Raw genomic sequence first — 144,179 nt, 5'->3', positions numbered from 1 at the left:
ATAATAACGATACAACATTTAACTTTTAATATACAAATGAAGTTATTCATGATGATGGTTGATGAACAGTTGGTAATGAAGGGTGGTTCAAAAAGATTCGTCCGACAATGTTATATCTCCTACATGAATGAAGATTGATGAAAAATTTTTAACGTATAAGGGACAGTCAAATGAAAACGAAAGACTTGGGAAAAAGTTAGTGAACTCTTCATTAATTCAAAACTAATCACAACTACTCTTATCATCTGGTTTGCCTCTGAGATGCATTGAGTATCCTTTCTCAAGGTGCACGTCCGCCTGTACGGTCCAGGTGTATGTGAAGTAAACCGAAGGAAAGGGTTGGCCATAACACGTGCACTGTAGATGTGTGTCGTGATTAAGCATTAATAATTACTACGAAGTGATCTGGACAGTCAGCTCAGCTACTGTAACGAATCAAGGGCTATAAATCACGTAGATTATTTGTTTGTGAAATCAATGATTGCTCAGAACAATCAAGGATCAAATACTCATCACGGGGGACTGTTCTCGTAAGATGTACATAACGAACAAGAAATCGCGTTAACTGACTGCTAATTAGGAAATTGAACTGTAGGTGATGATTCCATCGGTAGGTTATGAATAAAGAGTAATAGAATCAAAAAAATGTTCAAATGTGTGTGAAATCTTATCGAACTTAACTGCTAAGGTCATCAGTCCCTATGCTTACACACTACTTAACCTAAATTATCCTAAGGACAAACACACACACCCATGCCCGAGGGAGGACTCGAGTTTCCTCCGTGACCAGCCGCACAGTCCATGACTGCAGCGCCTGATACCGTTCGGCTAATCCCGCGCGGCAATAGAATCCCAAAGATTAAAATCGTGGCTGAAAGACCATCTCACAGTGATGACTCATTAATCTGAACCAATGCAACTGTCATTCCGCACGAACTTCGTACGCCATTAGCTGCGACATTTACGCCATTTGCGTGAGGCGATGTGCGGTTAGATCGCAGGCGGGGACGGAAGCTATCATGGCGCGACCCTTCTGCTAGTGAATCCTAAGCCTCTCAACGCCCAAGGTCCTCTGCTCCTCTCCACGACGAAGTCTGTCTGTCTCCTATGGCTCCCGGCAAACAAATCTCCTGATGCTTTATTCTCCTGCTCCTTCATGGTAAGCCAACAAAACTGCCATTTTGGCCTATTGTGACCACGTACTTCATTTGTCCAATTCAAAATCTCCAAACAGTTTTGTGCAGGAAGGTTTAGTGTCTCTTTTTGGAATATTCCGAACGCGGAAACTTGTGATTGCAACCCTAAGGTCCATCGCCGTTTCCAAGGATTCCAAGTTCCGACCTATCAAAGGGCGTCACTCAAAACCTTTCCCTAACTTCGTCTTCTTAATGTCTACGCCCAGGCATCAGCAGCGCGTCGGCTCTAGACAAAGGACGTGCCTGTGGAGGCGCCCCATGGGTACCACACAACATTGCAATGTTATTGTACGGGACACGCCATTTGCCTGGGCCGTCCGTCCATTGGAGAAACCTTTGTATTCATATTCGCCAATTTGCGAGCACAGGACTACTTCACTGAACTCAGCATTCTTCCCTGAGCATTGCTAATGTTGTCAAAGATGCCTGCCGCGTTGAAGCGACAGCGAACGGCCGCTCGCAGCATTATGGTGGTCGACGCTACCCTTACCAGCGCTTTCCTTACCAGCGATGCGACCAGTATGAGAACATTGCCGCCCGTGGTGACCACGCAACCTGTTAAAAACCACGTCCAGTTGTTTTTAATGTCCAGGCGAGCATCATGAATCGCACTGACTTCAGTGTTCTTATTGTTCTTGAATAAAAGTGTCATCTTTGTTCGTCTCATTGCGTATTTCTTTCAGTTGCCTGCTGTGCTGTGATGGAGCAGTTCTTTCTATGTATGGTCCAAGTTTCATCGAGCTATGTTACTTGGCAGTGGCAGTTTGCACACCCCACAGAACCACAGAAATCGTCGGTTTTCGATTATGCTGCCTTTTCTTTTTTGTTTTATTTCCATCTGAAGTTTAACCCGACTGTTAAACCACTTAAAATAATCAGTTGCTGAAGTAAGCGAGTACTGTTTTTTTTTTTTTTGACATTATTTCCAACTTCGTAGACATCGCAAAAAGATGGAAATATCCTGTTTACCTCAGACTTTCCAAAACACGTAGTATGACAATATCAAATAAAACAGTTAAACAAAGAAACATTTAATCCATCCACCGTTCACTACTTTTCTCAAAAAGTGGTGAGGGGTTGAATACCAGAAAAAAATTCAACACTATCCTCCTACTAATTTTAAACTTTTAAGTCTTTGTTAACAACCGCATTGTAGTCGAGGATTGTCCCACTATTTCGGCACTCAAAATAGTCAGCGCTAAGGGTGAAAACTAAGGTTTAAGTACTCCATTTTTTGTATGAAGCTGTCAGTTCTAAGGGCTACAAGCAGACAGAGCCCATCTGGTGTAGACACAGGAAACAGATCAGTTAATTTCGGCTTTTATTACAAACTTTGTTAACTTTCTGATTTATTACTGTTTCGGTAACTTTCTTTCTCTTTTATCCGTTCGTAGAAATGACAGAAAAATTGTAAGTTTCTACGTAAAAATTGTACCCGTTCTCTTTCTTTAACTATTTCAAATGTGAAAGTTGTGTCGTAGTCAAATCCCTGTCTCTACTTTTTAGTTAAAATTGGAATACAAGTGTTTGCCGAAAACACCAATAATGCTCTTTCAAAAATTCAAGTGAACAATTTAGATAGTGGGCAAAAATGTAACACTGGCCAGGAACTGTTGAATGACGACCGTTAAAACTTGATGGATGAGTTAATTCATTGGCCGATATTTACTGTCCAATCCATTCGTAATACTAGTTCTGTAATATGTACATCTGTAAGCTGACTCGTCTCATCAGAAAAAAAGTGATTCAAAGACGATATCAGTCTTTCAGAAGTTACATAACGTCCTTCAAACTCCTTTTATTTTTAAAGAAATTTTATTTAAAACGAAAAATTTCAGCACCACTGCATGGTTAATTGATAAATCGGTTTTATACCCTGTTATCTGTAGAAATGGAAAATACTCGTTACAACCGAGACCAAACAAAGGCCAAAAATACCGGTTATTTAGAACTAAAATGCTGGTATCTGACTTGATGTTTCCTATTGCTACACAAGTATATTATCATACAGCCGCAGTTTCGGTCTCATACAGATGTCATAACACTTTATCGTGGATTTCGAATATCGCTCAACTTACAGAAATTATTGTCAACACCTGTGAATCATCTGAGGCGAAGAACTGTATATCGTCATGCTTTCCGCACAGTTTAATGGATAGTACATTTTTACTGAAGTTAGAACAATACAATAAATCTAGTCCTTTTTACTTTCATTGAAAGGTTTTGAATACCTCATTATTCAACTTCAGTGGAAATGAATTCTTTCCTCTTCAATGTTCAGCATTTGAATAAGATTCAGAAATTTATTTTTCTGTTACAAAGGAACTTCTATGGAAAAAAAAGGTCCCAAGTGGGTGTGGGACTCGCCGACTGAGGACTCTGCACAAAATTAATTTTGTATACAGACAGTTCATCCATTATGGGAATCGAGAATTACAATGATTTTTGCATGTCATCGACATTGATACTGGCAAGATATCAGTCCCAGGAATTCCAAGACTTTGGTGAATGTTTTAATATCAAGTTTGAAGTAGGATGACAAATGGCAAAAGAATACAGGTAAAAATTAACAATTTTCAGATTTTTCCCCCTTGCTTTTACTGTGAAACCCTTCTTCTGGCTAACTTTCATGATTCTATGTCAAAGGGAAGTGCCCTAAAGATTTAATGAGTGAGTTTGGAAGTATCAAAATGTGTGACATAAATAGCTGTAACTGTTGATTGTATTGACATACATGCTTCACTTTTTACGGTCCATAGTCCTTAATATGTGACATAAAATCCAACTTGTTAGGTCTACCCGTTCCTGGTAAGAAGGGCCTTAACAGACGGTCAGACAGACAGTCTGATAACAAATGACGAAAGTATTTTCATGTGATATAATTACAAGTGAACCATCTTTCGGATTTTTTTCCTCCAGTTGTATTGTGAAACCTTGCTTCTTGGAAAATTTCATGATTCTAGGTCAACAATAGATTTTGATGAGAGAGTTTGTTAGAATCAGAATGTGTGACATAAATTGCCGTATCTTTTGATTTCACTGACTAAGAAGCTTCACTTTTTTAGATCACCAACCCACAAGAGCCCGTAGATCTTAATGTGTGGCATAAATTTCAACTTGATATGTCTACTCGTTCCTTTGAAAAGACGAACAGACAGAGAGACACACTGACAGCAAAGTGATCCTTTAAGTGTTTTCATTTTTACCAATTGATGTAGGGCAATAAAAAAAAGGAAGAAGGAAATTCACGATCGCTACATTGAGATTTATTTTTAAAGGAGTTGCCAAGAGCCGAAGTAGTATGGTGGACACGGGAGAAAGGCGGGGGGGTGGGGTGGGGGGGGGGGGTAGAGGGATGAGGGGGGGGTGTGGGGGGTGGAGGGGGAAAACGATAAGTCGCTTGTGTAGAGAAACGTTCTCGAACCGACCGTCTACGTAGCTGCCTTCTTGATGAATCGTTTAGTTTTTGTTTCAGATTATTCGTCCCTTGTTTCGTCAGTGAATCCGTTAACTGGGAGACATCATACTGCCAGAATAGTATTGGTCCTTCAAGCAAAGACCTGATTGGAACCTGTGTCTGATCTTCCATTGTTCTCCCAGATGTGTCCGCTGGCAGACAAGAGGAAGTACGTTCGTGCAGAGGCTGCGGCAGACAGGCAAATGCGCAGCAGGGAGACAGGGCTGACGTCGCGATGAGTGAGCCCCCTGGCGGCCTGATTGTGGACTACCGGCGCGCCTCGCCTGATTGGCTGCGCAGCGGGCGCCCACGGCGGTCCTAACGAGAGAGCCGAACCGCCAACTGCCAGCAACGAGCAGCAGGCAGCCAGCAGGCGATCGGCGTTTCGAAGGGCGCCCGCCAACCCTCATCAGGCAGCGCCAGCGCCGCCGTAAACACGTCCCGCACCAAAAGAGAGCTCATTGCTCTTCTGCCCCGAGCTACTTTACTCTCTCGAACCCGTCCCGTCTCTGGAGATGGACTTTTTGGAACTGCGGAAGCAGCAGTGCGATACGTGATACTCGGTCGTAACGTTGTTAGCGCTGACGAATTGCCGCGGGTTTCTTCGTCTCTTGGGGCTGCTACGACGTTAGAGTACTGACCTTATTTCGAAGAGGTATTTTTTCGGTTACTTCTCGAGGGATAACTCGATAGTCACTTCAAAAAGAGCGTCAGACGTTTTATTTGTAAGCGAAGAAGTTGAGGAGATTTTATTTCTACCCCTGAGGACGCAATGACATAAATAGATAACAACAACTTCGCTTTCAGAATTACCTTTTTTGCTGCCTATCGCGATTTTCTTTCATTTATTTCTTGCACAGTGCACTTCAGGGAATGAATTCTGTTTCAAGAACATTTTCCATACATTACGTATTACCGTAAGTAAAAGTTTGTTTTCCAGATTCGCCATTAACTACGTAGAAAGATCCATCATTTATTTCTGAATTGCACGTGTTTGCATATTACAGTGAAGGGAACCGAACAATGTAGCACATAACACAACGAAAACAGCCGAAAAACGCACTTGAGAAGGTGATTATGTCCCTGAAACGCACCGTGTAAGAAATAAAGAAGAGAAAATCGTGACTGGCACCAGAAAACGTTATTTTGTTAACAAACCAATCTTCTTAGTACCAGGTTTCACCTGCCCTTTATAATGAATGAAATGAAAATAGTATACAGAGAACCATAAAGGCAAGCAAAATACACAATGAGAAATGTCTTAAAAATGCAAATATCAAATAATATACTGTGATATAATTTTGTGATGGTAAAAGAGAATTATTCAAATTTCGCTTTCTCTTGATGCTTTTCAAAGAGCATTGCAGAAATTATGTGACAGCTGACAATAGTTGTGATCCCTATTTATTACAGAAATTATGTAAACAAAGAACACATGCTTCTGAACCCATTACTTACTCCGCGATATAAACAAATCTATTTAAATAGCTATTGATTTTCATGCCAATATTTCTTACCTAATCGGCAACCTGCTTAAAAACATAATGTAACAGCAGACATTTGTAGAAAGAATAAAATCAATTACTTGTTCAGAATGTGCAAACAATAAGTAATGGATTAAATAAACCAGTATTTATTTAATTATCTGTGGAAGCTGTCCAGCCAGGTATACTGTCCAGACTGGAAGAGCATTTAAAGCTAGATTCTGTTAACACTTCTCAATAAAAAAAGGAGTTAATCTATATAAATCCATTTTCGCTCAGCACCTCATAGATGTCAAACATAGAGCTCCGGTTATTAATAGCTCATACATTTTACACTTTGTTAATAAAGGAGAAAAGCAGAACATCCTAGCCGAAATAGAAATATATGAACAACCCAAGCTACAAAAATGTCATTTATCATAACAACAAATATTTTTGAATGTTTATAGATTATGTATCTACACTCTTAGAAGTCTCTGCATTTATGGCGTTAAATTTCTAATGCTTACTGAAACTGTAACCTAATTTTTCCTGTCTGTAACTATTTCTCTTTTGAAACATTATGTGCAGACATCACTTGCATTACCATTACTATTACCCTTAATTATTTCCATAATTTCACCCACCCCCACCCAAATTCCCCCGCTTTCTCCCCATTCCCACGTGGTACAGTCTGCTCAAGCAGTTTTACTCATACTCCCAACTTCCCCCCCCCCCCCAATCCCCCTCAGCTTTTCTTCCCCTCCTTCCACCACCTGCCAAAGGTCTTTCAACTGTTCCACTACGATTACAGTGCATTATAATCTGTCGCAGATTTGTTATTATCTTCCCAAGGTAAAGATAATTATTTTTCAGCAGCTATTGACATTCATGTGTAGAATGTAGTCATTCTGTAGGCCACCATTAGTGCTACAATAATTTGACTGCAGTTACAATCAATAGGTTATACTGAGTATTTTGCAGTTATGATATTAGCTTCAATGGGTTGCGGAAAGTTGCTATAATCAAACAGCAACTAATTACCTTAACAGCTACACCTCATCAGGCATGAAAATCAAGCTGTTATAAGCCAATTTCTTTCACTTACTCCTATTATTCACTTCGCTTCCTTCTCTCCCTCCCATACCCACCACCATCCCACCAACTCCTCACCCCCCCCTTACAGTTTACCACATCATCACAGTTTCACTCCCATAACCGAATCCCCTGCTGCAACAACCATATTGTCCCATGGGTTGTGTTTTGCTCAAGTAGCTTAATCTATTATTACTTTGTCTTTTAAATTCCCACACAGAATGGCTATTGCAATTTGTTGTATGGTAATGCATAGTTATATTTACTGGTATTTTATCTGTGTGGTAATGTGAAGTTGAACTCGAAACAGTTAAGCTCGTATTTAAGTTCGTAAGAAATGTCGCAATTTTTTAAAAGTGATCAACAGTGAAAAAGTTAATCTGAAGTGTAACATTAAACTGTCTACTGCAACACTTCTGGTGAGAGTACAGTCTGCTCTGTTAAATTTAACATAACTGTCCTGTTAGCAATAATACAAACAATCTGACTGTGAGAAAAATATGAAATAGAAATAACTAGCAAAAGTGCCCTGTCTGAAACTATGTCACTGCTGAAATGTTAACTACACCACAAGTAAATTATACATGGTCCACCTGTTTACGCAATGAATAAGTGCTGTGCTGCTTCTATATCCAAACTACTGTTGCTGCTGCTTCTATGCTCGTTAAAAAATGAAAATTCAGACTACTAGCAGCATGATGTCTAATGTGTGCTGTAAACTATAGAGACGTCCACAAACCTACTGTGCCAGTAAATCTCTTTACTGCAGTGACCATTGTCAATTAAAGTTCTGTTAGTGAGAAACTCGGGATAGCAAAGAGATAAAAGCTGATTGGTGGAAAAGCAATTAAGTAGCTGTATTAACAAAACTTCACAGCACTAAGACCAAATATTTTAACACTTGAAATACTAAAAATTCACTTTATATTGATCGTGGAAGAAACTGAACAAATTCTCTTTACGCTCTTCCAAACATGTATGCTATCCATCTTTGAAAAAAAAGTTAGTAAATCACACATTGTTACGCTATCCTAAAAATCTACAGTTCTAAACCCTTGACCAATTTAATTACTGCACTTGGATGTCTCGGAAAATGCGCCATTGCATTACCTTTTGAAGTCTTATGGCTGAATTTACAAAATATCTCTCCATAAATGAAAATGAACGTAATAAACCTTCTGCTGGCACACAGTATGGCCTAAAGACATTTTACTCCACCACGAGATATAACTCTACTCCTCATCACTCACTCTCTCCAAGACTGCACTCCACTCACAGGCAAAAGTTCTCTTTGGCAGAGATGTTGCCCACTATTATCAAATGCTACTGAAACTTTACTTTTCTGCATGACATCCAAAATATTACCAAAATTACAATTACTGGTTTGTAATATGTACATATTTGAAGCTGTAATTTACTGATGCAGGAAGCAGTTCATGTAGTTACATATGAAATGAGTATTTGAAAACTTCTAGATGAGTATTACTCAGTCCTTTGGTAAGATATATCACTTGACTTATTCACTGTCTGTACAAGAATAATTTTGCTAACATTCCATGACAGTCATCACTGTAAATGTAGTTTGAAATTCGTTGAATAGAAAAGCAAAAGTTCTTAATGACAAAACGTTGAATAATGCATGACCTGCGGTATACTCCACTGAAAACGAAAGCTATCAAACAGTTCTCAGCAGCAAATCCTGTTTCTCACTGACATTGTTCCATGGAAAATGTGTAATTGAAGATGTTGAGGCAGGTTCAGGTGAGGGATCCTGTTCTTGGTGCATGCAATCGTAATCTCAACTGACAATCACTCAATAACAATTCACTGTAATGTTGGCAAATAGTACTACTGAAATTTGTCATGTATGTAGTCACTTGAGGCCTATTGTAGTTCAATCACAGAAAGTAAAAATAGTTGTACACGTCCTGATAAAGTCCTCATCACACTACATCACTATCTTACCACTATATTGCTCGATTATTAAAAATCCATTAATGACACAAGTATTGACTGCATCTCAGTGTTCCTACCCACAATACTGTTCAGTCATAGAGCTCACGTAAAGTCTGCATCTCAGTGCAAAAAAGTATGTGCCAAATAACCAGTATGAGAAAGAAATTATCGGTAGTTACATAGAGAAAAGTGTCACATATTATATCGGCATCCAGTGGCCATTTTCGGAAAATACACAATGAAAACCTTAAATCTAGACAAATGCGATAAAGAAATATTGCTTTACATGTATACCTCTTGCTAAAAGCATTTTATAGTAGTTCATGAAAAATTATGTAGTAATATAACTTTACAATAACCATCTTACATTTACACAAAACATAGAAAATACATGGTAATATATGAAATATGAATTGATACAAGAATGCACAAATGTTGACAGTAGTACAAGAAATGAAATTGCATGGTAAAACAAGTAATGGAAAACAAATATTGGCTGAATAAGAAAAAAAAATGGTACTGGATTAGGGAAGGGAATAAAGGATTGCAAAGGTGTAGTGTAAATCTTTGAGTAAATGTGTGTGTGTGTGTTGTCTCATGTGTAAGAGCAAAGATCTGTTGATCAACAGATTGCATGAAATCATCGTCCTTTGTAAAACAGCATTCTCGTATTTCAGTTACTTTACTGTTATGCGCTAAATTCTGTAATCCCTACTAGCATATGCTGTGATATGAACATACTCTCCACTCATAACTGTAATTCATTAATCACACATCTTTACTCTCATATTTTTAGCATTGAGAATACTATTTTTTATTTCTCTTAAAACTACAGTAATCTTGTTGAGCTCACCTATACTAACTTAGTCATAATTAAATTTCTACAAATGAAAAGGAAAAACAAAAATTTTGCTCATAAAATGTGTGCACAATGGTAAAAAAAGGTAAAATATACCAGCAAAAGGAATGTAATCATAAGCAAGAAAAAATTATACCTCAGCAATCATTAAGGTATAATGTGATGCAAAGCAGTGTATGTAATATAACATGTAGTAAACAATGTGTAGCAAAGTGCATCTTAACTAATAATCATCATGTATCACTCCAATGTAGTATAATAACAGCTATTCACTAAGAAAAAATAAGTGTACACAACATAACTATCATATGTAGGGCTCATAAAATTAACAAAGAAAACATAAAATTATTGTAAAATGTCAGTCATCAGTCAGTCAAAACACAATAATAGATAGAAATTGAAAAAAATTTACATCGTATGTGTAGAAAAATTAAAGGTACATGTCAGAAAAGTACCATATTATACATATACACAGATAGATATAATGAAAACTAATTTGTTTGCAACTGAATAAATAGTGTAAATAAACACCACCAGAACAAAATCACTTAAACAGCCATGTGTCACTGAACAAGACTGCAATGGTAGAATAATATTTGTTGCGAAGAGGGGTTAAATGAATAAAAACATGTATCAAGCTGTCAAAAACAGGAATCATGAATACTAAAGACAGAGAAAATTTACATATCACTCATGTTGTTGTTGTTGTGATCTTCAGTCCTGAGACTGGTTTGATGCAGCTCTCCATGCCACTCTACCATGTGCAAGCTTCTTCATCTCCGAGTACTTACTGCAACCTACGTCCTTCTGAATCTGCTTAGAGTATTCATCTCTTGGTCTCCCTCTATGATTTTTACCCTCCACAATGCCCTCCAATGCAAACTTTGTGATCCCTTGATGCTTCAGAACATGTCCTACCAACCGGTTCTTCTTCTTGTCAAGTTGTGCCACAAACTCCTCCCCAATCCTATTCAATACCTCCTCGTTAGTTATGTGATCTACCCATCTAATCTTCAGCAATCTTATGTAGCACCTCAATTCGAAAGCTTCTATTCTCTTCTTGTCCAAACTATTTATCGTCCATGTTTCACTTCCATACATGGCTACACTCCATACAAATACCTTCAGAAGCGACTTCCTGACACTTAAATATATAGTCGATGTTAACAAATTTCTCTTCTTCAGAAACGGTTTCCTTGCCATTGCCAGTCTACATTTTATATCCTCTCTAGTTCGACCATCATCAGTTATTTTGCTCCCCAAATAGCAGAACTCATTTACTACTTTAAGTGTCTCATTTCCTAATCTAATTCCCTCAGAATCACCCGACTTAATTCGACTAGATTCCATTATCCTCGTTTTGCTTTTGTTGATGTTCATCTTATATCCTCCTTTCAAGACACTGTCCATTCCATTCAACTGCTCTTCCAAGTCCTTTGCTGTCTCTGACAGAATTACAATGTCATCAGCGAACCTCAAAGTTTTTATTTCTTCTCAATGGATTTTAATACCAACTCCGAATTTTTCTTTTGTTTCCTTTACTGCTTGCTCAATATACGGATTGAATAACATCGGGGAGAGGCTACAACCCTGTCTCACTCCTTTTCCAACTGCTGCTTCCCTTTCATGTCCCTCGACTCTTATAACTGCCATCTGATTTCTGTACAAATTGTAAATATCCTTTCGCTCCCTGTATTTTCCCCCTGCCACCTTTAGAATTTGAATGAGAGTATTCCAGTCAACATTGTCAAAAGCTTTCTCTAAGTCTACAAATGCTAGGAACGTGGGTTTTGCCATATCACTCATAGGTAAAGAAAAATCTCATTTTAGAGAACAGTGTTGAAATAGCCTATCCTTCCACAAAAATCTACACCTGTTCTTTCTTTGCGTCAGATTACACCATTAAACCAAAATATTTCTGTTTGCATCTTATAAGCAAGAGAATCACAACTCCCTACAAAATCCCTAAAAGTTCATTCACATACTGAAAGCTCTCCCAAAATAATCTGTAAAATCCCCATAACCATCATGATGTCAACCTCGCAATTTAATTCTCATAAGCCCAATAATCATCTCAAAATAATCATAGCATTACTATTACAAGCATCATCACCTCAGAAAGCTCTATAATCATTCACTTATGTCGTATTTACTAAACATCTGAAAGAAAAACAAAAATCGTGTGACCATCTGGAGATAATCGTATAATGCATCGTCTTAGTTCACTTACTTACCTGAAAATAAAGACACTTTTACATCGTTTCCATTATACTTCTACACAAAATGGGCTAAAATCGACTGTAACTCATCATCAACGTAATCAAAAACCGCCTGTGGTCTATTCTTTTCTCTTTACAGTGTACAAAGGTGGTGCATATTATTCGTTTTCTTACATCCTAGTACATCGCTCTAGTCTGTTCATTCTGTATTATATTGCTGCATAGGAGAATCTACATTCAGTGGCTTATAAAAATGTATGTCAATCTGCAATGCTAAAGTGGTATCATGTGAGTGCAACCAATAATATAAAAGAAACATAGTTGGTCTTATTATTGAGAACATACTTTAATAAATGAGTTGTAAACTAATCGCTAATACATTAAGGCTGTAATATGAGAGAATAAAAAATAAATGACACACGACAGTGTGCTAAAAAAAGAGCGCAACCTAAACAAGTGGTAAAAGTTTTAATGCTAAACATGACAAGAAAGAGAAATGAATGTGTTGTTTATTGAAGAGTCACTAAATAACAACAAAAATCATTCAATGAAATGCTTGACATTTGTGACATGGTGAATCGAAAAGCTTTCTTTGTGCTCAAAGTTTCTATTTCAATCACATTAGAATGTGCGAAACGGCGAAAAGTGGTTGTTGGCAAAGTGATTGTAATGATTGTAATTCAGCCAGTTGTTACCAAGGCGTTGACCAAAACTGTAAAAAGAGTTTTGTTGTTCCCAATTATGGCTATCATATCTGTTTTTATTATCACATGAAGAAAAATGGTTTCGTTGTGAATTGCGCAAATCATCAAGTTCAGGAAGCGAAATGCGTTTGTTTCATCAGTAAAGGAGTGTATAAAGATCTCGGCAGTTTTGAAATACAGAGTTGTACGAGTATAAGCTTGGGTGGACTGTATGGATCTGTTAAGTTCTGGTTTTACTGTACAATGTATTCAAAAAATTGTGTGGCGGTTTCAAATTGTGAGTCATGAAAATGTAGTACACCAAGACGCTTATGTTTCACACCATGTTGTATTGTGTCTGACCAATATGCGTCTAGAAAAGCGTTTTGAAATTCTTCCAGAAAATAGCACTGACTCGCAATTACCTGCATTCTCATGGCTGGTTCACATTCCAAATGGCTGCATATTAATTCCAGGCTTTTGAGTTACCGGCTATTAAGGTGATAAAGAATGAGTAAGTTGATCGATCGAATTGTATGACTGTTATTCATTTGCACTATTTCGAAAAACTTTCACCTTACGAATTGAGAGGAAGTGTTTGAAGTCAAAGCTGTCATGTCTAGGCGAATTACCGAATTTTGATCTCTTAAAATCGGGATGCGAGAAGCCATTATCAAAAGAAAAGTCCCTCGCACGTCAGAGTGGGCCTAATTGTTAATGTTGCGGTGAGGCATGTTCATGTTCGATAAAATTTGGAGGCTGGTTGTAGCTATGTGAAATTAGTTAATATTTGCAATCTAAGTATTTATGTTGCATATCTCGTGCTTACATCTGTCATTCAAAATCGTCTGATTTTCGAAACTCGTTGGACAGATTGAATTTCTTCCGATTCCTCAAAATTTGCCGGTGTGTTGAATCGGAATTGTCTTCAGTATGTTGCTGAATTTGTGCAACATTATTGGCAAGATCCTCAATTTCAGGTTGTTCTGTGAGCAATTACTCTTTAACATTCAGCACTTCGGCTTGAATGTGTTTGATCTGCAGGGACTGCAATTGTGTCTTTTTGTGGACCTTGCTGAGCAAAACGTTTGAACTACCTTAATCTTCTTCTTAACCGTTGCTTGGGCCTTGGACACCATACGCGTTCTCTACATTCCTCTTACAGTATTCTCTGTTCTTGATTTTTGTAGTCCATTCTCCTTTACTAAGGCAAATTGCCACCGCGTCTTCGTCTATGTCATCCATCTGGTTCGTGATCTTCCTCGCTTCCTTCTGCCCCCTATGGATCGAGATAATGCTACTTTAGGTAGTCGTTCCTCCTCCATCCTAATTAGATTTCCGGCCCACATCAGTCTCCTCCTCTTCATCCTTTGACCAAAATCAGCCTGCTGATATAGCTCCTTCAGTTCCTGGTTTTTAAGTATTCTCCTGTGTTTCTGGGCCTCTCTTGCGTCCAGAACTTTTCCTTAATATTTTCCTTTCAGAAACTAATAAATTTTGTTCATCTGCTTTTCAAAATGTGAAACTTTCTGGCCCATATAGAGCTACTGGCAGAATTACACACTGATATAGTCTAAACTTGAAGCTTCTGGAAACAACTCTACTGGATAACACATCTCGTAGGTCAAAGTAAGCTTTATTAGCTGCTGCTATCATCGATTTAATTTCATTTTCCATTTTATCTGTTCACTGATGATGCTTCCCAAATCTTTGAAGGTGTCTATTCTTTTAAAAGTGAGATCAATAACTGTCAGTGGACAACCATCATTGGGTGACTTGCTCACGACCATGTACTCCGTTTCTTCTCATTGATTTCTAATCCTGCTTTCCTTACAATGTTCCTGTAGGAGCTTGTCATGAGTTGTAGTTCTTGTTTGTGTCTACTTATTAGGACAATATCGTCCGCGTAAGCAAGACGATGTATTTTATTCCTACCCATCTTTACTCCAACTGGGTTTGCTTTTTGGTGTTCTGTGTTGTTGTTGTTGTGGTCTTCAGTCCTGAGACTGGTTTGATGCAGCTCTCCATGCTACTCTATCCTGTGCAAGCTTCTTCATCTCCCAGTACGTACTGCAACCTACATCCTTCTGAATCTGCTTAGAGTATTCATCTCTTGGTCTCCCTCTACGATTTTTACCCTGCACGCTGCCCTCCAATGATAAATTTGTGATCCCTTGATGCCTCAAAACATGTCCTACCAACCAATCCCTTCTTCTAGTCAAGTTGTGCCACAAACTTCTCTTCTCCCCAATCCTATTCAATACCTCCTCATTAGTTACGTGATCTACTCACCTTATCTTCAGCATTCTTCTGTAGCACCACATTTCAAAAGCTTCTATTCTCTTCTTGTCCAAACTGGTTATCGTCCATGTTTCACTTCCATACATGGCTACACTCCATACAAATACTTTCAGAAACGACTTCCTGACACTTAAGTCTATACTCGATGTTAACAAATTTCTCTTCTTCAGAAACGATTTCCTTGCCATTGCCAGTCTACATTTTATATCCTCTCTACTTCGACCATCATCAGTTATTTTACTCCCTAAATAGCAAAACTCCTTTACTAATTTAAGTGTCTCATTTCCTAACCTAATCCCCTCAGCATCACCCGATTTAATTTGACTACATTCCATTATCCTCGTTTTGCTTTTGTTGATGTTCATCTTATATCCTCCTTTCAAGACACTGTCCATTCCGTTCAACTGCTCTTCCAAGTCCTTTGCTGTCTCTGACAGAATTACAATGTCATCGGCGAACCTCAAAGTTTTTATTTCTTCTCCATGGATTTTAATACCTACTCCGAATTTTTCTTTTGTTTCCTTTACTGCTTGCTCAATATACAGATGGAATAACATCGGGGAGAGGCTACAACCCTGTCTCACTCCTTCCCAACCACTGCTTCCCTTTCATGCCCCCCGACTCTTATAACTGCCATCTGGTTTCTGTACAAATTGTAAATAGCCTTTCGCTCCTTGTATTTCATCCCTGCCACCTTCAGAATTTGAAAGAGAGTATTCCAGTTAACGTTGTCAAAAGCTTTCTCTAAGTCTACAAATGCTAGAAATGTAGGTTTGCCTTTTCTTAATCTTTCTTCTAAGATAAGTCGTAAGGTTAGTATTGCCTCACGTGTTCCAACATTTCTACGGAATCCAAACTGATCTTCCCCGAGGTCCGCTTCTACCAGTTTTTCCATTCGTCTGCAAAGAATTCACGTCAGTATTTTGCATCTGTGACTTATTACACTGATAGTTCGGTAATTTTCCAATCTGTCAACACCTGCTTTCTTTGGGATTGGAATTATTATATTTTTCTTGAAGTCTGTGGGTATTTCGCCTGTCTCATACATCTTGCTCACCAGATGGTAGAGTTTTGTTATGACTGGCTCTCCCAAGGCCATCAGTAGTTCTAATGGAATGTTGTCTACTCCCGGGGTCTGGTTTCGACTCAGGTCTTTCAGTGCTCTGTCAAACTCTTCATGCAGTATCTTATCTCCCATTTCATCTTCATCTACATCCTCTTCCATTTCCATAATATAGTCCTCAAGTACATCGCCCTTGTATAAACCCTCTATATACTCCTTCCACCTTTCTGCCTTCCCTTCTTTGCTTAGAACTGGGTTTCCATCTGAGCTCTTGATATTCATACAAGTGGTTCTCTTCTCTCCAAAGGTCTCTTTAATTTTCCTGTTGGCAGTATCTATGTTACCCCTAGTGAGACAAGACTCTACATCCTTACATTTGTCCTCTAGCCATCCCTGCTTAGCCATTTTGCACTTCCTGTCGATCTCATTTTTGAGACGTTTGTATTCCTTTTTGCCTGCTTCATTTACTGCATTTTTATATTTTCTCCTTTCAGCAATTAAATTCAATATTTCTTCTGTTACCCAAGGATTTCTATTAGCCCTCGTCTTTTTACCTACTTGATCCTCTGCTGCCTTCACTACCTCATCCCTCAGAGCTACCCATTCTTCTTCTACTGTATTTCTTTCCCCCATTCCTGTCAATTGTTCCCTTATGCTCTCCCTGAAACTCTGTACAACCTCTGGTTCTTTCAGTTTATCCAAGTCCCATCTCCTTAAATTCCCACCTTTTTGCAGATTCTTCAGTTTCAATCTGCAGTTCATAACCAATAGATTGTGGTCAGAATCCACATCTGCCCCTGGAAATGTCTTACAATTTAAAACCTGGTTCCTAAATCTCTGTCTTATCATTATATAATCTATCTGATACCTTTTAGTATCTCCAGGATTCTTCCAGGTATACAACCTTTTTTTATGATTCTTGAACCAAGTGTTAGCTATGTATAAGTTACGCTCTGTGCAAAATTCTACAAGGCGGCTTCCTCTTTCATTTCTTCCCCCCAATCCATATTCACCTACTATGTTTCCTTCTCTCCCTTTTCCTACTGACGAATTACAGTCACCCATGACTATTAAATTTTCGTCTCCCTTCACTACCTGAATAATTTCTTTTATCTCGTCATACATTTCATCAATTTCTTCATCATCTGCAGAGCTAGTTGGCATATAAACTTGTACTACTGTAGTAGGCATGGGCTTTGTGTCTATCTTGGCCACAATAATTCGTTCACTATGCTGTTTGTAGTAGCTAACCCGCACTCCTATTTTTTTATTCATTATTAAACCTACTCCTGCATTACCCCTATTTGATTTTGTATTTATAACCCTGTAATCACCTGACCAAAAGTCTTGTTCCACCTGCCACCGAACTTCACTAATTCCCACCATATCTAACTTTAACCTATCCATTTCCCTTTTTAAATTTTCTAACCTACCTGCCCGATTAAGGGATCTGACATTCCACGCTCCGATCCGTAGAATGCCAGTTTTCTTTCTCCTGATAATGACGTCCTCTTGAGTAGTCCCCGCCCGGAGATCCGAATGGGGGACTATTTTACCTCCGGAATATTTTACCCAAGAGGACGCCATCATCATTTAATCATACAGTATAGCTGCATGTCCTCGGGAAAAATTACGGCTGTAGTTTCCCCTTGCTTTCAGCCGTTCGCAGTACCAGCACAGCAAGGCCGTTTTGGTCAATGTTACAAGGCCAGATCAGTCAATCATCCAGACTGTTGCCCCTGCAATTACTGAAAAGGCTGCTGCCCCTCTTCAGGAACCACATGTTTGTCTGGCCTCTCAACAGATACCCCTCCGTTGTGGTTGCACCTACGGTACGGCCATCTGTATCGCCGAGGCACGCAAGCCTCCACACCAACGGCAAGGTCCATGGTTCATGGGGAAGTGTTCTATATCTTTTCTAAAACCAGATCGAAAAGTATTGGAGATAAAGCATTTCCTGGTCTAAGGCCTGTTCTGACTTTCAACTCCTTTGAGAACCCTGGTTATTGTGCTCTTGTATGTGCTGTCATAAGCTTTTTTGAAGTCAACAAATACCATGTGGACTTCAGCGTTATATTCCCATGCTTTCTCAGTTATCCATCGGAGTCTAAAGATGTGATCACTAGTTGACCTGTCTCTCCTAAAAAATCACACTGATAGTCAACTATAATTTCTTCTGCTAGTGGTATCACTCTCTTGAGTAGACGCTGTGATAGGATCCCCACCACACGTGCGACCTTCGCCACACCCGTGTCCTGTTGCACGAGCTGGAGTCCCGGAAGGAGCTATGGCTACTTAATACCCACCATATCTTCACCCCCCGCGAGTGGGAGCATATCTACCAAGTCGCGGAAAAGCGGGTGAAGGAAGAGTGGCACTCCGGCAGGAGGAATCCTGCCATGTCAGTGAGAAGGGTGCAGAGGAACATGATATTAAGTTCAGTGGAGGCCTAGAGGACATCTCCAGGTGGGGCCCTGTTAGTGATAATGGGGCTCTGTCCTCTGGACATTAAAATTAGAGAGCAAGCAGATGGTTCTGTGCCTGGAAAGGGGACATTGGGAAAACAGCGGACATTTTGGTTCGGGTAGGGGACAAGGGTGCGATTAGGAGAAGAGGCGAGGAGCTGTGGCAGGAATCGTGGGAGGCTGAAGATACTGGACGCAGAACATTTCAACTTAGGAATGAAGTACGTTAAGCCAACTCGGGGATTGTTCCACTTTGTCACTGGTCATGGGCCCTATCCGACATATCTATGTCGGTTTTGGAAGGAGGGCTGCGCCTGCGTGTGACTGTGGCGCATCGGAGGGTACACCCTACCATGTGGTACCCCTTTTTCAATGATGTAGCAGTCGCGTTACGGCGTCAACTACCAAACAATGACACGTACTTCCTACTAAGACGTGAGGATACATTTCGAACTTTAAAAAACCTAGCAAACAAGGTATCACGGAAAGTTGTATCAGAATATCAGAGGGACAATCGTGAATACTAACAAATAACCAAATGTATCCCAGTACCCTGATCCAGTACCGCCTGTGCGTGGATAGGTCAACTTACAACACAGCTGGAATCCGCCACGTGCAGGACTAGGGGGAGTGGGGTACAACAGACCGAACTGACACATGCATCGGACTTGACGTAGGATAGAATTTTAATAAGTAGGACTTAGAAATAGGAAACAAAAATAGGAACCTGCAGCGATTCAAGTCATACTTGGCCTGCCCAGGGTCAGGGGCACGCTCATCGGTTTTAGCTCGGTGGGCAAGGCAGTACAGTACGTTTATACACTTCACTGACACCCCTGTGACGCTGCAGGCAGTAGAGGTTTAGTCATAAGCAGCCATTAGAATAAGTAGAGTACTAATACAGAAAATGAATTGCCCATTGTAACACACTGTACTGAACTGTAGCTCACCTGTAAACCCTGTAATTAGCTGCTAATAGTAATGATATTGTAACACTAAAGGACCCACTAATCATGTGAGGTGGAGGGTTGCATGTGTATAATATACAAAGATCAAGCAGCAGTAGCTTACTTCGGGGGAAAAAAATGGTTTGAGCGCTATGGGACTTTAACATCTGAGGTCATCAGTACCCTAGACTTAGAACTACTTAAGCCTAACTAACCTAAGGATATCACACACATCCATGTCCCAGCAGGATTCGAACCTGCGACCCTAGCAGCAGCGCGGGTCCGGACTGAAGCGCCTAGAACCGCTCGGCCACAACGACCAGCACTTCGAAAACCTAAGGCAGTAGCGAGATGCCAATTGCAACGAGAGGCCATCTAACCACCTGAGAGGTCGGCGGAGGAACAGCAGACATGCTGCTTACCCTCCAACACCACCAGACTCGAAGACAGTCCGTGAATTAGTGAGACCGTTGAGACTGTGATAGGATTTTGTAGGCTACGTTACGGAGTGAAATTCCTTTATCACAATCCAGGGGATCATTTATTTTTTTAAATGGGCCAGATTATGGCCGTTTCCCAGTCGTCAGGCATTTTCTCATATTCCCACACTTTCCTTATCAATTTCGCAATTCTTTTTACCAATTCTGGCCCTCCATTCTTTATTAGTTCACCCACAATTTTGTCTTCACCTGAAGGTTTACTATTTTTAAAATTTTAATTATTCCCTGTATTTAGTTACATAGACAACTGGAGAAATTTTTGATAAACGTAATTCCTTTCTTTAAGAAGGAGCAGCTTTCTGGCGTTGGGTATAAACTGGTAAGTAAAACGCAGCGCAAATACAGGCTTTAAATATTGACTGGATCCTATCTGAGTATGTATATACGAGATAAGTGGACGCTATATACAATACATATTTCTGCACATCTACTTGGATTACACTTTCATTACCACATGACTGTTTTCAAGACTAGACCACTCATTTCAAAACGTGTATCAGTGCCTCTACAAACTTTGTATTGACTACTTACTTGCAGAAATAATACAAATATAATATCTCTGTTTCTTTGCGTAATTAATGTGTTTAAAGTGCCTCCTCTCCAATACTTGAAGGTGTAAATGATTGACGATTACAGATCTACATTGTAGTTATGAGAATATGGAATATGCGATGATTCGCAATTGTAAATGAAGCATGTTGTCCTGAAACTCTTCATGCAGTAATAAAGGAATCTCGTCATCTGTGCGCTACCGTTTATAGACTTCATGAGTGTGATTTAAATGAAGTGTGTTCAAAAGCGACCGTAATCGATGTTCGACGAATTACATTACACACATAACTAGAGAAAATCCCACTACTTTTTACAAAAGATGTCAGGAATGTGAATTAAAATGAGTATTAACAACTGAAGTAAATAGGCTGTTTCTTAACTTTTATTACACACGTCGATGGCTTGCAGTTGGAAACGAGAAGGTATCGTTCGGAGTAGAGGATGTTGTCCACAGACGCTTAGTCTCTTTATTATAGAAACGAACGGGGTAACTAATGTATTTCACTGTCACGCATGTGCTGGGCGTAAGAGGAATAACTGTTTCTGTGAGTCTGGTAATAAATGTATGTATATATATATATATATATATATATATATATATATATATATATATATCAGTTGTATGAATGTGAAGCATTGATATTAAAACTCAAAGATGGATCGTGCATCCAAGTAACGGACGTGAGATTCTCACACACAGTAGAGGGCTTCTCAAAAAGGACTGTACACTCATATGCATCGATGATGTCATAGACTTGTTAGAGGACTATTTCATACGACCAAAAATAGATGAACATCTAGAAATCGGATCAAACGAGTGACGAGAACGGATGAAAGTAGTACCAAATAGCTATATTGCCGGCCCTCACAAAGGCATAGTGTGAGGCGTCATGGAAACAGTTCAACTCTATACCTGGACAGGCCTTCATATATCAAATTCTTGTTGTTGTTGACGATGGTGTGACCAGCGAAGTACACGGTGAAAATATCCAAAGCGAAGGCACACACGCTGCTTAGAGTACTTACTTGCCATGTTACACGCTCAGTACCCCTTCAGCCATTGGCGTTTCGAGTCGTTTTACATTCATTTACCCATTATTTTACTCACTCACTGCATTCCTTAGATCCTAGCGTGAAGTAAGAATCTCGAAACCCCTCGTCTATACAATAAAAAAGATGAGAGCAGTTAGTTAATTAAAAGAAACTACTGTTTTATTGGTAATAAAATGTTAGTGTTCATTAAGACTCAAATAAAAATGTTAAAATTAACAAGAAAGGCGTAGCTTTGAAAGAAGTCTGTTCCTTCGTCAGTTACATTCTCATTTTACTATTAGTTGCTGAAAAATTATTCTTTCCTCTTTTTTTTTTTGAGTCATCAGTTTTCTGAATGGTTTGATGCGTCCCGCCACAAATTCCTCTACTGTGCCCACCTCTTCATCTCAGATCTGCACTTGCAACCTACGTCCTCAATTATCTGCTTCACGTATATATTCTAGTCTCTGTCTTCCTCTACAGTTTTTGCTACCTACAGCTTCCTCTAGTATCATGGAAGTCATTCCCTGATGTCTTAACAGATGTCCTGTTATCCTGTCCCTTCTCCCTGTCAGTGTTTCCCGTACATTCGTTTCCTACCGGTCGGTGTGGCCGAAAGGTTCTAGGCGCTTCAGTCTGGCACCGCGTGACCGCTGCGGTCGCAGATTCGAATCCTGCCTCGGGCATGGATGTGTGTGATGTCTCTAGGTTAGTTAGGTTTAAGTAGTTCTAAGTTCTAGGGGACTGATGACCTCAGCAGTTAAGTCCCATAGTGCTCAGAGCCATTTGAACCATTTTTGAACTGAATGAACATGTTTCTGTAGCTCATTTACGGATATCAGTGTCTGAAGCGCTACAAGGGCCTTTGCATCTAAGTGTGTAATGAGAACTTTAGAGTATCCTGTACACCTGTAGCATGCGAAGACGCCAGGCAGTAACGATACCAATATTTATGGACTTTGTCTACCCTTTATGTGATACTTTAATAGCGGGAGAGGTGCATTACGTTCACCTTCTGTTGTATAGGGTTGGCGCTCTTGTTTGTTGCTATGGAGATTCATAAGGCTATGTTCACGACTTAATTGTTTTCTGCCATGGAAAGGTGGTTCATAAGTGAATACACCGAATGTACCAGTACGTAAAATACTCCATGTTTCAAGATGCAAAAATTAAGGAAGCGGGTACTCTCAATTGAGAGATGTCCAACTCACAGAACAGTCTTTAACCCGCAGGAATATCTATGGCATGTTTCGGATCAATACCTAATCTTTTACAGCCCTCGGCAAATGATGGCCGGACGTTCCTTACGGAAACCTTTCAGTCTACTGTGACGTTAAAGACTGCCATGGCTAACCGGGAACTACACAGAATGGGTTAATATGGTTATGCACTTTGGTAGAGTATATCTTTGGGATAACTTTAAATTGTGCACCATAGAGGCAGCGAGTAACCCGTTACAAAAAGCGTGTTTAACGGTTTTTAACTTAGCGGACGCTAAGGTCGTTACAGAGAGCGCAGTGCCTCATCTAAAAAAGAATGCGGAAAGATAACACATCCACATTACTGGTTTGAACGATGGATTCGGAACTAAAGATGCTGCTTTTCGAAGCGCTTTACTACTTGTCTGCACGAAGTTGAATGAACCCGTTCCAGTCTTATAAACAAGGAAAATTCCTTAACCATAGCGGGGACAGAACTCGCATTTCCGTGTGACTCTGCTTCAGCTACACATGTCGGCCAGTCAGTAAAAGGACACAACTACTTCTGACTCACAAAAGTCTCTCGATGACAAAAGTTCAGAACACTGAATGTTACCTGATTGTGTTTGCGATATTGATGCGGAAATATCTTGTGGTTTGTATATTAACTGTGCTGTAAGATAATCAGAAGAAAATAAAAACCTGTTCTCTGCGTGGTAAACATAATGTCGGTTTTCGATACATTGTATTTCTAATAGCAACGTTTTAAAATGACGATCGTGCTATCGTAATAATACAACATTGAGATTTGACCATTGCCCGGAAGCCAAGCGATGTTTCCATTCACGCTGTGTATCCGCATAGGAAATTATTTTTGTGACCGAATGCCAATAAACGATCGGCTGAGTCCCATATCACGGTGCAACACATCATGCGATTGTACACACGAAGACTGACATCCGCAGCTCGTGGTCGTGCGGTAGCGTTCTTGCTTCCCGCGCCCGGGTTCGATTGCCGGCGGGGTCAGGGATTTTCTCTGCCTCGTGATGACTGGGTGTTGTGTGATTCCTTAGGTTAGTTAAGTTAAGTAGTTCTAGGTTCTAGGGGACTGATGGCCATAGATGCTAAGTCCCATAGTGCTCAGAGGCTTTTGAGCCATTTTTTGAAGACTGACGACCAACAAAGCTATTTAAGCTGTGGAATTACTCGTCGTCAAAGGGATATCAGCTGAATGCTAGAATCTTTCCGCTGTATGGAGCATGCGAATATGTCACATAATCGATGAAATAACTTTTAAATTGTGTTACATACATTCCGAGTGGCCTGTTGCGAAGAATACAATGAGTACCATTTATCGATATCTCCCTCAAAGGTAACGGGAGAAATATTTGTGTGCTTCACATTCAGTCCGTAGAATTTCTGGGTTTTTTTCTAGTACTGTACTTCGTACTTTCAGAGTCTTAATTTTGGTTAAATCGGTTTAGACTGGTTATTTCAATAGTTTCTATGAAAAATGTGCCAAAATTCACCTTAATGATCAATTTATGAGAACTTATGTTAAATATTTGCACTCTCCGTTAACGAATAAGCAAATACTCCAACTTCAAGGTAAGGGGGAAAATGGTGTGTTAGTAAGTTCTAATACGCATGAATCTCAGTTACATGTAAATCCCGGCGTTTGTGCGCAATTGAATTCTCATGGTTTACAATTCCAGTAAGCCTAAGTTACTGAAGAAACAATGTAATAAATTTCCTTGAGATAGAAAAACATCTGTCCACAAATTAGTGGCGATTTGGAAAGTACCGCTATTGGGAGACTCAGATATCTATTCCTTACATGATATCCTGCGAACTATGGATGAAGAGTTACAGGTGGGTTCCATGTTCTCAGATTTCCGAAAAGCGTTTGACACGATGTTCCACTGCATAGTGTTAAGGAATATCCGAGCATACGGATTAGGTTCACAGGTATGTGAGTGTGTAATCCCACGATTTATTATCATCACAGCTTCCCGATCTCATTGATACGACCTATGACTTTTTCGCTCCTAAATCGTTTCTAGGTCAAATTCTAGTGACTTAATAGGTCTTGCACTCTCTTCCGCCGTAGCCGTTTTAGTGAACGATTGGAAAGAAAGGTGGTGTCTTATGACGTTATATTAAGTAAACTGAATTACACTAATACGAAAACTTACTTAATTCATTTGTATTATTTAATTTACTCCTTGTCCTCTTCTGACAATTTTCAATGTTTTTCAGCAAGTACACGTTGATGGTTGTCTTAATACGATGATGCAATCACTCGGCCACCATAGTCGCAGTCTTAAGTGCTCACAGCATGTTCCAGAAGACGAAACTGTCTTCACTCAGCTGCATGATAGTGAAGTCCGATACCGATTTATGAGCGATATTTTATTGCGAAGTTAATTATGATGAACCAAATTTCCACGGTCGCACATCATCGTGTTAAAGATAGCCCTACAACATAGTCTTCGCAGATTTTTATCTTTCATCTCATCATTACAATCGCCCTTTTTTCTCTTTTGCCTTTTGTATTGACTACAATTGATATTAACAAGTTACTAAACGTAATGAGCAATTACAAGTGGCTCGAAGACTTTTTATGTAATAGAGCCCAGTACATTATCATCGACGGTGAGAGTTCATTAGAAGCAAATGTATCGTCAGGAGTTGGTGGAGAGGGTGAGCAGCAATCTGCGGCCGTTCGCTGATGATGTTCTGGTGTACGGAAAGGTGTCTTCGATGAGTGGCTGTAGGAGTCGAATACAGCATTGATAGTGTGATTCTTGACAAATTCATGTCCGTTTGGGAGGTTCCTACCCCATTCTGTGACATCTAATAGTCAGGCCTACTAGATGAGTGGCTTGCCAAGCGAGTGCAATTATTATTCGTATCAGAACTATTTTCATGATTATCATACCCACTGCAACTATGCTTGAAATATGAGCCCTAGTGCCTTTCAGTTAAGCCATAATTTATTCTCGTCCTTACTTTTTAATGCAACGGAATGGATAACGCATCTGACTAAGAGCTGTTGCACATTTGTGATGGACTCACTCCACCCAGGCAAGGTCACATTTCCTTCCTGTCGTATATATTTTATCCAAAGCTTGGACAAACCAGCAAGAAAATGGAGGTTATGTTAAATACCTCAACAAAATGGCTATCCAAAACTCAATAATCAAGACAACTATTTGTCTCATATATCTCCTCTTTTATTACAATAAATTTTTTCATGCTAATGTTGCAAAATTTCTTGAATTACACTCAAACACAATAGTAAAACAAGTGATTCTCCAGCCAATGGGGATGATATAACATAAGCATTTTACTATTCTATGGTCTCCTAACGTTTCTGTCTATTGCTGCCCTGCACTTTCTGGATTGGTAAGGAATCTTTTGCTACTTCATTCTCTCCCACACTCTAGTAATCTCATTCATTAGTAACATAACGAATTTACTGACTTTCGTGCTGTACTGGGAAAAATCATGTTTGACCCACTAAATTCACTTCTGTCTCATGCAAATCACACAGATTAAATATACATAATAAATCACACTGACAGTATAAAACACATCTCTAAAAACAAAATGTTTGGTTTTCTACTCGTTCTGCTTTCCCACATCAAACAATAGTCACCCCAGATTCACACGTCACTGACCCACGTAATAATTTTCCTACCAGAAACTCTGGAGGATTTATGCACATCTTCCTGTGCAATGCGACCCTCATGGGGTTGCCGGGTAGATGGCTGACTCACCTTAATTAATTCTCAGAGTATCTGAATATCATGCTGGCGTCACCCGAATGTACCTCATAATGGAAGTTTTGGTATCTTATTTATTTCACACACGGATCCTCAACTGAACGCTAGGACAAGCACTTCTAATTCTTTTTACTGTCTCATAGTCTGGTTGAGACTCACACTGTACTCACTACGTGGAAGTGCTTGTCTCTAATTCAAGTTCTGCACACGGAAATCTTAATTATTTTCAATTTAGACTTACACACGCAAGTATTTCATCTTAATACTACCACACGCTAGTATTTCGTCTTATTATTACAACACGTGGTTTCTTTGTCACTTCCGAAGAATGCTGTGTTCTCCATGAATTTTATACCTGCCTATCTTTTTCAGAACAATTTACATCAGCCTCCCACCAAAAGTTTCTGAAAAGAGAAATTATTAGTTCATCTACTCCTAAATATTCTACATGCATACCATTTTCATTTAACTTTGTTTTTCTGGAGCACAAATAGAGCACGACTTCACACCTCAGGAACCAGTAACAGAGTGCTGAAACATGGCCATTCATCCGGTCATCCCGCGCTTCCGCAGAAGTGGGGGAGGACCTTGATACTGTATTGGTCAGGCACATTCCAAGCCCTCTAGTGCTCTGGTATACTTCCTCTCTTTGGTTCAGCCAAAGGTGACCAGAGAACTGTCTCAAAGGTGATTATATAATCTACCTTCACTATCTGTGGTCAGCAGACGACTAGCCATTCGTTCAGTTCACAAACATTACGAAACTGGATTCAGGGATCTATTTTAAGGAAGGGCACATCTGAATAATTAAACATGCAAATTGCCCTTCTTTCCTACATAGGTATCCGGCTTTGGAGGATTACATAAAATGGCGTTATTCTACAAAAACGCTGTTCTAACAAGAACAGCAAAGTATGTTGTTGTACATCTTTTCTATGTCGGGCAGTACTGTACCCTTTCACGTTAAATATCTAGGCATTACGTTACAAAGCGATTTGAAATGGAAAGAGTACGTAAGGACAGAAGCAGGGAAGTCCAATGGCCCACTTCGGTTTGTTGAGAGCGTTTTAGGAAAGTGCAACTCACCTATAAAAGAGACCGCATACAAAACACTAGTGCGACCCATTCTTGAGTACTGCTCAAGCGTTTGGAATTCTCACCAGGTAAGCTGAAAGGAAGACATCAGTTCAGAGGCAATTTGTTACCAATAGTTTCGACCAACACATGAGATGAAAGGGGAGTCCCTGGAGTGAAGACGACATTCTTTTAGCGAAACACTATTGAAAATATTTAGAGAACTGGTTGTATAAGTCGATTACAGAATGATTCTATTTCCGCCAACATAGAATTCACGTGAGGACCAAGCAGATAAGGTAGAGAAATTAGGGCTCGTACGGGCCATATAAACAGTCTGTTTCCTTCGTTCTACTTGTGAGCGTAATAGCAAAGGAAATGACTAGTAGTGATATTAGATACTCTCCACCACGTACAACACGGGGACCTGCGGAGTATGTATGTGGTCTAGCTGTAAGTGTAGACGTGTGATGTATTAGAACTAACATAAATGAGGTATTATTTAGCAAAAAGCCAAACCTTTGCTTCAAAAAATATAATAGCTTAACACAAGCACCTCTTACAGTCATATTTCCTAAAATAGAAGTTGCTGCTGTGTTGTATATTCTTCCCTTAATCGTCATCGAAGTACAAGTGTGAAGTTACATTGAAGTGGTTAAACCACAGTGGAATGGGGTAGTATGGGTACGCAACACGGAAGACACGTGGACATGCTACATATTTCCCGGTGTATTTGTCCGCAGTAAGCCAATATGAAAAGTCACAGTCATCACATTAACCAGATTTTTTCATGGACTGTTCGATTCAACTTTGGTAATAACTAGGGCAAGAACGCACGACACCACAGCATCTTATTATGGAAAGGGTATCATACCCTTAGAATAGGTCTAACCAATGTTTTGCAAGCCACTTCGCGATGAATTCCTGTTAGGCATCTGGTTTTCTGCACATTGTGTTCCGTGGTCATTGGACGTTGAGAGCCTCGTGATAAGTACACCTGGATGATTTACTCTGCTTGCGTCAAGTCTCACCATAAAACATGTCTACACGTTTTTCGATGTCATTGACAGAAGGAAAGAAAGTTAATCAAATAGATCAAATGGTATTTACAGACAAGTACAGGATAGACCCCATTGAAATTGCAGAATAGTAGTTTTGGAGCGCATTGATGGTGTAAAACCGATTTCAGACGTTCATGTGATCCTCTACTGTTGACGAAAGTCATGACAGTGAAGTGATGAGTATGGGGCAGTTATATGAAATCAACGAAGTATCATGGATCGACCTGAAGACATGATATGATAGGCGAAATGTGCTATCGTGTCTGGACGTTCCCTTGACGCGGTAGCAAAGAGATGTGGGGCCGACAGTGGTGGGAACTACGACTGCATTTGCAAAAGACTTGGCACTACCGTCTTTTCAAACCAGTCTCGGTTCATCGTACAGAATCTCAACTGACGTATCCGTGTTTGGAGGCTCCGAGGTAAACTAATACTGCCAAAATGTATTCGTCACCATAAGGGCCCAGCACTTGGGGCATGGTGTAGGGTGCCATTGGTAACACGCCACCATCATTTCCGGTTTGCATAGCCGGCAGCAGGTGTCACATTTCTGACGTTTTGTTGGTGTCTGCGCCCCATCCTCGATGTCTCTGTGACATCGTCCTTCAATAATATAATGCTAAACCACATGCTACCCATACCGTCCTGATGCAAGTTACAGAGGATATTCGACATTTGCCCTTGCCAGCACATCATCCAGATCGCTAAGCCACTGAAAAGTGACTGATCATGTGTTGGCAAGAGGCTGCAGCACTTGCCAGCTAATGAGTCTGGCACAGAGTTAAGAACGTTCCAAGAAGGTTCAAGCAGCATGTTACTTCCTCTCACATACATACAGCGAAGAAATCATCATGTGAAAATCAGAGATACTAGAGTTCAAAGGCACATTTACTGTATTTTCACTCTCCATTCACAAGTGGAACAGGAAATGGAGTAAAACGCAATGGCAACCGCCAAGAATATAGACGTTAACGTGTACGTACGATATATTTACATCAATATTCATACCAGATTCTCCGTGTGCGAACTGACAATTACTGCTAGCGATCAACGGTGGGCGAGCCCGTATCGTGGATTTCTGCCAACACCCGTACAAAAGATAGAAGGGAAAGTAATTACGCGTGTCAGAATCACAATGAGGCAGCCGTATTGTCGTTACAGCCCCAGTGACAGGTGACGGCTGCGGGCTAATTCCTTCTTTGCCCGATGGCTGCTGTGTTAATAGCTGTCATGTGGCAGAGGCGGTGAAGCGTGCTCTGCGACACTTTGACAGACAGCCCGCCCACCACGGCTCTGTTCGTCAAAGCTTGCTGTGACGCACCGCAGAGTGTGTGACGCCGACATTAAGGCAGTGGACACACACTCAGGAGGGCAGCTATCCTCCGTTGCCTCTTTCGTTATTCTCTAAATCGTCTTGGGTGACTGTCGGAATGGTTTCATAGTTGATACAATCTCCTCCATAGAGAGTTTCATTTATATCTACAAGTAGTTAAATTCAGAAAGTTTTTTCCTTAATGCACTCTGTCTTAGGTGTCCAAAAAATCTGATTGACATTATTGATTTGAGATCAACCATCCGGTTGAAAGTACATAAGACTTCTAAAAATACCAGGTAAAAGATGTTATTTAATGGTAAACTGTCTTTACTAACCTAATTAACATTGAAACCCTATAACTACAATTTTGACCGCTGTCCATTGACGTGAAAAACACAACCTGTATGGGATGCTTGCAAAAAGTTTTGCAGCAGATGCTATGGTGTGATACTCTTGTGATGCACTCTCAGCATGTCTTTTCACCTTTTCAACGACACAAGCCGTCCTTTGGAAATCGAGACAACCTGCGATTTGCAAAAAAATCGGCGATACTAAAAGTATGTATAACATAGAGGGAATGGAAATATTCATAACACAATTAATGGAAAGTGTAGCATCTAAAGCATAATCCGCTACTTTTCGCTTATATTAATGTCTTTTATTCAGTAATTAAACTTTGAAGCATTTAAGCTGCCAGAACTTTTAATATTAGACAGATGATTCAATGTCTTATACAATTTGCCTGTTGCCGATGTGCTAGATTTTACTCCTCTGTTGTCACTCCTTCCTTACAGCATTCGTAGGAGTAGGGCGTAATTTTCTACTGGTCCCGTTCGTTCCTCATTGAATGCATGGTAAAGAGTGTCTTAAAAGATATTTTGTACTTCATGTGTCAAAAGAAAACACATATTGAACTCTATCAGCAAAAAACTTTATTTATTATTGAAACACACACCGATGAGCCAAAAAATTATTATTATTATTATTATTATTATTATTTTTTTTTGTCATCAGTCTACTGACTGGTTTGATGCGGCCTGCCACGAATTCCTTTCCTGTGCTAACCTCTTCATCTCAGAGTAGCACTTGCAACCTACGTCCTCAATTATTTGCTTGACGTATTCCAATCTTTGTCTTCCTCTACAGTTTTTGCCCTCTACAGCTCCCTCTAGTACCATGGAAGTCATTCCCTCATGTCTTAGCAGATGTTCTATCATCCTGTCCCTTCTCCTTATCAGTGTTTTCCACATATTCCTTTCCTCTCCGATTCTGCGTAGAACCTCCTCATTCCTTACCTTATCAGTCCACCTAATTTTCAACATTCGTCTATAGCACCACATCTCAAATGCTTCGATTCTCTTCTGTTCCGGTTTTCCCACAGTCCATGTTTCACTACCATATAATGCTGTACGACAGACGTACATCCTCAGAAATTTCTTCCTCAAATTAAGGTCGGTATTTGATATTAGTAGACGTCTCTTGGCCAGAATTGCCTTTTTTGCTATAGCGAGTCTGCTTTTGAGGTCATCCTTGCTCCGTCCGTCATTGGTTATTTTACTGCGTAGGTAGCAGAATTCCTTAACTTCATTGACTTCTTGACCATCAATCCTGATGTTAAGTTTCTCGCTGTCCTCATTTCTACTACTTCTCATTACCTTCGTCTTCCTCCGATTTACTCTCAAACCGTAGTGTGTACTCATTAGACTGTTCATTCCGCTCAGCAGATCATTTAATTCTTCTTCACTTTCACTCAGGACAGCAATGTCATCAGCGAATCGTATCATTGATATCCTTTCACCTTGTATTTTAATTCCACTCCTGAACCTTCCTTTTATTTCCATCATTGCTTCCTCGATGTACGGATTGAAGAGTAGGGGAGAAAGGCTACAGCCTTGTCTTACACCCTTCTTAATACGAGCACTTCGTTCTTGATCGTCCACTCTTATTATTCCCTCTTGGTTGTTGTACATATTGTATATGACCCGTCTCTCCCTATAGCTTACCCCTACTTTTTTCAGACTCTCGAACAGCTTGCACCATTTTATATTGTCGAACGCTTTTTCCAGGTCGACAAATCCTATGAAAGTGTCCTGATTTTTCTTTAGCCTTGCTTCCATTATTAGCCGTAACGTCAGAATTGCCTCTCTCGACCCTTTACTTTTCCTAAAACCAAACTGATCATCACCTAGCGCATTCTCAATTTTCTTTTTCATTCTTCTGTATATTATTCTTGTAAGCATCTTCGATGCATGAGCTGTTAAGCTGACTGTGCGATAATTCTCACACTTGTCAGCTCTTGCCGTCTTCGGAATTGTGTGGATGATGCTTTTCCGAAAGTCAGATGGTATGTCGCCAGTCTCATATATTCTACACACCAACGTGAATAGTCGTTTTGTTGCCACTTTCCCCAATGAATTTAGAAATTCTGATGGAATGTTATCTATCCCTTCTGCCTTATTTGACCGTAAGTCCACCAAAGCTCTTTTAAATTCCGATTCTAATACTGGATCCCCTATCTCGTCAAAATCGACTCTTGTTTCTTCACCCTCATAGAGGCATTCAATGTATTCTTTCCACCTATCTGCTCTCTCCTCTGCAATTAACAGTGGAATTCCCGTTGCACTCTTAATGTTACCACCGTTGCTTTTAATGTCACCAAAGGTTGTTTTGACTTTCCTGTATACTGAGTCTGTCCTTCCGACAATCATATCTTTTTCGATGTCTTCACATTTTTCCTGCAGCAATTTCGTCTTAGCTTCCCTGCACTTCCTATTTATTTCATTCCTCAGCGACTTGTATTTCTGTATTCCTAATTTTCCCGGAACATGTTTCTAGTTCCTCTTTTCATCAATCAACTGAAGTATTTCTTCTGTTACCCATGGTTTCTTCGCAGCTACCTTCTTTGTACCTATGTTTTCCTTCCCAACTTCTGTGATCGCCCTTTTTAGAGATGTCCATTCCTCTTCAACCGTACTGCCTACTGCGCTATTCCTTATTGCTGTATCTATAGCGTTAGAAAACTTCAAACGTATCTCGTCATTCCTTAGTACTTCCGTATCCCACGTCTTTGCGTATTGATTCTTCCTGACTAATGTCTTGAACTTCAACCTACTCTTAATCACTACTATATTGTGATCTGAGTCTATATCTGCTCCTGGGTACACCTTACAATCCAGTATCTGATTTCGGGATCTCTGTCTGACCATGATGTAATATAATTGAAATCTTCCCGCATCTCCTGGCCTTTTCCAAGTATTCTTGTGATTCTTGAACAGGGTATTCGCTATTACTAGCTGAAACTTGTTACAGAACTCAATTAGTCTTTCTCCTCTTTCATTCCTTGTCCCAAGCCCATATTCTCCTGTAACCTTTTCTTCTACTCCTTCCCCTACAACTGCATTCCAGTCGCCCATGACTATTAGATTTTCGTCCCCCTTTACATACTGCATTACCCCTTCAATATCCTCATACCACCTGCTTAATAGCTTGTTTGTTCGACTTTGGTACGAAATATATCACTAATTGAGCGTGTCAGGAATCCGACAGTTTGTTGGTAGGGTTGTGGAGGGATGTGGCATTAGAAGGCTACGCACAGGTCATGTCACTCGCGTAAATAACGGGCCGCTGACTTGTGTACGCGGTGATGGTGTCCGAACGCTACGCAGATGGGTTTCGTATGTTTTACATCGGGTAAATCTGGTCGCCGAGACATCAAGGAGAGTTCACTATATTGCTCCTCAAACCACTGTAGCACGGTTCTGACTCCGAGACACGGATAATCACACTGCTGAAAGATGACAAAACCACGGGGGAAGACATGAAGCACGAAGTGATGCAGATGGTTTGCAACTGTCAGCGTGTCTTGGATTACTTGCACAGGTTCCTAGTAAGCGCAGGAGAATGCCTTCCATAGCAAAATACTGCTCCCATCAGCCTGTGTTCGTGGCGCGCTGCACGTTTGGAGCCACTGTTCATCTCGATGTCGGCGTTTGTAATGATGGCTATCAAACTAGTGTAGCAAAAATTTGATTTATTCGAAGATTCAGCACGTTTCTATTGAATGATGGTCGAATCTCGATGGTCCCGTGTCCACTGCAATAGCAACTGACGATGTCTTTGGGTCAACGCGTGATTACGTAGAGGTGGTCTGCTGCAGGGCTCCGATGAACGGTGTGCTCCGAAACACTTGTGCGTGCACCGACATTGTGCTCTTGCGGCAGAATTGCCACAGGTCACCATCTACCCTACTTTACCCGGCAGACAAGCCTCCGAACCCCACGTTCTGTGAAGAGTCGTGAACGTCCAACCACTTAGCTCCTTGTGGTAGTTTCACCGTCCTTGTACCTCTTTCAGTAGATGCTCACACGACAGTAGCACGTTAACCTTCGATCAGCTTCGCCGTTCTCATAGGCTACATGTAATTATATTCTTCCCTTTGTCAGAGTAGGTTATCTCGATGGAATCCCCATCTGCAGCGCATATCTTCGCTAAGATAAACTCTAGTTTCTGTGTGCTCCAATTACGTTCCTTCGTTTCCGCGTCATGTGCGCCCAACGGCACCAGGCGGCATCCAAAGTCACGGTGGGCATTGGTCGTAATGTTTTGGCTTATCATGTGCAGTTTAGGAATTTACTTCTTAAAAATAACGTCACTTAAATGTAATCCAGCGCGCCTTTGGCACTCATTTAACCGATGAAGAAAATTTTGCATGACAGCTCGGCATGTAGACACTGGTATGGCTCTCACTTCGCTACGGATATTTTTTATCATTTATTCCACCGAGCGGGGTGGCGCAGTGGTTAGACACTGGACTCGCATTCGGGAGGACGACGGTTCAATCCCGCGTCCGGCCATCCTGATTTAGGTTTTCCGTGATTTCCGTAAATCACTCCAGGCAAATGCCGGGATGGTTCCTCTGAAAGGGCACGGCCGACTTCCTTCCCTAATGCGATGAGACCGATGACCACGCTGTCTGGTCTCCTTCCCCAAAACAACCAACCAACCAATCATTTATTCCAGAGAAAGAGGATTATTTACATACATTTTAGAACTGTTATATCTCCATACAAAAAAATCCATGAGGCTGGAATCTGGAATGTGTGGGGGCCAGTTTATGTTACCGCTCCTGGAAAGCCATCTGCAAGGGAAAATTGCACGAACTCACAGCGTAGACGCATTGGAAGTGTGTGCTGTGGTTCCATCTTACTGAAACCATGTTCTCTGGTAATAACAGCGGAAGTTTTATAATTCAGACACCAAAAGGTTACTTAACATTATTACAAAATGTTCCGAATTCACTGTAACTGCACGATCGCTCTCATCCTCGAAATAGTACGGGCGAATTACTCATCGAGTCGACATCGCAGCCCTTTCTCATGCTTCTGTTTAGCATTCGTTGCACTGAAGTAGCGGCAAATTTGCTTATTGACGTGTCCGTTCAGGTGAAAATGAGTCTCGTCCGAAAAGAAGATGTTGTTAAATGAACGGCGCTCACTCAGATCGTTAACAAACTGCAGCCTATGCCTGACATTCTGACGCTTTAATTCTTGTACCAATTGGATTTTGTAAGAGTGCAGCTTAAGGTCTTTTGCAGATTTCGGTGCAGTAATGATCCATGCACAGTTAAAGAACTTGCACGCTTACGAATGGAGAGGCTAGGATGGTCGCAAACAAACCGATTTACACTGTCCGCCGATTCCCTCGTTCTTGGTGACATTGGTCGCCCGTATTTGTGTTTGGCCAGTGTTGATCACTGAAAAATTTCCTCTCTGCTACAATCGGCGAATATCCGTTTTTGTAAAATTTCTTACACGGAACGCGCGGTCCACTCCAGAGAATAGCTCCAGATCCACTGGCCAAGCAAACGAAGAAAGTACCCTCCCCGTCCCCCACTCTCCTCCGATTTGTTGGGCACGAGCAGACAGCTCTTCAAATATAAACATTTTTATGAAACGCCGGTTATTTTCTTAGTTTGTATATCGGAGTGTTGTTCGGCGCTTAGGGACGTACGGATTGATGCAGACTATGTGGACGGATTTTTAGAGTCATTAAAATTAAGATAAACCTATGCGCGTTTGTTATTTGTACCAAGTGATTCAAACGTATTCATTATTCAAAGATCTCTCTTTCTGTTGTAGTTACTGGGATGGTGCATAAGTTTTTAGAATTTTTCCATCAATTTAATAAACAGAACAGATACTCGAAACAGGAACTTACGTTATCAATAACATATTCTCCTTCACTATTCATAACAGTCTGCCAATGCTGCAGTAAGTTTTAGATTCAGCGACTGTAGAGATCACGTGGTTTTTAAGGGGGAAAAACTCGCCGATCTATGTTCGGGGCGCATTTTCATCCGGGAAGGAAGTTCCTTGAAAGCTGTTCGTTAGAAAGAGGACGAGGTGAAAATCTGAGGCCACAAGAAGAGGTGAATGTGGTACGTACGGAATGACTTCCAACCCTAACTCTCGTATAGTGCTTTTTGTCAATCTAGTAGAATTCGGGCGGGCGTTACCGTTGAGTAGAAGTACTTGACGCAGTCTTCCTTGTTCTTCGTGGATTGCATTTGGAAGACGTCTCAGTTGCTGACAGTTAATGTTAACAGTAATGGTTACACCTCGGGGAAGCAATTCGTAGTACAGCATACCGACGCTGTACCACCAGATACATAACATTATGTTTTAAGGATGCGCGTATGTCTTTATACGGGGAGTTGCTGCGTTGTTTGGGCTCAACCATTCCTTTCTTTTCCTTATATTAGTATAAACATACTATTTCTCGCCACGAGTAGCGATAGAATACAAGACGGTCAGTGTCGTTCTGAGCCAATTGATGACGAGCAAGCAGAGATGCACTTATGGCCATCCCCTGATCTGTGATTTTGACTTAGAGCATCCGATAGCCATACACCCGATTTTTGAATCTCTCCCACTGCATGCAAGTGTCGCAGTTGGTGGAATGATCTCAGTTCATCGCACCTGATAATTATCGAGTACACTGACGTGGACCATTTTTTTACTGGGTTTAAACGATCTTCAGCAAACCCGAAGGTCTTCCTGAAGGTGGAGAGTCACTAATGTCAGAACCATCCTCCTTAAAACGATGAAACCGTTTTTTGCTGTGCTCTGTTCAGTGCCATTATTCACATTCACGGCGCGAATGTTTGTGGCTTCCTCAACCTTCTGCTGAACTCACACACAAGAATGTTTCGGAAATGTTCGGTTTTTTTCCACTTGGGATTCAATTTTCTAGCGCCCACAGATCCAGTCACTCTCTCCAAATGACAAAATGACGATATGTAAACAGAAACAGCAACAGTGAACCACAAATAAAAAATTACACTCGATATATAAACACATAGCAACCGTAATACCAACATGCAAAACAAGAAAGCTACGAACTTATTGACCAACCTCATTCTGTTCTTAGCATTGCGGCGTTCTGCGATTTTGTGATCTAAGCAACAGCGAGAGAAAATCACCAAAAGTAAACTGATGCAATACTTAATACTGCATTGATTGGTCCACTGGTAAAAGTGCCTGCATCACGGTTTGAGCTTGGTTGTATTTGAAGCTCACCATTGTTTTCATTCACAATTATTCAGATGTTCATGAATTATCCATATATAAGTAAAGTTTTTTTTGCCAAGACAGGTAAGTACTTTTATTTCACGAATGATATAAGATGATGTTCGGAACTCCTTAGTTGCTCCAAACCAGTTCTAATGCGATAGATGAAATCCACAGCTTGAAATAAATGACTACCTAATATTTAGAAAGCAACTCTCTTCAAGAAAGGTGTGATAGTGGACATTATCCACATTGCAAAACTACCATAGTCTTTTAAGTCCGCAGTCTTTACTTTTATCAAAAAATAATTAATATATTTTATTATTAAACAACATATATGTATGTGTACGTGTCTGCATTTTTTATTATTATCATTGTTTTCGTTGTTGAGAGAAGTTCGCTCATACTGAACATTAATGTACAATGTTCATACAACTTTTATAAGTTTTAGGCTCTGCTATAACTTATTACAGTTTTCGTTCCCTCTACACACATTATGTGGTATTTTTTGCACCCTTGTTTGCACCGCACATATTTACACTCTTCAGTCGGTTTGTGAAATTTGTTGTTGGTGTATATTTTACGAGGAATCCTGTGTATTGCAAGCTTTGACTCTAGTTTCTACATTCGGTGGTCCAGCTGTAGTCCAGTGTGGCTAGGTTTATATCGTTCTTCCAGTCCAATATGTTAATCACTTCCTGATATGGTTCTGAGAAAGGCAACCATTGTTATCATCTGATGTCCTCTACCACATCTCTTCCCAGATTCACATGTATGTTGGGATTGCGCTGCTTGCCCCCTCCTAATATCCGTTTCGTGAACGTCGTCTTGACTTTTCTATTTTTGGCGTATCGATGATATTAAGTTTTTCCTATATGACTGCTAATCCGTGGGTTGTGAGTTGCGTCACGGCCCCTTTGAATAGTGTCATTGCTATTCTTGTTCATAGACTGATTCTGTTCGGGATATTGTATGAGGCTTTTATAGCTGCCAATGCTCTCTCACGAACTGCGTACCAAAAATGTTCTGTTGCCTGTAATGTAATTCCCGAGCATTTACATTTCTCTATTATTTGTAGTAGTTCATTGCATAGAGATATACCGTCCTTGGAAAATGTTTTTCCTGCCTTCATGTACGTCGTATTTTCAACTAACTTCTCTTGGTTTACTTTTATGTCATTCTCCTTTAGCCAGCCATGTTTGTAGTCTTTGTAGCGTCTTTCGTACGTCCTTTATAGCTGATGACGCTTCACCATGTCGTCTGGGTACAGAAATATTTCTGCTTTTGAGTCTTTTTCTATTATGTTTGGTACATCTACTGTATAGATGTTGGACAGCTTTAGTCTGGTAGGGTTTCCTTGGAGAACTCCATTCGTCTGTACAATTTTCTCTGATATTTCTAGACTCGTGCATTTGAATCACTGTAGTTTCCGCTGAAGATGTGCCTCAAAAGCTCACACTATCTGGTCCCCCTCTTTAGTAATGTCTTTCAATTTTTCCATTAGTTTTCCTCCATTTAATGAGTCGAACGCTTCCTTGAAATCTGCGAACACTGCTTAGTACTTCCCTTTTGGGTGTATTTGTACGTCTTACATTTGGTCTGTTACGTATTTCACGGCCTATACCTCGCTCCTGTCCTTCATTAAGCCTAACTCATATTTGAGATGTTTCAGTCGTTAGCGTCGAGTAGTCTCCTGTTGAGTATCTTTGTAAATACTTCGAGCGATTCGTTTTCTACCGCGACGTCTCTAAACAAATCCGGAGATTCTCCGCCTACCTCCCCATTTTGCAATAAACTGACTGTCGCTATTTTACAGCTTTCAGGAATTTTTCTTGTGTTTTCGTGCTTGATTATGCATGTCTATGTGCTTGCTTATGCCTTAGCACGAAGGGAATTACCATCAACTTCTCCCAAAAGGCGCTAAAGACTTAGCTCATTGTCGAGAGCTACATAAGGTGAGCGACTACGTAACTCGTGGTGAAAAACTGTCATCTACTGCTACCCATGAGAAACGAAATGCACACAGTCAGCGATGCAATTCTATAGGGTCTGTTGGAGAGCTCCAGGTTGAATGAGGTTCCTCGCTGAAGTTGCCTACACAGACAAAAGCAGAATACTGACGCTAAATTCAGGCAGCATCCAGTAGATGCTGCGTAACTGGTACACATTAGCTATACAACTAATATGTGCTGGATGTTGGAGGATTTGCGGCGACAGTCACACAGTATAGTGAAAATTGATTAATTCGTGGCCAATAGGCAATTAGAATAGAAGCTGCAAGTTGGGTATTAACTATATGCCGCCCATACTTCCGCGAATGCATCCGCGTGCCAGTACTTAGAAAATAAGGATGTAACCTCTGATGCCCTATTTGAGGATGTGGCTGGAAAGGCTGAGAAACTACGTTATGGGAATAAATAAATATTTAAAAAGTAAATGGTCGCAGTTATCTGTATTTGATTTGATGTATTATGGTGTCAGACTGGAATAACTGAACGCAAACAATTAATGATATTAACATAAGTTTGGTGCACATCGTAATCCTAACTTAGTTATAATAAACTAACACACTAACATTTAATCATAAGACGTAGTTGTACTTTACAATCACAACATAACATAGCTAGATAATATCCAGACTTCATTGAGCAGAATGCACGTACTATCAATAAAAAATTGTAATAGAAGTAACACTACCTGCTGCAATACCTAGGCAGTAGTTCATAAGTCAGTGCCAATAAGTAAATAAAAAAAGAAAAAACAGACCACCGATTTTCTGCATCTACATCTACATCTACATTTATACTCCGCAAGCCACCCAACGGTGTGTGGCGGAGGGCACTTGACGTGACACTGTCATTACCTACCTTTCCTGTTCCAGTCGCGTATGGTTCGCGGGAAGAACGACTGTCTGAAAGCCTCCGTGCGCGCTCTAATCTCTCTAATTTTACATTCGTGATCTCCTCGGAAGGTATAAGTAGGGGGAAGCAATATATTCGATACCTCATCCAGAAACGCACTCTCTCGAAACCTGGCGAGCAAGCTACACCGCGATGCAGAGCGCCTCTATTATTGCACCGCAAAGTGCTCTCCAGTGGTAAGAGACTAAAACACAATGATGTTGTTAGATAATGCATTATCGTCCAGCAGACAGGATGTGTTGTCCACCTGAAGAAAAAGAGTTACATCCTGAAAAGCTCCATATACAAATAATAATAACAGTAGCAGATGCTATATTTAGATCAACGTCTGTATGTGCCTGAAGATAAGCAAAACATGATCTAAATGCGTAATGTTAAGTTAAACGGAAAAGAAATATAAATGTAACTGGCAGCAGTAGAGCACAGATCATTATTTCTGACTCGGTATGTAACGTTATATATATTTCTGGTGCTTTACTCTACTACACACTTTGTCATTATAAGTAAACTGGAGGTGGAGCGGTGAGAAAGGAAAGGGAAGGGATTATTGACGCCAGCTGCATCTGGACTTCACGCGGAATGAGCGGCCACGAGTGAATATGTGTGCCAGACTGTGTATCGAGTCCGGGATCTCCTGGTTGCTAGGCAATTGCGTTAACCACTGCGCCCCCAGGACACAGCGTTTAGAGCAACTGCGCCGGACTGTCCCGGCACGCCTCTCGTCTGACGGACAATCCCACATAGCACCACCTATCCGCAGCCTTCAGTAGGGATGCGCGATTACGTCTGACCTGCTGCAGGAATCTCAGTACCGTATAGTGACCACGGAGGACAAGGACGGGGACTGCGAGTAGGTGGCGCAAGGTGGGATTGTGGGTCGGCCGAGAGGTGTGCTGGGATAGTCAGGGCAGTTGCTCTAACGTTGTGTGCGGGGGGCGCAGCGGTTAACGCGACTGCCTAGTAGGCAGGAGATCCCCGGCGCGAGTCCCAGTCTGGCACACATTTTCACTCGTGGCCGCTGATTCCGCGCCGATAATGCCCTTCATTTCTCCCCCTCCACCTTCAATTCAGATATAAAATATTACATTGCGGTGGTTCTTTTTACGTATATGTATTTGTATTGTTATATGAAGTTGGAGTTAGTATTATTCTGCCTGCTTCCCAACTGAAAAACTGTTTACGTCATTGACTCTGTTATGGTACTTCTCGCAGTTAGTTTGCCCGACATGCTCTTATTATAATAAAAGACTGTATTAATAATAGTTGGTTTTACTCTTGCAGAACTGCAATGCTGAGAAAGTTGCAGCAGTTCGCGTTAAGCAAACTAAAAGAACAAAAGAAAAACTTAATAGAATCGAAACAAGGAAATTTATTGAACTCGTATTACATAGCAATGCTGAGAAAGTTGTAGCAGTTCACGTTAAGCAAAAGGAAATTTATTGAAATCGTGTTACATGATTATGGTTCAATATTTCAAAAGAAAAACTGGTAATCAAGAGAAATCTCCTACATTTACATTTATTGATATTCTTTGTGAAAATTAGAATATATTGCAATATTTATTACGACGTGGGGCCGTTATCGTTAAGAACAATGGCGTTGACCTCTGCAACAATTTTCCCGTATAAAATTTGCATAAATTGTTTAAGTTACTGTCTTCTTAAGTATAGGATCTGTTGCAGTAAAACATCAGCGACACTTAAAGTACTATTTGATTATATTTAGACTAAATATTACGTGAAACATACACGTTTTCGTGCCTTGTCACAAAATGGCTTCTTACACTACCAAGAAACAAAAGGGAAGTCTGTGTGATCCTTTATCTAAAGGAACAGAGATTACAGTAACAGTCACAGATCATATTAGTTGATTACATAGTCTTTTCGATTTTTCTGCGATAATATTTATTTCGTTACGACGTCATTTTTGTTAAATTTGTAAAATTTTTCAATACTATTTTCTCACGTTATGTGGCGTACCGCCACAACAGATCCACGTGGTGTATGTTCTTTCTGACATGTCCGATAGAAAAGACACCACGCATTCATATAATACTTTGTCACATTGATTTCCTGCTCTAAGAGCATACGATTTGATATGGAAGACGATAGGGGAAATTTCGGTGGGCTACTGTAGCAGCAAATACCTACTATGTTGTTGTGGTCTACGAATAAGCATATGAAAAGGAAAAGGCTTGTTACCAGAAAAATGCTACAAGTTAACGCACAAAGTGTCTGAGGTGTCACATATTAACACCGTAAACTGTTGCACATGCACGCTGTCGCAAAAAAATATGGTAGGCGCATGAGATACGAGCTATGGCGGATCCACCGACCCTTGAGACAGAGTTGGAATGGTCTAGTCTAACGGTATGTGGCTGGTTTAACATTTCATTATGTAAGATTACGATAGAGTTAAGACAACACATAATTTTTTTTTTTTATTTGTTACCAGCTGCATACACAGATGCGTACGTTCTTACAAAATAGTTGATGATCTAACAAGACAATGTAGAAGTCGCTTCTACACGGCCCGAGACAACAAACGGGACTCTCTGATGTTTCTCAATTTTTTTTTTTTTTTTTTTTTTTTTTGCATGTAAAGAAGGCTGCCACTGGAGAGATCCCGTTGTTCTTGAAGCACGGCCAGTCACGGCGAGTGGGACTCCACGACGACGGGCCGCCCCCCATCGCAGTGTGCAGGATTTTAATAACGTGCGCTGTATGAGGAGAAGATACGGTTGTTAGGCGCTTCTGAAGCTGAGGGCCCGGCTTTAATTGCAGCGGAGCAGGCCGCGGCCGCCCCTGGCCTTGGCGGCCGAGCAGGGGGGAGCACGCCAGCACGCCCTCCAGTCGAGCACTCAAGTCAAACAGCAACTTTTGTTGTATTTTTGACGAACTCCATTGTTTCTCTGCCACTCGTCTCTCACATTTGGTTGTCGCTGTAGGGAGACGAGTGAACGACTTCTTTCATTGCCTTCAGAATCATCAACAGTGGCGGCAAATGTAATTTTTTATTTGTACGAGCTGTCATTCGGTAGTAACGGAAAAGGTGCGGCTCATAAAAGTCCTCACACACAAGCGTTGTCCCGCAGCAATCCGTCGCCAGGTCGCCCTGTCTCTGTTTCTGGTGGGAGTAAACAAATGAAAACAATCGATACTGTCATTTCCTAAGAAACAATCGAGTCATTCGTCTGTAGTTTCACGTATCGTTTGAATTATTCGTTCATTCTTTTGGGCCAACCCTGTTGTCTACGGCAGCAACCAAATTAAAACAATCGATTCAATCGGTTGCAGCTTTACCTGTCTGTTGGATTCTTCATTCAGTATTTCGAGTGATACCAGTATTTGGGGGCTACCGAAAGTACAAAACAGGAGATTCAGTCGATTGTAGTTTTACGTACGTAACCGCAGTGGTGGATATAGAAAAACCTCAAGGAGGGGACGTTAAAGACATCTTGAGCTATCTTTACTTTTACCGTAATAAAAAGTAACCAAGTCACATGCAAAGTTTAAGAAAGTTTTATTTAAACTGATTATACAAATATACAAGACAATGCCATCTTACGATATAAAAAAGTTACAGTTGTGGTTCTCTTCCTTAAATGATGAATTCTATGCGCCTATTCTTCCTGGCAAATTGGTCAATTACATCGTCAATAGGACAATCAATGTCAGGGCGAGTGTTCAACTGAGCTAAGCTATTAAGTCGATCCTCCCTCGTTGTCGATCTCAGCCATGTCTTTGTACGCCGCAATTTTGAAGAACTTAGCAATAGATGCGGGTAGCTATCTATGTGCCAAACAGAAATGTATAAAATACGATGACGCGGACGCGCGTGCTACATACGAAAGCACGACTACTCGATAACTTGATTTAGTCGAGTCGAATGATGAAAGAAACGAACGAATAGCGTGTCGGCTAAGTGGCGGGAGCGGAGCAGATGTCAATGCGGGCAGACCGCAAGGATGGTAGGGGGGGGGGGGGGGAGGGGGAAGCGTATCCGTAGAGTTATTGTTTATTCACTTCTTTCGAGTAAAACCAGTCTGTAGGAGCAACATAATGAAAACAGTCGACGCAGTCAAGGGCTCAGTTCTGAGCGGAAACATTTGATCGTTTTGCCGGCCGGTGTGGCCGTGCGGTTCTAGGCGCTTCAGTCTGGAACCGCGTGACCGCTACGGTCGTAGGTTCGAATCCTGCCTCGGGTCGGGCATGGATGTGTGTGATGTCCTTAGGTTGATTAGGTTCAAGTAGTTCTAATTTCTTGGGGACTGATGACCACAGATGTTGTCCCATAGTGCTCAGAGCCATTTGCCATGCTCAAATCACATTATTGACTACACTCTGTAACCGCCGGTCGTCACTGTTTCTTCCGTTCAGATATCTGCTTTATATTGAGTACCAATAACTAAATTTAATCCAGCTTTTTGTTTGTCTTTGTGAACAGGCGTTTTATTAATACGGTACCGAAATTTTTATCCGGACGAGAATGCTGAAACGTAGCGTGGCGTGGGAATGAAAGAAATCATATGAGTGGATAAAAAGTGATCCTGAAGATAAATTCATTGCGATATAATGTACGTGCAAGTATGTTTCGTATTGAGGAATTGTATTAGTTGAAGAAATTCAAAGAAAATTAACGAATGATGATAGATATTTCTTGCAAAAGAACACTTGCTTAAAAAGTAAGTGATTAAGTCACGAAACAATTAAGTATCTTACGCGTATTCTGTTCACGCAGGGGGGGGAGGATGTGGAAGACGGAGGTGGGATGGAAGGGATGTGGAGAGGGAGGGAGTTAGAGAGAGAAAGAGACAGACGAGGGAGGGAGGCGGAGAGGGAAAGAGAGACAAAGTAAACAGTTTAAATGAAACAGTAGTTCTTAATTTATTTAAATATAAATTAGAAATGTAGCACCTGTTGTTATCATTTTAAAACCGGCCGCACGGGGTTAGCCGAGCGGTCTAGGGCGCTGCAGTCATGGACTATGCGGCTGGTCCCGGCAAAGGTTCGAGTCCTCTCTCGGCCATGGGTGTGTGTGTTTGTCCATCGGATAATTTAGGTTAAGTAGTGTGTAAGCTTAGGGGCTGATGACCTTAGCAGTTAAGTCCCAAAAGATTTCACACACAGTTGAACATTTTTTTTTAAAACCGATCGAAACTCCTTATTTAATGTCAGAAGTACAAAATTCCTATTTAAGTAACTAAATACGTAAACTACAAAAAAATTCATTTTCAGAAACATACATTTTATTCACATCTCTCTCAAATAAGATATGTTATTTGTCTCTAAAAAGATTGATAACGCTTGTTATGGTTCATGCACAGGCAGAAAGGTTAAAAGGATGTAAAAGGAATCATTCACATCAAGAGACGGAATGAAAACACTCACATAAGTACTGCACGTCAGAGGCTGTGTCAGTACTCGCATTAAGTGAAACCACTCAGACTCGAAGAGTGAATGACAACACTGGTACAGCTGACATGGCCAAAACCATTAGTTTCCTCCAGTTGTTTCATCCGACTGACAAAACCGACTGAAGGAAAAAAAAGCATAGACTGGATAATTGTTTATCCCATCACTAATGTCTGTATATTGTTCGTGTTTGGAGAAAGCACAATCCCCACCTAGGGGTCGTTGACCGCCCGTAATTCCAAGTCAATAAGATAAATCGCTGGCGATGGATCGCCTATCTGCGGTAAAACAGGTGGCTTGCCTGCTAGATCCAAGTCTGTCTGTTAAGCGTGGTTGTGTAGTTTTGTTTAGTTTCGCTGTGGCTCCATGGAGTAAGAACTCGTTGTCAGAAAGCAGAGTTACTTGGGGAACACAAATCATTCTGAAAAGTGAAGTCAGTGCAGTAATTGCAGTAATTGTCACACTGATTAGGGATACAGACATAAAAGCATTGACTAAACTCTCAGACTTGACAATGGTCAGCAGTTTGTAACACGTGCCGTAGGAGAACAAATTAATAGCGAGTGTAACAGTCTGATTGTGGCAACCATATTAATTTACCTTGTAAGCCAACCACGACTTGGTTGCTTGGTGACGGTGTTTAATATAAAGGGACAGGCATGGTCCATAACGGAGGAAACTCTGTGTTCAATCGTTGTGAACGATGTGTTTGCACGAAGCATATTACTAAGCACCGCTGCCAGTATTGCGATCGGTGAACCGTGCATCCGGACACCAACTGCGGACCAGCAAGGCCGGCGAGATTTGGCAGGCATCAAAGCAACACCACCTAGAGACAGAGCCAAACAACCGTATTGTGACGTCATAGTCAAGTAGCGATCACAAAAATATACAGCATCCAACACCAAAATAACTGTGTGGTTCGTAAAGTGAGTGATTGTTGCGTTTATACTTGATTAAGGTTAGTTAACAAAGAAAACTTGTGTAGTTGTTTACGTTGAAATGAGGCAAAACCAATTAAGAACGCATACCTTAGGTTAATTTCGTTCACAGCATATACAGCGTGACTAGTACATTTATTTTAAAAAAACGGACTGACATCTTTGAAAAATGTGTTATTTTTGTGTCACGCACTATTAGGGACATCTCGGACATTTTTAAATGTGCAGTAGCCGTTCAGTAAACATTCATTTCGGAGCAATCTACATCTGAATTTATACTCTGCAAACCACCATGAGGGGCAAGGAGAGGGTAAGTCCCATTGTACCAGTTATTAGGGTTTCTTCCTGTTCCATTCACGTACAGCGCGCGGAAAGAATGGTTGTTTGAATACGTCTGTGCGTGCAGTAATTGTTCTAATATTAGCCTCACGATTCCTGTGTGAGCGATACGTGGGGCAGTTATAGTGTACGTCTACAGTAATTATTTGGAGCCGATTCTTGAAACTTTGTTAACAGACTTTCTCGGGATAGTTAACGTCTGTCTTCAAGAGTCTGCCAGTTCAGTTCCTTCAGTATCTCTGTGACTCCCATCGATTAAACGAACTTGGGAGGATTCATGCTGCCATTTCCTGCACAAGCTCAATATCCCCTGTTAGATGTATCTGGTACGGGTCCCACACACTTGAGAAATATTCTAGGATGGGTCGCACGAATGATTTGTAAGCAGTCTCTTTTGTAGACTGACTGCACTTCCGCAATATTTTACAAATAAACCGAAGTCTACCACCTGCTTTACACACGGCTGAACCTATGTGATCATTCCCTTCAAGTGTTACACAAAGGTTGTGTATGAGTAGGGCGATTCCAATAGTGACTCATTGATATTATCTACATCTGCATCTACACAGATACTCCTCAAGCCACCTTACGGTGTGTGGCGGAGGGTACCCCGTACCACTACTTGTCACTTCCTTTTCTGTGCTACTCGCAAACAGAGCGAGGGGAAAACAACAGTCTGAATGCCTTTATATGAGCCCTAATTTTTCGTATCTTATCTTCGAGTTCCTTAGGAGTAATGTATGTTGCCGACATTAGAATCGTTAGGCAGTTAGCATCAAATGCTTGTTCTCTAAATTTTCTCAATAGTTTTTATCGAAAAGAACATCGCCTTCCCTCCAGGGATTCCCATTTGAGTTTCCGAAGCATCTCCGTAACACTTACGTGTTTTAAAACCTACCGGTAAGAAACCTAGCAGCCCGCCTCTGAATTGCTTCGATGCCTTCCTTCAGTCCGACCTGGTACAGATCCCAAACACTCGAGCAGTACTCAAGAATAGGTCGCACCAGCGTCCTATATGCGGTCTCCTTTACAGGTGAATTACTCTTTCCTAAAATTCTCCCAATAAACCGAAGTCGATCATTTGCCTTCCCTACCACAGTTCTCACATGCTTGTTCCACCTCATATCGGTTTGCAACGTTATGACCAGATATTTAAGCGACTTGACTGTGTCAAGCAGAACACCAATAATACTGTACCCGAATGTTAAGGGTTTGAAATCTTCCTACTCGTCCGCATTAACTTACGTTTTACCACATTTTGGGCCAACTGTCATTCATTGCACCAACTGGGCACTTTTACAATACCCTTGTCTTTGATGATCACTCACCGTCGAGGACAACATGCTGGGTTCTCGTATTTAACAGGTCTTCGAGGCGCTCACATATCTGTAAACGTATTCCGTAAGCGCGTATCATCGTTAACAGCCTGCAATGGGGCACCGTGTCAAACGATTTCCATAAATCTAGTTCAAAATGGTTCAAATGGCTCTAAGCACTATGGGACTTAACTACTGAGGTCATGAGTCCCCTAGAACTTGGAACTACTTAAACCTAACTAACCTAAGGACATCACACACATCCATGCCCGAGGCAGGAGGCCTAGAACCGCTCGGCTACTCCGGCCGGCGGAAATCTAGTGCACGTTGCCCTTCACCCATGATTTTCAGTATATCACGTGAGAAGAGGAGAAGCTGAGTTTCGCATGAGCGATGCTTTCTAAAACCATGCTGATTCTTGGACATAAGCTTCTCAGTCTCAAGGAAGTTTAATGTGTTCGAACTGCGAATACGTTCCAAGGATTCTACAGGAAACAGATATCAGGTATATTGGTCTGTAATTTTGCGGGTCCGTTCTTTACCTTTCTTACATACGGGAGTCACATGCACTTTTTACCAGTAGCTTGAGATTTTGCGCTCTGCGAGAGATTCGCGATAAATGCAATATAGGTAAGGCGTCAATGAGTATTCTTTGTGAAATCTAACTGGAATTCCATCCAGATTTATTTGCTTTCAAATCTTTCACTTGTTTCTCTACACCAGGTATGCTTATTACTATGTTGTCTATATGGTAATCTGTCCGATGGCCGAATGACAGTATGTTTGTACAGTTCTCCTGTGTGAATGATTTCTTGAACGTGAAATTTAAAACTTCAGCTTTCGTTTTTCTGTCTTCAACTGCCATACCAGACTGGTTAAGGGACTGAATGGAAGCATTACACCCGCTTATAGTCACAGGACACCACGTTTTTTCGTTTTGTGAAGTGTACACTTTTACATTTCTGAACATTTAGAGCAAGTAGCCAATCTCTGTACCACTCTGAAAACTTATCGAAATCTGAATATTTATACAGATTCTCTCAGATAGTAATTCATTACAAATAACTACATCATGTGCAGAAAGCCTGATTTAACTATTAATATTGTCTGCGAGATCATTAATATACAACATGAATAGCAAGGGCCCAACACATTTCGTTGGGGCACACCCGAAGTTACTTCTACATCTGTCGATAACTCACCATCCAAAATAACATGCTATGTCGTCCCTACCAAAAAGTCCTCAATCCAGTCACAAATTTCACTTCATACCCCATATGATCGTACTTTTGACAATAAGCGTAGGTGCGGTACTGAGTCAAATGCTTTTCGGACATCAAGAAACATGGCATCTACCTGGTTGTCTTGCTTCAAAGCTTTCAGTATCTCATGTGAGAAAAGGAGGAATTGGTCTTCACATGATCGACGTTTTCGAAACCCATGCTGGCTGGCATTGAGGAGGTCATTCTGTTCTACACTCCTGGAAATGGAAAAAAGAACACATTGACACCGGTGTGTCAGACCCACCATACTTGCTCCGGACACTGCGAGAGGGCTGTACAAGCAATGATCACACGCACGGCACAGCGGACACACCAGGAACCGCGGTGTTGGCCGTCGAATGGCGCTAGCTGCGCAGCATTTGTGCACCGTCGCCGTCAGTGTCAGCCAGTTTGCCGTGGCATACGGAGCTCCATCGCAGTCTTTAACACTGGTAGCATGCCGCGACAGTGTGGACGTGAACCGTATGTGCAGTTGACGGACTTTGAGCGAGGGCGTATAGTGGGCATGCGGAAGGCCGGGTGGACGTACCGCCGAATTGCTCAACATGTGGGGCGTGAGGTCTCCACAGTACATCGATGTTGTCGCCAGTGGTCGGCGGAAGGTGCACGTGCCCGTCGACCTGGGACCGGACCGCAGCGACGCACGGATGCACGCCAAGACCGTAGGATCCTACGCAGTGCCGTAGGGGACCGCACCGCCACTTCCCAGCAAATTAGGGACACTGTTGCTCCTGGGGTATCGGCGAGGACCATTCGCAACCGTCTCCATGAAGCTGGGCTACGGTCCCGCACACCGTTAGGCCGTCTTCCGCTCACGCCCCAACATCGTGCAGCCCGCCTCCAGTGGTGTCGCGACAGGCGTGAATGGAGGGACGAATGGAGACGTGTCGTCTTCAGCGATGAGAGTCGCTTCTGCCTTGGTGCCAATGATGGTCGTATGCGTGTTTGGCGCCGTGCAGGTGAGCGCCACAATCAGGACTGCATACGACCGAGGCACACAGGGCCAACACCCGGCATCGTGGTGTGGGGAGCGATCTCCTACACTGGCCGTACACCACTGGTGATCGTCGAGGGGACACTGAATAGTGCACGGTACATCCAAACCGTCATCGAACCCATCGTTCTACCATTCCTAGACCGGCAAGGGAACTTGCTGTTCCAACAGGACAATGCATGTCCGCATGTATCCCGTGCCACCCAACGTGCTCTAGAAGGTGTAAGTCAACTACCCTGGCCAGCAAGATCTCCGGATCTGTCCCCCATTGAGCATGTTTGGGACTGGATGAAGCGTCGTCTCACGCGGTCTGCACGTCCAGCACGAACGCTGGTCCAACTGAGGCGCCAGGTGGAAATGGCATGGCAAGCCGTTCCACAGGACTACATCCAGCATCTCTACGATCGTCTCCATGGGAGAATAGCAGCCTGCATTGCTGCGAAAGCTGGATATACACTGTACTAGTGCCGACATTGTGCATGCTCTGTTGCCTGTGTCTATGTGCCTGTGGTTCTGTCAGTGTGATCATGTGATGTATCTGACCCCAGGAATGTGTCAATAAAGTTTGCCCTTCCTGGGACAATGAATTCACGGTGTTCTTATTTCAATTTCCAGGAGTGTAGATACCTCATTAGGTCTGAACTCAGAATATGTTCTAAGATTCAACATTTGCATACAAAAATACGGAGGCATGCACGTCACTTTAGATTGTATTCACAATTTCCCGTTAGCAGTTAACTTCCAGAACAACTTCAGTCACTAGAATTTTTGAAAAGACCTCCGCTTCTTAATAATCGTCAATCACAATAGACACTTCGTATAGAGGCTGCACAGGTAGATCGATACACATAGAAATAATACACTCTCCTTTCACTATTTTCACCGAATTCTTAAGTAAAAATATTATGTTAACTTTATCGTTCAGTTCCTTACGGTTGGCCGGCCTCTGTGGCCGAGCGGTTCTAGGCGTATCAGTCCGGAACCGCGCTGATGCTACGGTCGCAGGATCGAATCCTGCCATGGGCACGGATGTGTGTGATGTCCTTAGGTTAGTTAGGTTTAAGTAGTTCTAAGTCTAGGGATGACCTTAGATGTTAAGTGCCATAGTGCTTAGAGCCATTTGATCCATTTTGAACCTTACGGCTGTTATATGAAATTCTTTTTAAATACTCGTTATGGCTGGTTACATTACTCGTGATACTTTCCTGCAGTAGTGCTGCCTCCAACGTACTTTCTCTTCCGGTTCCTCTCTGGATGATACCATAGCTGAAGATACATAGGTTAAACAGATCGAAAAAGTGCCTGGCACCGCATTTGAAACAAGTCGTGTTTTTGAAAGTGGAGCATTTGTGCTTTTTCCGAGTATGGCAGATACTTCGCAGATAGTATCACTAGATTGAAATGCTTGTGACACGCCTGAAAAATGAGCAATGAAGTGCATTAATCGTAATACAGGTTGACTGTAATTAAACATTCACACCGCTGTAGAAATAACACCACTGGTCAGAACGACGTCAAATTGCAACGGAATGTTATCGGAGAAAGGGGAAAACGTGTGGCAGAAGAAAAATAAATAGATACAAAATGTTGGTATAAATGATGATTTAAGCATCATAAGTTAATAGTGGTCGAATACAAATGACAAATGAGTCATACAACAATCATAAGGTGTACGTTTTACGTTAAACGACCTGTACTACTCAGTGCGCATGGGTGCACAGGTGTGATACTGTTAGTTACGTTAGCCCATCCAACACGGCAAGATCATAACATATCGGATGGGAAAATAAGTTTTTAATTGTCCTGAGGCCAAACACCGTATAAAAAGCATCACTCATATCGGTTTTTAATTTACTGAGGCCAAAAACCGCGTGAAAAGCACCAATCACATCGGTTTTTAGTTGTCCTGAGGCCAAAAACCGCATAAAAAGTATCATTCAGAATCAAACTGGATTATTAATTTCCGTGTGACTGTCACAAAACATGTTCAATACGTTGTCCACCGTTTTCTGCAACAAGTTGAAATAGAGAAACGGCATGTTCCACAGCTGATCGAAGTGTTTCTCGGGGCACGTTCAGCATAACCTTGCGCAATGCGTGCCTTCAGTGCAGCTAAGTTTGCAGTCAGAACACTGAACACAGCATCTTTCAGATAGCGCCACAGCCAAAAGTCACACGTATTAAGATCAAGTGATTGGGATGGCCAGGCTGTAGGGAAATGGCGGCCGATAATTCCAGAATTCCCAGAATGGCTCTTCAGCAGCTGCTTAACTGCATTTTCAATGTACGGAGAAGCGCCAACTTGCATAAAAACGATCCCATTCACACATGCACGCTGTTGGAGAGCTGGAATGACGTGGTTGCGCCAAAGACACTCATAGAGCTTACCAGTGAGGTACAGGTAAGAGGAGGCATCTGTCTCTTCAAAAAAATATGGCCCTATGGTAAATGATGTCGCAAACTCACACCAGACATTGACCTTTTCTGGATGAAGTGGTACTGGTGGATTTGCGAGTGGATTTTCCATTGACCATATTCAACAGTTCTGTGTATTAACATACCCTGTTAGATGGAAGTGGGCTTCGTCTGTCCACAAAATCTTCCATGGCCAATCATTGTGCACTTCGATGTGAACAAGAAATTCTAAAGCAAAGGTATCTCTTGCTGGCAGGTCAACAGGTAGCAACTCGTGCACGTGGATAATTTTGAACTAATAACGAAGAAAGATGTTTCGTAGAATTTTACGCACCGTTTCCTCCCTCTACCAGGTTGCACAACAGAAGAACCCGTCTTTTCGAATTTCCGAATCATTTTCTCCAGACCCACGACAGTCATCTGACTGACGCCTCTTTTCAAACCCTTCAGTGACCGGATATTTTGTAGAACGACGTGCGCACAGTTATCGTTCATGTAATATGGCTTCATAAGCAGAACACGATCCTGCATTGGAACAGTCATGGCGAACGTCGCAGACGCTAAAGGAGGAAAAGCCGTGTAGCCGGAATGTTTACACCAACTTCAGTGGGTCGTACGCATCACAGGTGTTTTCAGTTACGTATTCTGACACATACAGTACCATATACTGATTAATTTTCACTTTTTTTTCTTCTGCTATACGTTTTCCCTCTTCTCCGATAATATTCCGTTGCAATTTGACGTCATTCTGACCAGTGGTGTTATTTCTACAGCCTTTTGAAAGTTAATCATCCTGTATATTCAGCTCAAGTGATCCCGCAAACAGTAATATACCATAATTTAAAACATGTTTTACTAGATTACATTCAGAACAAAACTTATCACTGAATAATTCGTAACAGTGAATCCCAGCCTTGGAATTGAATGGAGCCATTCCCCTCTCACTACATCGTCTTTAGGAAATTTGAACACTTGGAACTTGTTTCCTGCTGCACAGTTTCCATTACTTTTTGGTACGCAACACTTCATAACTGTAATGAAGATAAAACTGCACAAACATATATCATGTTCCGTTAAACTCATAGAGTCACAGTTCAATAACACACAGTATGATTTCTGTGTTCTTAAATAACGTGACAATCACACAGCACAACGATTTTTTTTACATCCAACTCTTGCTGATGCGACACAAGCCAGCTGTCATCTTCAGCCGCTTCTCGGTGACGTCGCGGCTTAGAGTTCTCGCAGTTGATCGGCCTTCCCATCTACGTGGTGTTGACCAAAGCTCCATAATCGCAAGTGCTGAAAATTGGAATTACATAAAGTATTAAAAAAAGAAAGAAACAAAAAAACAGAAACGAGAGCTGTGTTAGGTTTGGTAATGCACTAAACTTATACAACGCTGAGCTAGATTTTTGAGTTACTTCTCGGAAGTTGAGTTGAAACTGAGATCTAGTTAGGGGTTTTAGTTGGCGTATTGATGCATTAATTACCAGGAAATAAGGTGACGTTGATTCTGAATTCTGCTGGAAGTGAATGGTATTTCAGATTTGGGTTACTTCTTCTGTTGAATAGTTACGAAGTACGCTTTCGTGATACTGACTCAAGCTTAAGTAGTTTAAGTAGACACATTCTTGATATAGAACTGAGAGCTGTTTACGCGAGTGACAGCTTACTTAGGTGGTGGCTCTAAGATTACACTTTTACGTTGAAAATTTTTCGTGTATGCTATATTTCCGAAATTTTCCCCTCGATTTATGCTGAATGGCCAGACTCCAGTGAGAGAAGACAGATTTTATTAACGACTGGTAAAATCCTAACCTTAGGCCATTTCTATTAAAGCCCCACTTTGTGTGGTTTCTCCCTGGGTTAAGGTTTCCTCAGGGCTGACGGTTGTTCAAACACCTGTGCTAGACGTACTAAAAGAGCGTGAAGGATAGGGGAACCGCCACAAAAGTCAATAACAATTATCATAATGCACAAGTTTGTAGAAATACATCTTTAGATACTCATGAAACGTCCTAACGTTTTATTAAACTTTTTATCTTTTAAATCGATTGTTGCAAGATTAAGTAGGAAATCCGAATGCGGGGTGACTAAAGAAAAAACACAAGCTCGGATTGTTTCAAGGATGGGAAAGGAAATCGGCCTCGCCCTCTCAAAGGTACGATCGCAGCATTTGATTGGAACGATATAGGGAAATCACGGAAAACCCAGATCAAGGTGGCAGGACGCAGGCCACTGGACAGAAGAATGTTCAAAGTTTTGTGCTCGCACAGGCACTAAATCATAAACTCAACATGTGTTGTTCGAGAAACATCGAAACAGTAGTTCATTTCAGTCAACACGAATCAACAGGTCATTGTTTATTGACTCGATAGCTTCCACAAACCGATTTCTCGGCACTTGAACTGTAGCTGCCGTAGGTGGGACAAAGACTCTGTCTTTTATGCACCTCCACAAAAAGAAAATCGCGAAGTGTTAGGTCTCGTGACCTGGGTGGCCAGAAGCAATGGATAAGATCTTGTCACACACCTCTCCCAATCCAACGTTGTGGGGTGGCGTCGTTAGAATAACGCCGTACCTCAAGGTGAAAGTGACGAGGGGCGCCGTCATGCACAAAAATTAAAACCATTGGAATCTTCGAGAAGTTGAGGAATCAGACAATTTTGCAGTATGTCCAAGTACGACATTTCTGTTGGAGTTTGCTCCGCAAAAATGAACGGCACATAAACCTTGTAGACCAAACGGCACAAAACACATTGAGTTTCGATGAGACGCCGTGTTTTTGTGACCCCCAAATTCTTTCATTATGACGCTTTTCTGTACCCGATAGATGAAACGTCGTTTCTTCTTAGAAGATAAGTCGTACGGAAAACGAGTCCTTTGCCATATCCTGGAGAATTGAAATGGTTGCTGGGACGCAGTTGATGCAGTAACTGCAGCATGTAAGGCTTCATATGCAGGCGTCGTTTCAGAACACGCCACCCCGTTGTTTGAGGACCTGAAGTTCCTGGCCTGCCCGTCTTGTGGACTTCCGAGGGCTCCGTGTGATTGCGTCTCTGATATAACGCTCGACACATTTATCAGACCCGCGTGACCAACCAGTGCTTCTCCTTCTGCATATACAACAAATTTCCAAGAATTTATTACTCCAGTCATAAACCTGCTTGTGCAGAGGCGACTTCTTGCTGAATCGACGGCGGACTTCACGTTGCACTTGAACAATTGATTGACTTCGTGCAAATTTCAACACACAACACTTGTGATGTAGTCTCCTTGTTGCTACAAACAAACAACAGCACAGTTGTGTCAAATCTTTGAACCTTCGTCTGCCCAGTGACTGTAGTAAACAACTGAAATTTATCATTTCTTTTTGAATCGCCCGATATTTATTCTGCATCTACGCTGCAGCTATGCTTAAGTCTGTTGTGTCTTCAGGTAACTGCCCTCCGTCACACACCGCGTAACAAGAGTTTGGGACAAGAGCGCTGCTGTTCATAAACATATTCATAGAAAAGTCGAGATTACAAAGCTTTACTGATTAGTAGTTAAACTGCAAGAACAAATGAAATAATTTAAGAACATTACGATATATTTGCAATATAGAGACGGTAAGAATGTACATAACACACTTATTGATAAAACCCAATGCATCCTGTTGCAGGGCCCACAGCAGCAAAAAAATAAAGAAAATAAAAAAACAAGCCGTTCCAAAACAAAATTAATAATAAATTCCAAGTCCCTTTATTATTTTTAGGCGAGATAGCCTGATGAGATGCCACTCAACGTAAATATGGCAGTTCACTTTCACTGGCAGAACTTTCGAAATACTGGTTGAAACAGCATAGTATGTCGCTTTTCTGGGGTAATGTTGAAGAGACCGATGGTGGCAGCAATAAATCGCTTGTTTGTGGAGCTTTGAGAGCAAGAGGCTGTAACATCCCTAGCTGTAGCTTATTAGGGAGAAAAAAGCCGTTCCAGTATGGGCCTTGGACGTATATTCTGCGTATTTTAAAACTTTAAGTAAACTTTTCTCATTTGTAGTACATCTGTGTATGCGAAAAGTAGAAATGTTTTCAACATCGCAAGCGATGTCTGGGAAGATTATTTAAGGAATATAGATACATAACAGATTACCTATGTTAACCGTTACTCACCCAATTGCCGGCCGGAGTGGCCGAGCTGTTCTAGGCGATACACTCTGGAGCTGCGCGACCGCTACGGTCGCAGGTTCGAATCCTGCCTCGGGCATGGATGTGTGTGTTGTCCTTAGGTTAGTTAGGTTTAAGTAGTTCTAAGTTCTAGGGGACTGATGACCTCAACAGTTAAGTCCCATAGTGCTCAGAGCCATTTGAACCATTTTTGAACTCACCCAATTGCTCTGGAAGCGCTGTTTACTGCAAAAGGCGTACACGACATCCGAAGTACATCTACGCTTTTTTTAAGAAAAAACAAGACCATCATCAATGAAATTATTTAAAAACAGCATTTTTACTGTGGCGTGCTTCTTTTTCTATGCAGAATGTTTTAATTACGTTAGTATGACCTTTTTAGTTACTGTGTTTTATTCTACGCTAAATGGCTCAAATGGCTCTGAGTACTATGGGACTCAACTGCTGTGGTCATAAGTCCCCTAGAACTTAGAACTACTTAAACCTAACTAACCTAAGGACAGCACACAACACCCAGCCATCACGAGGCAGAGAAAATCCCTGACCCCGCCGGGAATCGAACCCGGGAACCCGGGCGCGGGAAGCGAGAATGCTACCGCACGACCACGAGATGCGGGCTCTACGCTAAATGTTTAGTCGCTTTAATGCGACATTTTTTGTTCGGTGTGTTTTTCTTTCTACGTTAAATGTTGATTTCTGTTGACAGTGTTGTTATATTAATTACCCGATAAGTGCCCTTGATACAATTTTACGGCTGCGTACATGTCTTTGTATCAAGACTTCTCTGTGGCATCTCTTACTGTCCACGCCAGGAGTACTCTTCCTATCGCCACTGATTTTTCCTTGTATTCTGTTTGTAACTCTATCACATTTATTCCTATATCCTGTTACTGTTGGTGCTTTAACACCAATAAAAACTGCTACTAGCTGTACTGCTAAGATAAAGCCGTGCTCAACGCGATGGTTGGTTTGAATATCGCAAAGTTTTAATAGGCATGGTGTGCCCATGCCTTCCTCCGATCTTTGACTGACTCACATTTCAAGTTTTTGGGGGACTTATGGATTAACGTGGATTTGAAAACACGGAGTAGCTTGAAATTTTTTACCATAAAATACGTAATCATCCTGAACGATATTACTGTATTAATAATCAGCGACGCTTACAAACAAAAGAAAAGTAAGTTTGGAAAATATGCTGCAATGAGTTCAGGAGCAAAAGAACAGAAGAGGGGCCGGTGCAAAGAGTATGGAAGAAAGAGAGATCGAAAGAGTAACAAAAAGTATGCCAGTTGTCAATCATTCCTCTTGCCAATAGTACGCAAATATTTACTGCAATAAATGCATGCTCAAATACCATACCCATAAGTTCTTTAACGCCAGTACGGTGACTTGCAAGTGACTGAGGATGAAATGATGATGAAAGACACACACAACACCCACTCATCTCGAGGCAGAGAAAATCCCTGACACCGCCGGGAATCGAATCCGTGGTCCCGTGCGCGGGAAGCGAGAACGCTACCGCAAGACCACGAGCCGCGGACAATTTTAAGATAGTTATTGTGGATAGTTACTGATAAAATTTAAGCTATAACATGCGCTTATATGCAGAAACCCTGATACAATTGCTATTTTTAAGTACCATGTATGAACATTTGTTTCTCAAACTAAAATTTTGTAAAATATTTTTGGATTAAATGTGTTCAATAAATGTTGAAAAGTTCAAACGTCTGCTTTTCTACATAAAAAACTAAAGAACAAATATACTTTGAAGAATGATCTAAGAATATATAATGTTTTTTAAGTTGCGGGTCTAACAGACACATTCACAATATGTTTGTTTCTTTTTGAAACACAATAGGAAGGTTAAGTGCTAGCATACACCTGTGTGTGTGTGTGTGTGTGTTTTTGTCCTCTTGAGCAACGGAAAATACGCCAGTCGGCACGTGATAGATGTGACGTATGTTACGTCGTCGGGAGACCCTTCTGCTTTCTGAGATAAGCCCAGCCCACTAGCGGTCATACGCTGTAATATATCAGATGTCGCAGCGAAACGTTACGATTTCGAGCGAGAAATTGGCATCGAGCGGAAGGAGCCCTGCTGGGGGCCGAGACGGTCTGTGGCGGGAGAGCGCGGGCGATCGCTCATCCAGAGCAGGGCCGGCCACCAGCCACTACTGTAAGCAAGCGGCGGCCGATCGCGGGCCTACTAAATCACGAAACGACTGCGTGCGGCTGCGGGGGTGGCGGCGGCGGCGGCGGCGGCGGCGGCGGAGGCGGCTTGGGCGCTATCGCAGCAGACGGCCAAGACGGATGGCCGCCGGAGGGCAGCACCGCGGCCGCTAATGACTGCCGACCTGTGCCGCCAGGCCGCTGTCAGCTTGACGCATGATGATGAAGTGCGCCGGCCGTGCCATTCACTTTCCGCTGCCCCCCGCCCCTCTCCTGCTCTGATGAGAACAGCCCCTCCTTCCCCGTACTGGTGTAGCCGCCATTGTTCCCCGGCTGTCTGCATCCGTTCTGTGACCCTTACCTTGGAAATTACCGGCCGGGGAAGTCTTGAGGAAACAATGAATAACACTCTCTTCCTACGTGTGTCAGCAGTGCATAGACCACCCAACAGAGCGGAAGACGCCTTGCTCTTTTGTAGCTGGTAGGTTGCCAATTTACACTGGTCATTTCGTAAATAAGGTATATCACTTTTCTTTTTCCACATAATTATTTATGTTACAGTACCGGGTGATCAAAACGTCAGTATAAATTTGAAAACTTAATAAACCACGGAGTAATGTAGATAGAGAGGTAAAAATTGACACACATGCTTGGAATGACATGAGGTTTTATTAGAACAAAAAAAAAAGTTCACAAAATGTCCGACCGACAGCGCTAGACAGCAAAACGTCAGTAACTGCTACCGTGACGGGTGAGAGGTACGCCGATATGTTATAGAATCGCATCATCCCGAGCCCGGCTGATAAACACCTGCTGGAACGTACGATGTTTATGCAGGATGGCGCTCCACCCAATATTGCTACACGCGTGAAAGGTCTCTTGCGCGCGTCGTTTGGTGATGATCGTATGCTCAGCCGCCACTTTCGTCATGCTTGGCCTCCCAGGTCCCCAGACGTCAGTCCGTGCGATTATTATTGGCTTCGGGGTTACCTGTAGTCGCAAGTGTATCGTGATCAACCGACATCTCTAGGGATGCTGAAAGACAACATCCGACGCCAATGCCTCACCATAACTCCGGACATGCTTTACAGTGCTGTTCACAACATTATTCCTCGACTACAGCTATTGTTGAGGAATGATGGTGGACATATTGAGCATTTCCTGTAAAGAACATCATCTTTCCTTTCTCTTACTTTGTCATGCTAATTATTGCTATTCTAATCAGATGAAGCACCATCTGTCTGACATTTTTGAAATTTTGTATTTTTTTCGTTCTAATAAAACCCCATGTCATTCCAAGCATATGTGTCAATTTGTACCTCTCTATCTACGTTATTCCGTGATTTATTCAATTTTTCTAATTTATACTGACTTTTTGACCACCCGGTATATTGCAATGTGCCAGCCACACAGCTCGTTAGCATGCAAGACAGCGACGCGACCCAGATTAGCATCAAATCCACGCGGTGGATTAAAGATAATCGGTTGGCTACAATACCACAGGAAACAGAGAAAGCTTACATGATTTGGAGGTGCAAACGAAGTCACCGCCTTAGGTTAAATAACGACTGTCACGGCAGGAAGGCCATCTACTCACAAAGAAAAGAATGGAATGAAAAACAGATGGTGTCTTAAGATTGATAATATGGACGGCATGTGAGAGGGAGACTGTTATGTGTCAATAACGGAGAGGTTGGTTAAATCAGTAAGTGGCTCGAAACAGCATATCCAGACACTGCGGGATGATGATGGCATTGAAACAGAGGATGACACGCGTAAAGCTGAAATACTAAACACCTTTTTCCAAAGCTGTTTCACAGAGGAAGACCGCACTGCAGTTCCTTCTCTAAATCCTCGCACAAACGAAAAAATGGCTGACATCGAAATAAGTGTCCAAGGAATAGAAAAGCAACTGGAATCACTCAATAGAGGAAAGTCCACTGGACCTGGCGGGATACCAATTCGATTCTACTCAGAGTACGCAAAAGAACTTGCCCCCCTTCTAACAGCCGTGTACCGCAAGTCTCTAGAGGAATGGAGGGTTCCAAATGATTGGAAAAGAGCACAGATAGTCCCAGTCTTCAAGAAGGGTCGTCGAGCAGATGCGCAAAACTATAGACCTATATCTCTGACGTCGATCTCTTGTAGAATTTTAGAACATGTTTTTTGCTCGCGTATCATGTCATTTCTGGAAACCCAGAATCTACTATGTAGGAATCAACATGGATTCCGGAAACAGCGATCGTGTGAGACCCAACTCGCCTTATTTGTTCATGAGACCCAGAAAATATTAGATACAGGCTCCCAGGTAGATGCTATTTTTCTTGACTTCCGGAAGGCGTTCGATACAGTTGCGCACTGTCGCCTGATAAACAAAGTAAGAGCCTACGAAATATCAGACCAGCTGTGTGGCTGGATTGAAGAGTTTTTAGCAAACAGAACACAGCATGTTGTTATCAATGGAGAGATGTCTACAGACGTTAAAGTAACCTCTGGCGTGCCACAGGGGAGTGTTATGGGACCATTGCTTTTCACAATGTATATAAATGACTTAGTAGATAGTGTCGGAAGTTCCATGCGGCTTTTCGCGGATGATGCTGTAGTATACAGAGAAGTTACAGCATTAGAAAATTGTAGCGAAATGCAGGAAGATCTGCAGCGGATAGGCACTTGGTGCAGGGAGTGGCAACTGACCCTTAACATAGACAAATGTAATGTATTGCGAATACATAGAAAGAAGGATCCTTAATTGTATGATTATATGATAGCGGAACAAACACTGGTAGCAGTTACTTCTGTAAAATATCTGGGAGTATGCGTGCGGAACGATTTGAAGTGGAAGGATCATATAAAATTAATTGTTGGTAAGGCGGGTACCAGGTTGAGATTCATTGGGAGAGTGCTTAGAAAATGTAGTCCATCAACAAAGGAGGTGGTTTACAAAACACTCGTTCGACCTATACTTGAGTATTGCTCATCAGTGTGGGATCCGTACCAGATCGGTCTGACGGAGGAGATAGAGAAGATCCAAAGAAGAGCGGCGCGTTTCGTCACAGGGTTATTTGGTAACCGTGATAGCGTTACGGAGATGTTTAATAAACTCAAGTGGCAGACTCTGCAAGAGAGGCGCTCTGCATCGCGGTGTAGCTTGCTCGCCAGGTTTCGAGAGGGTGCGTTTCTGGATGAGGTATCGAATATATTGCTTCCCCCTACTTATACCTCCCGAGGAGATCACGAATGTAAAATTAGAGAGATTAGAGCGCGCACGGAGGCTTTCAGACAGTCGTTCTTCCCGCGAACCATACGCGAAGGGAGGTAATGACAGTGGCACGTAAAGTGCCCTCCGCCACACACCGTTGGGTGGCTTGCGGAGTATCAATGTAGATGTAGATGTAGATGTAGAGGGCAGGGTGCTGCTGTCACAGACTGGCGTCCTTACACTAGACGGGGAAACTACACACAAGACGGCATCGAACCGCCGTTGTCAGACCAGATGAACACCCACAATTTGATGTTGACCTTTTACAATTTGCTGTTGACCTGTGCTAACCAACAGACAACAGAGCAAAAAACACAGGTCTTGCAGATTTTGTAGAAACTAAACTTAACTCAAAGATAGTGTAGGAATTCTTCCAGAGAGGAACTTCCCAAAGGAGTGTTTCTTAGCGGGGAAGAAGAGGGTAATGTGGAAGAACCAGAGAAGTTGCTGATAAGTACAGCTGTTTGGATATTCCGTTTACAAACTACTGGAACTTGTAGGGGACAGTGAGTACATGATATTTTGAATAGAAACTCATGTCGGGAAACGTATCATTTCCGCTCTACGACGTTTTCAGTTGAGATTAGTAACGCGTCCACGTCTGCTGAGGGAAAGAGAAAAGTCTCGTAGTTGCTTGGGCTGGTATGCAGTAGGGTAGACAGGATGAAGCAGACTACGTCAGAGGGCTACCTGATATCACTTAACGTCGTATACAAAGTTTTATTTGCGAGACTCCTGTAGACACCGGACGATCAGCTGACACAACCTCTGGCCGCTGCGCTAGACACCCAAGAGATAGTAGGTGGGATGGAGTGAATGTACCAGAACATGCATCGCAACTACAACCTATCGAGCCGCTGTTGTAATGCATGAGTACTGCTCTGTATGTACAGTATGCTGGGTACTTTTTTGTTTTGTAATTATGTAAACATGTAACGTTTAAGTATGATGTAAATAAATGTGCTTAAGTGATAAATGGATGTTTCTTTGTTTTTCCTTTCGAACTGTTACCTAATCCTAATACATTTCCTCCAGCATAAGTGGATTACTTAAACATGTGAATTGAAACGGTTGTAGAACGGAAGAGGTACGTTTCCGGTCATGGATTGCTATTTAGTACACAAGAAATTTCCGCCATTTGATTGTTAATTGTTAATTTGTTTTACACTATCATGATCTCGGCTTTGTAGCCATTCTCAGTGCATGTTGAACTGTTTGTGAGGTGTCACCGTCGAAAAAACATATGACTGTGGTCTCCCACCAAGGAAAGGCCATAAATATATTATGTACTCACTTCCCTCTAAAAGACCTAGAAGCTTGCAACTGGAATTTCCAGCCAACCTGTAACTCGATTATAAAGCTGCAGTATCTGAGATGGTCGGTTACATGTGAGCATACAGCCATGGAAAACTAAACATAACACTAGAGGGGGAGATCCTCCTTACAGGTCTTGTTCATTGCTGTGATTCAGAATAGGTCTTACGTAACGCACTTCAACGATTTCGCCGGCCGGTGTGGCCGTGCGGTTCTAGGCGCTTCAGTCTGGAACCGCGTGGATGTGTGTGATGTCCTTAGGTTAGTTAGGTTTAAGTAGTTCTAAGTTCTAGGGGACTGATAACCTCAGATGTTAAGTCCCATAGTGCTCAGAGCCATTTGAACCATTTTTTCAACGTTTTCGGGGTAAGACATGCAAAACTAAAACCCAGGTAAAATAACCAAGAGATTTTCATTAACAAAGAGTGCGTATTATACTTTACGATTTTAACTTTGTTAGTAGAAAGATATTTTCTCGCAATGGATAAAGGATAACTGAAACTAACTCTTTGTGGCCCAAATGTTTGTCAAAATAAAACGATTGTAATGTAGGGCTTACTGTATTCACATTTGCGAAAGTTGTGTATCTAACAGTTTCATTAATCATCACTAATTCAAATGCTGGGCGTCAGTGCATTCGTCATATATTTAATAATTTTAATCACCATTCATTTAACAACAAACATGGGGCTCAGTTACGTTTCTCACTAAAATATATCTTTACTCTCTTTCAACACACACTCTCTGCTTCCCAGTTTCATTTCCAAGTTGTAGGAAAATTTAATACCTCATATAGTTGTAAATTAGATGACGGTCTCCATGTAAAGGTTATTTCAACTTAGGGAAGCCATGCACCTAGCCATGTCGCCCATAACAAGAGACACGCCCATGGTGTGGCAACGTCGCTCCACTTGTTACGAGGTTATTGTTCTCTGAAACAGTTTACAGCTGTACATCGTTATCCTGGCTTCACAATTCACTTGTGTGTCTTTTACTGTAACTCACACGTCGCCACACTGGCGGCTACCAACTCGTAGCTGTTGACACAACGCTCCTCTGCAGCTGCCACACTACTTCTCATTACTTTTGCTAAAGACTTACAATTTTTCATTAAGACCAGGTAGCTCTACTACAAAAAGAACACAAACGTATAACGAATATAACTACTTTGCAGCATGAACAATGTCTCTGAGTAACCATTGCATTTAACTTACAAGTCTGTGTCATCGATAACGGTTCATAATATGAGGTGTCATCAGTCAGTGGCATATATATGTGTTAACACACAGAGGGCGAGCAAATCATAAAAGTGGTCAGAAGTACAGAAATTTTCAGCAGTGGTCTCCAGAGTGTCATTCGTTGAGGAAGTGATACATCGTTACAGGCTTGACTGCAGTGCAATTCTGACATGTGTATATATATAATGGATAATGCAATGCTATCCCTGGTTGCGGGAAACAAATAGCCTGATCTGTGTAATTTTTTTTTGATCATTTTCCCACATACTAACAACAATTGAAACTGAGTTCTATAAATCATTAACCAATATGGAACGTTGTTGTCATTAGAATCTGATACGACAACAGCTATATATTTAAACTAGCTGTTACCCGCACCTGCACTCGCTTATCATTATTTCCGGTGTGCTGAGTGATGGCGAGTAAGTAAGCTGTTATACGAGCAATAACGTCAGCTCTCCTCACGTATCTGCCTATTCCGGTACGCATAGCTTGTGAAATACGCCTCGCCACACCCCTACCCCCTCCCGAATTGCACCAACACACACCGCAGCGGCTGAGCGGTGTGTGTGGTAGCGTGTAGGAAGAAGCTTACATCAATGTGTCATGCTTTTGAAGTGGCTATACGTCACGCAACAGATTTAATGCATTTATAATACATTTTATGTACTTAGATGTAAAAAGGGGTTTCCATTCTCTACTTCACGGTCTAGCGACCCATTATTTTAAAATCGTTTTTCCGCATGTAATAGTGTCAGTATGGACGTATGGCTTGAACATATCGAGGATTGTACAAGTATTATATTCATTATGTTGAAGCGTAAGCAATAAATGCGTTTCCACAAATATGATGAAATTCTTAATGTGCGCAAAATTCTTCAAATCAATAAATATCTTATACTGCATTCATTATGAAGTACCCAGTCTATGTTCTTCTTAAGCGCTCGAACTATCTCCATCCCAGATTTTATCCAAATAGGTTCAGCGATTTAGTCGTGAAAACGAAACAGACAGTATATTCGAGTATAGTTTTGTATGATGGTGGAGGTAAACCACTCTCAGTTCCTGAAGGAAGTAACATTAATGTTTAGCACTACTTCGATGACTGGGTCATCAGAGACAAACACGACTTTTTGTAGGATGAGGATGGGGAAGCAAAATGATCGTGTTCTTTCCAAAGGAACTGTCCCATGATTTCCATAAGCGATTTAGCCGAATGCACGGGTGGAGATTTGAGCGCTGGAATACGAGTACAGTGCCTTAATCACTGCGCCACCTCAATTGGTATTGTTTTCGAACCATTAGTAACCAATTAACCAAATTAGTTTTCCGCTTTTAATTATTTACTTGAAACGTTTTTGTTATGTTAGTGGAATGAGAAATTTACGGCTTGTAACGGGTAATGATGGAGCAATTATTAACATTCTATGAACTCAGTGATAATAGTTTTCTCAGTTAAGTAGAAACGTCGAAATGGAGTCAACAACGAAACACTGGAAGATAACGAGGAAATCATTTACCGATCTATGTTTTAATATTCTGGTAAAATAACAGGTGTCTCGCTGTACATTACAGTCAACCATGCACAGTAAAATCAAGTATACATAACAATCAGAACGGACACCAAGGAGTGCTAGTGGAAACGAAACTACATTCGAAAGGATACGTTCTATTTCAAAAAGATTACCTCTTCTACATGAATGAAAACAGACACTTGGAGCAAATTTTGCATTAAGAATTATACTACAGAGTCTTATTTTCTAAAAGAATCAGTATACTATACAAGTGTACAGGTTTTACACATCCGCTTCCGCAGCTGAGCGGTCAGTATAAGGGCCTGCCATGTGAAGGACTCGCTTTCGATTCCCGGTGCTACCGATGAATTTTCTGTAGTGGGAGGAAGGGTGTGGGGGGCGATAAGCTACGCGAGGAGAACTGAACAGCAGAATTAGCGGGTGCAAGGTCTGAGAAGTCGAGAAAATGGTCGGGACAGCGATACGCTGCTCACATGCCCCTCCATGCCTCACCCGCATGACGCTGCAAGACTGAGGGTGACACGGCGCTCGGTCGACATCCGTTTGGCCTTTTGGGCGTGGACAAGGAGGTGCTCGCAGTTGATTTTTTATACCTTTAACATGCATGCACATACAACCCCGGGGCGCTTTTTACAATTATGTTTGGATCAGTTGCCATTCACCTTTCACAAACCTCGGATATGCTGTCTACCATACGCAGATACACGTCCAACACGTCCCACAAGTTTGCGAGCATGTCTAGCGTTACTGGATCCGGTGCTGCTATGTGGGATCGCAGTTCCTCCAAAGTTGTCTGAAGAGGATACACGGAGGCATTCACACGCCCTCCCCAAAAAAAGTTCACTTACAGCGAGGTCAGTTGGCCTCGGAGGCTAATGGCGCAATGCGGTATTCGCATCGGAAAGCCTTTCACAGCTTTGTTAACGTCAGCTTCACTCGAAGCATGTTGGGTAATAAACGAACGAGTGAGAGACTTGGCTCCACCAGAGAGAGCCGTACCATCTACCCACATAATCAAGATTGGAGGTGTAATAAGGGGAGATTTCATGACGTTACAATATTGAAGCCGACGTCCATCTTGTTAGTAGTCACAAACATTAGCTTCTGGTTGAAGTGTTCTGATAAAAACGCCGGCTTCCAACATTTGCAGGTGAATTACTCATCCTAATCATAGCGTAAAGTGTAAAATGAATCATATTTCATTCGTAAGTGGACTCGTTCAAGCGATATTTTCTTTTGTACCCATGAATTTCAGTTGCGCTAGTTACTTTTCCCGTAGTGTTTTTATTTGTGTGATTTGGCTTCACATATCCTATTAAAGGAACTCGAAGAGCCCTCTGGTTGAACGCTGTGAGAAGGTATTTTGCAAACTGTCTAGACATCTGGAAGATTAAAACTGTGGGCTGGACCAAGACTCGAACTAGAGAAGTTTGCTTTTCGCGGACCAGTGCTGTACCGACTTTTTTAAAATCTCTTTTTGTTAGTTATTGGTCGTTATATTGTTCTCGGGGTGGACGTCTCATGACGCTTGTTCACTCAGTTTTTTTATTACAGAAGGCAGCTAACCCGCTGACCGAACACTCTGAGCTACCGTCCCAGCATGAGCTACCCAATCAAAGTACACATGTCTTTACATCGGCCACTTTGAGTCTCTGTCCGACACACCGTTATAATCTGCCAGGAAGTTTCACATCAGCATAGGCTCCGCTGCAGAGAGGAAGTTTCCTTCTGGCTAGCAAAATGTGTTTTAGCATTTTCGTGAAGACATGAAATGATCATCAGACTCGTCTTTCCGTATTGAATAAAATGCTAGATTACGAAATCAGCTTTTACAAATCACATATTTTGCTACTTGCTTATACGAGACGTGTAACAGAAAGAAAGTTCCATTAACGCGTCGTATTATTGGATAAAATGTGCCTTTAAGACCAAACAAATGTCTGAAAATGCCATTTTGACATTAAGTTATTCACAAAAGCATAGTAACATTTACTATTTAAAAAAATTGTTGCATGGACACACAAATTAAGAACAAGAAGCATTTGTAAACAGTAGTCTGCTTATCTTTAGTGGCTTTAAGCAACTTACGGCGTAAGTCACCTCCTCTTTTTACGCCTCCATATAATCCGGGGACTTCTCGCAGCAAGGTAAACTTTTAGTTTGAAAACGTAAGTTGAAATACAGCCTAAGTTTCTGCCTTCATTTACATGGAAAACATAGTTTCGCGAAGTGGGGTAGATCACTTTGAAACGCCATGTAAATTACTCGTGGGCTACAATTTCATTTTTGATACTAACAACAGTAGTCAGATTGTGCAGACAACACAAGTTATCATAGTTTAGGAGTTACATATAGTCAAGGAATAAGTAAAAGGTTGAAGACTTTTTCAATGTTAGAACATTACTCTGTTCAATTTATTTCATCGTAACTTCATTCTCTCTAAGCTCTCAATTATGTACGTTGTCCGGCACAAGCGTCACTACATCGCTTATTTATTGTTGGCACTGGTATCGTTCATTCTGCAACACGTCTACATACAGTGAAGAAGTTAGAAAATGGTAACAGTCGGGGCGTATAAAGAATGTCAGCAGTGATTAAAGTGAGATTTTTTACAAAGAGATTATAACTATATTTCATTCATTTTACTGCTACACTTCTGAAAATTACGTGCAACTCTACGTCTCTTACTGTTTCTACATTTTGTTTTTTAAGAGCAAAGATGATAAAATAATTGAAGTGAGTTGTGATACAAAACTTGTTGGAATCAATAACAGCGTTTGGTTTGAATAGATTTCGTAATAAATATAATAAATACAATCGCTCAAGTGGTGACCCAGACATAATGAAACTGGTACGATAGGAAAATGAAAGATTATGGACACCGAAATGGAAATGCTACATCTCTAGTAAAAGTTAGTCCACCCCGATAGAGTGGTCAGCGTGACAGATTGCCGTCCCAGGGGCCCGGGTTCGATTCCCGGCTGGGTCGGGGATTTTCTCCACTCAGGGACTGGTTGTTGTGTTGTCTTCATCTCCATTTCATCCCCATGCAGCGCGCAGTTCGCCCAGTGTGGCGTCGAATGTAATAAGACGTGCACCAAGGCGGCCGGACCTGCTCTGTAAGGGGCCTTCCGGCCAATGGCGCCAAACGCTCATTTCCATTTAGTAAAAGTTGAGGCGTACAAGGTCAGTGTGCAGTTAGCCCATATTTGGTTGAAAAACCTGATATCTGGTTCTCCCAAACTCAGGTACAGTTTCATATCACCAGCATAACAAATTTAATTAATTAGTAGCGCAACTAGAGGCACGCTTTGTTGAAAACATCTGGAATTTGATTACAAGTACCGAGTCGAGTAAGTATTTCTTAAATGAAGCGAGACTCTTAACAATGTTCGAGGAGAGAGAAGAGCAAATAAAGTAGTCAGCGACTGAAGTCAGATGATCTGAAACCACCTCAGCTGTTCTTAAAAATGAAGCACTAGTCACGAAAAAAATGAGACCAAAGAGATTCTGAAAATTTACGGTGAGACAAACATCCTAGTCGTATTCAAAGTATGTTAACTATTCCTAAAGAAAATGTGCATCCAAGGGCTCTCATGGCAGAGCGAATGAAGAAAATGCAATTAGGTAATGACGTTCATTCAGTCCCATCAAAGAAGCTGTCATCAGTTATAGGTTCCACGCTACAATTACATAAACTGCAGACGTGAATCAACGAACTAGAAAGTCAACTGAGAGAAAGCGGGGTACAAAGACGACAACGTTCTCGTAACAAGAGCAGAAACCGATCGAGATATACCAGTAATAATTGGACTTATTGCTATTGCCTTTCTTGTTTTGGCGCAGATTCTAAGCTTTAAAACTGTATTCTGCCTTGTGAACTGCCGAATTGGGGAAACGAGAAGCAGAAAATACAGAAAGTGGAAAATATTCTGTCATATGCTGTATCAGGCCACCATTATCGCTTGTTTGTCCTGATAGTTAAATCAAACAGCGTTTCTGATGGAACAGTGTTATTTCACAGCATCTTTGCTCTCATAAAAGGAAAATGTAGACGTCGTAACAGCCAGAGAGTTTCTTAGATGTTAACTTAGGTTTAGCCACTGTTTACCTTTTCCATATGTGTCCATAGTAACCAAGTTGTTAATTACAGCAATGATAAAGTAGAAAGTTAGGAAATTCGAGTATACAGTTTAAGAAATTAAGATCCTTAAACTCTTGGTAGAAGACAACAATATGTAATGACTGCATTTCTATAAAAGAAAATGAAAATTTTTTTGTAGATTATGCTCTGACCTTGTGGACAGATTGATATTTCGTCTCACATCATTTCCAAGCACTTTGTTTGAAGTGATACATGACGTCCTCAGAGTTGCCACGCGACACTTTTTTGTGACCACTGTTGATGGCCGCCACGCCGTCCGTCATGCGCAGCTCACGCGACCCTCCGCTCTTTTGTATGCAGCGCCCTCCTGCCAGAAGAGGGGCCTAAGAGCATCAAAGCAAACGCTATCCATCACCAAAGTCGACAAAAAATTGCCAGCAGAAGAAAGACCTCCAGCTGCCTAAAGAAGAAGTCAAGGGTGTACCTCCGCAAGCCACCTTTTCACATGACCGTAACGACCAGGGGTCAGCCACGCGTTAACGACTACATTGGTCAGGCAGTGCACCGTCATGTATCTGGAAAGTAACAATATTTTTCTGTTCCTCAAAAGTAAGTAGTTTTAGGAGTAACATGTAACTGGTAGAACATTCTTGTGTTCCTAAAGATAATTTTTCTCTATTCCATTTTGTTTCTTGAGTCAGGATCATTTTTACGAATGAAACATCATAACTGCAATACCAAGTATTTCGTATTTTATACACAAAGAGAGAGAGAGAGAGATCCAGGATGAGCAGCCCCCACAGTTTCAAGTTCCGCTGAGGCTCTGGTTTGTCGTCAGGAAGTTGACCGATGGTGGCTCCAGAAAACCTCTTAATAGTCACTCATTTCATTATAGAACAAGCTAAAACACTCTTATTGTTCCGTAGCGGCAACGCATCCCTCGGCTTGTGCTGACAGCATCAAGCGCGGCAATGCTGATGCTACGTGCAACCGGGGACTTGCTGGCAGCTGGGCTGGAATGCTGGCACATGATGTCTAAGGCAGCATGTGCACTGTCTTGGCGTGACTCTGCAGCTCTGGGCAGCGCGTGCCAGCAGACGTGGATATCCACTGCGATTATTGTAGAGGATGCAGAGAGCATCAGCTTGCCTAAACAAATGCCTCTCTCCGGGACAGAAGGCTGGCTGCGGCTGAAGTGAGCCGGCTGGAAAGCGAAAAGTCCGCTTGAGTGGACTTATAATCAGCAGTAGTTTCGACGGTGATGGAGCCTAAGTCTCCATAGTAGCTGCTAGCAGAGCCATGTCACCACGTCGCCAGCCATATCCTTCTCATTGCGGATGGTGCTGCCAGATTTAGAAGCCTTTGCCTAAAAATGATGGGTGTTTGTACGGGATTGAGGCCTAATTGTGCTGACGCTGCGGTACCGCTTCCAGCCATGTACACTAAAACAAGTCGGCAGTGGCTAGGAAGTACGGAAAGTGGACTGCCATAGCCATGGCCTCCCTGCTTTTCTGCTATGTCGTCGGTATTGCAAGTACAGGTGCCCGGCACACTATGTGGAAACAGGCTGGTGATTTGCTGTATATGACGTAACGGTGTTTGCTCATCTTTGCTCTCACTGACACTCCACGACCGTTTTGCTGCTACGGTAAGGCCGCTATTTTATATGTATGCGTGCTATCTGTTTTTTCGGACATGTCCTAGAGAACAGGCACCACACTTTCACATAATTTGATAAGTCTAGCTGGGCAATGGATCCACCTTCTTCAGTGTGGATACACAAATACAACCGACCTCCAGTGGGAACCTCATAGACCGAATATGGAAGAGATGGATGCTGACTGAGGATAGGTAGCGCTCCGTAGGAATGTGGATCGCCAATGACGCGTGCAGAGATACCCCGCGGAGTTGCGCTAACGCTGTGTCCCGGATTGCACAGTGGCTAATGCACCTGCCTAGTAAGCAGGAGATCCCGGGTTCAAATCCCGGTCCAGTACACATTTTCACTGTCCGCCGCTGATTCCTCGTAATGTCTCACTGCAGCTAACAGCAGTGATCCCCTCCCTTTCCTTTCCCTTACTCCCCGCCCCGCTCCACCTGCACTTTGCATACATGCTGCTACTTTTAATTCTATAGTGTCGAAAATAGTGATAGCAGATTAACCGAAACACAATGAGAAATTTCTCTGACTCTAGAGCATTTAGAGGCAGCGACGGTAAGTACTAGACCTACAGAAATGAAAATTGAAACAGCAACAAGAAACTATCTTCTCCATCCTTCCCCCCCCCCCCCCCTCCACGTTAACCACCCCATACCCCATTAATTCAGCTCTAACGCGAGTGTCCTTAAGATTTAATGACCTCTCACATGATTTACGTAGATACATACAATATGAATTGTCGGCCATTGTTACTGCTTCCTTAAGAAAACAAATTCCACTTCATTGATTCCATTGTCATTTTGGTAGTTTTAATTCTGTATAATAATTACTATGCGATACTGATCTCTCTTGAACTGATTGAGTTTGGTGACAGTTATTTACAATTTTAGAATTTCCTAGTGTATACGGTAAGTGCAATGTTAACCAATGTCACAATGTTGTAGAGCAATATATACCATGTTAGATGTCATAGAATATCATACGCTTGCATAGAAGTATCCAGAACGTTACACTGAATTATCACTGTGACTTGGTATTCTGTAATCCTTTAACACCAGCTTGCGAGTGTACTAAGGTGACATGCAAATTATGCAAACATTCGACAGTTAAAAGTGACACCTTAACTTTGTTTATTCCATACGATAAACTTGTTTTGATAGTTATACGACTGGCTACAGAAGACTGAACAAGAAGAACTGAGTGGTTGGTGAGACGGGGGGGGGGGGGGGGGGTATTTACCGATTGGTTATAATTAAAGTTTAGCTGCTCACGGAGATCCATTGTGGGCTCCTACTATCGCATGGCATCTCAATTTCGTAGATACGCTAATGCGTTAATGAGGAACAGAGTTACACTGGAAAAAATAGTTCCAGTTGTGACCACCGGGTGCAAATCCGGTACTGTGATTGCTAGAAAGACATAAAGAAATATTTCATTTAATGGATTAGGAACTGTACGTGAACAGAATAGGTCGAAAAAGTGAGAAAGACGTATGTCGAATTTATTATTACTCGCCATTTACACTGTTTGATCAATATGAACACCGAAGACGCCGAAGAGATGCAGCACCCGTAAAACAACGTGATCAACAGTTGCTCGTAGCAGTTCCGGTGAAATATAAGCAAAGTGTTCTAGATCAGGTAGAGATGAAAGTGTCCCTGGTTCTTTGATACCCCCAGAGCCAAAATTCATATAGATTCACATCAAGTGATCTTGCAAGCAAGGCTTCTGGAAAATCTTTGGGGATAACACGATCGTAGAAGATTGCTTTAAGCATATCTTTCGCTGGGCGAGCGATATGAGATGTTGTCCTATCTTGCATGAAAACAGTGGTTTTAACACAGCTGCGTCCTTCCAAAGCAGGGATCACATGCCGTACAAGGAGGTCTCGTTAACGTGAAGAAGTCACGGTACATCTTACAGGTCTCTGAAGGTATTCTCTTCAAAGGAAAACGTACCGAGAGTGAATCCACACACGGCGATTGCAATGGCTCGCTGATCAACAGTACCCAAAATTCGGCATTTCTGTGTACTCACTGCCCCCTCTAGTGTAAAATGTACCTCGCCACTTCATAGAATATTACCCAGCCACATGTCTGTAACGTCAGTTCGTGCCCGAAACTGAAGAATAAATTGAGAACGTTGTTGCGGATTATGAGATTTCAGACACCGGTGTAAAATAGATGGCAAAATTTCTCTTATGGCTGATCATGGAATAGAAAATTGTTATAACACTGCACGATCTCTAGCACTATCCGGGGCGTGTGCTGCGTTTTCAGTTACAGCAACAGCAACCTCGTCAGTAACTTCCAGCGGGATAGGACGCCTTCCTCTTCCAGGTGCCGCATCAAGCTTACCAGTGTATTATTGTCATCTTCTTTTAGACATCGAATGGCATCGGGCTTCTCCTGAGACCTTTCAGTTTTCGATACTCTCTCAATGCAGTGTTGTAATCGCTGCCGTTCACATTAAAAAGTGCGTTGTCTTTCTTCTCGATAGCTGTACTGCTCACTCACGTTCTGGCTTGTCAAATGAAAGCGTGGATATCATATCCCTCCTACAAACAGTGTACAGCGCCAGATTTGCAACGGTGCAGTTGGAACTAATTATTTTTCCCAGCGTGAATCAGTTTCGCATTAACGCATTATCATACCTATCGAGCTTCGCTGCTATACGATACTTACAGCTCAGTGTGGACCTGAGTAGCTACACTTTAATTATAATGATACGGTAAACATTACAGTGTATATGAAGTGAGCGAAAAACAACACTTCGACAAGTGTAGCATTACCAGGCAATAAGGGATTGTTAACCACAGAGAATAATAAAACTCAGTGATGGGAGACGCTCTATCCATCTGAGCCACCGAGGTCACAGAGAATAGTGCGCTTACAGGGATTTATCCCTTGCACGCTCCCCGTGAGACGCACATTCCAAACATGTCCACACCACTACATTCGTAGTGCGCCTAATAGATATTTTCCCATCGTACTCATTACTCGTGGCAGATTAATCTACCAAGTCCCGTACGAGTTCGGGCACAGCGTGTGGGTTCGCACACAAGGAGGTCAATGGCCGGGAAGCCATATCTTAACTATATATGACGGTAGTATCAGTTCCCGAAAGAACAATTACCGTAGATGACCATACAGCTTTGCTAGAATGAAGTGATAATTAAATGGACACCCTAGGTGCAACCAGGGAATGTGCGTCTCACAGGGAACGTGCAGTGGGTAAGTCCCTGCAGGCCCACTATTCTCTGTGCCCTCGGTGGCTCACAAGGGAACCTCCCCATTTCACCCCCCTCAGATGTAGTTATAAGTTGGCACAGTAGATAGGCCTTGAAAAACTGAACACAGATCAATCGAGAAAACAGGAAGAAGTTGTGTGGAACTATAAAAAAAAATAAGCAAAATACACAAACTGAGTAGTCCATGCGAAGATAAGCAACATCAAGGATGATCTGAGCTTAGGAGCGCCGTGGTCCCGTGGTTAGCATGAGCAACTACGGTACGAAAGGTCCTTGGTTCAAGTCTTCATTCGAGCGTAAAATCTTATTTTTTTAATTTTCAGACAATTATCGAAGTTCAGGCGCTCAGACATAATCAACTTCGCTCTCCAAAATTCCAGGACATGTTCAGATTTGCTTGGACATTTGTAGGATTTGACGGTCTACACACGGCAAAATTTTAAAACATTAAAAACATATGTTTTGACAGAGCACAGGGAAAAGTGTGCGACTGTGAAACTGTTGGATTCATTTGTTGCAGTTTATGTGACAAACTCTTATGTTTTCATCGCTTTTTTGGGAGTAATTCTCACATCCACAAGAAAACCTAAATCGGGCAATGTAGAAGAATCTTTTTACCCATTCGCCAGGTGTACAAGTTAGGTGGATCGACAACATATTCCTGTCATGTGACGCACATGCCCTCACCAGTGTCGTATAGAATATATCAGACGTGTTTTCCTGTGGAGGGATCGGTTGACCTACGACCTTGCGATCAAATGTTTTAGGTTCCCATTGGAGAGGCACGTCCTTTCGTCTACTAATCGCACGGTTTTGCGGTGCGGTCGCAAAACACAGACACTAAACTTATTACAGTGAACAGAGACGTCAATGAACGAACGGACAGATCATAACTTTGCGAAAATAAAGAAAGTAAAATTTTCAGTCGAGGGAAGACTTGAACAAAGGACCTCTCGTTCCGCACCTACTCACGCTAACCACGGGACCACGGCGTTCCTGAGTTCATGTTTTCCTTGATGTTGAATATGTTGTGCATGGACTACTCAGTTTGTATATTTTACTAATTTTTTTCATAGTTCCACACAACTTCTTCCTGTTTTCTCGATTGATCTGTGTTCAGTTTTTCAAGGTCTATCCATTCTGCCAACTTACAACTAAATCTGAGGGGGGTGCGATGGGGAGGTTCCCTTGTCAGATGGATAGAGCGTCTGGCACGTAAGGAGGAGATTCCGGGTTCGAGTCCCCATCGGGGCACAGATTTTCAACATGTCCCTAATGAAGTATATCAACGCCTGGTTGGAGCGAGGGTGTCCATTCAATTATCATTTCATTCTAGGAAAGCTACATGATCATTTACGGTTACTGTTCTTTCGGGTACAGGTACTACCGTCATATATAATAATAAAACGCAGTGAAATCTTTTCATTCTAAACGTGAAGACCATTGGCATGGATACTGTGAGGCTCTGATGAACCCATAAGAGACCGTCGGCATTCTCTAGAATTCTGTTACGAAGCCATTTAAATGCCTCGGAGCGAAAGACTGCTGTAGTATTTTACGACTAACGGAAACAATAGAATCGCTAAGACTTCCGCTGGGGGCCGAGAAGAATTCATACGAGTACACCATAGACTCTGAAGTATCTCAATAAAACAGAGTGTTTAAGGACAGAAGCAATGCTAAAATGGTTTTTATCGATCATTCGTTTCAGTGATTAAGCTGCAAACCACGAAGACGGAATGCGAAAGTGAAAAGTATTTAAACATGACAGTTAAACAAAAGGCATATTATCTTTAACGTAACATCAAAATTTTAAAAAGGCAATGATGCAAGACTGCAGAGAGACTGTTTGTAAAGTTATGAATTACAATGGTGTGTCCAGTTTGCAAAAACGGTTCAAATGGCTCTGAGCACTATGGGACTTAACTTCTGTGGTCATCAGTCCCCTAGGACTTAGAACTACTCAAACCTAACTAACCTAAGTACATCGCACACTTCCATGCCCGAGGCAGGATTCGAACTTGCGACCGTAGCAGTCGCGCGGTTCCGGACTGAAGTGCCTAGAACCGCTCGGGCCACAGCGGCCGGCTCCAATATGCAGATGACATTTGCAGCAGTCATTGAAAGTGGAGAAATATACTGAAATCGCTCAGGGTGAATACGGGATGGTTCCTTTGCATTCCACATCTAGCTGCCTAGCGTAGACGGTAGGTTAAACCACAATCACCATTCCTTCCGTCCTGAAGTACGGAATTATTTGTCGAGAAATCTGTTAAATCAGCTCACTGCAGTGAACGTAATTTTCCAGTAGTTGTTCCAGTTAGTGTTGACCATGTTACTACCGTACTGTTTGACATCTAAGAGAGCGTGTTGAAAATTAGAAAATGTTCAAATGTGTGCGAAATCTTACGGGACTTAACTGCTAAGGTCATCAGTTCCTAAGCTTACACACTACTTAACCTAAATTGTCCTAAGGTCAAACACACACACTCATGCCCGAGGGAGGACTCGAACGTCCGCCGGGACCAGCCGCACAGTCCATGACTGCAGCGACTTAGACCGTTCGTGAAAATTAGAACCTCACTACTTTTTAGTCTGTTCTCAATGTCAGTGCAGGTGTTACACTTCGTGCGTATTACTACGTCTGCTTTCCCGCTTCGCTAACGCAAGTTGCAACCCTCTGCCACTAGAGGGCTGCGAACAGTAGTGTGTAACATGAGGGTGTGAAACATATGTCGGTGAGTAGAAAAGATCGTGCTTTAGTCGAGTTACACGAATTCGAAGAGTTCATCCGTCCACATATGGAGCACACTCACATTCAGCACGACAACACCAGCGCAGCGAAAGCTTCAATAATCAGACGCCTTGGCTTCACTGCTGTCGATCATCGTCTTGGCCGCATGCGGTTTTCATCTGTTTCCTAAACTTAAAAAACACCTTGGAGGACATCATTTTGATATAGGTGAAGCGGTGTAAGCAGGGGTGCTGTTGTGGCTCCGTCAACAAAGTCAAATATTCTAAAGTGACGGCATCAACAAAGTAGTCTCTCGAAGCGAGAAATGCGTTTGTCGCAAGCGTAACTATGTTGAAAATAAATAATCAGATATGAAGAACAACGATAATAAGAATTTTTGAGAAGCTTTAAGAGATTTCACATTAAAAATTCAGAAGCTTTACTTTTCAGCACGCACTCGTTCATTTAGAACGTGATTCCGTGACGATGTTACATGCTTTCAAAGATTATCGAGAAGGGTAAATGTATCAGTCTGAGATAAGGGACGCTGGTCGGAAGTTGTAAGTAAAAATCTTTCTGATACCTCAGACAGTTGGATACATGTACCTGTACTGTACCCATTCATGTATCCTTACATCAAACCGATGCATTTGCGGTTTTCTACAATCCCTAAAATCACGGAATCATCTTGTATACGCCATAAGCCACAGTGACGGATCGAGGGTTCTCTTGGTACCACTAAGCCCCCATTTTCCAGCCCCGTATAGATTGAACAGTAGGGGCTTAAGACTGTTTCCCTCTCTTATATCCTTTTTAATCCGAGTACCTTGTTCTTCGTCTCATAGTTCCCTCTCGGTTCTTGAATGTATTATATGTTATGCGTCTTTTCCAATGGCTTACTCCTATTACATTGTCTAACGCTTTTTCAGGTCGACAAATCCTGTGAGAGCATCTTGATGCTTCCTCAGTCTTACATTATCAAGCGGAATTTCAGAACGGCCTCTCTGCTGTCTTTACCTTCACTAAAGGAAAACTGATCGTCGTCTAATAGATCCTGAATTTCCTTTTCCATTCTTCTCTGTATTATTCCTTTCAAAAGCTTTGATGTTTGAGATGCTAAGCTTGTTGGATTTACCTTACTTGTACCTATGTCTGTTTGTCCAACGTCTGCGATTGCCCGTTTTGAAGATTTCCAGTCTTCCTCAACTGAACTCACTACTGTAATGTTCCTTATCAAACTACCTGCGTCCTTAGTGAATTTCAGCCCCGTTTCATCATTCCTCCGTACTGTACTATACCACTTGCTTCCATAGTCATAATTCCGCGGATTCTCTTAAACTTCAATCTACTATTCATCATTATTGAAATATGATCTGAGTCTCTATCTATCTCTGGTTACGTCTTATCATCCAAAATCTGATTTCGGATGTTCTTTCTGAGTATAACACAATGCATCTGAAATCTTGCCGCGTCTCATAGTCTTTTCTAAGTAAACCTCCGCCTCTTGTAAATCTTGAACAGAGAATTCACTATCACCATCAGAAAATTATTGCAGAAATCAGTTAGTCTCTCCCGTCCCTCGTTCCTAGCGCCTGGACTATATTCTCTCGTAACCGTTTCTTCTAATCCTCCATCTACAGCCGCTTTAAAATCTCTGTCTTCTTTCCATTTCGCTTTACTCACACCGACTATACCTAGACTGAGCTTTTGAATTTCCTTTTCAGATTTTCTAGCTTTATCACCACTTTCAAACTTCTGACACTCCATGCTCCGATTCGTAGAATTCGTTGTTCCACCTTTTCCTCGTGGTCACCTCCTCCTTGGCAGTCTCCTCCCGGACATCCGAATGGCTGATTAATCAGGACCCTTTTGACAGTAATGAGATCATCAAGAAAGTTTTAACTTGCAGGCCACGTGTTCTATGGACACACATTACATGTCTTCAATCCAGATGTTTCCATTCGCTTCTGCGTCGTCATACCGCTGACAATTGCTGTTGGGATAGTTTCCCACCCCAAGATCAATAGAGTGCCCTGAACGTCTGTCCGCTGCTCCGCCCTCTTTGACAATGCTGTTGACAGAACGAGGGTGATTTGTTATGCCTGTAGTATTCTGCCACCATTGCTGATGATTTCTATTCAAAATTTTAAGCGACTTTATGAACTAAAATTAATGTTATTTTTTCCTTCATGGTGAATTTGGGAGAAGTGCAGTTTGTGGGAGAAGGTAATATCTCTTCTGGAATGAAATTTTTACTCTGCAGCCGAGTGTGCGCTGATTTGAAACTTCGTGGTTGATTGAAACTGTATGCCGGACCGAGAGACGAATTTGGGACCTTTGCCTTTCGCGGGCATGTGCTCTACTTTTTTTAAAAACATTTATTTAAGGAACAATGTTACACATTCCAGATACATACTGTACTAACCATGCACACATGTTATACATGAAATTATTTAAACAAAAGCAGTTTGATTATTGCAATTATGCTGATGTTAAATAAATACAACATTCGATAGCGTTACTGACTAAACTACCAGAAAGAATTAATTTAAACATAAAGAAAAGTTTCTTAAAGACATTCAGACTTCTTCAAACATGAATAAATAAAAAAACTGCACATTGAATTACATGTGCTCCAATCCTTACAGAAGCATAATTAGCACTTTGTAAAGGATATCTGCAAGTTTTTGGGATAATTTTTAATATATTAATGTACACAAGGAAATCGTCTCCGTGAGAGATAGGTTAAAGGGAGGAAACTGATCTTTAACCTTCTCAGCTCAGTTAGACTAGCTATGAGCATTTCACACAACTGTATGGAACTCACCAAAATTTATACAGAATATGGAAGATTAATGCCCACCGCAAATAAAAGCAATCTAAGAAACATATTAGACAGTCTCTTAAATTCTTGAGGGTGGTGGAAAAGAGATGTTATAAAGTTGACTAGTTTTCCAACTACACTTTCTGGACATTAATGGAATGGTAACTATGTGAAGTGATCAGACCTATATAATAGATCTTTCACTGGAAAACTGACTTACACGTCACAGTGCAAAAATGAACAGGGCAATTTGCCAGCCATTGAATACTACATAGTATCAGATACAATCTTATGGTTTTAACCAGTCGATACAGACATTTCTATAAAAACTGTCAGTTTTCATATTCATACTATAAACCAATAATGCAGCTTTAATGTTTTGTGTTTTGACACTATTAGACACACAATCTGACTGTCACATAAGTTCTGTACATTAGTTTATAAAATTTCAAAAACTCCTTCCTGAAGTTGAAAAAGCACACACGAAAAATTTACTTCACAGAAGCTTTCCTGCGAACCTTGCAGAATTAGCACTCCTGGAAGAAAGGATACTGCGGAGACATGGCTTTGCCCCAGCCTGGCGGAAGTTTCCAGAGTGAAATTTTCACTCTGCAGCGGAGTGTGCGATGATATGAAAGTTCCTGGCAGATTGAAGCTGTGAGGAGGGGTCTTGTGTCGTGCTTGGGTAGCTCAATTGGTAGAGCACTTGCCCGCGACAGGCAAAGTCCCGAGTTCGAGTGTCGGTAAAGCACACAGTATTAAAATGCCAGGAACTTTAAATATCTCTTCTTACTTTGGAAATTTCAGTCCCGGAAATATAACAGAAAACGTCTCCATTTGTCCATTTATCGAACATGTCCTTGCCTCTGATGCGCTTACTAAAGGAGGCCGTGGGGAAACGATTTGCTCTTTGGATCTTCCAAACGTCTTCTATTAACGTGTTATATATTGTTGCAGGATATATTTTCTGTTCTGTTAACGTTTCTAATATCTTTGACGTCAAGGCCATTTAAGGCACCTTTTTGCACTCTGTTGTATGATGAATGTGTTGTGATCAAGCTCCAACTTGTTCTGCAACCCTTTGCGCATCCAGTCCTGATTTATACTCGTATTGTACACTAGTGTGATCACAAACAGCGACGAGAAGAATATAAAAACTGCACTGACATTCAACGACGAAAATACTAGTTTTATTTTACTCATTTCTCACAGTGATATCTTGGAAAAGTATTTAACTCATTGCAGCTAAAACTGACGCGCAGGTTGACTACATGAGCGGCTGACAGAACAGCTAAAGCCAGAGTGACACAGAGAGATGAAATAAACCCACAGTAAGTCTGACACAAAGCGAATGTCGACGTTATATATATCTCTGGCTATTTTCATCTTTCCTTATCGCTTCCAAGCCACCTCTTTTATTCCTTTCGTTCCAATGAATGGGAGTTAATGTTGCATTCTTGAGCCGATGGAGCTTAGAGGAACATAAAGGAGTGCGCCGGTAAAGACCAAGAAGAACGGAATCGATGAAAGATAGTGCACCAACTCGAGCACTCGCACCAGGCTATTTTGAGTCACACAGCGTAGGCGGCAGAGTAATCCGAACAAACGCCCTCGGATCGCTTGTGCAGTCGCAACGCATTAGGTACAGGGCGGCGACGAGCGTAGAGCGTTTTCACCCGTGGCGGGCACTTTGGCCGTAAACAACGCCCAGAGCCCACTCAATATTGAAGCCACTTGTAGCCTCGTTTCTTACGAAGTTGGCATCTCATTGAAGCGTGTATTTTCGCGGTTAACATTTGTCAGTATCATGAGCGGTAGTACTGCATATTCCGTAGCGCGATCTTTTGGGCATATTAAAAAAAGAGCAAATTGATACATGGAATGTAAGTAATTAAGAGTACTGTCCGTGAAAGGCAAAGTTCTAGGTGCGATTCCTAGTCCGGCACAAAGTTTTGATGTCAGAAAGTACCAAAACGGAGGGCACTCCGCTGCAGAGTGACGGAATTCTTGGTTCAAATGGCTCTCAGCACTATGGGACTTAACATCTGAGGTCATCAGTCTCCTAGAACTTAGAACTACTTAAACCTAACTAACTTAAGGACATCACACACATACATGCCCGAGGCAGTCGCGCGGTCGGAATTCTTGCTAAGTTCTCTTCAGTCTCGATCATTCTCTTATACATTCCTATTAACATGATCCTATAAGAAAACATCAAATGGGGTCAAGACGCAATGTTGTAACCCAACACATTTTAATCACCATGATGGAAACGAACGCTTGCGATATGAATATTCTGCATTATTTGTTTTTCTCGATTACCAAATGTCGGCTAAGAAGCCTATCAATAAAGGCGAGCTAAATGCTGTAGAACGCACATGATTACCGTCTTATATTGATAAACTTACGTAACTAGTTTCTAGGAGGCCTTTCGACGAATTGTTTCTCTCTTATTTAACCATTTACAACGAAAACTAATCCCCATTACAATGATTGTAAAAGAGAACTCTTCCAGGTATTTTAGGTACTTCAGCTACTGTTTTAGGCATTAGGCCGATCTCTGTGTTTTGCAAATATAGCATTTAAGATTCAGAACGCTTTTAGTGAGAAGTACTATGCAGTGCTTAGAATTAATTGGTTGGTTGGTTGTTTTGGGGAAGGAGACCAGACAGCGAGGTCATCGGTCACATCGGATTAGGGAAGGACGGGGAAGGGAGTCGGCCGTGCCCTTTGAAAGGAACCATCCCGGCATTTGCCTGGAGCGATTTAGCGAAATCACGGAAAACCTAAATCAGGATGGCCGGACGCGGGATTGAACCGTCGTCCTCCCGAATGCGAGTCCAGTGTCTAACCACTGCGCCACCTCGCTCGGTAGAATTAATTAATAGGTATTATAACAGGTACTACAGAAAGATGCCCGAAAGTAAAGTATAATGAGAAAGTGGCTAAATTCTTTCACACTCCAAATAAATGTATGCTGTGTGATCTTCTGAAGGATTAATAGTCGTTTTCGAACCCAAGCTCTAATTAGTACCCTTTTCTCAAGGGAAATACTGACTGTCATTCAGGTACGAATAATAGCCCGCACCGGCCGATGTGGCCGAGCGGTTCTAGGCGCTTCAGTCCGGAACCACGCTGGTGCTACGGTCGCAGGTTCGAATCCTGTCTCGGGCATGGATGTGTGTGAAGTCCTTAGGTTAGTTAGGTTTGAGTAGTTCTAAGTCCAGGGGACTGATGACCTCAGATGTTAAGTCCCATAGTGCTGAGAGACATCTGAACCATTTTTTTTAACAGCCCGCCTCATATCATTGCTCTCCCAATACCACTGTCGTAAGTTTCGAACAAGAGATATGCGTGCGTGTGCGTGCTTGTGTGTGTGTTTGTGTGTGTGTGTGTGTGTGTGTGTGTGTGTGAGAGAGAGAGAGAGAGAGAGAGGTTCAAATGGCACTGAGCACTATATGACTCAACATCTGAGGTCATCAGTCCCCTAGAACTTAGAACTACTTAAACCTAACTAACCTAAGGACATCACACACATCCATGCCCGAGGCAGGATTCGAACATGCAACCGTAGCGGTCACGCCGTTCCAAACTGAAGCGCCTAGAACTGCAGAGAGAGAGAGAGAGAGAGAGAGAGAGAGAGAGAGAGAGAATGTGATTGAGAGTATGGTGATACTGCAAAATGGTTCAAATGGCTCTGAGCACTATGGGACTTAACATCTATGGTCATCAGTCCCCTAGAACTTAGAACTACTTAAACCTAACTAACCTAAGGACAGCACACGACACCCAGCCATCACGAGGCAGAGAAAATCCCTGACCCCGCCGGGAATCGAACCCGGGAACCCGGGCGTGGGAAGTGAGAACGCTACCGCACGACCACGAGATGAGGGCAGGTGATACTGCACTAAGCTTTTAAATACACTTGGAATTGTTTGGGTTAAACAAATTTTATTGGTCAGAAAAGAAGTATTTACGTTGTCCAAGCTTTGTAAAAAGCATCAGTGGAAGGGAGAGGCGGAGAGGGGAAAGAGAGCAGGTTTGCATGTTAACGCTAGCGTCTTAACCGCTTAAGTCCCCATATTCTGTCATCACTTCTTGCTTTAGATTCTCACTTATTCCATATACTTCAAACGGTTTTACCACTGCAAGTAGGCTATTTAAATTCTTTGAACAGATTTTCAATTCGTTTATTTCACGATAAGATCAAAACATTAGAAACTACAGAAAATTTTATCTCTCTTAATGTTCCAGATGGAGACTTTAGAAAAACGAATTACACTGTGTTATCTTTTCCGCCCTGGTAAACTGTCATGTTAATGAGGACATAAGAACGAAAATATGGAAAACAGTTGCAACTATTTGCTACGTTATAAGGCAACGCAATAAAGAAACACACTAATTAACTAAGCGCCTCCATAGCGACCCATTTCTTTAAATACCTTTTTAAAACAGTTACAATCAGTATCTCGCTTTAGTCAGCAACCAAGAACAGAAAAAATTTAAAAAAATAGCGTTTGGCAACCAGCCGTTACAACAATCGGATTAAATTACTAAAACAAAGAATACGAAATTTACTTAGACGCCTCAGGTGGCCATCTACGTTTCAAATTAGTTACCAAAATTTAGAAAGCAGATATGGAAGAGAAACCTTAGGAAATAACGCCCTCCAAGAGGTTGTCTTTTAATATTTTAAATTCATAATAATGTCAAGCGCCAGAAACAGGAAGAGGCTGCCTGAAACAGACCAGAAGTTTTTCTTTAAATACTACTTCGAGAAGCACACAGAATTGAACCTGAATAAAGAGCAGTCACGAGGCTGCCAACAGCGCACAAGGTCGAAGCAATCAATACGTTAAAACCAGTTACCGTCAACGTGGCACAGAACAAGTCGAAAGTCAAGTAATAACAAATATGAGCAGTATTTCTGCCAGTACCACTGGCCGCACGCAGCTTTATATACAAATTAAATACAAAATGTTCAAATGTGTGTGAAATCTTATGGGACTTCACTACTAAGGTCATCAGTCCCTAAGCTTACACACTACTTAACCTAAATTTTCCTCAGGACAAACACACACATCCTTAGCCGAGGGAGGACTCGAATCTCCGCCGGGGCCAGCTGCATAGCAAGGTAAATACAAATGAAATAGATCACATATGGACAGCGTCCACTCACCAACCTACTGCACCTGTTGCACGTATGCTGCCAAGAGAACCCTTGGCCAAAGGTGAGAAAGAACTTTATAAAAACTAAACAAGTAACACACCTACTAATTGAAAGGCCAGAGCAAACCGGAACATGAGATAAGACGCCTACTTTTTGAATGAACAAAGTATAACCAATGTGCCCATACAGAATGTGACTGCACAATATTACAGCCGAATGTGTCTTTATAATTAGCATAATGGAACCTTATGTAAGAAAACAGGTATTATTCCAAATTTCGTAAATCGGCAGCCCCACTGCAGAAGTGCCGAAAGGGTTGCCTGCCCTAAGGCGTTACAGCAGCTGCGAGGCTGAATGAGTGTCGAGGTTACTGACAGATACATGTTTAAGCGTCCTCGACGTGGGTGCTACCGAGGGTGATATCGAGATGGAGGGGAGAGGGTGTCTTAGAGTAACCCTTTGCTGCTTAAATCACTCATATGTCATTCGTGCATCCTGAAATTTTCCTGTCAAACATTGTTTTCGATTTTTTTATTCTTTTTTTTCTTTTTTCTTTTTTTCTTTTTTTTTAAATGGGCCTCCTGCCTCCCCTACAGCCCTACCTTTTCCTCTCCAAAAATTCCGCCATCCTCGAGTGTCGACGCAGCACGTACAGCAGGGTGCTTTTAGTAGCAAGACTTTTTGCGATAAAACGAAAATAAAAGCGGGGGCATACTCTGCTATGCCTCAGGGGGCGACGACACATTACTCAGAAAGACACCTCTCTCTGCAGGTGTGAAGCAAATGGTGATTTTAGAACTAAAAAGGAAGAAATAAATAAAGACAGAAATGAAGGCAAATTAAAAACAGGGACGGCAGCACACACAAATGAAAAAGAAACTGGCGAGATAATCCCATCGCCCATAGAATGAACGAAGTAATAATCTTCTAAGATAGATGGCGTGTTTCCTAATTTTCCAATAATGTTTTGCAATAATTTTTCCAATGTCGAATCATAGGTATATTCAAGTCAAAGGTAGTTGCAAAGTCCGAGTGACAAAGATCCAGGGGTAAACCCAGGCAATTCCTGGACGAGGTGCCTTAGTCAACCCGGAACACCCTTTGATAACCATGGACCACTGCAACTCTCAGAAATCGTGCAAAGGTAGTCGTATAATTCCGATCAGATTCCGCCAGACGATGCTGGCTCCACAGGTAGTCCATGAAAGGGACAGCATCGGTGAGGGAAAGGTCGTAGATCGTGAAAATTGTGTGGCCCAAGAGCCACACCATTGCGTTACGTCTTGGTCCGGGGTGGGCTTGAATATCAGGGGTAAGGAACCAGTCGGGGTACACATTGTCTGGTGTCGTCCGACCAATCAGCGCTATGAGCACACGTGCAAGGTCCCACACTTCTGTGACGTAGGAGCATAAGAGGCGATGCTCTCTGGTGTCGACGTCACCACATCGGCCGCAAGCAGCCGATGGCCGTAGGCGGATGCCCGCCAAGCGATGATTAGTGGGTATTAAATTGTTTACGACACGATACCATAGCGCTGAAACTTCCGTGGGAAGGGCTGGGTTGTTGATATTAGCCCAAGCTTGGTGCCAGATGACCGACGGTCGTCTGTCCTCTAATTTATGTGGTGTGGGCTGGCCTCGAAGAGCGTGGTAAAGGCGCTTCGACGTGCGTGCCTTGTCAGTGGCCACTGTTAGGACATAACTTTGAGGTAATAGTCCTTGACTGTCGTCATCCGCAACGGAATATGTGTCTGGGGCAGTTTCACGCAAGGTGGCGATACGGTGAATCATTTGAAATTTCGTACTGGTTTGCTTCGTAGGTTGTAATTTTGCGGTTGTTTAGATTTGGGTGACTGTGCATTTCCAACTGCGAGAGGCACCAAGTATATTCGCCTGCGAGAATGCACCATGAAATGGGCGCTGTTTTATAATCTTTCTAAAAACTATGCTAACGGCCTTGCCGCAATGGTAATACCGGTTCCCGTCAGAATACTGAAGTTAAACGGTGTCGGGCTGGGCTAGCGCTTGGATGGGTGACCACCCGGCCTGCTGAGTGCTGTTGGCAAACGGGGTGCACTCAGCCCTTGTGAGCAAAACTGAGGAGCTACTTGGATGAGAAGTAGTGGCTCTGGTCTCGGAGACTGCCATACGACCGGGAGAGCAGTGTACTGACCCCCTGCCACTCCATATACGCATCCTATGAGCTGAGGATGACACGGCGGCCGGTCAGTACCGTTGGGCCTTCATGGCCTGTTTGGGAGGAGTTCTAAAATATATACGCAAACCGATTAAATCCGGAACTTTACTATTAATCTCTTTAATTAATTAAACTGGGCTCTGTGCATTAAGGTTATGCCTAATAATGCTGTTCATGAAATGGCCCCTGATAATTTTGGTAGCAAACTGATCCTGAAATGAAAATGTTGTATCTCATAATGTAATTGCTTGGGAACGCAGTGCTTTGCTGCTCTCAGTGGACCAGCTGCTAGTTTCTAACTACAGTTGCTGAGAGCTTAGTGCAATACTCCAGAGAGTAAGCATACTGTTTTATATCTATCACTGAGCGAGACATTCTTCAAATAAAAATGACATGGATCGAGGATGTGGACAATGTTCGTAGGTGAAACATTCGTTTAACGAACTGTTTGTAAACTATCTGATATATTATTACTTGTATGCAATCCAATTTACGACACTCATTGATATTGACAAAGGACACCATTGATACCAAACTCGTACTCTAAAAAATGTTAGATCATTAATAAACATGAAAAACACTTTACAGTGAAATTTACTCAATATTTAATGAAAAATCTAAACTTACCTGATATGGATGTCTCATTCAACAATGAATCTTAGGTACGCTCGACTGCAGTGCCACTAAATGAAAAATATTACGTTCATTCCTCTTCATACCGTTTTTTAATATCTTTACATCTCATTTCACTCTAAATCACTAATCAAATCCTTCTCCCCTGTTTCACAACATTCAAACACAAATCATTTTACTTAAACACAGATGCAGTTAACTTTACACCTACGTTCCACGAGTCCTCTGCTCAGCGCCTGTCTCACCACACCTCTAACGATGAACACCCGCTCTCCTCGCTGCCAAGGAGCGACGACAAAACAAACACACCTTCCAGCCACACAGCTAGTCTGAGCAAAGACTGCGCGCCAATAACAAGCGATTCAAAATTGTCGCTTAGCGTCGGAGACGTGTATAGTACGTACACATTCCAGAAATGCAAATAAACAAACTCCCAACAGGCCTGTTTCAACGCTACAGGAGGGAGCGAAACAGAAGGGCTGAGAAAGCATGAATACCCTTCGCTGCTTCGGATCAGCATCAAATATCGTCGAATGCCTTCGAACGATTCCTAGTGTTTCCACTCTGTATACGAAAGCCAAACATGCAGTCACACTAGAAACCGGCTGGGATTTACACACCATTTTCTTGTCTTCACTACGCCAACGGCGGAGAGTGTAACCGATCTTTACATATCTTGTCTTTTTTTAAACTACACTTTATTCGTGGCCATGAACAAAGCCCATATTTCATATAAAATCACGAGTTGTCGTTTTAAAGCACAAAAATTAAATGAAAGAATAATACGGGCCAATCGAATATAGTATTGTATGCAAAGTAGCAAGGGGCTTTATTCAGTATCTAGCTAACGTCTCTTTTGTTCCATAACTATTATATAAACCTTAGTCACGTATCGTTAAGCCCAACCGGCTAGCCGCGTGGTCTAACGCGCTGCTTCCCGAGCAGGAAGGCGTGCCAGTCCCCGGCACGAATCCGCCCGGCGGACTAGTGTCGAGGTCCGGTGTGCCGGCCAGCCTGTGGATGGTTTTTAAGGTGGTAATACATGTGCCTCGGCGAATTCGGACTGGTTCACCTTATTCCGCCTCAGTTACGCTACGTCGGCGATTGCAGCACGAACACTCTTCCGCGTACACCATAAATACTCTACCACACGAGCATTTGGGGTACACTGGTCTGTTATGAGACGTTTCCGGGGAAGGGAGGGGGGTGCACTGGGGGCCGAACACCGCACAATAAGCCTGGGTTCGGTATGGGGCGGCGGTGGGGTGGGTGGACTGCTGTGGCCTGTTCTGGGGTCGTGAACCTCTGAGGGCTACGACGGGGGACGAAGCGTCTCTGTCGTTTCTAGGTCCCTGGTTTAATACACAATACACACATACGTACCGTTAACATCTTTCGCCGCTGTTAGTGTCTAGCGTCTGTGGGTCTTTAGCATCTGGGAGCCTTTGGGTTCGAGGTTTTAGTGTCCGAGCATCTAGTAGTTCTGAATGTCCGCAACACTTAAGTGCATGCGCCACTGCGTGAAATAGTTAACCTCGTTGGAAGCCAGGCTAACTGAAAGTAAAATTCTGTGACCTTCGATTATAGAACCCGCTTGGATATTTACTGTCGAGTTTAAGTATAACTATCCATTGCAGTAAATCATACCAAATACATTGTTTTAATAAAACCCAAGTTAAGAAAAAAACTATAGTGTCCTACTGTTTCGAACAGTGTATCACGAGAAGTGAACCGTGCTTAGCTCTCTGGACAATAATAATAATAATAATAATAATAGTTTATTTCATATCAATGTTAAAGGGATAATTTTCAACGTACGAAACATCGTGCTGTGTTACGTGAACCCAGTGACTTTAGCAGGAATTAATTCGGTGTACATGTGCTACGCAAAATCAAAGATGTCCGTACTTTTTAAACACGAATTGACCGCGTAGTAACTGTTAATGAGCCTCTTTGGCGGCAAGAGTTAAACAATGCAACTAGCTGATGGCAATACTTCGAATTTAAACTTATTGATCAATAAGTATTGTTTGCAAAGACAGATAGTGCTCTGTCGCCTCGCTTTCACGTATCTCGACGAGGTGCAGAAAATTGGATATGTATAGAAAAAAGCAATTACAACTTCGTTGATCGTGGAAATGCCAGTACACAGCAATAGGAGGCGTCACAAGGGACACGTGACCGTGTGATATTAGTCCTACACCATGTACAATGTTCCAAGACGAGGTATTCGTTCTTTTAAGTGCCTGATTAATATATTTCTTCTAATTTTATGATCCTAGTGTTCCCAACCCGCGTCAAAAATCTTTCACATACCCTCTCAGGAACCAAGGCTGCTTATGTGATCCCAAAGGACACATGACCCCTGTTGTACTGAATATTCCATTGGGTAGTTCTGCAAGCGTTTTTTTTTTTTGCCTTCAGTCTTCTGACTGGTTTGATGCGACCCGCCACGAATTCCTCTTCTGTGCCAACCTCTTCACCTCAGTGTAGCACTTTCAACCTCCGTCCTCAGTTATTTGCTGGATGTATTCCAATCTCTGCCTTCCTCTGTAGTTTTTTCCCTCTACAGTTCCTTCTAGTACCATGAAAGTCTGATGTCCTGTTTCTCTTGTCAGTGTTTTCTACATATTCTTTTTCTCTCCGATTATGCGCAGGACCTCCTCACTCATTACCTTATCAGTCTACCTAATTTGCAATATTCGCCTGTAGTACCACATCTCAAATGCTTCGATTCTCTCCTTTTCCGGCTTTTTCCACAGTCCATATTTCACTACCACTGCGTTCCAGACGTACATTCTCAGAAATTTCTTCCTCAAATTAAGGCCTATGTTTGATACTAGTAGAATTCTCTTAAACAGCTATGCTCTCTTTGCCACGGCTAGTCTGCTTGTGATATCCTCCTTGCTCCGTCCGTCATTATTTTGTTGCATAGGTAGCAGAATTCCTTAATTTCATCTACTTCGAGACCATCAATCCTGATGTTAAGTTTCTCGCTGTTCTCATTTCTGCTACTTCTCATTATTTTCGTCTGTCTTCGTTTTACTCTCAATGCATAATCTGTACTCATTAGACTGTTCAGTTCGTTCAGTAAATCTTGCTTCTACTCTTTCACTGAAGACAGCAATGTCTTCAGCAAATCGTATCATTAATATCATTTCACGTTTAATTTTTATTTCCGCTCCTGAGGCTTTCTTTTATTTCCGTCATTGCTTCGTCGATGTATAGATTGAACCCTAGGGGGAAAGACCAAATTCATGTCTTACACCCTTTTTGATCCGAGAGCTTCGTTCTTGGTCCTCCACTCTTATTAATCCCTGTTGCCTCTTGTACTACTGCATATATGCCGTCTCTTCCTATAGTTTACCCCTACTTTTCCTCAGAATTTCGAACATCTTACACCATTTTATATTGTCGAACGCTTTTCCCTGGTTGGCAGACCCTATAAACGTGTTTGATTTTTCTTCAGTGTTGCTTCCACTATCAACTTCAACGTCAGAATTGCCTCTCTGGTGCCTTTACCTTTTCTAAAGCCGAACTGATCGTAGTCTAGCACATCATCAGTTTTCTTTTTTGTTCTTCCGTATATTTTTCCTGTCAGCAACCTGGATGCTTGAGCTGTTAAGCTGATTGTGTGATAATTCTCGCACTTGTCTTACTTCTTTCCGTCTTCGGAATTGTGTGGATGATGCTTTTCCGAAAGTCAGATGGTATGTCGCCGGACTCATACATTCTACACACCAACGTGAATAGTCAGGCGTTTTGTTGTCAATTCCCCCAATGATTTTAGAAATTCTGATAGAATGTTATGTATCTCTTCTGCCTTATTTAACCGTAAGTCCTCCAAAGCTCTTTTAAATTCTGATTCTAATACTGTATCCCCTCCTCCAAAGCTCTTTTAAATTCTGAATCTAATACTGTATCCCCTATCTGTTCTAAATAGACTCCTGTTTCTTTTTCTACCACACCACTCAAATCTTACCCCTCATAGAGGCTTTCAGTGTATTCTTACCATCTATCTGCTCTCTCCTCTGCATTTAACAGTGGAATTCCCGCTCCTTTTAATGTCACAGAAGGTTGTCTTGACTTTCCTGTATGCTGAGTCTGTCCTTCCGACAGTCATTTCTAGCTTGAAGTCTTCACATTTTTTCTGCAGCCATTTTGTCTTAGCTTCCCAGCACTTCCTATTTATTTCATTCCTCACAATTTGTATTTCTCTATTCCCGAGTTTCCCGGAACATTTTTGTACTCCCTCCTTTCATCGAACAACTGAAGTATTTCTTCTGTTACCCATTGTTTCTTCGCAGTTATCTTCTTTGTACTTATGTTTTCCTTCACAATGTCTGTGATGGCGCTTTTTAGAGATGTCCATTACTCTTTAACTGTAATTCCTACAGAGCTATTACTTATTGCTGTATCTATAGCCTTAGAGAACTTCAACCGCATCTCGTCATTCCTTAGTACTTCCGTATCCTACTTCTTTGCGTGTTGATCCTTCCTGACTAATGTCTTAAACTTCAGCCTACTCTTCATCACTACTGTATTGTGATTTGAGTGTATGTTTGCTCCTGGGTACGTCTTACAATCCAGTATCTGATTTCGGAATCTATGTCTGAGAATGACGTAATCTAAATGAAATCTTCCCGTATCATTTGGCCTTTTCCAATTATACCTCCTTCTCTTGTGATTCTTGAACTAGGTATTCGCTATTACTAGCTGAAATTTATTACAGAATTCAATTATTCTTTCTCCTCTCTCATTCCTTGTCCCAAGCCCATATTCTCCTCAAAACTTCTGTCCCGCTCCTTCCCCTACAACTGGATTCCAGTCCCCCATGAGTACTAGATTTTCTTTTTCACTTATCTACTGTATTACTCTTTCAGTATCCTCATATACTTTCTGTATCTCTTCATCTTCAGCTTGCGATGTGCGTTAGTTTGCTGTCGATTCTTACAAGAACAACCATATCGCCGAACTGTTCACTGTAACACACTTTTTGCCTACCATTCTATTCATAACTATTACTACTCCCGTTATACCATTTTCAGCTACTGTTGTCTTCTTTCCATGTCACTTCACTGACCTCTACTATACCTAGATTGAGCCTTTGCATCTCCCTTTCCACGCTAGTGATCGGTGTTGGTCATATCTCTATGAGCTGTGGATGGTGGCGTCTCGTGGATTCAGTGCCACAGTAAGTTGCTGCCGCTCCAAGGGCAGAAAGGTTTGCTATACTCTATTAAACTGCGCAAAAAAGTGTCACTTTTGTGAATCCCCTTAACAGCCTCCGTCGCTCCCCTCCACCCATCGCGGCTCATAATTTTGAAATGAGGCTCAATGGTGCCAACAGCCTTCCTCTGTAAATGTACAAAAGCATGGCGGCCAGTGCTCGGCGAAGCTTCAAACATCAATGTGTCGACACATGCAAGAAAAAGGCCACAGCCCAGAAGTTCATGCGAAGTGTAAGCTGGGTAAAAGATGTCACAGTGGCGCATATTTGACTAATATTGTGGCCAGCGCCATCTGGCACATGTCTTACGTACATACACCCCATATTATCCTCATTTCATCCTTGTTTTGACGCCTCTGTGATGAAGGACAGAACCGCGACACGCAGCGCTGAAATCACACGGTTTTCTTGTGCGTGGTCGAGGTACGAATTTGAGGCACACCACTGCTCATAATGTACACGAAAAAGACTCAAGATGTAAAGGGCGTCAATGAAACCATCCGTTCCCTTGGGGTCTTGATTTCCACACATTTCACAGTCGAAAACGACATCGACAATGTGATGAGCAACAGGTCGACCGTCTTCACGACCTTCAACAGTGCTGATACCCCCAAACGGTTCAACCTTCCTCTTAGGAGATTATGGGTCTGCAACGTTACTCAAAGCGATGTGATCCCTTCGGAATTTGGTGGAGTCAGCACAGAAAGGTCGGTTGACATGGAGACGTCACAGAGAATGGCCGAAAGAGGCAATAGTCCTTTGATGTGCTCATGACCACACCGTGAATGAAGTAGCCCGATTTGCTGGTACATCAACGCTGGCTGTTCAACAAATCTATAAAGGACGATGTACTACTCGCAGGCACAGTAGTCCTGACCGACAGAGACCGTAGACGAGTGTCCCTCCTGATCAATTACAGTCGTGGATATAGGTCGCCTCAATCATTTTTAAGCGAATATTCTGAAAAAGTAATTGGTGTCAAAGGCACATAAAGTTGCATATCTTCAGGAGGCCAAACAACTTAGGATATGTAAAGAAATTGAAGGGATGTAGCGTGGTCTGGAGAGTCGTGATTTTAACTCCTTCCATTCAACCGCTTAACTCACACTGCGTGGAGAGTGTGAGTCAGACCGGAAGTGACTGTGTGATGTTTTAGGGATGTTCTCCATGCCATGACTTGGACCCCCTTATCCAGGTCACTGTGAGCACCAAGATGTTTATTTCATCACTCTCGCTGACGCAATACTGTTATTCCTCCTACATCTTCATTCTGAGTATGTTGTAGACACTCCTGTCTTGCAAAATGACAACTGACGTGTTCACAGTGCTGCACGAATATGGACGAACACTCAGTCCTCGTATCCCACGATGCGTGGACCGCTAAATCGTCCCATTTTCTTTATATTGGGAAATGTGTGGAACTATCTGAAACAGCGGGTAAAATGTAGGATTCAATAGTCCCACAGTTTGGTAGCCCTACAGGACTCAATCTGCAACGAAAGACTCCAGGACAATACTGTGTAGCTGAAGAACCTTGTAGACTTGCTTTCTCACCAAACTGAGTTGTTATAAATGCTAGGTCCTATGGTATTGGTATTAGTACCATGTGTTGTGTCCTGAAGATGAATAATATTTGAATCCAAATTTTTACATTACATTGCTGAATGAACATGACATATACCATGTACGTTAGGCGAACAAATATGTGTCAGTTTACGTTATTTGCCAAGCATCTGAGAATGCCTCTGTGCACAGATGCAAAAACCAGCTTATGTGTTTCGAATGTCAAATGCATTCGTTCCTGAAGCCACGCAAATCTCTGTAACCTTTGACATGCGGTGAACACATGTACACGTTGTAATGTGCCCGATTAAATGAAGGTCAATTTCGCATCTTACATGAGAATTTTTAAACATCGTAATGGGAAGGTGAATATGACATCTAACTTACTTGACGAAATTGAGCATGTAGTGCAAAGGGATGACACTCAATCGACGGTATTAACACGCTCATCCAATATACTGCATGTCAATGAGCAAGAGGTGAAACAAGCAGCTAGAGGAAACGTTTTGTTTGGAAGCTGGCACGAGCAGGTCCGAAAGGTGCACCATGGGCAGTACAACGGAAAACTCTGAGGGGGCGTCCTGCAGCGAGAGTCAACAAACAGGCGCCAGGTGACTCATGCAGGAGAGCAAGTAGCTTTAGAAAACTGCATTTCGGAATTTCCAAATGGATACGTACAAACCAGTGATGCAGTTGATCAGGTGAACAGCACATGGTATGCTCATGCTGTACACATGTAACTTTTAGGTGTCTGGAGCGAGCTCAAACAGTCCGACTGACGGAAACGAACTACAAAGGAGTAAAGAGCTGAGGTTACGACGCAGTTTAATGGTAGGTCCTCTGCGATTGACAGAGAGAGTTTCCACAAAGTGAGAGGGACACTCCTATTGGTCGAAAAAAGCCGTCACGTGGACAAGAAAGGACCCAGGTGGGAGACAGTTTTTTGGTACAAGAAAGACAAGACCGAAATTTTCAAGGGGACACTCCTGTGAACTGGCTTCAAGTGCAGGACGGGGCGCATAACGCTCTGTATGACGCAGAGGAGAAATTTTTGTCAACACTGCGTTCACTGTGGCTGACATTCAGCTAGATATTGGCTGTAGCGTCGTTGAGCTTCAACTGCAGAGACACGAACCAGCCACTTAGTTAATTGTTCTTGCGAGAACTGATAGGGCATTGTAACATGCACGCCGCTCCAGCCATGCTTGTGCATATCGCCATATTTGAAGACTAGGGATGAGTGCATGTTTTCTCGCCTCACAAGAAACATGGGAGAGTTTCTGTTGATAAAATCAGCAGAGGTTTTGATTAGCTTTTATAGGAATTTTAGAGGACGAGAGCAGCCATGCAGACAACTGCTCATTGCACCTAAGGTAAATAACGTGAGAAGAGGCGTAACTTGTTGTTTCATCAACTTTCAACCACTGTAAACTCGAACAACCTTTGGTAATCGTTTGCTCATCTAGTAACAAAACTAACAATCCTCAATAGACTTGATTGTCATCCTAAATAGTACCGAACTTATAACCAGAATCGGATGATTTATCGTAATATTGGCCAACTTCATGACGTAGTAGTGAGAATAATGTTGTAAAGAAACTTCTAGTTAAAATTTGGTATTGTTGTGTTTAGAGTTATTTCACTTACTCAGGACGAGATGCGTTATCTTGACAACTGTCCTAACATTATCACGTTGTAAACTGTGTAAATTCGTGTATTTCTGTGAAAAAATTTCAGCATTAATATCCAATTTGTTTACAGCTTAAACACCATTGTGTTCTGTCATAGAATAAGGGTCCACTCCTTATCCCAGTAATTTATTCTACAGACGTTAACGCACTCAAAGACCTATGATGAAAGAGGAAAGGAGTGAAGTGTCAGAACGTATGGCAATTTGTCTTCTGAATGCCTTAACATGAGGGAGGTTCTGCATGAGATTGCCGGCCGAAGTGGCCGTGCGGTTAAAGGCGCTGCAGTCTGGAACCGCAAGACCGCTACGGTCGCAGGTTCGAATCCTGCCTCGGGCATGGTTGTTTGTGATGTCCTTAGGTTAGTTAGGTTTAACTAGTTCTAAGTTCTAGGGAACTAATGACTTCAGCAGTTGAGTCCCATAGTGCTCAGAGCCATTTTTTTGCATGAGATCATGGGTAAATATTTGATGTCCAGCGAAGCAATCAAGGTACTTATAAGCCACGCGAAATTGGAGAAACTCATTGGCATGCAATCAAATCGATACACAAAGCAATTAAAGACATTATCTGCTAGTGGTCATTGATTTATATCAATGGGAGAAGTTGAAAATTTGTGCCAGGCGCCAGAGCAGGATTCGAACCCATGTCTCCAGTTTACTAGACACATGTGCTGGCCACTACGCCATGTTGACACCGCGGTAACCACATCCGCATGGGCTACTCCAGCACGACTCGAGCCGGACAAAAATTCTCAACTTACACCTCACGTTACTGATGTAGTGCCCCTGCTCATTGGCTTCATTACTCACGGCATCTCGTCGATTCCTGTAAGAGTTCGAGCTGGGTGTGCATCTGCACTGAGGTTATCATGTGCCGTGGTCCATTGATAGTGACTGGGCCAAATATCTCACGAAATAAGCCTCAAACGAAAAAACTACAAAGAACGAAACTCGTCTAGCTTGAAGGGAGAAACCAGATGGCGCTATGGTTGGCCCGATAGATGGTGCTGCCATGGGTCAAACGGATGTCAATTGCGTTTTTTTAAATAGGAAGCCCCATTTTTATTACATATTCGTGCAGTACGTAAAGAAATATGAATGTTTCAGTTGGACCACTTTTTTCGCTTTGTGATAGATGGCGCTTATTAGTCACGAACGTATAAGTACGTGGTATCACGTAACACTCCTCCACTGCGGACGGTATTTGCTTCGTAATACATTACCCGTGTTAAAATGGACCGTTCACCAATTGCGGATAAGGTCGATATCGTGCTGATGTACGGCTATTGTGATCAAAATGCCCAATGGGCGTGTGCTATGTATGCAGCTTGGTATCCTGGACGACATCATCGAAGTGTCCGGACCGTTCGCCGGACAGTTACGTCATTTAGGGAAAGAGGAAGTGTTCTGCCACAAGTGAAACGTCAACCACGACTTGCAACAAATGATGATGCCCAAGTAGGTGTTCTAGTTGCTGTCGCGGCTAATCAGCGCATCAGTAGCAGACAAATTGCACGAGAATCGGGAATCTCAAATACTTCCGTGTTGAGAATGCTACATCAACATCGATTGCACCTGTATCTATTTCTATGCACCAGGAATTGCATGGTGACGACTTTGAACTTCGTGTACGGTTCTGCCACTGGGCACAAGAGAAATTACGGGACGATGACAGATTTTTTTCACGCGTTCTATTTAGCGACGGCGGTAACGTAAACCGGAATAATATCCACTATTGGGCAACGGAAAATCCACTATGGCTGCGACAAGTGGAACATCAGCGACCTTGGCGGGTTAATGTAATGTGCGGCATTATGGGAGGAAGGATAACTGGCCCCCAATTTATCGATGGCAATCTAAATGGTGCATTGTATGCTGATTTACTACGTAACGTTCTACCGATGTTACTACAAGATGTTTCACTGCATGACAGAATGACGATGTACTTCCAACATGAGGGATGTCCGGCACATAGCTCGCGTGCTGTTGAAGCGGTACTGAGTAGCATATTTCATGACAGGTGGATTGGTCGTCGAAGCACCATACCATGCCCCGCACGTTCACCGGATCTGACGTCCACGGATTTCTTTCTGTGGGGAAAGTTGAAGGATATTTGCTATTGTGACCCACCGACAACGCCTGACAACATGTGTCAGCGCATTGGCAATGCCTGTGTGAACATTACGGAAGGCGAACTACTCGCTGTTGAGAGGAATGTCGTTACACGTATTGCCAAATGCATTGAGGTTGACGAACATCATTTTGAGCATTCATTGCATTAATGTGGTATTTACAGGTAATCATGCTGAAACAGCATGCGTTCTCAGAAATGATAAGTTCACAAAGGTACATGTATCACATTGGAACTACCGAAATCAAATGATCAAACGTACCAACGTTCTGTATTTTAATTTAAGAACCCTACCTGTTACCAATCGTTCCACTAAAATTGTGACCCATACGTTTGTGACTATTACAGCGCCATCTATCACAAAGCGAAAAAAGTGGTCCAACTGAAAATTCATATTTCCTTACGTACTACACGAATATGTAATAAAAATGGGCGTTCCTGTTTTTTAAAAAACGCAGTTGATATCCGTTTGACCTATGGCAGCGCCATCTAGCGGGCCAACCATAGCACCATCTGGCTTCACCCTTGAAGCTAGACAAGTTTCGTTCTTTGTGGTTTTTCTTTGACGCTTATTTCGTGAGCTATTTGGCCAAGTCACGATCAATGGACCACCGTCTGTTCTTTCAGACATGTCCGCATGAAATGAAAGTAATTAGGTTAAAGAGCATAGATACTATATCAGTAGTGTGTGCTATAAGCTGAAAATTTTCATCTGCGGGAGGTGTGCTAGGGTAGTCTGGGCTGTTGTGTTGATAACTGTGTCCGGATGTCCTAGTGTTCAGTAAATCTGCCTAGTCAGCACGTGACCTGCTAGAATCCTGGTCCATTTTCAACTTGCCCCATTGATGTAAATCAGTGCCCACTCTCTTTAATTCCTTTCTGTTGTGATTCACTGAGACTACAGGATCAAACTAGTGTCTATTCTTTCGTAAACTTTTACCATATGCTAGTACAACGCAATGGTGTAAGTAAACGGAGAAAACTAGAAAATGTACGCAGGGGTCTGTTCTGATTGATAGTTTATACCGTCTTTAAATCTTAGGTCTGCTTACAATGCTGGTTGGGTTCTTTGCCTTTTTAGGGCATAGGGAAGTCGTGATTTGGCAACTGAGCTACCAAGTGCGTCTTATGTTCCTTCCTCGCAGTTTTACTTTCGCCAGTACGTATTTCTTATCTTCCGCATTTCACAGTAATTATCTTGCATACCTTGCGAATCCAGAACTGCCGGAAGAAAAACGATGATGAAGCTGATAGACAGAACAGACACACAAAAAGAAGAATATCTCGGTAAAGAATCTGTCGGCTAAAGGTACGGGTCCCAGGTTCCAATGCTGGTCCTGCACATATTTTTATTCGGCCAGCACGATTCAGATGAAATCACAATCCTATGCTAAGAGAAAAATTCTTTCTCGAGGACCGCAGTAGTTCGAACAGGCACGAACTAAATTGTTCGAAGATAGGTAGCTGAGCAGTGCCAACTTGAGTGATTGTTGTGAATGTAGAATCTTATGCAAAAGATGCTCATAAATATATCTATTAATAGAATGCATATTGAGATTTTTATTAACGTCAGCACACTAAAGGCGGGTCTCATATTTTATGTCTGTCGCTTACAAACATCGGTTTCTTCCTTTTAGGATCAGGGTTCCCTGTCTCTCAAAGACGCTTTTACTCGTCTTCAAGCATCTGTCTCTTTCCAGCTGAAGAGGTGCCTCTAATTCACTTACACGTGAGTGTATACTATAGACAATGGCTGCAGCATGAACGCGCTACTGTTAAGATGGACTGCCGATCACTTTAGTATATAGGAAATAGTGATTATGCTATAGTTTTAACAATGTACTGCCCTTGACTGAATCTTTTGGATGAACACAATCTGATGTTAAGTGTCTACAATCTTTCAGTGTCTATTTAGTAAATAATCCCACTACACAATTTGGTCAGTTTTACTATCCGCTTCATTTCACTTTCATTGAACTGATGACTGTTCTAAAATACGCAGTTTTCTACTATATACAGTTTATGCAAGTGTACCTGTAGTTATTTTGTCAGATACTGCTGTGGTAACAACACACTCTAGTTTAACACCAATTTTTTGCAGTAGCTACAGCAAAATTTCGTGAAATTTTCCTTCATATATAGAAATCAACATGTCTGAAGTTCATATCTTTGTAGAGTTTTTACCACCATCACAGAATACGTATCCTGTTTTGTCCGCAGTCAAAAAGGTAACATTACACTTCGACGCCACTTTTACTGAAGTGATTTACTTTACGGATATGTTTAGCACTGTTTCCTCGCGGTATTAGCTTGAGCAGATTAGAAATCGCTGCAGCAAATGATACTTGAAATTCCAAGCCGAGGGAAATTACAGTCAAATCACTTCCATTAGGTCGACATTAGCGGCGCTGTGTTGATTCCTGCTAGTCTTATGAATACATAACAGCGGGCATAATTTCCGCGTCTGCTACCGGCTTGCTGGAGTCATTGTGCAGTATAATACAAGCCATTTCGTTTATTGCTACTGTTATTTGCAGTGCCGCTCTTAGTAGTTGGTCCTTTGCGTCTTCCTGTATTCATTAAACTGCCTTCTGATCTTGGCTTCTGACTATTCCAGCAGAGTCTATAAACGCAGATTACACCAGCGACCTCGCAATAAATATTTCATGTCGACTATTTAATCTTAAGTAATGCGTATTGAGATCAGATGTCTCCTGTAAGATTTTAACAGACTGCAAAGGACAATGACCCAGTAATCTACAGCAGCACACTCATTTCATAGGAGCAATTCAGTTTTTAATTCCTGGTAAATTCCTTAGTACCATTGTTGATATATTTACAGTTTATGTGGGAAGTCAGCGATCTGGGCAGTGTTTCCTGCCATGAGCATGCATGCGCTTGTGCATGTTCTATTCTAATTAAAAATATGCGTTAAATGCTGGGTGATTATAATTAAAGTTAAACTTTCAAACCGCTGTGTCAATAACACCACTGGTCAGAATGACGTCAAATTTTAACGGAATATTATCGGAGAAGGGGGAAAACGTATGGCTGAAGAAAAATAAATAGCTACGAAATGCAGCAATAGATGGCGCTGTAAGCAACACTATTTAATAGTGGTCGACTACAAATGACAAAAACATACAAATCATACAACAATGCCTAAGGCGTTCGTTTGACGTTAAACAAACTGTACTACTCAGTGTGCATGGGTGTACAGGTGTGATAATACATATTAGTTACGTAAGCCTATCCACCAAGACAAGCTCATATCATATCGAATGGGAAAAAGGGTTTTTAATAGTCTTGGGGCCAAACAGTGCATAAAAAGCATTACTCACATAGGTTTTTAATTGTCCTGAGGCCGAAAACCGCAGAAAAAGCATCAATCAATCGCTTTTTAATTGTGCTAAGGCCAAAACCGCATAAAAAGCATCAGTCAAAATCAAATCGTTCCATTACTTTCCGTGTGAGTGGCGCAAAACATTTTCAATATGCTGTCCACCGTTTTCTGCAACGAGTTTAAATCGAAAAACAGCATGTTCCACAACTCATCGAAGTGTTCCCGGGACCACGTTCAGAATGTGTTGCGCAATGCTGTGCCTTCAGTGCAGCAAACTTTGTTCAAATGGCTCTGAGCACTACGTGACTTAACATCTGAAGTCATCAGTCCCCTAGAACTTAAAACTACTTAAACCTAAATACCTTAAGGACATCACACACATTCATACCCGTGCAAATTTTGTAATCGGAGCACTGAACACAATGTCTTTCACGTAGCCCCACAGCCTGAAGTCACTTGGATTAAGATCAGGTGATCGGGACGGCCAGGCCGTAGGGAAATGGTGGCTGATATTTCTAGCATTTCCGAAACGGTGCTTCAGCATCTGTTTAGTTGGATTTGCAACGTACGGAGGTACGTCATCTTGCATGAAATCGATCCCATCCACGGACATCTGGAATGACGTGGTTGCGCAAAAGACACAGCGGTTACCAGTGATGGTACAGGTAACAGACTCGGAAGCACCTGTCTCTTCGAAAAAATATGGCCCTATGATAAATGGTGCCATAAACCCGCACCACACAGTGACCTTTTCAGGATGAAGTGTTACGGGTTGATTTGCGTGTGGATTTTCCGTTGCCCATATTCGACAATTCTGTGTATTGATTTATCCTGTCAGATGGAAGTGGGTTTCGTCTGTCCATAAAATCATCCATGCCCAATCATTTCCACTTCCATGCGAGCAAGAAATTCTAAAGCAAAGGTCTCTCTTGCTGGCAGGTCAACAGGAAGCAACTCGTGCACATGGATAGCAAATAAGGATGTTTCGTAGAATTTTACGCACCGTGCTCACGGGTATGTCCAATGTTGGGGCAATTCTCCATGCACACCACCACTCGTCTCCTCCTGCATTGCTGCGACCACTGCTTCCACTGATGACGAATCAGTTCATTTCATCCCTCTACCAGGCTGCACACCAAAAGAACCCGTCTTTTCGAATTTCCGGATTATTTTTTCCAGACCCAGTTATCGGAATAACGCCTCCACCGTCCGAAACTTCTCCAAACGTGTGCGCAGTCATCATTCTTGTAATACAGCTTTAGAAGGAAAGCGCGATCCTGCATTGAGACAGTCATGGCGAACGCCGCAGACGCAAAAGCAGGAAAGCCGTGTACCCGGCGTGTTTATACCAATTTCAATGGCTCGTGCGCATTAAAGGTATATTCATTTACGTATACTGACACATACAGCGCCGGCTATTGATGAATTTTCGCACTACTTCTTTTCTTGTGCCATACGTTTTCCCCCTTCTCGGATAACATTTCGTTGCAATTTGATGTCATTCTGATCAGTGGTGTTGTTTCTACAGCGTTTTGAAAGTTTAATTATAATCACCCTGTATATCAAGACACAAGCCAAGCTCCTGGGATTTCAGTTATCGTGTGTTTCGTTTAAGGTTAATTGTGATTCCCATGTAGCAAAAACATCCGACGATAGCACAGCCCATTCGAAACAACCGAATGTGGGTGTAAGGGATAAACACGGGACAACCAAAAGTGCCTAAAGGGAATGTTGACCCTATCAGAGCATCTTACCTTCGTAGTTCTAAGAAGTCTGCCTTGTAAGCATGTTTTGAACTTCAGTTGCCAACGACACCAGTGTGGAGGCTTTTAAGAAAACGTTTACACAAGCGTCCTTATAGGTTACTGTTTGTGCTTGCCTTACAGCCAGATAACTATAATGTACGTTGTAACGTTGCAGGTGAAGAGTTCTGCAATGGGAAGATGACTTTCTTGTTAGTGTGATGTTCAGTGATAAGCCAAATGTTCGTCTAGGGAGGGAGGCAGATATTCGTAACGCTCGTATGTGGGGGTCAGAATATCCTCATGAACCTATACAATATCAGAGAGATTGCCCAAAATTAAGAGTCTTCTGCGCTGTGTGCGGGCGTCAAGTGTACGGACCAGTTTTTTCGCTGAAGCTGCCGCAACAGGGGTAGCTTAACTGGATACATTGCAAGGACAACTCTTTCCCCAATTAGTAGGTGAACCTGAAAACTTTATTCGGCAACAAGATAGAGCTCCTCCGCATTGGCATATCTTTGTACGACAGTGGTTGAACTTCGAAGTCACCGACCGTTTGATTGATCGTAAAGGTGAATATGGCAGAGCTCTTTTCTGCTGTCGTTTACGTTCACCTCACCTCAGACAATGCGATTTATTCCTTTAGAGCTCTGTAAGAGACCGTGTCCACGTCCTATCACTACCTAATGGTTTGCCACTTGTTAACCAAAGTGTGAGATGTATTATATTTTAGGTTGGATGTTTGCTGTATAACTAAAGATGCATATGCTGAACATTTAAAAGGAAACATAGATCTGTCGTAAATAGTCTAAGCTAAACTGTTACAGTTTACCATTGAAACTGAGACATTCTTTTATGGGCACTCTGTACTTAGTTCTAACATGTCGCATGAATTATTTAGGCCAGCAGTTTTATTTATTAATTCATTTATTTTACATTCTCATTAATGAAGTTTCACATGTCTGTGAGTGGCACACTATTCCTTGCAGGCGCTTTGGGCTGTGGTCATGTGCATGTCCAAACACGACTGTGAAAGCAGCCGGGTGAAGTCGTCGACAACCACCGATATTTCGAAAGGTCGCCACTGCTCATTTTCAAGAGAAAACTGCGGCAAGTAAGCGCTGAGCCAAAGCGCCACAGCTCAACCAAAGTTATCGATACTGAATTGTTCAAATGGCTCTAAGCACTATGGGACTTAACATTTGAGGTCATCAGTCCCCTACACTTAGAACTACTTAAACCTACCGAGCGGTCTAAAGGCGATGCAGTCATGGACTATGCGGCTGGTCCCGGCGGAGGTTCGAGTCCTCCCTCGGGCATGGGTGTGTGTGTTTGTCCTTAGGATAATTTAGGTTTAAGTAGTGTGTAAGCTTAGGGACTGATGACCTGAGCAGTTAAGTCCCATAAGATTTCCAACACATTAAAAAACATTACTTAACCCAACTATCCTAAGGACATCACACACATCCATGCCAGAGGCAGGATTCGAACCTGCGACCGTAGCAGTCGCGCGGTTCCGGACTACAGTGCCTAGAACCGCATGGCCACCGCGGCCGCAATCACAAGTTTCATTACTCCTCCTGTTAATTCTGTACTTTTACTGGGAAAAGTAACAGAAGAGAAATTTTTCCTGTTAAACCTCTACTTATTCTGGGGAAAGTAGCAGAAGAGAAAATTTGGAAGAGCAGGCAAGGAACAGAATAAGCAAAACAGATTATCGAAGATGTTTGATTAGTATTTGAAAGCAGTCACTACATTCAACCTTTAACCTGTGAGTACACAGGCCATTATGCACCCGGTTTGAATGCAGTGAAATATTTCCCCTCATATACAGATTGTTCCTCCTAAGAGTTGTCAGGCGTATTTTCTCTAGTGTTTCGGGAAATATTTCGAATTTAGATTTCGTATTTTGTAGGTGGAGTCAGCCCAAACAATTAGTGTTCATCACGTCTTTCATGCGACCGACAAAAGGTCACTTTGTTTCCCATTAGAAACAAAATGAATTTTGAAGCAAAATTTTCCGTGACCATCTGATAGTGTGGTCCCAAATTAGAGTAATATTCGTTTCATCGATATGTGTTAACAGGGGGAGTGAAAATGGATGAATAATCAGCAATCCAGGAACGGACAGCGCCACCCGGGGCCCTGCTGAGTGCTATCGCCAAGCATGCAGCGCTGCTGGAAAGCTACTGGAGTATTGGTTATTCATCATGTTTTACTGTCGCTGTTAACACATATCGATAAAACGAATATTGCACTTACTTGGCACCGCTCTATCCAATGGGTACATAAAATTCTCCTTCAAACATCATTTTGTTTGTAACGGCAAACAAATCAACGCTATCCGTCGATATTGGACGTCGCATGAAACACACGTTGAGCATTTTTGTTAGTTCTGACTACAGGTACAGCTAAACATCGCAAAAGCGAAATTGCAAATATCTGCAGAAACTTTAGAGAAAATACACCTGACGAATCACATGACGGACATCCGATGTAGTCTGACACAAAAATGAACAATAACGCGATTTGACTACTTTTAAAAAAAATTTTCAAATGTGTGTGAAATCTTATGAGACTTAACTGATAAGTTCATCAGTCCCTAAGCTTATACACTATTTAACCTAAATTATCCTAAGGACAAACACACACACCGGTGCCCGAGGGAGGAATCGATCCTTCGCTGGGACCAGCTGCACAGACTACTTTTCAAAATGGTTCTAATGGCTCTGAGCACTATCGTACTTAACATCTGAGGTCATCAGTCCCCTAAAACTTAGAACTAATTAAACGTAACTAATCTAAGGACATCACATACATCTATGTCCGAGGCAGGATTCGAACCTGCGACCGTAGCGGTCGCACGGTTCCAGAGTGAAGCGCCTATTACCGCTCGGTCACTGCGGCCGGCGACTACTTTTAGTGAAAATAATAAAGCGGCATTTAATTTAAGTTAAATCTTGATAAAATGAATTCCTAATCGTTACAACTGGTTTAATGAAACCCGTCAGTGTCGGTGAATCATTCCTTATACAAACAATACAAATATACTTGGACACTGTATTCCACAACACCTAACAAACAGAAAAAGACTCATTTAATTTCATCGTCTATGACTCTTCGTCGTTACAAAACACATGTTTTGAAGATCCACTACAACATCATTTACGCCGCGCAGAGTGGCCGAGCGGTTTGAGGTGCCATGCATGGATTGCACGGACCCTCCTGCCGGAGGTTCGAGTCCTCCCTCGAGCATGGGTGTGTGTGTTGTTCTTAGCATAAGTTAGTTTAAGCAGTGGGTAAGTCTATGGACCGATGACCTAAACAGTTTGGACCCTTAGGAATTCACACACATTTGAACATTTTCCTTATGAGCTGAAAATTTCGTCTACAATAAGAAACACTGTTCTTGTGTAAGCAGTTCATATGCTCTCTCGTTTGAATATATTGCACTAAATGTGATCCTTTCATGAACAGGGTGCAAGTGGACTCACTGTGACGATTTCAAAATAGTGAGCAGAGATGTGAAAAATAATTCTGTAGAAAATCAAATTTGATGAAAACTGAATATAAATTGTTATATTTTTCGTAAAATGGGTACAAAATCTCACCAAATATATACACAAATGACTTTCAGTGGACCATCTGTCTTTCCAGAACCACACATTTACTGAAGACAGAAAGGTAACCCCATATTCAGTCTATTTAATGTGTGCGAAGAAAGTGGGATAAGCGACGTGTATGCTCGGATGACAGAAGTTAGACATCGCGCCGCACGTGTTCTAATCAATACGCGAATTTTAAAAGCTAAGTAGTGTTGCTAACATGAAATACAACTGCAAAATATCTCACGTAGATAAACCTGAAAATTCACGTAAGATATAACTGCAGAAATGTAGCACGAGCAAGCACATATCTCACCAGAAACCAGGACGATGTAGCTTCGATGGGTCCACTTCAATATTACAGCGCAAAGCTTCTGTACTTTACAAGTAGACACGCTCACGGCAGAAAGCGAAGAATGTTGTTCAAAACGGTAGATGGAAGACAAGATTGTCTTTGTACAGTAATCAACACCGGCCTAGCGAAATAAGTTGCCCGCGACATACGGTGTGACTGGGTATCTAGACGTAATGTTCAAGTTACTGCCAGTGACGTGCATTCCTGTCCTCAGTCAAAGATAAAGCTACTCTACAACAGTCGAGTTCGAGAATTCTATTTCGGGTCTAGGTGTAATTTCTTCTCCTTTCTAATTTCGATATGCCAAATAATGCTGCATAGCTTTTCCTACTTGATACATGTAATACAACTAAGTTTTTTTTAACGTTGAATGTAAAAATTATTTGTCAGAGCTGTCCGAAATATACATGCAAAGTAATAATAATTGAAAAATTAATAGCTCCATCATATGACAGGAAGCGAGAAACCCAGGGGGTACACACTTTTAAGTACCCCAACCGGTGGCCCAGCGACTCACCGTGCTTTTGTTCATCGTCAGGTCTCCGTAGACACCCTGCAAGTGCCTATGAAAATCTGTGATTCTCTGGTTTCCCGCCAAAAGAAACTCAATGAGAGCTCTCTGCTTGAACGCACCTCCGTTGCAGAAGCCACTTCGAAAGTTACGTATAACGCCGCTAACCATCTGGACTTCATGAAACGTTTGGGACTGAAGTGGGAATATTCCACGATGTCTCACAATGAATTCCCCATTTTTTAATCGAAATTAGTTGAGAAAAAAAATTGCATTACTTATTGAATGCTCCCCGTACATAGTCTACAGAACAGATGCTCGAACGTACCCCCCCCCCCCCCCCCCCCCCCGACTCCACAATTTTAGCTACTCGTCGGATCACAAGTCTATCAACTCTCCACAGCATATCTCGCATCCACAGCCACCAGTAGCAGCACGGAAGCGGTCTGCCAGTTCTCGAACATTCTTCATTGCAGTGGAATAAATGTAACAAAGTTTGGTGATTACCTGTGAAGCGCGTTGCTAGACTTCCTGGTGCCGTAGTATCCTAAGGAAAAGTAACGGACATGAAAGTGGTATTAACTGTTGGTATTAATCGCCCAACCAATGTGACGGGGTATACTGGGTTTGAATGTAGTCGATGAAGGAATGCGAATAGGTCCACTTGTACCTTGTGGTAAGGTCTTGTGGGACCAAACTGCTGAGGTCACCGGTCCCTACTTGCACCTTGTGGCTATGTGATTTACATGGTTGCATGGAACTACCTAGGACGAAAAGACGCAGGGACAGGCCAAATAGAGACGAAGAGATATAGCTGAAGAAAGGGGCGGCAGTACCGACATCGGACAGGAAAGCATGGAAGAGAACACACTAATCGTTTAAAGGCAGAATACTTCTTCAAAGGTAGACGAATAAGAAAGGTATCGATTATGCTGTCATTACTTTGTTGGTAATAAATAATCGAAAGTGTTTTGGTTAAGAATCACTGTAATTTCTGTATAACGATGAAGAAATCAGATATCACGAAGGCCAAAAATAACGAATAAAATAAAATTACACCTACTCCTAGAATCGAGATTTAGAGCTCGTGTATTCTATGCAAAACTCTACACATTGAAATAACACTGATCAACATACTTGCCATACATTTGATTGCATCGTTTCGAAACTGATTTTCCGTGACGTCCATTTTCTACTAAAAATATGCACCGGACGAAAATTTGTTAGAGCTATTTTTGTACTGATAGTACACATGGAATCGCAGTGTGGCGTCTGAGTGCACGAATTTTATGTTCCCTTAAATGATCTAACACAATTTTGAAACCCACATAATTCAGAACAGAGGCGTGTAAGTAGAGTCTAGAATATATGGGAGGGGTCACGTGCCAGTAGCGTGCATGGCGATCGCTTAACAAAGGCCAGTAGGCTTGGAGAACTTCTTGAGGAATAGCCAGCCTACGTGCCGTTCGTCGGCTATTTTTCGTGGCTGAAATATGAATCAAGATCCGCCGGTAGTATCTATTCCGAGCACGAAATTCTGTTGAGCGCAACTTCTGTGGCAAACTTCCGGCGTCACGCTACTGGCCGCGCTTTCCGACGTGCGGGAACCGGAAGTCCGGCCGAAAACGCGAGCGCGCCCGCCGGCCTCGTAGCGTGTTGCCGCCGAGCTCGCCTCACGATTCGGGCTGTGTATTTATTTCCCACCTTTAATTAACGACCTCTGTTCAGCGTCGATGAATAATTCTGATGATAATTCTAACATTATTTTGATTATTTTGTGCTATACTTCGCTCAAACGTCTCAAAAATGAGATAGACAGGAAGTGCAAAATGGCTAAGCAGGCATGGCTAGAGGACAAATGTAAGGATGTAGAGGCTTATCTAATTAGAGGTAAGATAGATACAGCCTACAGGAAAATTAAAAAGACCTTTGGAGAAAAGAGAACCACTTGCATGAATATCAAGAGCTCAGATGGAAACCCAGTTCTAAGCAAAGAGGGGAAAGCAGAAAGGTGGAAGGAGTCTATAGAGGGTCTATACAAGGGCGATGAACTTGAGGACAATATTCTGGAAATGGAAGAGGATGTAGATAAAGATGAAATGGGAGATACGATACTGCGTGAAGAGTTTGCCAGAGCACTGAAAGACCTGAGTCGAAACAAGGCCCCGGGAGTAGACAACATTCCATTAGAACTACTGACGGCCTTGGGAGAGCCAGTCCTGACAAAACTCTACCATCTGGTGAGCAAGATGTACGAGACAGGCGAAATACCCTCACACTTCAAGAAGAATATAATAATTCCAATCTCAAAGAAAGCAGGTGTTGACAGATGTGAAAATTACCGAAATATCAGTTTAATAAGCCACAGCTGCAAAATATTAACGCGAATTATTTACAGACGAATGGAAAAACTGGTAGAAGCCGACCTCGCGGAAGATCAGTTAGGATTCCATAGAAATGTTGGAACACGTGAGACAATACTGACCTTACGACTTATCTTAGAAGAAAGATTAGGGAAAGGCAAACCTACGTTTCTAGTATTTGTAAACTTAGAGAAAGCTTCCGACAATGTTGACTGGAATACTCTCTTTCAAATTCTAAAGGTGGCAGGGGTAAAATACAGGGAGCGAAAGGCTATTTACAATTTGTACAGAAATCAGATGGCAGTTATGAGAGTCGAGGGACATGAAAGGGATGCAGTGGTTGGAAGGGAGTGAGACAGGATTGTAGCCTCTCCCCGATGTTATTCAATCTGTATATTGAGCAAGCAGTAAAGGAAACAAAAGACTAATTTGGCGTAGGTATTAAAATCCAGGGAGAAAAAATAAAAACTTTGAGGTTCGCCGATGACATTGTAATTCTGTCAGATACAGCAAAGGACTTGGAAGAGCAGTTGAACGGAATGGACAGTGTCTTGAAAGGAGGATATAAGATGAACATCAACAAAAGTAAAACGAGGATAATGGAATGTAGTCGGATTAAGTCGGGTGATGCTGGGGGAATTAGATTAGGAAATGAGACGCTTAAAGTAGTAAAGGAGTTTTGGTATTTGGGGAGCAAAATAACTGATGAGGGTCAAACTAGAGAGGATATAAAAGGTAGACTGGCAATGGCAAGGTAAGCGTTTCTGAAGAAGAGAAATTTGTTAACATGGAGTATAGATTTAAGTGTCAGGAAGTCATTTCTGAAAGTATTTGTATGGAGTGTAGCCATGTATGGAAGTGAAACATGGACAATAAATAGTTTGGACAAGAAGAGAATAGAAGCTTTCTAAATGTGGTGCTACAGAAGAATGTTGAAGATTAGGTGGGTAGATCACGTAACCAATGAGGAGGTATTGAATAGGATTGGGGAGAAGTATGTGGCCCAACTTCACTAGAAGAAGGGATCGGTTGGTAGGACATGTCCTGAGGCATCAAGGGATCACAAATTTAGCATTGGAGGGCAGCGTGGAGGGTAAAAATCGTAGAGGGAGACCAAGAGATGAATACACTAAGCAGATTCAGAAGGATGTAGGTTGCAGTAGGTACTGGGAGATGAAGAAGCTTGCACATGATAGATTAGCATGGAGAGCTGCATCAAATCAGTCACAGGACTGAAGACCACAACAACAACAACATACTTCGCCAATTCTTGAGCAGCTCGGAGGTTGACGTATGACTTCCCTTTTCACTAAAATCCTAAGAGTTTGTCTGGATAAGTGACAGTTACGTGTCGTTTCAATCACCATTCCACATATAGCCCGCTGCGAATTCCTCTCTCATACTATTTTCTTCATCTCAGTGTAGCACTTGTACCGAACGCCAAGTATTTATTGGATATACTCCAATGTTTATCTTCCATTTCAGTTTTTATACTTTATAGAATGGAATTAGTTATTTAACATCTTATCACATGTTCTGTCATCCTCTCTCTTCTTCCTGTGAATGTTTTTCTCGTGTTCTTCTGGACGCCATTTCTGCAGAGGACCTCCTTAGTTCTTACCAGTCCCCCTAATTTTCAGTATCCTTCTATAGTAATACATCTCAAACGCTTTCGTTGTCTTCTGTACCAGTTTTACCACAGTCCATGACTGACTTCCATGCGATGCTGATGTCGAAAATCGGTTTCCAACCAGATCATTGCACCGGCCCCTCTCTTTCTCTCTTTCTCTCTCAGATGTCTGTCATGTAGTTAGTTCCGTGTCCCGTAAATCATATTCGTGATAAATGTTATGATGTGGAATGTATCGATAACAAACACGACTCGGACATCAACTCCATCCCAATCCCGGGCATCGAGAACCAGATACAACAGTTGCGTGCCAGCTTTCCGCAGAAGATGAGAAACGCCTTTGTGACACGCTTCACAACAGGGTTTGTGCCCGCAAACCGGCTAGCGCGGTTGCAACATCTTACTGATGAGCGAGTTCATACTGTTGAGTTCTTTGTAACTTTCGACTCATTTTTCTAATCACTATAATACCATCACAAGCCCCCTCAAACCATGAAGTTCCATTTAGTTTCCGTCCCACATTTGTCCCAATTTCGAAACCCTTATTTCAGTCACAGTTTACTGAGCTCTAGCTTGAAGTATCGGAGCTCTACAATGGACTAAAATCTCGGAACAGCTCAAACAGGCCGCCCTACCTTCGGACAGCCAACAATTTCCAACATACCTGTGACGCGTCAGTGAAGCGAACTACAGCCCATCGGCCGTCAAAAATCACTCTTAGACAGCGTGTACTAATAATTGGGATTGAACTTTTGAACCACGGGCTGAGATTATTCCACGTGCCATATTGCGCCCAGTGTGGCAGGTGTTAGTGACCATGAAACTCCCTCACATATTAAAATTGTGTGCCAGACCGGGACTCGAACGTACCTTTCGCAGGAAATATGCCCTTACCGAGTAACCTGCCCAGGCATGATTCACAACCCGCCTTTGGGCAGTATTTCTCTCCTACAATCCGAACTTGCTCGTTTTGGACACGTGTTCTCATGCATACTTGGAAGAAAGGATATCGTGAACAAATGGCTTAGTCATAGCGTGGCAGGATGGATCTTGAACTATGAAGAACACTGTGAAAATTTTAAGAACCTTCATGCCACATCAAAACCGTGTGACGTATCTGAACTCGAACCTCGAACACTGCCTTCCAATAGGCAAGGTAGTAGGCACACACTTCGCTAAAGTATGAATGTTGAACACTGGAAACAATCCCCCTAGACTGTGTCTAAGTCATTTCTCTTAATATCATTTCTTCGAGGTGCTTTAGTGCCGCAATGTATGCAGGAGAACTTCGGTGGGGTCTGGAAAAGTGAAGAGAGGTAATGGAAAAAGTAAAGCTGTGAAGAAAGTGGATGGGGATTTGTGAGTGGAGAACTCACTTGGTAAGAGCACAGTCCGTGTAAGGCAAGATTCTGGGTTCGTGTCCCGTTAGACACAAGGTTTTAATCGGCTGTAGAGCGAATGATTGATTTTGAGAATTAGTGGCTGAATACAGTACTTCACTTTCTGACCAGCCACGGCCCTTATACCACACATTTATATCGCATGGCACTGAGCAACGGCTGAGACTGCGTGTGAGTCAGTTGTAACTGCGGAACACACAATCCTGACCTGTAGATTGTTCAACAACCGAGGGCAAATATTACAGCACAAAACACTTTAAAATAGGACACTATATACAACCTAGTGCGTAACGAAGACGTACACAAGAAAATGCAGACTACAGACATACAAAGCCTAGACATATCAAGCAGCTACACGCCTTATGACCACCAACTTACTATCGATATATGCTATATGAGCACCACCTGGCTAGGAATGACTGCTAGTCAAACACACGCACGGTGCATGTAAAGTAAATAGTATCAGTAACCTAACTGCCCGCGTGTAGAATGGGGAAGGCACGCAATACACACTATGTGATCAAAAGTATCCGGACACCCTCAAAAACTTGCGTTTTTCATATTAGGTACTTTCTACTGCCACCTACTGCCAGGTACTCCACCTCAGCGACCTCAGTAGTCATTAGACATCGTGAAACAGCAGAACGGGGCGCTCCGCGGAAGTCACAGGCTTCGAACGTGGTCACGTGATTGGGTTTCACTTGTGTCATCCATCTGTACGCGAGATTTATATACTCCTCAACATCCCTAGGTCCACTGGTTACGATGTGATAGTGAAGTGGAAACGTGAAGGGACGCGTACAGCACAAAAGCGTACTGGCCGACCTCGTCTGTTGACTGACAGAGACCGCCACCGGTTGAAGAAGGTCGTAATTTGTAATAGGCAGACGTCTATCCAGACCATCACACAGGAATTCCAGACTGCATCAGAATCCACTGCTAACACTATGACAGTTTGGCGAGAGGTGAGAAAAACTGAAGTTCGTGGTTGAGCTGCAGCTCATAAGCCGGTAAATGCCAAACGACGCTACGCTTGATGTAAGGAACGATTGAACAGTGGAAAAACTTTGTGTGGAGTGACGAATCACGCTACACAATGTCGCGATCCGATGGCAGGTTGTGGGTATGGCGAATGCTCGGTGAACGTCCTCTGCCAGCGAGTGTAGTGCCAACAATAAAATTCGGAGACGGTGACGTTACGGTGTGGCCGCATTTTTCATGGAGGGAGCTTGTGCACCTTGTTGTTTTGCGTCGCACTATCACAGCACAGGCCTACACTGATGTTTTAAGCAACTTCTTGCTTCCCACTGTTGAACAGCAGTTCGGGGATGGCGATTGCATCTTTCAACACGATCGAGCACCTGTTCATAATGCACGGCCTGTGGCGGAGTGATTACACGACAATAACATCCCTGTAAGGGACTGGCCTGCACAGAGTTCTGATCTGAATCCTACAGAACACCTTTGCGAAGTTTTGGAACGTCGACTTCGTACCAGGCCTCACCGACCGAGTGATTTCCCTAAATCGCTTCAGGCAAATGCCAGGATGGTTCCTTTGAAAGGGCACGGCCGACTTCCTTCCCCATTCTTTGCTAATCCGATGAGACCGATGACCTCGCTGTTTGGTCTCTTCCCCCAAACAACCCAACCCAACCCAAATCCTCCGCAAAACATTTAAACCAAAAAAAATTTAAACCTCACCGACCGACATTGATACCTTTCCTCAATGCAGCACTCGGTGAAGAATGGGCTGCCATTCCCCAAGAAACCTTCCAGCACCTGACTGAACGTATGCCTGCGGGAGTGGAAGCTGTCATCAAGGCCAACCGTGGGCTAACACCATATTGAATTCCAGCATTTGCTATGGAGGGTGCCACGAACTTGTAAGTCATTTTCATCCAGGTGTCCGGATACTTTTGATCACATAGTGTAACTGTATTTAAAAACATTCTTATTGATTTTTTATATACCACGTAATACAAAACTCGCTTCTGAACAAATTGTTAGTATTGTAGTCTACTCACATTTTGCAGTGTTTGGAACTAACCAGCATTTACTTTTGAAATGCTGCATATGTCTAAAAAACAAGAAAAAAGAAGGAATAAGACGTACAACGACAACCACAAAACCTATCCAAACAATAAAACCATGATTTTTCAACTACACATCACTTGTTTAAGGCGTTCAAAGATACGTCCTGACAATCTTCAGTTTCTGCCAAGTTTCACTGGATCACAAGCTGCGTTTTCATGTTTTCCATTTTCAAACACGGACGGTTATCGCTGAGGGTATTTTTGTACATGTAAAAGCTTCTCTCCACATCACAGACGTCACAGGAGCGTGTCTCAACTGTTGTGTTATTCCCATATATTATCACGAACTTTGAACTTTATAGAATACTCAGGATTTCGCTGGAGCATGCTTTGCAATTTCAGGTTCTATGGGTTAATTGTCTCCTTTCTGCAACTGAAGTAAAAGTCTCATTCGGACCAGACGCGTTTCGCTTTATTTTGAAGCATCTTCAGCGATCACTGTTACAATATGTTATCTCTTAAAATTACGGTTGTTTTGATCGTCAACAATTCGTATGCTTTACTTATTAGTATAAACAGTTTCTATTCTTTTCGTTACTGATTGTTTTCCGTTCTTTCTTCCACTTGTATGTGTTGAGTATTCGCATTTCCACACGTCACTTTCACGTCAATTAACACATTTACACTTTTGTGCATTGTCCTCTCGTCAGTTTGCGTGCTTTGCTTCGTTACTGTGGGATGGGTTCGCGTTTTGTTTGTTTTATAGTGGTCGAGGCGTCTGCTATCAATCTGTTAGTGTTTATACTTTCCGGCTAGGAAGAGAGAATAAGAGAGACAGAGAGAGAACTTTTGTGTGTGTGTGCGTGTGTGTGTGTGTGTGTGTGTGTGTGTGTGTGTGTGTGAGAGAGAGAGAGAGAGAGAGAGAGAGAGAGAGAGAGAGAGAGAGAGAGAATTTTTAAATTTTTATTCCATGTATTAATTTTAATTAATCAACTTCTTTTTTGTTTAATTATTTTTATTTATTTATTTATTCTTTTCTTCATAGTAATGAGTAAAGTATGCGGACTTAATGGTAAAAGCAAACGAAATTGCAAGAGAATAAACTATTTTGTTACTGTGACCACTGAAGATGCTCTAAAATAAAGCGAAACTCGTCTGGTCTGAATTAGACTTTCAATATAGTAAAGACGGCAATTAACCGATACAACTTTTATATGTCCAAGGGCGGAGAAAGCGGCAAAAAAAGCGAAATGTACGTTGCCATTTTTTTACTTCGTCAGCGACACGACTACTAGCTCGACGTTCTATTTATGTTGCACGCTATCTAAGGTGTCAGAAAGTTGAGTACCGGGATGTTCCAGTTTCGTGATGGTTTTTAATACCACTGAAAAACTGGTGTTGATTTATGCCAGGTTTGCAGACAAGCTATTTGTAAAAAGCTCTTCCACACAGTTTTGATAGCAACTGATTCATTACAGTCAAGGTCACAAAAGATATCTTAGTTTTGATCCAGTTGGTGCAGTGATACTAGGCAGCATTAGGACAAGAACTCCGTCGTGTATGCACTAGTTGAGTGGGAAGGGTCTGTGAAGGTACAGGTTCCCTGAATTTCTGCACCCACATCGATTCTTTCACATAGATTTTCTTACCAAAGGTAATTAATTTGTCCACATCACGGTAATCTGATCGCACCTCTACTGCAACTCGATGATGATGATGATAATGATGTTTGGTTTGTGGGGTGCTCAGCTGCTCTGTCATCAGTGCGCGTACAAATACCCAATCTGTACACAATCTAGTCTAGCCACTTTCACGAATGATGATGGAACAATGAGGACAACACAAACATTAAGTCCCCGGGCAGAGAAAATCCCCAAATCAGCCGGGAATCGGACCCGGGACCCCGTGATCCAGAGGTAGCAACTAGTCAACTCGAAGATCAGTGCAAGGAAAGTGACGTACACCATTGTGTAGTGTGTGTGTGTACTGAACCAGGGACCTAGAATCAATGAAGAGGTTCGTCCCACCGTAGTCCGCAGTGATCCACAACCCCACAACAGGCCACAGCAGTCCATCCACCCCACCGTCGTCCCACACCGAACCAGGGTGACTGTGCGGTTTGGCCTGAAGTGGAACCCTCCTTCGGGAACGTCTCACACCAGACAACCCCAGATGTTTGCGTGGTAGAGTACTCATGGTGTATGTATACATGGAGGCAGTGTTTGCGCAGCAATCGGCGACATACATAGTGTAACTGAGGCGGAATAAGGGGAACCAGCCCGCACTCACCGAGGCAGATGGAAAACTGCCTTAAAAACCATACACAGGCTGGCTGGCACACCGGAACTCGACACAAATCCGTCGGGCGTATTCGTGCCGGGAACAGGCACGCCTTCCCGCACGGAGAGCAGCGCATTAGACCGCGCGGCTGGCCGGGCGGGCGACGTGCACCATACAGGGGTAGAGAATGTCAAATTCCGTGGCTACTTTAGCCATATATGAAGCATCATCTGTTGCTAGCAGCAAAACGTTCTCTCTCCTCACACTATCCGGCCACAGCAGTTTCATAGAGTTGTCAATTAAAATGCTAATTGTTGATTTGTTTACTCCCTCAAGAGCGGCACACGTTAGGAATATCATTTATCGAGGCCGGTCAACTCTAAGAACACAGACAGAAACTTTTGCAACATAGTGCCCACCCAGATTTTTTTCAGCAACATTAATTCGTATTTTGTTGAGATCACAATCGAAGTGTATGGATAAATAGTTCTTTCTCAGCGTAGATTGATCTGGAACTGGATGTGTTGTGTGCTTCTTCAAGAACTGTCTGAAGCGTTGATTCTTCAGCTTCTCCGTTGTGCTGTTGCAAGACACCATCCTCTCTCACAATTCCTTGCAGAATGGTTGCACGGTTGAAGATGGACGTGTCTGCTCAGATGTCAGCGTTTGTCTGCTGTCTTTTTCAACTGTGTTTTACGGTATTATAGTGATGTTGCACGTGGAAGCACTTTGCTATCCTGACTTTAGCTTCACATAGTTCAGAAAATAATATTTCTCCTTCAGTACTGAGGAATGTCACTCCAAAATTACGAACAAAACCTCGCAGCTTCATGCTGTTGTTTAGTTTAGGCACGTAAGACCAGACTGATTTTGTATTCACACCGAATAGTGTGATCACTTGTGAGACGTTTATTACGTCGGAAGTCGCCATTGTTGACTCCCAGAGTTTTTTGTCGACCCCGCTCGAGAATGTCTTACATTAGCGAACCGAACAGTTTGCTAAGCTGCTTGTCTACTATTGTTCTGATGAATAAAGCTTTGTAGTACTCGTAATTGTATTTATTTGTAACAATATCATCTGAAACATTGTCATGCGAGCAACATTTTCACGCTTCTGTTCTTGTGTCCTTAAAGATACGATAAATAATGCCTATCTGGCTAAAGTTGGTCGAAATATGACATATTTAAGCAAAAGTTAGCTGAAATACGACCTACTACTGAAAGATGTAGATATGACTTTATATGCACATTAAGAACACTTTTTGTATACTGCAGTACCTGGATTCTTTTATAAATTGTTGTAAAATACGCTCCAATATCCAGGAAAAAATACGAGTTGTCATTAAAATCCTGGCCCTAATAATAGCGCAAGTTTTGAATAGCGCGCCACCTTGACTGTCATTATTCGGTAAGTAAATAATTATTGTGACAGGTCTGTAGGAGAGAGACAGGAATGAGTATACATAGATGGCTAGATAATACGTGTCCTTGATGTCAAATGAATGAATGCTTATTTTGTTGACATAACTTTTTTCTGATGACTTTCCTGAAGTCTAGAGTTTACGACAATTATTTTTCTACCACTCAGCCATTAAAGGCTGATTGAATTTCAGCCTTTAATGGCTGAGTGGTAGAAAAATAATTGTTTCAACGAAATGAAGTTCATGAAAACACAGTTATTGAAAATTGCAATAGCACTCACGCGCCACCAAAGCCATTGCTGCCATTTACTGAACATGTCGTCCCACACATCTCGATGGATTCGTTAACAGCGCAACTGTCGCAATTTAGGCTCAGAAAACCGGTTAGTGATTGATGAGAAAACAAACACATGCTTAGCATGTCACTCTTTGGTGTGCGTTGTGGTCTGGAATAAATATTGAAGGTGAATGGCGAATGCCATCGTACTCTGATAACCCATGCCTTTTTGCCTCAGTTGGACGATATTGCTCTTGAAGACATGTGGGATCATCAAGACAGTGCCAGCTGCCGTACCGTCCGGGACACACTGACGGATTTGCCAGATGCTTTCGTGGTCGTGTCACCTCCAGTTTTCTTGACTAGAATTGGCTGCTACGGTCTTACGATTTAAATTCAATGGTCACCAGTAGACTTTTTTCTGTTGAGTTTTATGAAGTCTCGAGTTCACACCAACAGCTTCATTACCACTTCGTCATTAAAGGCTAAAATGTAACGCTGTATCAACGAATTGACATTCATCAAAAAACAGTTATGGAAATTTCTACACGACTCGCGCACCAACAAGGCCAGGGCTGCAATATACGGGACGTGTTGTTCGATACATAATACCCAAACATCGACATGAATGAACAATAAATATTATAATGCTTTGGTGTTTAGAGACGATGTTTTATTTGGAACTAGTGACCGGCCCTGGTATCGCACGGTAGCATTAAGTATCTACGTATGGCTGGACGACTTGTCCGGCGTAGCCTTAATTTGTTTGTAGACCACTACGAAGAATTACAGTTACAATTAGACAACAATTTAGCTAAATGAATAGCATCACTACCACATAACTGAAACACCTTAAAAAGCACACACCTAGAAAGTTCTCAGGGAGCACGAATGTTACCTGTTCAAGATTTAGTTGGAGTCTGGAGTGAAATCTCGTGGCAGTGATGTCAGATGCAAGCTTCCACGGCCTACTGCAACGGCCGTTCGGCCTGATCTATGGCCACTTGCTGGCCGGCCGAATGCACCGACAATACAGCTTGAGCTATATTTACTGTATGACCTTCCACGTTTCCCAACGTAACATCGGTATGAAGCACCCTCTGTCATGTGACGTCGCTAGGATTCACCCCCTGCCGCACAACACTGATACAACGCAACCTCTGTCCTTCAAACCAGTACGAGGCATCCTCTACCACGCAACATCGGTACGGAACAACTTCCACTACGCTACAGGGTACGAAACACCCTCTACCACGTAACACTGCTATGGAGCGCACTCTTCCAGGCAACATCGCCACAAAGCGTCTTTCACCACGCAACATTTTTGCCATGCTCCCTCTGCCACGTAACATCGGTACTGCTAGACGGCAATGGCATCGATTTCATAGCAGCGAGACACTATAATTCGTCACAGTTCAGGCAGAGTGTGCGAAATAATGTAAATTAAGTACTCAAAGCTTCGTCCTGAATTAGTCTATTTGTTAATGAAGCGCCTAGAACCGCTCGGCCACATCGGCCGGCTGTTACTGAAAATAGTATCAAAATCCCTATAGTAGTTCCTGAGATTAACCCGTACGAACACAAAGAACAAAGTGGAGGAGCTCAATTTATACAGGCAGTTGATCTTGACCGGGCCAAATATCTCACAAAATAAGCGTCAAACGAAAAAACTACAAAGAACGGAACTTGTCTAGCTTGAAGGGGGAAACCATATGGCGCTATGGTTGGCCCGCTAGATGGCTCTGCCATAGGTCAAATGGAGCACTCGTCCGCGAAAGGCAAAGGTCCCGAGTTCGAGTCTCGGTCTGGCACACAGTTTTAATCTGCCAGGAAGTATCTGCTCAAAATGTTGTCCGTCAACCCCAATCCATTTGGCAATACGTGTAACGACATTCCTCTCAACAGCGAGTAGTTCGCCTTCCATAATGTTCGCACATGCGTTGACAATGCGCTGACGCATGTTGTCAGGCGTTGTCTGTGGATTACGATAGCAAATATCCTTCAACTTTTCCCACAGAAAGAAATCCGGGGACGTCAGATCCGGTGAACGTGGGGGCCATAGTATGTTGCTTAGACAACCAATCCACCTGTCATGAAATGTGCTATTGAATACCACTTCAACCGCACGCGAGCTATGTGCCGGACAACCATCACGTTAGAAGTACATCGCATTCTGTCATGCACTGAAACATCTTGTAGTAACATCGGTAGAACATTACGTAGGAAATCAGCATACATTGGACCAGTTAGACTGACATCGATAAAATGGGGGCCAATTATCCTTCCCCCCATAATGCCGCACCATACATTAACTCGCCAAGGTCGCTGATGTTCCACTTGTCACAGCGATCGTGGATTTCCCGTTGCCTAATAGTGCATGTTATGCCAGTTTACGTTACCGCTGTTGGTGAATGACGCTTCGTAGCTAAATACAGTGCGTACAAAAAATCAGTCATCGTCCCGTAATTTCTCTTGTGCCAAGTGGCAGAACTATACACGACGTTCAAAGTCGTCGCCATGCAATTCCTGGTGCATAGAAACATGGTACGGGTGCAATGATGTGATACACGAAAAATAATCCCTGAGATTACGTCTACATTTTTGTCTCCGTGATGCTTCACGTAGACATCATTTTGCAACAGATTCTAAAAGCGCTTCACGCAATGCTATATTAACAAGGCGGTGAGTCGCATGCTGTTAAATAATCAGAGCTCATAGAACTATTTTACGAAAATATAGATTCCGGTCCCCCATATTATCATCATTCTTTGTTGTGTCCGTTCCGCCAAATAGGTGTTCTGTTCACGCTCTTGCCGACGTAAATATCAATAAAGTTAGGCGTTAAGATTTTCTTCCACTCTTTTCGCCACATTCGTTGAGGACACCATAAGTATACTCGAGACGGTGCCCGGACCTGGGCAGTATCGGTATATAACCAATGCACGGCTGGCATTGGTGGAATGACGACGAGGTCATTTTCAAGGTGGAACTTTTCCTCAACAATCAAGTTGCAGGCTTCTACTATCGAGGTCTCTGGCAAGCTATGCCTCGTTGTAGGAAATACGTCTTTAAAGGATGAAAATGTAGAGATGGGCTACCTCCATCATATAGTTTCATGGTAAATCCTTGATTTTTTCGAGGTGATAACCAAGACTTTCTCATTCCTACTCGTACTAAAGGACAGCGAAACACGATGGACGAGAGGTGCAGCTATCTCAGGTGCGAAATGGACAGATACTTCAGGGATAATGGGCGGTCGCTGGGGAACCCTGCACTGGGAGCGCAACTGCTCCTAATAGCAGGTGGGGGCGGTAGGGATGGCGGAATGACAGGCCCCGAGATAGCGCCCCCGCAGAAGAGCGATCGATAAGCGGCAAGGAGGCCCGCACCTGTCTGACAATGGTAATTTCCCGGCCGCCGGATTAACCGTGCCGTCCCCGCCGGCGCGTCGCAAATTACAGGCGGCGCGGCAGCGCACCGCGCCGGGACGCGCTCTTGATTAGCGTCGCGCCTGCCGCTAACTGCCGCTGCCCGCACCACTCCGCCGCCCAAGTGGCCCCGCTGCTCTGGTGCGCGCCGCACTTCTGTCTGCGTCGCGTCGACGCTTCCGCCGCGTCTCCGCCTCCGTTCCCACCGGAAAATACCACAGCACGTCCGTACGGTAAAGGACCAAATTTCCAATTTTGAAAAATTTGAAAGAGAACAGTTGCCCTTCCCCATTGCCTTGCTCGCCAGAAGTGACGTAGTGATTCTTCCCTTGTTTAGGGATGCACTACTGACTAAACCAGTCGCGAACAATTGTGTCCCGGTGAGATGGCGCATTGTTCAAATGGCTCTCAGCACTATGGGACTTACTTCTGAGGTCAACAGTCCCCTACAACTTAGAACTACTTAAACCTAACTAACCTAAGGACATCACACACATCCATGCCCGAGGCAGGACGAACCTGAGACCGTAGCGGTCGCGCGGTTCCAGACTGTAGCTCCTAAAACCACTCGGCCACTCCGGCTGGCTGGCGCATTGTAATCCATAAAAATTCTATAGTTGTTTGGGAACATGTAGTCGATGAAAGGCTTCAAATGTTGGGGAATATGAAGTCGATGAAAGGCTGAAAATGGTCTCCAAGCAGCAGAACATAACCAATTCGAATCAATGATAACATAAAAGTATTCAAACATCGAGATATCACTTGCCAAAAAGAGGAATATTCGCTCAGCTGTCCATTGCACGTATATACTTTTGGTGTGAAGAGTTGCTATGTGCTCAGCACTAGCCATTGTTTATGGATGCACTACTGACTAAAGGTTAGATCAGTGATGTTCTATTCTTCGACTGAATAGCAAAAATATCAACCTTAATAACAAGACATGATTCAATAAGACCGCAACATTTAAACTTCTTCCTTCTTTTTCTTCTTCTTCTTTACACTTTAGGCAAGATCAAAAAGTTCCCCTTCAAAGGCCACACTGATCCCTTCCCTCTGTGTCTGTACTTGTATACCCGCATCAGACTCGCGCTGGGTTCGTACATACGCAGTACCGGAGCCCTTGGACGGAAGCTTTTTGATGGCTTCTGATACACAGGGTGGTCCTTTGATAGCGACCGATCCAAATATCTCACGAAATAAGCGTCAAACGAAAAAACTACAAAGAACGAAACTCGTCTAGCTTGAAGGGGGAAACCAGATGCCGCTATGGTTGGCCCACTAGATAGCGCTGCCATAGGTCAAACGGATATCAACCGCGTTTTTTAAAATAGGAACCCCCCCATTTTTTATTACATATTCGTGTAGTACGTAAAGAAATATGAATGTTTTAGTTGGACCGCTTTCTTCGCTTTGTGATAGATGGCGCTGTAACAGTCACAAACGCCACCCGGGATTACCCGAGCGGTTTGAGGCGCTACAGTCATGGACTGTGCGGCTGGTCCCGGCGGAGGTTCGAGGCCTCACTCGGGCATCGGTGTGTGTGTTTGTCCTTAGGATAATTTAGGTTAAGTAGTGTGTAAGCTTATGGACTCATGACCTTAGCAGTTAAGTCCCATAAGATTTCACACACATTTGAACATTTTTTGAACAGTCACAAAGGTATAAGTACGTGGTATCACGTAACATTCCGCCAGTGCGGACGGTATTTACTTCGTGATACATTACCCGTGTTAAAATGGACCGTTTACCTATTGCGGAAAAGGTCGATATCGTGTTGATGTATGGCTATTGTGATCAAAATGCCCAACGGGCGTGTGATATGTATGCTGCTCGGTGTCCTGGACGACATCATCCAAGTTTCCGGACCGTTCGTCGGATAGTTACATTATTTAAGGAAACAGAAAGTGTTCAGCTACATGTGAAACGTCAACCACGACCTGCAACAAATGCTGATGCCCAAGTAGCAGTTTTAGCTGTTGTCGCGGCTAATCCTCACATCAGGAGCAGACAAATTGCGCGAGAATCGGGAATCTCAAAACCGCCGGTGTTGAGAATGCTACATCAATTGTGGGAGGTCCTCCACACGAATGCTACAAATTACGATAAATTTCGGTTACACTATAAATCACACAAACTTAATAATTGTATATTCACCTAAATACCAACAGATTACAATTAATAAACTAAACTAAACACCATCCGAACAGGCCTTGAAAAGCCCAACGGTACCGACCAGCCGCCGTGTCATCCTCAGCCCACAGGCGTCGCTGGTTGCGGTAATGGAGGGGCATGTGGTCATCATACCGCTCTGCCGGCCGTTTACGAGACCGGAGCCGCTACTTCTCAATCAAGTAGCTTCTCAGTTTGCCTCACAAGGGCACGCCGCTTGCCAACCGCGGCAGACCGGATGGTCACCGATCGGCAGACCGGATGGTCACCGATCCAAGTGCTAGCCCAACGCATGAAGTTGTAAATGTACACCTACCTCTTAATGGCCCCATATTACCATATCATCGGCAAAAATCATCTTTTAGTCTTTTTCTGTTACTATATCTTTAACTGCCCTATTCATTCCCTCCATCACAACATTAAAAAGTGCAGGAGATAGAATACTTCTTTTTTAAGTCCTTGACTTATTTCGAAGTACTCAGTGCTCCCCAATGGCGTTCTGATTCTAAAATCGTGTCTTCTGTACATTGTCTTTATTACATATAAAGATATACCTGCTTTAAATACAATGGTGTGCAATAGTAAAGGACAAAATGATATCCGCATGGTGCGCCACTGCCAAGTAACGTAGTTCGATGAATCTTGGACCACACACAGGAAGAACTACTGCAGTACAGTACAGAAGGTAACTGAAGGAAATTTGCGATGAGATGGAAGAAGGTACATTAGACAATAAATACACTGAAGTCATCCTCGCGATTCATAATAGTCCTCTGTACATTAAAAGGCGTAACATGGTTCTCAATAGCTTGTGTGATCACAATGGCTGGCAAATCATGCCCTGCAATGTGCTGCCATGCCGATCACAACGTTGGTAAGGATACTGGCAACTGCTGGATGGTCACTGGTGCACGTGGACTTGCTGCAATACGTCTCCACAACGCATACCACACGTAATCGTTCGGATTTAATGCTGGGAAACGGGCAGCCAGCCCATACGACGAATATCCTCTAGTTCCATGAACTCCTCCACCTGCGCAGTTCGAGGCGGTATCGCATTGTGTAACACCTCAAATATGGAACACCTATTGAAAGCCCTTTGGTAGTAAAGTAAATAGCAAAATTAGTTATCCTGACATTGGCTAGAGCTACTGACAACAATATTAACACTATTGCAAGTTACTAGTAGGAATACTATGTAACTAATAACGTTTATTAAAAAGAAAGAACTCAATGAAAGACTATCAGATGATACGAAGCCTGAAACTTTAAATAAATAATTCAAAATATATTCCTTACGAAGGTTAAAGCACAGACCATAAATAAATCAGAGATAACATTCATCCAAGAAGAGAGCTGTAGGCGTATCGAGCTGTAAGTTCGCTGCAACTACAATGTAACACTGCAATGGAGAAGTTAATTCAGTTTCTCTTGTAGACTTCGCAATAGTAGTAAGCCTATTGAACGCTATTAGATTGTTTCAAACCGATCTGAAGTTTTAAAAGTTTTCCATATCGATTTGACGTACTAGTAAGAATTTCGAACTGAAGTAAAATAACATTTACGGTTTAGCCAGGCAACGGAGCAGTTATTATATGTGAAAGAAAAGTATAACATTTACGGTTTAGCGCGACTTAGCCTTCGTGATCTGTGATTATCACGAACATCAAAGGACACAGCAATACACCAACCGCCGACATGAACTCTATTATTAGCCTTGACTAGGAAACAGCTACACGCGATCACGAAGAACTTACAGTTATGCCGTGTTGTCGGAAGCTGCAGTCAGTATCAGGTGAGGATCGGTTACGGAACTAGGGTATAAATCATTCTCGCCTGAAAATTGAGGAGTCCTACTGGCACTACTACTTATTCCCACTATCAGTCAGATTCCCATCTGTTGAATCGATCTCCATATGTACCACGGAGCCGAGGCTAGGGAATAGTTCAATGTCCCGTGTCTGGAGCAGCACGACACAGACTCTGCGTCGCTATACACGGTGGATGTCTGCTACCTGCTGGGTCCTCATGAGACCTTATTTACACGGCTCGTATGGCGTCTTGGAAGGAGGATATAAGATGAACAACAGAAAAATCAAAACAAAGATAGTGGAATGTAGTCGAATTAAGGGGATACGGAATCGGATTTTGGGTTAAAAAATCGAATTTTTTTTTATTGGCGTATTATATTCTGCCATGTTTCCTCTTTAAAATGACGTATCATACATAGCTCTACTACAATTATAACTATTTTATTTTTATATATTTGTGAGATCGGGTATTGCGCTTTAGTTATACACGTCTCTCGTGGCTGACCATGAACTTTTTGGCAGTACCTTTAAAGTGACATGAATTCAAATATCCCGGTTTCCAGCGACTATTTATACACTAGTTGCCCGAAAATGTTTCTCTCTGGTTTCCTCAAGTTACTCTTTGACTTTGTGGCGGGACTGTTTTGTAAACAGTGTGATATAAGAAAGTAGTTGTTGTTGAGTTATTTCGTATTTAGTGCTTCATTTTTCGCAGTGAAAATGCCTAGAGCTAAAGCAAAAGTATTTAAAAAGCGTGTGAACTGGCAAAAGAAAAGAAATAATGATTCATTAGCAAAGCAAAGCAGTTCATCATCATCACTGTTGGAAAATGTGAATCCACTTATTACTGATTTGCCGAACGAACTTACACCAAATGAAAACAGTGCTTCTCATAAAAAACTAAGAGATTTGGAAGAGAAATATAATTTACTTGATAGAGGGAATGAAGTTTTTGAACTCATTGATACGAATATATTGTGTGAAGCTCTTGAAAACAGTTTGTGCTGCAAAAAATGTCATGGAAACGTTTCTCTGAAAGTAGAATCCCATGTTGGCCTGGCTGCCCAGTTTAATTTAATATGCAGTATTTGTAAATACAGCTGTAAGTTTCCAAGTTCGGTTTCAGTAACTGTAAATAATGGATACAAGAAAACTGAACTTTATAGTGTAAATATTAGGTTAGTTTATGGATTGCGAGCAATTGGTAAGGGCAAAGCAGCTGGTGATATGCTATGTGGTGTTCTAAATCTTCCAAGTGCACCTTCAAAGTTTGAAGCTTACAATTATGTACTAGGATCTGCAGTTGAAGATGTAGCACAGAAGTCAATGCAGGTTGCTGTGGAAGAAGCAGTGGAAGAAAATGACGGCAGTCGTGACCTCACAGTGGCGTTTGATGGCACGTGGCAGAAAAGGGGCCACACCTCCAACAATGGTGTTGTAACAGCAACTAGTGTTGATACTGGCAAGGTTATTGATGTTGCAATAATGTCTAAATACTGTAGGTGCACAGGCAGGCTGAAAAATGAACACAGTGATGACTGTATTGCTAATTATTATGGTAGTAGTGGTGCCATGGAGGTTGCTGGGGTGAAGAAAATTTTTCATCGCTCTTCACAGTGGTATAATGTTCGCTATGTCAAATATCTGGGAGATGGTGACTCTAAAGCATTCAAAGAAGTTTTGGAAAGCAAACCATATGGGAACAGTGTAAATATAAGCAAACTTGAATGTATAGGACATGTGCAGAAGAGAATGGGTGCCAGGCTGAGAAGGTTAAAATCAGTTATGAAAGGGAAAAAACTAGATGATGGGAAAACCTTGGATGGCAGAGGAAGATTGACTGATTCCATAATAGACCACATTCAGAACTGCTATGGCCTTGCAATCAGGCAAAATACAGGCAATCTTGAAGAAATGAGGAGAGCTATATGGGCTTTATATTTCCACACCGCATCCACGGATGAGCATCCACAACATGGTTTGTGCCCCAAAGGTGAAAACAGCTGGTGTAAATACAATAGGGGACTAACAACAGGAGAGAAATACATTCACCACCACAGTCTACCATCAGCCATCATGGCAGAAATAAAGCCCATTTTCAGAGATCTGGCTGACAGAAGTCTTCTGATGAAATGTCTTCACGGAAAAACGCAGAACCCCAACGAGTGCTTGAATAGTGTGATATGGCATCGTCTCCCAAAAACAGTGTTTGTCGGAATTAATACACTACATTTTGGTGTGTATGATGCTGTGGCAACCTTCAATCTTGGAAATATAACTAAATGCCAGGTCCTTCAAAAGTTGGGTATGTGTGTTGGTTCCCGTACGGTACGTGCTATGTTCTTTTTAGATCAGCACAGACTAAGGCATGCTGATAATATAATCAAGACATTAGTGAAAAAAGCAAGACAGGTGCAGAGGGGTGCCAAAAGAAGACTTGAAGATGATTATGAAGACTGTGAAGGGGGTATTAGCTACGGATCAGGAATGTTTTAATCTTCTTTCTCCGTTTCCCGTAAGTTTACTTTTTACTTCATCTAGGAACATTATCTCAGGTACTGGTCAACCTAGAAGTCTGAAATTTTTATGACGTAGTGACATAGGTCCCTATTACATACTGAAACAACGATTTTTTAATTACTTGATTTACAAAAGACTTAGGGGTGATAGTCTAGTAAAAAGCGATGGAAAAAATTTACTTAAAAATAAATGTACAATATCTCTGTAAGAAAATACTTTGACAATAAACTGTTGTTTCAGTATTGTTGTAACATATGAATGCACATAAAGTAAAATTTTTACCTCTCTGTCTCCAGTAGTTTGTGAGAAAATGTTCCCTATAGTAGGCATATATTAACATTGCGGGGATAGGTGATTCCGTATCCCCTAGTCGGGTGATGCTGAGGGAATTAGATTAGGAAATGAGACACTTAAAGTAGTAAAGGAGTTTTGCTATTTGGGGAGCAAAATAACTGATGATGGTCGAAGTAGAGAGGATATAAAATGTAGACTGGCAATGGCAAGGAAAGCGTTTCTGAAGAAGAGAAATTTGTTAACATCGAATATAGATTTAAGTGTCAGGAAGCCGTTTCTGAAAGTATTTGTATGGAGTGTAGCCATGTATGGAAGTGAAACATGGATGATAAATAGTTTGGACAAGAAGACAATAGAAGCTTTGGAAATGGGGTGCTACAAAAGAACGCTGAAGATTAGATGGGTAGATCACATAACTAATGAGGAGGTATAGAATAGAACTGGGGAGAAGAGGAGTTTGTGGCACAACTTGAGAAGAAGGAGGGACCTGTTGGTAGGACATCTTCTGAGTCATCAAGGGGTCACAAATTTAGCATTGGAGGGCAGCGTGGAGGGTAAAAATCGAAGAGGGAGACCAATAGATGAATACATTAAGCAGATTCAGAAGGATGTAGGTTGCAGTAAGTACTGGGAGATGAAGAAGCTTGCACAGGATAGAGTAGCATGGAGAGTTGCATCAAACCAGTTTCAGGACCACAACAACAACATGGCGTCACATGGTGGCTTATGGAACAGTCTGTGATGCACTGGGCGAGGTTAGTCATATTCAGTATGCTTCCATTTCCATATAAGGTGGGGTGGGGAAATGCTAGGCACGTAGCCCTATTTGTTGCCGGGCGCCACTTGGTTGGCGCTGGTCATTGTCGCTTCTAAAACATGGAGGCAACGCTTCCTCCCCGAGGCTGGCTCATAGCTGCTCCAGCGGAATAATTCTTGAATATTCTAATTCATATGATTTGCAGGATTAAGAATCGCAACGGTGGGATACTGTGGATGAAGTATGAGACTGACTTTTAGTATCAGTTTGAGACGGGTGCCTTGTTTGCAGCAGCTATGACGTCCTAGTCCACCGTGGTGTGAAGGCCACCGGTCGTGAGGGTAACGGGGAAGGCTGTTCCCTGGGCGGTAACGGCAGAGAGCAGCGGCCGCCACCTGCCACACGTAGCAGCCTGCACGCAGTGCCACTTACTCTACCCCGAGCCGTGTCGCTGCTTAGGAAAGGCGCAGCTGTTTATGCGCGCGGAAGTTTGTGTACTGTGGCGTCGGGCTGCGCACTTTGGCTGCCGTTAAGCCTTATTTGATTAGCAAGAGCAAGACAGTACCCCTTAACGGAGATGGTACAGTGGTGTACTGTCGTAATGCTGGCAGAATGGAGGACTCGCACCTCACAGTAGCATTGTCATCAAAGTAGCCGGTCGGAGTGGCCGAGTGGTTCTAGGCGCTACAGTCTGGAACCGCGCGACCGCTACGGTCGCAGGTTCGTATCCTGCCTCGGAAATGGACGTGTGTGATGTCCTTAGATTAGTTAAGTTTAAGTAGTTCTAAGTTCTAGGGGACTGATGACCACAGCAGTTAAGTCCCATAGTGCTCAGAGCCATTTGAACCATTTTCATCAAAGTAATCTGGGTATTTTGAACTTAGGATGCCACTGTTAACTGGTAGGTACAGTGAATTTTACTATATGTATTCTCACCGAACGAAAAAAGAGTACACAATAAGTCTATGTAGTTGATTATGAATTCACATTTACATGTATTACTCTACCCGACGACGATAATCAGGTTTCCATTACTGTTGTTCGGTACGATTAATGTATATTAGAGAGTTTTACCAGTTTGGATTGAATACTGCCGAGAGATGGCCTCAAGTAAATGATGTGCTCCGTTTGCTACCCGTATAACGTCTAGACGATACTCAATTTGCTAATTTCTCTTCTGTCAAGGACTTTACATTATCCCCTGTTCGTCTCTTAAGAGTTTCGGAACTAGGAACTGATCAACTGAACACAAAAAAGATGAGTTATGCCTGGTGAACGTGGTAGCCATGGTGTAGGGCTGTATCTACCCATCAATTTGTTCGCAAAGGTTTCATTTAAGAAATGGCGAATAGTGAACCCCCAGTATTGCGGTACACATATTGTTGAACCACTATCCGTTGTTTAAATGCTTGTAACTGGTGTGCAAAGTAAAATGTGTAGATGTATCCATGAGTCAACCTACCATTTCTAAGCAACCGCGAAGACATGTGGAACTTTGTGAGTTTGTTAAATTTTGCTTGAGACATACGAGTCTCAACTTTATCTACGACAATGATAGAAGCTCAAGAAATGAGTTAAAATTTCTGCCACAGATGGGACATTCCTTTCACTTTTTGTAATAGAAAGTTGTACTTACGCACAGCCGACTCGTTCGTTGTCTCTGGAGCCGTCCGTGTAAAACAAATTAAAAAATGAAAACTCTTTTTTTATGTATGCTCCTTATACTGCCTTATTTAATTTTTTTAAATACAACAAAAAGGAAAGACAAGTAATGGGCGGCAGTCAAAAGAAAAGAATCATCTGTATCACATTGCCAGCAGCACGCGGTGAGACATCGTTAAGTCTTGTGTCCAGCCGGATAAGCTTAATTATTCCCGCCAATGGGGCGGCACCCCTATTCCGGGTGTCAATCATTTTCGGAACATTATGTGTGTCATTGTAACCGTGTACCATCGTTCGTAGGACTAGAAAATATTATGCAATCACATGTGGAGCCAACATCAAGGGGCCAGTTGTCTTCTCAATATGCAGTGTCAACATGCACTAACCGCGTACGTCATCGTCTTTAAACGTTCTGTCCCACGAGTCGTCTCGTTCTGGCACACCCCACATGTTGCGTGAAGTACGCTTCCTAGACGGCTGACAAAGTAAGTTCTGTATTTCGTATGACAATGTATGAGCCCATGTTCTTCTTGTAGGTTCATTCAAAAATTCATCACAGACAATACATCTCCTGAAAACGTATATTGCATTGCACGTCCAGAGATCCAGTTGACGGCTTGCGTCTTCTGTTTGGGAAAGGACGACGTGTCCAGTACAAAAAGCACATCTGACGTGACTTGTATGTCAGTGGTGCGACGTGTCAGCATCGAAACGTCCCTCGCCACGCCGCACACTAAACCATGTTCTTCCGTGTCCAGCGGTTATTTAAAGGGGAGAATCAGCCATATGAATGGCGTACCACCGGTTCCGTGTGACAATTTTATGGTTGATGAGGATATACTAAGTAGCTCTCGCTGTCGTTGACAGCAGTGGCGTACACACTGCGAGCCAGGTATACTGCCAATCCTCGTTTGGATGTTGGAATTCCATGATCTTACCGCCGTGGTGACTCACCAAGTAGCGACAGATCTTACGGAAGGTACTTCAGGACGACCATAACTATAATCGACCAAAAATGAGGCTACGTGTGCAAATGAAGGTGAGATGTTGCCTACTGCTGTCGGAGGTTTGAACAACAGCGCATGAAGTTCATCTATAGGAGCGGATGTAATGGTGTGTTTTCGCTATTGCAATTCCGAGCCATTGCTCGCAGATAAAGTGCCAAGGCTTTGATGCGCACGTTAGTAAGTTTGAGGCCACAGTTCCGACACGGTAGGGTTAACGTGTCATGCTTGATCTTAAATAACATTCCAGTACTGACGTAGTACCAAAACGCAGCCACGAGGCGTTTCGCGACACCCTTCGGTATTGGTACGATCTGCGCTAAATATGACGCGAGGTGAATGTTGGTGTACACTACACGTTGGACCACGTCGAAGGCTCTCAACGAATTACTGCCGGTAACCCATCGTCGCTGACCACCCGTAGGGGTGATCCGTACGCACTGCAGCGCTTCCACCGTCTGAAACGGTAACGGCACGTCTTCCAGACCTCGTGCAATGTATAGTATTCTGGACTTCGTCATGTTAACGACACTATCTGCAGCTACTCCCACCCCTCTCCCCCGTAAATATTGAGACGTTGAACAGCCTGACCGACTCCATGTCCGCAGCGGGGGAGGAGTGTCAGGAGGTCTGCACAAGCAAGGCAGACGAATGAGATCTCACGTAATGCCGTTCCAGTGAGAGATCGTCGCATAACATGCATCAGCGGTTCGAATGCTATCGCAAAAAGCACCACTGAAAACGGACTCCCCTGTCGGACCGAGCTGTTAATGTGAATTGTGCCCGCTTCCAGTTCATTTACCATCATCACCTTTCACGTTGCTCCTCGGTTGAGTTTCGTTACTAGGAAATGAAGACTGGTGGGACCGGTATTCGACTCATAACTAACGATAAAAACGATGGTTTACCCTGTCAAGTGCGCTATCCACTCACTGATTTTGAGCTGCTCGCATTCAGGTATCAGTGACTTGATCGTGCATTCGACAAGGAAAACTACGATTTTTATCGTCAGTTATGAGCCGAGCTGCTCGCATTATACACGTTTCTGCAAGAGCTATGACATCACGATATTCACTTAAAATTGAGTGAATGTTGTTTCGCACCCCTAGGCATGTCTAATTAGTGGAGAAAGCTCGCGATATCGTCAATTTATGACGAGACGTTGGCAGTCATGCAAAGATTTTGCAGTCGTTAGCATGGTGAGCGGTCGATATTGATTCGCACTGTCACTTCCCTCCGACTTTGGAATGGGAAGAATAGAACCCGTCATAAAATCTGGCAGCAAGCTCAGGTCATTGCGCATCAGCTCATTGTATATCGATGCCCATTGTGGCATCACTATTTCCACAAATTCTCCATAAAATTTTAACGTCATCTCTGGGGATTTATGTACCACTCATTTCTTGCAGGCCCCCATTACTTCATATTCTGTGAGTGGATCCATTAGTGCAGCCTTATCCATCCCAGTCAGTCTTGTTGGCATTCCGGTGGTCCGTCGGTGCACCGGCAAAGAGGTGGTGGAAATGCTCCAAAAATCCAGCCGCAACGTCCTTTTGTGTCATCAGTTGACGTCCTTCTGAATCAGGGAGCACTGTAACTAATGATCACAGCGAACATTTGTGTTCTCGCGACATATGCTGCATCGCGGTGCATTCTCTAGCGATGTTGTCTAGACACCTTGTCCTGATCGGGATGCCTTCCAATGGATGTTGTGTGATCGATAGAAGGCGTGCCTTAACAAGATGAACTCCTGCATGATGTTCTGGAGACGGATCCTCAAACGACAACTCACGAAGCATCGTGTAATAATAATAACAATCAAAAATGCCCCTAATCCATCTAGTAATATCCAGAAAGTATTGTAGAAGAGCTCTTCGTAACGTCGGTTTAGCACATGTTAACCACCAGTGAAGCACCGAGGCATACACTGGAATACGGCGTCATCGTGTCACCCATACATCCTCGTCTCGCTGACGGCATTCGGGGTCCGCTAAGAGTGACGAATTGAATTTCCTTGTGCCGCGGCTTCTCCAAACATGTTGTGGAAGGGAGATGGTACAAATGTAAGCTATATGGTTGATCGTTCATCATCTACATTCTTATTTCGTAGACCAACACATATATGCGATGAAGTCGGCTTGCCGAGTGACTAGTAAAAAATGTATATCCTACGCATTTCCCCATCTGTCCCATGTGTCGGATAAGTTCATTTCCCGGTACATCGCTTCAAGTTACTGTAATGGGGAGTTTGATCCTTAGGGGCCAGTACAAACTGAAGTCTCCACCCATCAGGAAATGATCGAAGCCGCTGGTAAATAAGGACACAATCGCATACGAATAATATTTCGCACGTGCTCGTCTGTTTTCTGTGCCAGGTGGGTCTAAATGTTGACAATACGGATCCCATGAACTGTATCGCCAGTTCCCGTCCCGAAGGTATAGAAGCCAGTTCGCGAACTGGGATCACCAGTCGGACCAACACAGTAGTAAGGATATCCTTCACCATCAGTATATCCACATTTGAGACGTACAGCATGACCCGGAAGCGCTATTGTTTCACAGAAGATCTAATAGTATTAACGTTAACTGTCCCTGTTTTGTATGCCTGTATCGTCGTTCAGTACCGAACTGGCGAAAATCTAGAAAGTCGATGGTCTCGTTACACATCTTCAGAAGGTTTCACGTCTGACGTCGTCCCGCGGCATCAGTTGCAATCAGTCTCCATCAAGGGGAGGAGTCATATCGGTGATATCGTCGTGCTGCTCAGCCAAGTCTGTCTCTACTATGCTGGGGGCGGTGCTGGTTTGTGGCGTTCGTGCACAACATCCTCTGCTGCTGAAAGGTCGATAGACGCCTGGGAGGACTAATCGTCGGAATGACACGACATCTTTTCATTGTCCGAATGCATTGTTCAGCAACATCTGGTGGCTGTCAGTCCATGTCAGACAGGTCCATATTGCCAGAGCCCTCAGATGTCTCAGTATGAGGAGGGGACGAATCGCCATAGTCGAGGCTCTGCTTCTTGCCTCGCTTCGGGGAGCTTTAAGCGCCCTGATCTCGACCTCCAGCTCTGTTGAATCCTGCGGATTCTGTTACATCACGGTTGTCACAGTGTCTGTGAACCTCTCCACGTCAGTTTCCATGTCTTTTCTTGTGTAGTCGTCCTCGTGATTTATCAGCGGCAACGTCTGGGGTTGGAGTAGAGTAGGAGTCATCTCAGCATCATTATGGTCTGATGGCACAACCGTCATCTGTGTGTTGTTTCAAATATACTCTTCAAACTCGGCGTCACTTCCTCGCGGAGCGCTGTGACGTATGTCAGTGGTAGCGACGTGGGGGCGGCCTGTGTCCCTCCTGCGTAGTTGCATGAGTCTTCTCTTCATGTACTCAGAATGCACTCAGATCGAAAACGTCCTTCACCGTGACATTCAAAAGACGTCCGGAGTTGGTCATCATTGATGATAATGGGCTGCATTTAAGTAGGAAGACGCAGGTTTTGTAATGGTGATTCACACCCGACGAACACCGTTTAGCACTGGATACGTGCTAAAACTTGCTCAGTGTTGGGCTGTATGACTAATTACTCTGTCGTAGGAATGGAATGAGTCAGTTATCGGTGATTCAGGTACTTCGAAGGGCAGCTCAAAGATTCGAATCATGCGCACGCCGAGACTCGCCTGAGCCACTAATACATCGCTAATATGACCGTCAGAGTGTCAAAACTTGAATCCTTGTTTGGCGGCTGCTATAATCATGTCAAATTCTTCGTCGTCGACTATCTTGACACAAAAAGTGCTGCTCACGACTGATAAAAGAATTCCAATGAGCTTTCTGTAATTAATATGCACCACGTCTCTTAAGAAGCGTTCAGATTCGAATGCTTTTGATCATGTGTATTCATTAGAGAACGTAAACTGTACCGTAGCTTTTCGAAACGTATGTGCCATTGCTATCGTTTCAACAAGTAAAACACGCGGCCACTACAGTGTAAACAGTACCTCTCCATCGAGTGCTTCGCAGACGGTATGTGAACAGGTCCGAGCTACTCCGCTACTAAAGACAGACTGTGTGGCTTGAACACGGGTCTCCTGGTTACTGGGCAAATGTATTAGCCATTACACCACCGCAGCAGTATAGGTAATAGAAATGCATGGACTACCCTAGTCCCATGCCTTCCCTAACACAAACTTCGAGTCCCCCTTTCAGCTATTTTGGCCTTCTTAAATTTTCTGTATTTGCCGAAGCTTTCCGTTATTTGATAGCACCTCATGTTTATAAGTAATGGGCAATACTGACGATTAAGCAAGGGGAAAATAGGCTGAGGATGTGATTTGAAGTTTGTGCTAGGGAGGGCATTGGACTACGGTGGTCTACGCAGCTGTGTTAGCTATACTGTAACGCTGATGTAATGGTTGACACACCTACCTAATAAGGAGGAGACCACGGTTCAAGTCCCGGCAGTAGCACAAATACTAATTCATCTCTTCAGCTTCTAACATTTTGAGTGAAACTACCATTTCCAATAAACTGCATGACGGTGTCTGGCAACTCCCTTGGAAATAAATACTTGTAATCATCGAAAGACTTTGTGATGACCCTGTACTTAGCACAGCATTTTGGGCTAGTTCTGGAAAACTATCTGCTGTCAGAACTACGCGTAACCGTAGACGGCGCCGCTTTAAAATGCTGAAGGTTTACCTGATTTTATTGGTTAAAGGTCACGACAATGTTCCAGAAGAGTTTTTGTTACTATTCTTAAAACAAAAATCATCTACAAAAAGCGAAAACACGATCTTGTCAGAGTCGAATGTAATGGATCCTTTGCCCAGCAGTACGGGGCAAATACAAATGACGGCAAGAATTAAATCTGCACAACATTATGCAGTGCAGATGTTAAAGGTTTGCCGTCGGAACGACACATCGCAAGAAGCGATAGCGCGACTTATTCTATTTATATCCAAATCTCTGAAAATATTAATTTTCCCATCGAGTACCAATTTAACTTCCTGAAAAGAAAATGAAATGGTTATCACTTACTAATCGCTTAGATTATCAGCCCTAGGGTGCTGAGGAATGTGGCATTGTTTGATAAGTACACTAACTATGAAATGTATTAGTTTCCAACTTAATTAGTGGTAGTAAAACTGACTCGGATTTCGTATTGAAAAAGTGTAGGTTCTATTCAGAACGAAATGTTCAAAAAACATGACGCGGAATGTCTCTAGAATTAAAAAGGCACAACGTAAAAATATGTAAGGAACCTATAGGTGACTACACTGATTGTAGAACATCTTATAATTATTTCAGTTGTCATTCAGAACAATACATGGTACAAGATTTGCCAAATGCACGCAAATACTTCTGTGTCACAAGGAAGAACAAGTGAAAGTTAACTTAAACGGGAAGGAGTTTCTTAGCTACTGTTCTACTATGTTGACTACAGGTAGTAGATTTCTTTACATATCTATATACACTATGTGATCAAAAGTATCCGGATGCCCCCAAAACCATACGTTTCTCATATTAGATTAATTGTGCTGCCACCTACTGCCAGATACTCCAAAACGGCGACCTCAGTAGTCATTAGCCATCGTGAGAGAGCAGAATGGGCGCTCTGCAGAACTCACGGACTTCGAACGTGGTCAGATGATTGGGTGTCACTGGTGTCATACGTCCGTATCCGAGATTTCCACACTCCTAAACATCCCAAGGTCCGTTGTTCCCGATGTGATAGTGAAGTGGAAACGTGAAGGGACATGTATAGCACAAAAGGAACTGGCCGAACTCGCCTGTTGACTGACAGAGACCGCCGACAGTTGAAGAGGGTCGTAATGTTTAATAGGCAGACATCTATCCAAACCAACCAAACTGCTTCAGGATCCACTGCAGGTACTATGCCAGTTAGACGCGAGGTGAGAAAACTTGGATTTCGTGGTAGAGTGGCTGCTCATAAGCCTCAAATCACGCCGGTAAGTGCTAAACGAGGACTCGCTTGGTATAAAGAGAGTAAACATTCGACGACTGAACAGTGGAAAAACACTGTGTGGAGTGACGAATCAGGGTACACAATGTGGCAACCCGGTGGCAGGGTGTAGGTATGGCGAATGCCCTGTGAACGTCATCTTCCAGCGTGTGTAGTACCAACAGTAAAATTCGGTGGCGGTGGTGTTATCGTGTGGTCGTGTTTTTCAAATGGTTCAAATGGCTCTAAGCCCTATGGGACTTAACATCTGAGGTCATCAGTCCCCTAGACGTAGAACTAATTAAACCTAACTAACCTAAGGACATAACACACATCCATGCCCGAGGCATGATTCGAACCTGCGACCGTGGCAGCCGCGTGGTTCCGGACTGAAACGCCTAGAACTGCTCGGCCACAGCGACCGGCTCGTGTTTTTCATGGAGGGGATTTGGACGCCTTGTTGTTCTGCGTGGCACTATCTCAGCACAGGTCTACACTGATGTTTTAAGCACCTTCCGGCTTCCCAGTGTTGTTAGAGCACCGTTCATAACGCACGGCCTGTGGCGGAGTGTTTACACGACAATAATATCCCTGTAATGGACTGGCCTGCACAGAGCCCTGACCTGAATCCTATACAATACCTATGAGATGTTTTGGAACGCCGACTTCGTGCCAAGTCTCACCTACCGACATCGATACCTCTCCTCATTGCAGCACTCCGTGAAGAACGGGCTGCCATTCCCCAAGAAACCTTCCAGCATCTCATGGAACGTATGCCTGCGAGAGTGGAAGCTGTCATCACGGCTAAGGGTGGGCCAATACCATATTGAAATCCGGCGTTACCGATGGAGGGCGCCACGAACTTATAAGTCATTTTCAGCTAAGTGTTCGGCTACTTTTGATCACATATTGTAGTTACCAAAATTCATAAAATTATATAAATGATCGTTGTCTTTCTAGACCTTTGGAAGTATACACATTTCTGTCTTATATTTGGATAGATACATTTCGTTATGAGAGCGGGGATAAGAAAATAAACGTCATTAGGCTTTACGTAGCTCTGCAAGCGTTTCTTATCCTACGAGGAGGGCTGGCGTCCACGTATTCAGTTCCAAGCAGGCGCAGTGGGCTGGCTATCTGAGGAGACATTATTGGATACGCCATTGGCTAGAAATGGATGCCTATTGCTATAATTTATTCTTTAATATTGTTGCGTACATTTGGTATTTTTGTAGGACGGGTCCACAGATTTGATAAGCGACCCGCAACTGGTCATTTCTGTTTATGGCTGCCACTTCGTACAAATAAATTGTTATTGTGCACATTGTACCTCTGTTTCATTATGTTGCGTGTATTCACTTGATGCAAATTATAAGGAAATGCATGCTTGATTTTCTGAATGAACTGGAAATGACCACTTTCAAATAGTTCTGTTACTGTCGTTGTCGGGGCAGGCAGTAGAAGTTCGCTGCAGTTGCGGACATGTTCGTGACTGCGGGGTGATAAGAGGAGTAGAAGGGTTGGCAGTCATAAGCGAAGTGGAATATAATAACGACTCTGTCAGAATAATAGCACCGGCAATCGAGTTAAGGCGTGTCAGAACACAACTGTTAAAAAGTGAACATTTCTGCTTCAGTGTAACTGCTGCTGAAACGGAATAAGGAGCTCACAGCTCACCGAGCTTCTCTTTTAATCTCAATCTGACTGTTCTGCTCTATAAACTTACCTATCACAAAATGTGAAATACCGTGTAGGGTTTAATTCAGCCACAGGTTAGAACAAGAGGCAGTGTTCTTCGACATGCAATAATTATATGAACAAAATAACAATTAATGTTATGGAATACTCAGAGTGAGATAAACTCTTGGAGAATACATCCGTATAAAACAACTAGATCAAAATGCATAAATAGTCTTCCTGGCGGTCTAGGACTATAGAACTATTTTTGTACACTTGTCTTCACACTAACAATATTATGCTCATTTAATGAGGAGTAATTTGATAGCTCATGAATGACACAGAATGTTAGTTAAAATCATTTAAAATGTTTGTTGATTGTAATTTGTACGTACAGGGGACTGTTCACTTTTGTAAAGGCGCAAACGTAAAGTGCTGCTGCACCATTCATTGCTCTTCAGGATTTTGTTTGCACGAAACAGATGCAAAGATTTTAATAACTTAATGAAAAATCGCCAAAATCAAGATAGATGAACGATTTATGTTCGAGTACAATAAAACCTCAACAAAGTTGTGCAGTAAAAGTTAGTGCTTGAAAGAAGTACCGTGCAGTTGCAGAAAATAACTCACTTTGAAGTTAGAACAAGTTTACAATGGATAAAGGCGAGTACAGTGTTTGGCGCGGCAGGAAGAACGGCAGGAGGGAGTGGCTACACTGATCATTAAAAAACGCGGGCTTCTTTCACGCTTTTAATGTAAGTATAGTGACCACTTTGTCAGTCAATGCAATCAACATTACCGAGATTGGTGCTAAATTCTGTGATTTGCGTGATACACATACTAGATATAAATAATATATGAGAAATAATTAGTAGTTATTTAAATACAGATAATTCTGTGCATCACTTGTAATCATTCCTTTACAAAACTGTGATGTTCGACAGGTGCTGGAAATGAATATACGTGTATTTTAACTGCATGATTTCTAACCACAGCTTTTCTTTGAACCACAGCTGAACTTTACTTTGGGTCCTCGATTCACAAAACAGAAAACAACGGTATTTCACCCATTAGCTTACCAATATTTGAAACATAGAGAATTCATTAAAGAATGTTACGGATGTAATAGAATAACTATCAATCTTACAATCTCAGTGTCGCTTTTCTTAGGTTCTAATCTTTACTGCTGGAAAACAAACTTGTGTCGCTTGCATGCTCATGAGTTGTAGTATGACGAGGCCGCATGTAGTTATTACAGTGACGTGCAGGAAACGCAGTGAACATGCATCATCATATGGCTGCCGTTGTTCCGTCCGGATGTCTGTACTGGACAAAGTACCTCTCAAATATACCTCATCAATTTCTCTTTCGTCAGTGATATACGATGAATGACTGACTTGAACTAGATCTGTGGAAGAAGGCTTTAAAATGAAGCTCATCAGTGTAGAAGAAGCTCTGTCTCTTCCTCAATCGTGCTACATTCACCCAACCTGACACAGTTTCTGTCATACGAATTGGCAGATTTCTATTATCAGTCGTGTGAATCACACAGAAATCGCATTGGGCGATGTACACATTCGTATTCCACATTCATTTACAGGCCCTTCTACTCTACAGCAAAAATAGCAGCTTTAAATGTTAT

General features: G+C 42.4%; 1 protein-coding gene across 1 annotated transcript; it reads right to left on the bottom strand.

Annotated features, from left to right (window-relative positions):
* Positions 1-59,802: 59,802 nt before the first annotated feature.
* LOC124732752 (WAS/WASL-interacting protein family member 3-like) lies at positions 59,803-124,973 on the bottom strand. Its single transcript, XM_047248522.1, has 2 exons — positions 124,643-124,973; positions 59,803-59,945 (listed from the first exon to the last, which is right to left on the bottom strand). The coding sequence occupies exons 1-2, from the start codon at positions 124,971-124,973 to the stop codon at positions 59,803-59,805; spliced, it is 474 nt and encodes a 157-aa protein (XP_047104478.1).
* Positions 124,974-144,179: the final 19,206 nt, after the last annotated feature.

Source organism: Schistocerca piceifrons, chromosome 1 (genome assembly GCF_021461385.2).
Source record: "Schistocerca piceifrons isolate TAMUIC-IGC-003096 chromosome 1, iqSchPice1.1, whole genome shotgun sequence".
In the NCBI taxonomy this organism is placed as follows: Eukaryota; Metazoa; Arthropoda; class Insecta; order Orthoptera; family Acrididae; genus Schistocerca; species Schistocerca piceifrons.
Note: the sequence above shows the minus strand (reverse complement) of the source record. Positions and strands in the feature narration are given on the sequence as shown.

Bases quoted from the DNA above. Each gene is read 5' to 3' on its own strand.
- LOC124732752 (XM_047248522.1), bottom strand. From the start codon at position 124,973: ATGGGGAAGGGCAACTGTTCTCTTTCAAATTTTTCAAAATTGGAAATT. The intron at 59,946-124,642 runs GTGCGGGCCTCC...CTGGCGGCACAG, and splicing joins AAATTACCATTGTCAGACAG to GTCGGCAGTCATTAGCGGCC.